The sequence below is a fragment of the Rhea pennata genome, chromosome 24, assembly GCF_028389875.1.
Source record: "Rhea pennata isolate bPtePen1 chromosome 24, bPtePen1.pri, whole genome shotgun sequence".
NCBI lineage: Eukaryota > Metazoa > Chordata > Aves > Rheiformes > Rheidae > Rhea > Rhea pennata.
The window spans coordinates 2,589,870-2,734,048 of NC_084686.1; the positions used below are offsets into that span (position 1 = coordinate 2,589,870).

The 144,179-nt window shown below is 39.4% G+C and overlaps 4 protein-coding genes across 6 annotated transcripts; 1 reads left to right on the top strand and 3 right to left on the bottom strand.

The window, feature by feature from the left end:
* Positions 1-401: 401 nt before the first annotated feature.
* Positions 402-65,366, bottom strand: SIK2 (salt inducible kinase 2). Of its 3 annotated transcripts, XM_062594740.1 has the most exons (15): positions 65,176-65,366; positions 55,950-56,066; positions 51,471-51,534; positions 35,296-35,457; positions 21,762-21,886; positions 19,519-19,642; positions 17,251-17,471; positions 15,569-15,721; positions 12,850-13,014; positions 9,120-9,348; positions 8,128-8,412; positions 7,794-7,957; positions 6,761-6,874; positions 5,996-6,087; positions 402-4,391 (listed from the first exon to the last, which is right to left on the bottom strand). In XM_062594740.1, exons 1-15 carry the CDS (start codon positions 65,323-65,325, stop codon positions 3,812-3,814), a joined length of 2,745 nt encoding a protein of 914 aa, XP_062450724.1. In that variant the 5' UTR covers positions 65,326-65,366; the 3' UTR covers positions 402-3,811. The 3 variants fall into 3 exon arrangements, with proteins under 3 accessions (XP_062450724.1, XP_062450725.1, XP_062450728.1); XM_062594741.1 differs by lacking the exon at positions 55,950-56,066; XM_062594744.1 differs by lacking the exon at positions 35,296-35,457.
* Positions 65,367-73,821: 8,455 nt separating this feature from the next.
* LAYN (layilin) lies at positions 73,822-82,689 on the bottom strand. Its single transcript, XM_062594603.1, has 8 exons — positions 82,610-82,689; positions 81,399-81,419; positions 79,944-80,241; positions 77,596-77,753; positions 77,189-77,227; positions 76,680-76,763; positions 75,842-75,944; positions 73,822-75,176 (listed from the first exon to the last, which is right to left on the bottom strand). Exons 1-8 carry the CDS (start codon positions 82,674-82,676, stop codon positions 74,822-74,824), a joined length of 1,125 nt encoding a protein of 374 aa, XP_062450587.1. The 5' UTR covers positions 82,677-82,689; the 3' UTR covers positions 73,822-74,821.
* A 3,011-nt stretch (positions 82,690-85,700) lies between these two features.
* On the bottom strand, positions 85,701-97,650 carry HOATZ (HOATZ cilia and flagella associated protein). The gene is made up of 5 exons (XM_062594401.1): positions 97,443-97,650; positions 96,436-96,509; positions 90,903-90,962; positions 89,116-89,168; positions 85,701-85,758 (listed from the first exon to the last, which is right to left on the bottom strand). The coding sequence occupies exons 1-5, from the start codon at positions 97,648-97,650 to the stop codon at positions 85,701-85,703; spliced, it is 453 nt and encodes a 150-aa protein (XP_062450385.1).
* A 10,525-nt stretch (positions 97,651-108,175) lies between these two features.
* Positions 108,176-109,834, top strand: BTG4 (BTG anti-proliferation factor 4). Its single transcript, XM_062594665.1, has 4 exons — positions 108,176-108,348; positions 108,969-109,106; positions 109,294-109,489; positions 109,643-109,834. Exons 1-4 carry the CDS (start codon positions 108,176-108,178, stop codon positions 109,832-109,834), a joined length of 699 nt encoding a protein of 232 aa, XP_062450649.1.
* The last annotated feature ends 34,345 nt before the right edge of the window (positions 109,835-144,179 follow it).

Sequence of the window (144,179 nt, forward strand, 5' to 3'; positions counted from 1 at the left end):
GTATCCTAACTAATGTGGCACAATATCAAAATGGATAGTGGTTCAAAGCAATACCTCATTGAACGACGACAGTGCCTGTGCTGGAGGCATGTTCCTGAGAGCAGGACAGATTCCATGGGGTAGCAGGCATTAAAGAAATGCAGCTTTCTGTGAAGTTCTTAGAAAGCTTTCTCGCTTCACGTCTGCCTTCAAAAGTTGGTGGTATCAACTACCTCATGTTATGTGTTGAAATGATATGAAACAAACTTCAGCCTGCAGCGTACAGCCTTTGTGGTAGGAATGTTCATTTTCTGTTTGTGAATTTTAGCTTGGTGAGTCAGAAATAAAATAATGTGAAGGTAATAAATAAAGAGGTTGCTAAGAACAGAAAAGGTGCAGGGGCTGCTTTAGCTCACTAAGCATTTAAAAATGAAATGTACATATTCTTTATTTTGTAGTAATACATTGTAATTGCTTTACAGAGTCCAGCATTATCAGTTGCATGTAAAGACTACAGATGAACTGGAGCTCACAAAACTAGTGCATTTACTCCAAAGCAGACTAAACCTTCTAACTCCTTAAAAAAATACATTAACGTACCACACATACGCACGCATGTGCGTGCACACACACGCACACGCACACACACATATATTGCACTTTTCTCCATATGAAATTTTTACCCCATATACATCACACCAAAGTCTCTTCAAAGGAGCCTGTAATACAAGATTTAAAAAAGCTAATAATCACTCTACTAGTACACAGTGCTCTAGTGTTAGACATGACAGACTTGAACAGAAGAGCCACTTCAGAGTAACATGAATACAAAGAGATGTCCAATGGATACGCTGCTGTGCCACTAGAAGTAAGTCAGTCAGTCTTTTATTCTCGTAGGCTTAAAGGAAATTACATGAAATATTAAATAGGTTGTTGGTTGGGGGAATGGTCTAAACTATATTCCAGAACTCTAACTTCCCCCTTACCAGCACTGCAGAGCTCCAATCAGCTTACACCAGTAGGCACATCCTAAGAAATGAACTGTGAAACTCTAAGAGCAGAATTATTTTTATCTTTGAGTCATGAAATGTTCGGTAGCATAGTGTTGGATGGGGAGGGATATGATTGTAGTTAGAGCATAACTTAGCTCCCACTGCAGAACTGGGCCTGTCTCCTCAGGTGTTATGTGTCTCATTAGCAGTTTTCTCTTGTGCACTAGGTCTGATTTCATGTGTCCAAAAAGTGTTACTTTTATTATGCTGAGGGGCAGGGAAGATGGAATGAAAGGACAGGACTTTTTGTTGTCTCCTTTTCTCCTTTCCAGTAGTGAAATGTCTGGCTGTCACTCTTTTGCTGCGCTTTTCAGCGGTTTCCCTTCTCTTTAGTAGTCACTTACGGGGTCATATGGGTTTCTCTGTTCCATAGCTATTTATTCTTTCAGAAGAGGGTTTTACTGAGTGAATTCCCTCCAAAGTCAAACTTGTCTGTCTAACCGCTCAGTTGTTTGAAGTTTTCTAGCTGCCTCTGTCTTGCATCCAATAAAAAAGTGCATGGATATGTTCCCTCTTCTTTAAGCTTCCCGTTATTGATACCATGAGAATCATTGTGTTATCAGAGGTAGAAGCTGAGCCCTCATGAACCGAATCCAGCTGCACAACTGGGCCAGTATCAGAGCTTGGGTATGTATTGACAGGAATTACCTCTCCTAATTGCTCTCTAATTTTAGTATACCGGAAAAAAGGTGTCTTCTGTTGGTTGTTAAGTTCCTTCCTCCTTCAAGCAATCTACAGTGCAGTGACTAAGCTTCTAAAATTCCACATTTAAATGCAGTGTTATTGCTCTAAATGCTGGCTGATTATTCACCTCTGTGGTGAAGGAAAAGAGAGCAGCTTTGAGCACTTTTGTTTTTTCCTTTTTTTCCTCCTAGCTTAGTAGGATCTGTGATCTGACACACAGGAAAGAACAAATATATCGGAAATACTTTTCTTTTGCTACCTGTTCGACGTAGTGCTTTGCTGTAATATATATAATGCTGAGATGTTTGTGTATCAACAAACAACCAAATGACAGGGTGTCCCTGAATACTCAAATTCTGCAAGTTTGGTGGCTGCAACCTCTTTACTTGTAGTGTCAAAGATCTTAGCTCACAGATATCAGAGAAACTTTCCAGCCTGCAGTGGCATTTCTGTATGAGAGATCAGCACCATTTCTCCACCATTCTTTGTGCTTTAGTGAATCTGCGTTGTGCTTGATGTTCGCTTAGAGAAAGGCTGAACATTCCAGCTGTGAGCCTCATTTACAGGAAAGCAGACATTGCTCCACAATATTTAAAGACTGGAGACAAAACCCAAATTACAGACACCTGAACTTTCTCTGCGTTTCTAAACAATCCTCCTATGCCTAGCATTTCATGACTGAAAGGTCTGGAGACAAAAGTACTTGTTGAGTTTAGTTAATTTGTTGAAATGGTGAATACATCAACAGTTCTTGATGCTAAATATTGCTGTAATACTTTCAACGCTATATGTACATGAACAATCAAAGTACTAAGAAAGTTAAATATTATGTTCCACATGGTGGAACGTGTGCTCTGAAGGGACTTTGGCTGTAGCAAGGATTTAAATGGGGTATGGTTTACTTTCTTCAGGGAAAAAAAGCATATAATCTGATAAGGAACCAAAAAAGGCACAGCACTATCACTTCACAGGGTTTTTTTTAAGCTCATTGTTTTTATCCTTAAGTTCTAAAACCCTAAATAACTGTCCAAATATACAAAGCTCAATAAACCACCAGCAACGCATACTGTAAATTCAAAACATTTTTTTTTTTTAAAAAAGCAACAAAAGGACAGGTTGATCCTCTCCAGTGATCAGAGTTTCTCCAAGACAGAGCCCTCCACAAAGGGTTGCCTGCAAAAAGGGTGGATTTCAGAGGCCAAAGACCGACTTTTTTGATGTCACTGGCTGCAGTTCTTGACCTTCTCATGGTATGTCTTACCCTCTGTGTCTTTGTTAGCTAATCCTTCACCTCTTGGTATTCTGAGCCCCACTCGGAGGTCTCTACAAACCACTGTGGCACCCTGTATCAGTTCCAGGTATCTACTGGCTAGGTCAGTGTGTCACTTCGCAAAGATCCAGAAGCTTCTCTTAGTGGATGATGAAGAGTTCCTTGGCAGGCTTGGGAAATACTGTTTACTTGCTAACAGGAGGAACTGAAGGCTGCTCGAGATGCCTGGTGATCTCTGAGACTTACTGTACAGTAAGTAGTTCAAGATCAGTAGCTTACAATCAGCAATTTGATGCCAAAGTGCAACTTTCCTTTAAATCCACCTGACTCTACTGTTTCCAGAGTTCTACATTTGCCATCTGCACAGACCCAAATCTAGTCTGAATTTCAGTGAAAACTATTGCTTTTATTGCCAAGTAGTACAATGCAATATGCATTGTAATGCATATTGTAATAATTTCTCCTAGTATTAGATGAATGCTGCCAAAATGCCTAATTTTTTTTTGGAAGGGGCCATTTCCTTCCTTGTAAGATTCACTTTATTTTTGTCTGTCTCGTCTTTTTGTTTCCTTCCATGCAAACTGGTTCTTTGCTGAACCAAACTGCGCTGTCTGTTTCTCCAGCCCCCGCTGCCAGCAAGATGAGCTAGTGGCCGAACACTTTAAGCCATCCCCTGCTTTTTCCAGTCAGGTGGATTTTTAGATCCCCTGTTTAATTCAAAGGTTGGAAAATTACCATGAATGTTAGGATTGGAACAAAACCAAAATTCACATGCTTCTCCTTTGTTTGTCTTGTCTTCTGCTCTCATGTTAGCCACCCCGCAGTTTTAATTCACTAGGACATAGCCACTGTGCTGGGGATCTACAGTCTCCATCATTTCACAGTCAAAGAGTCCAGGCAATTCTGAGAGGGTTAATGCATCGTAGTTTGACTGAGACTCATGAGATGCTGGGCTGCTCTCGCTGTCAGGCAATGCTACGCTGCTCTGTTGTGCTGGGTCCATGGAATACTGGCACTGGTTTGGGTAGTCTGGCTCAGAAGAGGTGACAACAGGCAAGTCACAAGTCTGATAGGAGTACTGTAAGGACTGTGGTGGCTGCTGCACCTGAACTGGTGATGGCAACCGTGATGAGCTGGTGATCTGGGAGGGTGGCAGTGGCTCGAGCTGTACCTTCTGGTAATGACTGAGGAAGGGGTCGTATTGCATTTGTTCCGAGGAAGGCTCCATCACAGGGCTTAGAGGCTGATTCAAGCTGAATTGCGTTGATTGCTGCTGCTGCTGCTCCTCCTGGCACGACAGCGGCAGTTGACTTGACCTTGGGTACGAGTTCTCAGCTATTTGCATCTGGTTAAAATAGGCTTGCAGCTGGGACTGCTTCTGGAGAAAGAGTCGCTTCTGATGCAGTCTGAATCAAGAACATAAACAGCAATTATGTTCTTTTTATTTTATTTTTTTTTCATTTTTTTAAGTGTTAAGGCAGAAGCATGAGTGCTGCATGCCAGTCGGGCCAGATTTTTAATGTTCCAGAGACCTCTTGTTTACTTATTAAAACTAGCACCAAACCAGCATATTTGTCTTTCAGCAAATGTGCAGAGGCAGAGTTTGAAGGCCTCTTTTTGATAATACCTTTTTAATGGACTAGTGAACTTTTCCTGTGCAATTAAGTTAACCCTGTGCACAGCTTCATTTGGTTTACCATGCATAAGATCCACTGACTTTGTATTTTAAGCCTGCTATTCACTGCTGTGTATAACCCAGGAATTAAGGACTTCAGTATCTTTGGCTACCAACAGAAATGAACAAAGTCTTCTTCCTCCCATATTGCTTTTCTCTGAACTGCACTTCTCCTTTTGAGCTTTTATGAAACTCTGTTTTTGACATTTTACAAACAGGAAGAATTTGCAACACAATGCCAGGTTACATAGCTACCTTTGACAAATTCCTGCGATACAACAAAGGGGAGGTCTCCAGCCAGCCAATTCCCAGGGCATGCAGAAATAGGAAACCTACTACTGACGCATACCTCCAGCACTCAGAAAAGGAATCTGCTGCTTCCCTGCTTACATACTAAGGTATCTTATTTCTCTACAGACACCTTGGTTTTTTTGAAGTCAAGAAGCTGCTCTGAGCTGAGGTTTTGATTAGAATTAATCAACTGTGCAGTAAGCAGGAGTGGCCATAAACTAAAAAAGTAATTCCAAATTGCATGCTTTCTTGAAATGAAGTAGTATTTTCATATTTTCATTATTCTGTTCTATTGGCATGTAGCTGGGTTATTTTGAAATTTCTCGCTGATCCTTTTGTAAAACTCAGGGGGCAGTAGATTACCTTTAGTAGCTAACTTGCTTGTTTTATAATTACCAAATGATGAACTTGGTCTTGCAGCCTTTTAGCTTAGCAATTAAAATTACAGTAAAGAAAAATAACCGAAGATTTAAAGCGTCCTTTTGTAATTCTCTGTATCAGAGCAGTCAGGATCTTTCAGAGGAGCATCACTTCTAGACTGACAGATCCTTTAATGACCAGAAATACTTGACTTTTTGTTTTCTTTACAGTAAAGTTATTGGGTCATGGGAATGAGACAGGAAATACCTAAATGACTGCGGGGCTTGCAAGCAGGGAGGAGGACATGATCCGTGTTCTGACTTACGACAAATACTGAAATATATAATTCAGAAACAGGGTGGGGGAGTGAGTACAATGCTATAAGCAGTAGGGTAGTTTCCTCCAATGCTTCTATGTGCCCATTACTACTAAATGAAGCATGCAGGCATTTGCAGTCTACATGCGCCCTGGCAGTGCTGGCTGATAAAGAGCTCAGGGCACAACAATTTGTAAACACATGGCATGATTGTTGTCCATCCTTTAAAAGTACTATGTCCTTAGAGATTTTAAAAGGAAGTTTTCCCTCTCAAATAATTCCTAAAAAGACAAAGATTGTTCTAGTTCTTTCATTACTCTTGGGAGCAAGAAAAAATAATTTATCTGCCTGTTTTGATAGCTTCTCACCTGTGCTCCTGTAACTGCTGTTCCAGACTCCGGGGTAGTTCTTTGCAGTACAGCTGGCAAGTATTCTGAACTTTTGATAGCAGAGTGGGTTTCTGCAAGAAAACCAGAAGTTCTGTTTTAATTGTAGTGGTTTTAATGTATCAGACCAGAAAGCAAGTGAACTTCCACAAAAGATTGTCTACCCTTATAACAGTTTAAGTGCCCACCTCCATTTTCAGAAGCTGAAAATGCTACTATCCAAAACCACAATCACTACTGCTTATTGGCTTCAACTCTTAGATAGAGTATCTCTGCATGATAGCTTGCATCATCAAAATCTGTACAAAGATTTCCTCCCAAGTGAATGAGAAGATGCAAGCTCATTTTTTAAAATGAGGCCATATGAAAATCGATTTAAAAAAAGTAAGTATGAGGGGTGGACAGTAAACCCCAGGGGGGTCAGAAGTGTAGGGCAGGTGCTTCTGAGCTTCTGATGTGCCCCCTTTATGGGGTGCAACACAAGTGATAAGTATTCACTAGCAGTTACTTAAAATTGCTTTAATAACCCTGCGCAGTAACAGGCTGGGGAAGAAAACAGCAATGTATTATGCTTTTCACATAGGCATGGTTAGTGTCTGATGAAAGAAAATACAGTATAATTTCAATTTCAGCTGTTTTCTGCTAATTTACCTTTTGACCAAGGAACATAACAAGATCCAAAAGGCCAGTCTGCTGTGTAGTAACTGTGCCTGGGGAGTAACTGGTCAGGGGAGGGAGGCATAGTACCTGGAGCCTATGTTGCAAGTACTGTGGTTCCAAGCTCTGCCGTCTGGTTAACAATGGGGGATGTGCACCGTTAGGGAATGCAGATGTAGCCTCCTGCTGCTGAGATGCTTCTTCCTGCGCAGAAGAGCGGAAAAAGTTTAATCCCCAGAAAGTCTTACTTTTCTGCTTTAACCCTTCACATATTTCCACTGATGGGGGTTCCACAGTTACCATGTGGACTGGGTCTCTGGTGTCACTCACCACTTCCACTACACGGTTAGGAGTCTAAACTATAAAGCTTGGAACTCCGTGCTGTGAAAGGCCTAGGGTTTACATCTCTAACTGGAATGAGACACGGAATACGCCTCTGACTGGCCAAACTCTGACTCTGCTTTAGTGCAGCCCTCCCATCACAGCTTCAAAACTGAAGGCTAAAACCTCTCAACAGCAGCCAAGAGGATACGCACAGAGCAGGCATCTCGGCTGTCAGCTCGGAGGTCTTCCAGCAGTTAGAAACTAAGGGAGCTGGAGCTTTACAGACAGCAGGCTTCATCTGGAACATCAGACACTTGCATTGCCTGCATATTTCTTACCTGCTTTATTCCTAAACTCTAAGAAAAACTTACTGTTCATGTTTCCTGTGATCACTTCCATTTCAAACAAGTAATTAGAGGAATTGGTAGAAGTTTCATTAATGCAGTGAAAGGCTAAATAGCTAACTGCTGTATTATCACTCTACTATTGCACTTCTTGCTATATGACAGTTATATCAGACCAGCTCCACCACTGAAAGATGTTAGTCTAAAATACCCTTCAGACTAAAAGTAGGCAAAAATTGTGAGATTTAAAAAGATAATTAGGCTGTCTCACTGACACTGTAACGATGCTAAGGGCTAATCTGGAAATTCCGTCCTCTCTTTGCAGGAGACAGAGTAGAAGGGAGTTTTATCTGTAAATTAGCTTTTCTCAGCTCCTGCATCCCTTATTCTCGCCTTATCTGACCCAAAGCACTAGTTCCTCCCACATGGAGCTTGTTTATTTCTGGTTTAAGTACCTGAGGGGGACTATTAACGAGGTCCTGCAACTGGGTGGCAGCTGATGTCAAGCTAGGCTCCTCTTCTGATCCCATCTGTTCATACAGCAACTGGACTTTGTTCAGCTCCAGGATTCCTTTGGTTCGTGCCAGATTCTGAAGGTGCTGTCTAAATGCTACAATTCCTGGAGAAAGAGTCAAGCAAAACTCTTGTCAGAAAATCAGTTAATTCATTTCTCGTTAGCACAGCAATTTAAGATCAGCTGAGTCACAACCCCACCTTGACTGTTCTGTGCATAAAGTACATTTAGTACCGTGTCTAGGTATAATATGTCATGACAAGAATTATAAGTACCTTGTGTGAGGGATGTGTCAGAAGCTCTACGCCCCTCTCGGAAACTGACAGGGGAACGGTTGTGGTTCTCTCGTTTTTGGGAGGTGAGGGCCTGCATGGCTGGATTGGCAGGTCTCAGGCCTATGAAAGGTGGTGTCATTCTGGGTGCTGGTTGGTTAGTTAGCACCATTTCTTTCAAGGAAGGTGCATCTTCCAGAAAGTTAATATCTCTCTGAAGGGATCCCATCTCATACTCGGAATCAATGCTGCCCAGAGATGAGTTTTCATCCAATGAGTAGACTTTTCCTTTGACAAAAAACAAAAGCCAGAATAAAAGCAAAGTGCAGCAGTAATTTAGCAAAGCAAAGGAAGTGCCATAGGCTTAAGCTATTCCTGCCAACAATGTCTCCAGTGATTATTTGAGAGGAAATGAAACAAAAAGCAAGTTTCAGAAACAAAGTAATTGTAATTTAACACTTGCAATGCTGGAATGGTAATTAGCTACTGGTTTTTATACTAGATGAAGTGTAAGACGCTATGCATGTAATGTTCACTAGCTTGTTTGGAGAGCATTCAGTGCTTTTTGGGGAGGAGACTGATAAAGTCTATGACCTAAGCCAAAAGGTTGGTCATCTTGATAGTTCTGGAATAGCAAAATATAGAGGTTTGTGTTTCACCTTGCCCTCCTCCCCCAGCACCTCTTTAGGGGATGAAGTATTGGGGTGCACTTAATTATGCCGATAAGAACAGACCAATTTGCCAGACTTTGCACGTTGCCATTGGATTAGTTCAGGTTGTACAAGACCAGTCATCTGTGAATTTGCTGCTTTAGTTTATACTGTCTGTACAGCAAAGTTAAGGGAGCAGTGGATTAGACTTTATAGCAAATGCCAAGAAATGAGAACAAGACACTCTTGTGCTATTCCTTGCTTTTAAAATTGAGTGTTTTTCTTCCTTAAGTGAGTGTTGAGAGCAGGAACTGGGCTCTGAGATGCCTCTGCTAACTTCTGTACCTGTGCCTGGGACAATCACCAGCTGGTTGGTAACTTCTGCCAGTGTGTGACGTCTCTTCCCGCAGCGAGTTGCTTGGAGGGCTGCAAATGCCTGTGCAGGGTCATCTTCTGACTCGCCTTCTGTCTCTATTCCTTCATCAATAGAAGTTTCCATCATGCTGGTAGGCAGTGACTGGCATCCTTTCCTAATCACCACAGGAGGTACAGGATCTAGCAGGCAACCATTTACCTAAATGCCACAAGGAGAAGACAGACAGCTTTCAGTTACTGGCACACAGCACTTCCCCAGAGTGTGAGAAATCTTTGCTTGTTGTACAGACTGAGGCAACCTGGATTCTTCAAATGTGTGAACCTCCCAATAATCTACTGAGTTAAGTACGACTTGTTAAGAACTGTAAATGACAATCAAATCCCTCTAGGTGAAATTACCACTGATAAGTGATCAAGTCCCTAAATCTGAATACTCTTATTTCCACAGTATTGTGTTCTCCAAAGGTGGGTTTTTTGGGGGGGGTGGGGTGAGGGGTCATTAAAAACTTGCCATCTTAGTCACAAATATAAATATTTATGGCATGTACAATATGACTGTTCCTCTTTACTACACTTACCATGTTTATCACACTCAACTAAGCAATATGAAAAAATAATCCTGTCATCTTTAATTCTTCAGTGTTCTTACAGAGCTGCAGAGACATGTTTCACAACAGCACAATAAATACCCCTTTCCAGCAAATCCACATGATTTATACTGCTTATTTGCTAGCCTAGAGAGGCTGTGGAATCCCCATCCTTGCAGACTTTCACAGCTCAACTCAGTAAGGCTCTGTGCAACCACATCTAGCTTTGACGTTAGCCCTGCTTTTGGCAGGTGGCTGCACTGTACCCTTCCAGGCTGAGTATTTCTAGGAGTCTGTATTTATCTTTGTTCAATCCTTCTACTACCAGTCATGTTGTCCTGAATCTTGCTGGGCCTTAACTACTTCTCCATATGCAACTAAATGGCTTTGGTGGATCATGGCCTGCATGTCATACAGTACTAGGAAAGGTTGGGGATGGTGTAGGTTATGTTTTCAGCCCTATAATACCTTAGAAGCTCTAACAGTTTCCTGTTGCCATATGGACAAGTATTACTCACTCTGACCATTTTGGTAGGATGAGGTTGGGTAAAATACAGGGAAAAAAAACATAGTTTTACTGTAAGGTTTTGTGTTAGACAAATGAGTTGATCAAGTTTCTTGCCATGTGGTTAGGTATTGGTTGAACATTTTTAAGTCAGCCAGCCCCTGAGCATTACATATGCATCAATACAGTAATTAAGCAACTGTAATCCAGAAGACAGTCCCATAGACTTAGTAATTTATGAGAACTGACGTTAGCCTAACTGGATGGAAGTAAAAAGAAACCACCTCTGCAGCATTTCACGTTCAAAATGAACTTTTTCCTGTTCTGTACTAATGTATGTAGATGGAACACAGCCTTTCATCACCTCTGTGGCTGCTGGAGGCTAAGACAGGATTTCTAGGGATATGCTTTAAAAGTATGTGAGAAGTTTTGGTAAAGAAGAAAATGGTACTTTATAATCACAGAACAGACTTTATAGTCACATACGGGTAAAAAGTCTGCTCTAAAGTGTTGCAGTTTGCTCAGAAATAAAACAGGAGGTGTGGCAACAGGTATTTAACAAACCTGTCTAAGGAGCCAGGATAAGAGATAGTGAGATCTCCACTGGAAAACCTGACATGGCTGTTAGTTTCAGTTAGCCACTGAAATATTCCGAAGGCAACTGTGATTTGAGACCTCACAGTAATAACCATTTGCTGATTTACTCACCCAAACTGCACCTAGAAAAGCAAAAAACTCAAAAGGGGGCGGGAGTGCAAAATAAAGTTTGTAATGTTAAGTTCTAAATTTCTCTTAATTGCTTTTTGCTTTCCAGTTGTAAAGGACCACACAAGGAGTTACTTAAAAAAAAATGATGAGAAATGGGGCCACACTCAGTGTCAGTAACTAACCAGTAAGTGAGGTATATAACCTTCAAAATGGCAAGCAAGAAATCAATCTCCTGGCTAGCAGCAGGCAAACTACAACATGCTAAAATTGAAGTCGTAATGGTTTCATATGAGAGAGAATAACAAGATTTTATGTGAATAATTTGCTTCATAGATGTGATTCTTTAGGCAATTTCCCCTTCCTCATAAAAGCTCCTGTGTTTTATTCAAAACGCCAGCTCCTCTGTATTTGACTTACTGCTTGCTATCAGGCGAAGTATTGTCACAGACAACAAAGTTGGATGGCAAACCATATCAGGCTGAACTCCTTTCAGAGTTAAGCTGTAATCATACATTTGTAAGGCTGTGGAGCTGTCACATCCTATTAGCTGAGTTAAGTCTGTTAGCTGTGGAGGTGTGGCAAGACTACACAAAGTCTTTGTCTGATTACAGGAAACAAAACTCATTAGATGGGACTGCAATTTTAGATGGTCTCCAGGTAAGATTTTACAGGCATTCCTAGTTACAGAAATGGCCTTTCTGAGATCAGCTACATCTCATTTGAGATGCAGGAGTTCTAATATTTTCTGGCAGCCTGGAGGTCTTACAGGCTATTTACCATTCAACTAAAAATTAATAAAAAAGTTATTTTTTTTAGTTGGCTTACTGTGAAATTGGTGGAGATAAGCACTTTAAGTGTATGGTATTTTAATAGCTTTAGCTGGCAATAAAAGCTTATGGTTAAGGATTCATTATACTTTCTTGTTCTCATTTGTCTGAAATTTTTTGGATGAGTACCTGGCTAAGTAGGTTACTCTAGATTTTAGCATAAAGGGCATCCTTGGGAATTCAGAGATGAATCTAATCCTTAAAATCAAGTTTTTAAGGATTAAAAGAATAGGAATACAAAAAAAGATGTAAAGACACTATCGGTATATATATTAATTTCTGGTAGCAGAAGCTATACATGAGTAGTAGTCTTCAGGCCTTTTAAAAATATATTTGAGAAGAAGGAGAGAAAAAAACCCTTCAGTAGGTTGATTTTCTTTTATAAATGAAAGTGTGGAATGATTGGAATTTAAGCAAAGAACCATGAGAGGCAGATTAACAATCAGAAAAAAAAAGCACAGCTGTCAAAAGTTATGTGCAATAGAGAAGGTAGAAAAGGGAATGTGGAATACCTAAGAGTCTCACGTTCAAAGAATATTTAAATCTGGGGAAACAGGTACACTGTGTTTTGTCCAGCTAGTCCAAGAAGTGTTCAGATCATGTGTTTAAACTAGCAGTCTTTGCCTCTGAGTTGCCATCTATCCTGAGACCTTGCTCAGGAACAAGAGCCTGCAGTAGGTCAGAATTTTGCAGACAGCATATGTTTAAGGGAAGTACTTGGAGACAGAATGAGAATATTGGGCCTTAAAAGAAAAGGCTACTGAAAATAGACAGAAGAATTCAGGTTTTCTAGCTCAGCTACCTGCACGTGTCTAAATACACGAGGCATGAACCAATGATGTCTGTGAAGTGACATTACTTTAGATTAGCAAAGACTCTGGCCCCAACTCTCTAGCGCTTTGTGCTAGGTTGCTGTACTAACCTAGCAGCAAAGGAACCAATCTCCCGTTAATTCCTGAAAAGCTACATGTTCTATGCTAGCAGTGCTTTTGCTAGGCAGGAACTTAAATGGCAACTATCATTGTTAGTCGTACTGAAATTTGACAAAATAGTAGGCCAACTGTAAGCCATACCTTTGGTGTCTCAACTCTTTCTTCTTCCATAAATGCTGTCTCTGCCTGGCAGCTGGATGGAGGGAATGAAAAGGCTTCTGCACCTGAAGCTGGAGGCAGACCTGGAGACCGCAGCAGCCTTGCATTTTGTGAACATAAGTTCACTGCGGGCACCACAGCTTGTGCCTGAAAGAGATTAAAGAACTCCAAAAACTAAACAGGTTTAGGTAGAAAATAAGGAACAATAAAACAACATACAGAGTCACAAATTAAAAATAAACAGTACTCAGTCCATTTGCACAGCAGAAGTCTTAAGATTTTTTTCCTCATTCTTAATGCATTGCATTCTTAGTCTTTAGAGTTAAAAATATTAAAAAAAAAAAAAAAAAAAAAAAAAAGGAAAGAAAAAGAAAGCACGTCTTAAGTCTTCCTAACTACTTATTGAAGCTGAGCACTTAGTAACAGCAGAGAGAAGCAAAGAAAGTGTTTGGGACCCTTCAGCTCCTCTCCAACTTTTGACCTGCTACAGTTCCTCTCTCCATATAGTGCAGAAGCCTTAATATTACAGTGAGGCATAGGGCTGGTTCACATGATCTTCTTAACATGCACTGACTCCTATAGAACAAACTATGAGAAAGAATAGAGCAGGCTAGCTGTGAAATAAAACAGTCCAATAGAGAACACTGCTGAAGAGAAAGGAGTGCCTCAGTGAAGACAGCCATGGCAAAACTAGGAAAATTAAGATTGACAATCATGTGAAAACTATTCTTTTCCTGAAATGCAGGATCCATACAACTTGTCTGTCCAACAGAAAACAAGGAACATTACACAGGAGACTGTGGTGCCACCATGTGTGAAAATGAATTATCTTGTTACTCAAGAGAGTTCAGTCCTGAGCCAAAAGCAGGTAATGTGGCTAGAAAGTGCGAGGAAGTTGAGAATTTAGTTCATGGAAGAACCACCTTCTGTGAGGTTCTGGTCTTCCTCCTTGCTCATCTGTTTCCACGTATAATACGTCTCCTGTAATTAACGATCTGCTTTGGAATACTGTCTCTTTCTCTCACTACAAATACTACCAAAAAAAAAAAAAAAAAAAGATTTTAATCTTTTTCAGCCATATTGTTCCTAGCCTTATGTTTATAAAGCTGATGCAGTTTGGCTTTCATTTCAACAGAATCCAAAACCAAGCAGAATCTTGCCTCAAGCAAAAATGCAGCAGCATGGTTTTGTTCTCTCCTGGAAGCAGAGTAACAAAAGAATTCTGACAGCATCTGGACACTTGTTATATACCACAGTCATACGGTACCTAGAAGGCTGTAAACTTGAGGGAGTATTTGCTTGAGACCATTATAGCCTGAGTCGTCTTAGGCCAAGTCTTTTATGTTTCCAGTTAGGTGTTAACAGAGATCAAAAGCTGTACAATGTGTGTGCATCTCAGTGAAACAGAAGAACGTGTAAAAAATCTGAGAATTACTGGAGTAAGACATGCTGAACTGTACGTGACTTTTTTTTGTGAAGGAAGTTACCAGGGAAGAAACAGAATAGTCTTAGAGCCTGTACTGAATCAAGTCAGTATAATTACTGAGTAGACAGTCTTCTGCAGTGGACAGGCTGGCACCAGATCTAGGGAGCACCCTAAATTACTCCTGATAAAATACACGTGACTTCTTTAAGACCTAAATCAATTACTTAGTCGTCACATTGGCTCGTGATCTATGTCTGGTCTACAGAGGCTTTCCAGCTGTGCCGTGAACCTTCTGTGAAATCAGATTCTTGCTGGGTCACAGGAGGAAAAAGGGGTTTCCAGTCTTAGCAGAGATGACATTACTTAGAAACGAAGTCTTGGGCCACCAAGAATCTAATGGCAATGATATGAGTATCTAGTACTTAGATCTCATAATGAATGGGCAAATTAACCTGACAGATCAATCCTAATATTCTCTCTTTAATATCCCTTTACTGTTCTTTGCCATGTGCCATTTGAAGGGAGATAGAGGGCATATCTGCAGAACAGCAGAGTAGAAAGTAATTTTATATTCAGCAGGTCCCTTTAGAGTGCATGTGTTCAAGAACAGTGTAACGCCTGCATGTGCTTAACCCCCATGCTAGCACAGCTCCCCATAAATTCAGCAGTTTCTTTGCTGATCACATTTGAAATAGTCCAAGTGTTGCACAGTCTCCAAGCCAGAAAACTTCTGTTTCACCAACACTTTACCCAGTGACTTCCCAGCCAAAGGTTACAATTTCTCAAAAATGGAAGTGTTCTACTGAGAAGCCCAGGAAAACCATTTTTCCTTTAACTGTATTTTCACGTTAACTTATCCCAAAAAGACAGACCAGGAATGCTAAGCATGAAACAAAAAGTAGAGAGGAAACAAGCCAGGAGTAAGGCTGAACCACCCAGCTACCCATTAAAGCCATTGTTTGCATTTGGGGCTTCAGAACGCAGTCAACTTCCTTTCCTTATTTAAAGTTTATCCAGTACCCTACAGTAACAAACACCATTTTTGGATGGAGGGCGGGGAGAGAAGGGACCGGGTGTGCCCGGAGTCATGGTAGGATGCGTGCTAGACAGCTGGTTTGTCATCATATGGTTCTGACAGAAGACAAATACGAGCCTTTCCAAAATGATACCAGAAGTCAGAAAATAGCAACAGATTCTAGGTGAACCTATCTAGAAACACCATTCTAGAAGAGAAAAAATGTCCTAAGTGCACCGCTGCTAGGAACGAGATGTTACCTTGGCTACCGTCTGCTCAGCAATGGTGCTTGGCCGACGTTGACGCGCATCAAGTCTCTGCTCCACAGGGAAGCTACTTCGATGTGATTTGAGCCTCTCCACCAACAAGTAATAGATTGCAGCAAAGTGGTTGTAACTCTTGTTCTGCAGAGACTGAAAGAGAGAAGCACAAGAGATCGAGTGCAGCCAAATGCATGCATCTTTTATGTACTACAAGACTAGGAAGAAAAAAGAATCGCCTTTTAGAAGAAAAACAAATTTTTAAGAGCCAGTGGGGCCTTCACATCCTTATGAAGTCAGAAAGCTTCATACCAGAAGCGCCAGGCAAAGAAAGCATCAGCCTTAGTTTAGTGGCACGGCCCTTACAATGGCAGGAGCTTCCTGTGTTCCAGGCTGCAGCAGAACGTGTAGCTAACATTCAGGTGCTATTCTGAGCCCTCAAAGATTTGAACCTGTAGAAGGGACCGAGCTCCAAGACTTCCTGAATAAACAGGCTATTCCAAATCACTAGAAGCAATAGGGAACTGAGCCCCTGCAAAGCAGAGACAGTAGCCTTTTCTGGCAGGAAGTATTCAGACTGTAGCCTCCACAATGGCTAAAAATAGCGACCATTCTAAAGGAAATGATTGTGTTAACTCCATAGGGAGTGTTTTAGCATTTATGTTTGGTAAGAAGTATGATTTGGGATTGGAGGGAGACAGTCAATTGCTTATTGCTTTTATGTTCCTTTTTGAATTTCATATTCCACCCTCTCAGAGGCTCAAAGTGAATTTACTTTCCCTTCTGCTTTCCCTCCTCTCTCTCCATTTGACAAGTAATGATTTATCCATCCTCACCCAGGGAGTCTAACAGTGTGGAAGCCAACATGGTTCCTTGATTTTAATTCTCTGCTTAAGAATCAACTTACCTGGCAAACAAATCCCTAGAAATGACCATTTGTAAGCAGCAGCAAGTATCAGCATCCTGACAGAAAGTACTATAGGGCTAGCATTTTTTAAGTAGCGCTCGCTATATTTCTGTCTGTTCTCTAGTCTAATGCAACTGAAGCATCAAGTATTTTGAAATACCTACTAGTTTAAATGAAAATGAACAGTTAATTACAGTAAAAGACCAATAATCCAGTCCTGTGGGCCCTGGGATATATGACCACAACACATTATTCCTTCTCATGGCTTCTAATTTGGATTCCTGACACAGAGGAGTATCACTTTCCTCACAGTGCTGCTTTTTCAATGGACACATGTTTTACTCTGAGGGGCAAGGGATGCTTTAGACTGGAATAGCTGGGTGCATCCAGCAAGGAATAAGGCATACTGGTGAAGCTGTTTATGGGAATATTGCACAATGCTTGCCTGCTGTTTGCGTAACACAGACACCTTCCCCCTGCTAGAGATGATCTTTAGGAAACATCTTGGAGGGATGTCTCTCCTCTTCCTGACCAGTCTACTGGTACACACTGAGGCATAAAAAGGACAGAACAACTACAAAATGCCTACATATGGGAAGCAGCAGCATAGCTGCTTTGCCCTTGCTAGGGTCTGACCTCATAAAATAGTCTACCATTTTTTTCTTCCCTAGTTCTTGAAATGAATGTTTCAAGGAACTCACATAACAACTCACAGTAGTAAAACAAAGAAAGTGAGCGCTCCCTGGGGATAAGTATTAGTGTAAATCTGTTTTACCTCAACAGTTTTCTGCTGGTCTATTCCAAGGCTGTGCATTAGCCGCAAAACTTGCTCGTTATACTCTCCAATGGAAGGCTCATTCTCCTGTCCTGGTGCATAAAGATTGGGTCTCTGTGCAGGAACTTCTATAAGCATCCACTTGTGCTCCTTAATCTGAGCGATAGTTAATCTTTTGGATGGGTCTAGGACCAACATTCTTCTAATCAGGTGTTCACACTCTGTTGGTTAAAAAAAAAAAAAAAAAAGGTAAGTAGTAATCAACCTGCTTGCTAAGGGCTACTTGCATAAGCTCACCTGACACTTACCAATAGAGAGCACAACAACAGGAAACTGGCTTGCTTCTACCTAATTCTGGTGCTAAATACACTTCCTGAAAGCTAAAACAATCTTTCAAAACAAGACTAAAAGTCACACTAAGAAGAGAAAAAGATCCACTTCCTTAAATATATGGTATGGCTAATAGTGCCATTATTTCCACACAGCTCCCACACAAGAGTAATAGGTATTACTGTTAAGGAATAGGAATTACCTGTTAAGGCCACTTGAGCTGTTCTAAGAACTAATGAAGCTTCAAAACACCTCTGTGAAGTGAGGGGGGGGGGGGAGTAATTAGCATCCTTCTCCAACACATTTTGACCCCTGTGGTCACAAAAACAATTAAAAATGGTGCCACCTTGGGCTGTGAATAGTAGCCAGTGACTAAGACTGGAAGTTTGTATGTTTCTAATCCATAACCAAGGAACACTCAGAAGCTTTAGCTGTCAGAATGGTTTTGAACACACCTAGCCATTGCTGCTCTCTGACCACTGTATGTTGGACAGGGTAAAAATAACATGTTTTTCTTAAGATCTCACTTGGATTTGGAAGATGAGGAGCAAGAGATGAACATGCAGTTTTTATATGGGAGGAAATCAACACAAGTTTATTTCAGGGGGCTTATCGATATACCCTGCATTCCTAGTTGACCAGGATGTGGCTACAGTACAGTTGTAAGGAATCAGTCCATTCAGGTAGTTATGACAAACAGTTTAGAGAGATTCCTGGCTATTTATTCCTGTTTATCTCATTCAGATTTTAACTGTTTTGCAAAGAGACACACACCTTTCCCCACTGCCTGCAACACCATGCGATCAGCAAAAGGTGCAGCAAAGCTGGAAGCGAAACAGCAGATCTACAGTGCAGTCAGGGCAGTGACTGCAACTTGCACACAGGTACCTGGATCTAGCTTGATACCTATGTCATTAAAGTCACAAAAACACCACACAGCTCAGCACAGGCTGCAAAATGTGCCCAGGAAGCTGAGGGTTGCTCAGCTCCACTTTGTGGTACCATAATTGCATTGCTAAAAGCAACCAAGTGCTGAGCTAACTAACTCTGCAGTGTTCAGGAGTACATAGGATCAGAACGAAAAAGGGGAGGACCAGAATGTTTTGCAGCACAGAACCTTCAACAACAGGACAGAGAAAAAAATTATTTAAGAGAACTAAAAATAAGCACACAAAACAGTCTACTGAAAATGTGTTTGATTGAGGAAAGCTGTTTCTAAGCAATCCAAGTTTAGAGACCTGTTAATACAGGGAAGCTGAAGGACAGCACAAAACCCTGTGCAAAAATTGCCCTATTTGTTCTTGTCTAAACAGGCATGAGGGAGAGCAAAACCCAACAGATGGGGCAATTAAGTGAGGGAGATATCTGATAGTCTTTCAGTCGCGTGTGGGAGTGCCAGAATATGACTATGAGAATCTGGCATATGAATTAGTTGTGCACTTTTTTGCTTTTGTTTAGCAGATGCTGTCAAAACCCAGGAAACACCCAATCCACCAAAGTAAGTATGACAGTGATACTGTTCTCAACATAATTTTCTTTCCAGATTAAAATGTTTATGGTATTAGAGCATGCAAATCAGTTGTTGCTCAAATATATCTCTCCTGTTGGTATACCCCCATATTTTTAGCCACCGTAGGGAGAGAGATTCTTCAGCTTCCATTTAGAACCTCTTGTTGCTCCTGACCTCAGCTATGCTGCCGTTCGTAATAAACATGCACTGCTGAGGTAGAAATGGGCTGCTCTGCCTAGCAGAAGCAGCCTGGTTGCAAACGCATGTGGCTCACCTAGGCTAACTTACTTTGTTTTGTACCAAAATGAAACGGTCTGCCACACCATAGTCTGCTGGATAGATGCACCACCTGTTGCTGTCTTGCAACAGAGGTTTTTCTAGACTTCACTTAAGATTTACCACCCCAAAAATACAGGACACATTATTACCTTCTGACATAAAATAAGGGATCCTGAATCTTCCTTCCAGAACACGTTGCCTCAATATGGGAAGTGTTGGTCCATCAAAAGGTAATGCTCCACAGACCAAAACATAAAGAACTACACCCATGCTCTGTAAGAAGGAGAACACTTGTTTTACCATTTGAGCCACAAACAAAGTTCTCTGAGCTTGGCTAGCCAACTCCTGTGACAGAAAAAAAATCAAAATTGTGTTCTGCAGAAACAGGAAATACACAGAAAAAAAGGAATTATATTTCTGAAACTCCCTAAACATTAGGAACACTCAGCTAACCCAAGATAGCTACTAGACTTGCAGTACCTTGTGCTGAAAAGCAGGTAAGCTGAAGTGTAATGGGCTAGAGACTCTGTCTGCTAGCAGGAAGCTCCATCAGGTGACTGAATGATGCCTGGAAAGTGAGCCCCAACTTCAGGTGAGAATTCAAGACATTCTTTATTAATCTGAACTTTCTTCAAACAAAAACAAACCTCAAACAGCAGCCACTCAAAGTAAGAAATTGCAACCTTTTACATTTACCAATTTGCAGAAGCCTGGGGAGGAAGTACACTGGTAGCTTTATGAACAGTGTTAGCCTCAGGGAGGCTCAAACTAGTAATTCTGCACTGCTATGTGCAGTGCTGAGCACGAAGAATTATGCAAAATGAGCAAAAGGAGACAATCTGGGCAAGAGCTCTCATCCAACTGCCAGACTCATTTTTGAAAGTATGCAAGTTAATTGGCACTGCAAGTGGAAATAGTCTTGCAGTATAGCCAAAAAAAATACAGCACCATACCAGATGAAATAACCACATCAGACCTTCATGCCATGAGCTGGCATAGATAGCCACAGCACTGGGTTTCTCAAGGGAAAAAAAAGTAATCATTCCACATTCACCTTAAAATTTTGTGAGTACATAGAAATTTTTAAAACTAAATATATATTTTAAAAAGTCCCTTCCTTCCTTCCTTAACCTGACAAGAGCTGAACTGTGGATTGTTGCATTCCTCCTGCAAGCTTAGCACTTTCAGCTGACCTACTCTGAATGAGCTGTTGCAAAAGGAAAACAGAATCCTGAACTCATCTGAGAAGATAAGTGAAGGCGATAACAGTTTTATCTTAAATATAAACACGTGTGCTTCTTTTTGTAAGCAGGCAGATTCTGTTAATGATTTAGGATCTTAAATATTTAAAGAAATATTTAACAAAGCTCTGAGATTCACTTCTGACATTCAAACAGTGCCTGTGTTACCTGAAACAGTTAAGTACAGCTGAGATCTACTGCAGGATTATTTAGCAATTACAAAAGGTTCAGAAGGGCTGTAGCCTTTTTTTTAATTGAGATTATATATAGACGTACTGATATCGATAGATAGACAGATCGATGAAGAGTGTTTTTTGTTAATTATATTATATTAGATTAGCAGCTGAAAGATGAATTTCTATGCCAGTGAACCAGGCTCTGACCAAAATGTCAGTGTCTGTGTTGTTAGGATATATGCAGTATTATCACTGAAAACCTGATGTCAGAGCAGACTGACAAACCGTACTCTCTCTCTCTCTGGTTTCTTCAGGAGGTGAATCTGTCATTGTATGTACCAGAATACTAAAATTAAGAAAAATATGTAAGAAATGAAAGGCAGTCTATGAAAATTTGTGAAGAGTGCAGAGAACCTGTTCAGCTCACTTTAGTCCTTTTTTCTTTACATAAGAATTTAGTTGCTTTTTCTGTGCCTCTTCCATTAGAGTAATACGCATGGACACACACACACCGCTTCATAAACATCCAGCTGCCTGCAGTAGGAACGCTTGTGGCACAAGCATAGTTGTTCTCAGCTCAAAGAGAAATGCAGTCAGCATCTCTCCTGTGCTTCAGTGGCTCAGAATCCTTTTAACCTCATCAAGAGCAAACAGACCTTACAAAGTTCAATTCCCACTTAACACAGAAGATACCCAGCGCATTGAAACAGCAAAGTTCAGGCATTCAGTTAGGAGAGCTGTTTGAGGAGCTACAGTTTTTCCTCTGATGGGTTTATGTGTACCTACAACATACATTTAGTAGCCACTTAACTGTTAACTTCAGTTCCGTTCTGTGTTAAGAGTCATTTTATGACACTTTCAAGAAATAAAGTCAAAAAGAAACAGCTTGTCTGCAGCTTACAAAACCTCAGAGGTGAGCCCTGTGTTCTAAATTCCTAAAAGCTGCTTTAAATCCAGTTAAAAAAGTAACGGTACCCAGATATCCAGCTGAGGTCCCTCGTATTGCTGCCCTTCAAAGACTTCTGGGGCTGCGTAAGGTGGGCTTCCACACCATGTTGTCAGAGGCTCACCACTTTTATAGAAATTTCCAAAGCCAAAATCTGTTGAGAAATTAAGGAGAAAGTCATTTCAAACTCCAATTGCATGACAAACAATTATATGCAAGGACTGGGCCTGAAAGCTCTCCTTCATTCATCAAAGGCTCTGTCTTTCACTGGCACTCCTACTGAATTTCAGATGCTGAATGTCCTATGTTGTTTTTTTCATGACAACTGCGTAATTACTAAAACTCTCTGCAAAACTTCACAACCCACAGGAGTTTTCAGTTAACTTCTACCAATTTGCTAAATCTAAGTTTATAAATGGTTATCCCTAGAATTCAACAAACTGGAGATCAGACATGCATACGAGCTTATTTACTTGCCAAGAAGTATCTGAGATTCATTACTGGATCTGAGATTGCCTGAGTTTTCTTTGGGTGCTCTCTAGCCTTGAACACACAACAAATATTGACAACAAAAGCATCAACACTGGAGATGGGAGGAAGGAGCTCTGCCAAAAGCAACAAGCATGGGAAAACACACAGCCTTCTGCTAGGAAGGAAGCTCTGCTACCGGGATTGTCTAAAACCCTTTCAGCCTACAACTGAACACTTACTATTCTACAACTAAGCATTTTTTTAAAGTGTTCTTACAGCTTAACAAGAAACCAGGTTTGGGGACTTCTATATTAGTCTCAATTTATAATAATCCAATAGTGAAAAGTGAAGTGACAGTCACTGTTGAATAGGGAACATTAAGTCTGATAAAGTCTGAAGCAATTTTTATTGCCTCCCCTGTTGCTTTGCTTCTAGGTCACCTAGCTTTTACTAAAACAAAACAAGTGAAAAACATTAACAACGAGGAAGCTGGCTCAGTGGCTGAACTAAAGCTGATCATTTTCAAAAAGCAAAATGCCAAGTGGGTGTTACCGCTCCCCAGTGTCTGATCTGTAGTTCTCTTACCTCCTGCTCCACCTGTACCAGTGTCTTCAGGGCTCTTCCCAGCCCAGACCTTCCAGTTTCTTGTACATCCTGCCATCACTCTTGCTCCCTTTGCTCAGTTCATACATCATTTACTTTAGCATTCCCTGCTCTTACTGCTTCCTATTTGTCCCTCCTATGTCCATTTTACATACCCATTCTAAATACACTCCTTGACACTACACAAGGTTCTACTTACTCAACAGTCTTTTAATAAAAGACAGTGTAGTTGGATACACAATGAATCAAAATCCTGACTCCACTGAAGTGTAGAGGAGTTTTCTCATGGAATCAGCAAGGCCAACATTCTTCTGCATTGCTTCCATTATTACTGCTCTGTATTGTTTAGCCCCCCATTGCACTCATGCTACAGACCACACTCTGTGATCTCTGTGACAACAAAAGCTGTTAATGAAAAAAACCCACCACATTCTCAAGGTGAAAGATTTAACAAGGGCAAGTATTTTTGGATTTAAGACTTTCAAGACTACAGCAAACTGGCTTCAATTCACTATCTGGTCAGTGTATCTCTGAAGGAAGTACAGAATGGAGCATTAGCAAGTAACAGGCAAAGACCCTTAAGCCCATGTTCTTTGCACAACATTGCTTATATCACCACTGCTCTACCACTGCATTAACAATGATGTAACTCTTACCTAAAGAGTAAGTACCACTTTTTCCTAAACAAAGTAATCTATACAGTAGAAGGCTACAAGTTGATAGCTACAAAGATAATGCTTTACCTTTGTAGCCAACCAGGCTCCTGCAAAGTAATACTGCATGCTGGCAGGACTCAAGGAATCCTGTGAAAGTCAGCAGTGTTGATGCACCGTAATCAGGCTGTTGATTTAGTCCTATCAACCACTGAATACCTCAGAGGTATGTTAATATGATGTGGTGCTGATCAGCAGATAGCAGCACTGATAAACACTGTCGTTAGCAGAAATGGTACAGGCACTGCTGGTACCACTTTGTTTGGTTCTATTTGCACAGGTTGTTTTACATAAAGGAAAGGGGTTGGCTCTCTATTCACATGTTGTGAGCTGTAAAATACTGGAGAACCTCAGAATCAAAGCAAGACAGAGATATTAAACAGAACAACTGAAAAGGCTTAAGTAAAGTTAACTTAGAGTTCCTTTAGAGGAGTATTATGTAAATTGAAACATACCGTTTGTTCTACAGTAAAGGTACTATTTTTTTTTCCTAGTAAGAGGACACAAGAGCTCCAGCAGTTCATTTAATACAATGCATAAAAAATAAGCATTGATGGAAGTAGCAGTTTCAGGAACATCAAAACTGAAGAGGTTTTAGAGCAGTTCTCCTGCCTTTCAAGATTTTCCTTAGCACATAATAAGGTATAAAGCTTCTTCTGCAACTGCTGCTATAGGTAAGGCTTACTACTTAGTACCTGGCCACCTATACATGAACCTGCAGGAAGGTTTCTTCCCTGTGCGATTTTTGCCTGCTGGCAAATTTGGTTACAGCCAAGCAGTGGGTTCAAAAGTTACATGGGCCATATACACAAACAGCATGATTTCACAGGTCTTTTGGTTGCTTCTGAACATTCTTCTAACTACAAGTTCACTAAAGATTTCAGCAAGAAACATACACCTGCTTCCTTAGTGCACGGCACTACAGAGTCTCTGTTGGAGACTAATAAAATAAGCAGGATTTTAGCTGGCTTTAATGAAATGCACTAATTAGGAATAATAGAGGAAAAATGGAGAGCCAAGACTATGCAACCAATCACCTCTCAGTATGGAAAACTCTGCAGCAGGTAACACACACTGTAAGGTAGTAGAAACAGTCACTGTTTTGTGCAACAGCCATATTCCAGAGGGCGTTTGTCTTATAAATGTACCTTCTTAATATACATTATGATGGTGATCTGCTTGATTGAGGTAAGCAGCTGGTGACTGCAGATCAGCCACAGTTATTTACACACAATTCATGTCACTCTGTCTCATTTTATCCCTTGTCTTTCCAAAGCTCACTTGTGGTAATCTTCAAGGAACAACTAGACACAGCCATGTAAATGTCTAACCTGGCTTAGACCAGTTCTCAGTGGTGTTCTTCCATAGAAAATTCATCTTTGAAAATATTTTGCAACACGTGTGTAATTCCTGTTTTTATTCAGGAATTTCAAAGCCTTTATTATGGAATTTGTCTCTCTTATCAGGGTTTTCAGATGTTAAACAGCATAGCAATTTTACTGGTGAGGCCAGTGGAGCAGAGAAGTTAAGATTAGCCCCAAAGCAGGTAACAAGTCAGTGATGACCCAGACCAGGCCAGGCATAAAAGTGCCCAACTGTTTTCTAAACACCAAAGAGAAACTTGTCACTTGGTTAAAAACCTCTGCCTAGGCATTTCCACAGCCTGAAATTCAATGCGGTACTTCTGCTATAACCTTTCTGTCACCACATCATGTGTTCTGGGAACATCTCAGTCCAGTGACCTGAATATATCAGGGTTTAAGGGGAAGTGCTAACTCACATTTCCTTTTATAAACATTAGCCTTATGCCTTTTTTCCTTGGTTGTAACTATATGGTCTAACACCCTGCACATACTTCATCACTGTCTCATCAACTTACTGGAAATTACTTCTTTTTTTTTTCAAACAAACAGCCCTTCTGGGAAAAAAGACATTATGAGGGGTCTGAATTTACTGACACAAGAGAACAAGCCTAAAAACAAGCAGGATAGTTCATTTAGGATAGCCTACGAGATGATAAAGATACTGGCTTAATTGTCAGAAGCAGCAAACTCATGTTGCAAATATAGGAAAATGGGCTGCATCTACCTGCATCTCCCTGACCACAGACTCCTGAAGCTACTGGGCCCAACCCAAAGCAGTCAAATGGCTGCTCTTCGCTCACCCGTACACAACTAGGCCAGAGGCTGAAACCACCGCAGACCATTCCATACCAGGCAGTTAAAAACTTCTCCTGGGTCTGCACTAAGGCTCCAGCTATCTACCCAGGAAAACCTCTGACTTGGATCTGGAAGTTCTCCTAAAACAAAGACTTGCTTACACAGATAAACATGCAGGTTACCCTTTTGGCTCCTTGTACACACAGGTGAAATCCACTACTGCTGCAGTAACAAGAGCAGCTCTGGTGCCTATAACCCTCCCAAGCCATTCTCGCAGTTCCTTTAGCAGAAAACAAAAGTCTCTGATCTTCAGCTGTCTGGGAAACAATCCTGAATTGCCTCAGCACAACGTCACAGGACATATCCCCAGAGATATCTGACAATCGCTAACTGCACAATGAGAAGATGTTTGCTGCAGGAATTCTCGTGTGTAGACAAGTTGCACCAAGGAGTCATTTTGGGACACTAAGTTCCAATACACAGCAGATAGAGGGCATAAAATACAATATTCCTGCTCCTTTCCTGGAAAATTCAAAATAACTGTGGGATGAGGTTTGCCAGGTCATTATAGTGCTAAGAAAAATAGCAACACCTGCATTTTAAAGTCTCTAAAAACTCAGCATGCCAATTCCTCTATAACAATAATTCTGGAAAGACTCAGGTCCTTAATGCTCTAGGAACAGGATCTGCATTTAAGTTATCAGTCCTTGGAGCTGTTCAGCAGATGTATTTACTAATGAGAAACAATGTCACCCAGTCATAGGATTAATTCTTTTCACTTCTTATCTCAAACTAACCATACCCATTATTTGCATAAACATAAAGCAGTAACAGACACCTCTTACACCCTAGGGTTTTCTCACTGGGAAAGAGGACTAAAATGTACATGAATGGACCTCATCTTCGCATATTTTCCGTCCAATCTCTTAGATACTGAATTCACTCTCTCAGCTGATTTCTAAAACTGTCACCCTACCTTTGAGGTTGTACTGATGGTAGTTCCTCCAGTCTGAGTGACCTAACACTAGCCAAGTCAGAGGAATATTTGCACAGTATCTTTTTACTTCATAAGGCATTATGAATGTATGTGGTCAGGATCCTTCGCCCCTCATTTGCGATCTGTCTCCTCTGATAATCATGTATTCAGTAAAAAAAGATGTCTTACTTTGGATAACTGTGGCATCTTTTTGGTGACACCAGAGTACAAATAGTTTGATGCTCTTATTAGAAAATAAACAATTCCTTTGATATTGGAATGTGTAAATGCTATGGAGAACTCTCTTTGTTGATACTTACTACCCACAATAAATTATAAAAACTCATGGAAGAGTTAGGGACTCCTGTGTAATGTGAATACACCACCTCTGTGTTCTTCATTTATTCTACTTCTGCCTAAACAATTAGGTACAAATGTTTCTTGCTGCAGCTGAAGGCAATGAGAAGCAATAAATGAAAAAAAATAACTATCAGAGCAATGTACATCGCCTAATCTTTGGAATCCCACATTTCCTCCCCCTGTCAAGAAATAACACACAGGAGTGCTTCTTTTTTCAGAAGGACTGAAAAAATCCAGGTTCTTTGCAGTCTTATGACACATTTTTTGTTCTGTTTTTGTTCCAGACAAATACACCTTTGCTTCAGGAAAGCTGAGCTGATCATTAGATAGCCCTATTATCCTGCCTCCAAGACCTGAACTGCAGAGCTCATGTGAGATCAAATCTGCTGAAGTGATCCGATCCTAGTGACAAGAAAGACACTGTAGCACAAGGCTTCAGGTTGGAAGAAACAATTCATGAGAATCTACTGAAAAAAAGATCATGATCAGAGGCCTTGAGACTTCAACGAACTGCTTGGACAAAGGGGCTCTAGGGCATAAATAACCTTGAAACTGTTACATTTCATGATTTATCGTATTTGATTTACAATGACCTTCTAGGGTTGCATAGTATCATGCTGTAGATTCATTACTTTAAATATCTGAATAAAAACTTGAGGTTTAAGAGGTATGCATCTGTATGCTGACTGCTAATTCTGAATTGTCATTTTTGTGATGGTGTGATACTCTCTCACCTGTTTTTGCTTTGTTAACAATCAGGCTAGAAATTAAAGAGACAAACAAACATTTAACCTTCATTTTACCCTTTTAACACAACATCTCCAAATCAGTACTATGTTCCAGATAATTAACATACTTTCAGTATGAGAAAATTACTTTATGCTGCTGCAAGTATCCATTGTAGGTGGAACTCCCAAGAGCCTAACTCTGTATTGCTGGCCAGTATTGGCTGGCCAACACTGTATTGGCTTAATGTCAGAAAATCAGATACCCAGTCTCACTGCAGTGGGATTTTGGGACTCTCCCATAAGCAGAGAAGAGGCCCAGTGCCTATCAGCAAGAAGGCTGCATTGCCAGAAAGACTATTTGAAGGTCAGATCACATGCCAGAGCCACACCAGCGTCATGCTCTGCAAGCACACAGAATGCCTGACAGTTGCATGAACTGTTACGTGATGGCACCCTGGCATGTCACCATCATCTGCAAGGGCAAATGGCCAATGTCAGCTCAGTTTCCAAATCTAAGTAGGAAACATTGAATATAAAATTCATGTTATACTTCCTTTTCCATCCACCTTCAGTTCCAAAACAAGTTCAGTTGAAATAACAGAGGGAAAAATAACAAAACCTTCTACAGAAAAATCCCCCAATCACTCTATGTCGTCTTTTTCCTATCACAGCCAGATTTTTGTTGTGAATTTTTATTCACTTTGAGGAAAGTTTTCTTCACACATCATTGGCTTGGCAACCTTGACAGTACTTCAGGAGACATGCGGCAATTTCTTCTCTCAGAAGCATTTTGCCATCTGTGTAGGTATCATTAAGTCTGATCTTTCCCTTCACTTATCTTGAATTTGTTAGAATTTCAACATCCTCTAAACACTGCAGATAAATATCAATCTTTAACTCAGAACTGCAGCTCCTACTCAGGTGCCACCCTCATATGTCTCCACATCAGATTTGCAAATACGTATACGTATACTTGGAGTCACAGTTACAGAAAGCATGACTTTCTTGGGAATACACAAGATACCAATTCCTAAGAAAGAGAAACTTTGCCTATCCAGACTGGATTTAAAAATAGGTATTTAGTGAATATGAACATGAGAAGCCACTTCAGAAAGAAAAATTAAAAAAAACAAAACCTGAATAGCAAAAACCAGAAGAGAGTCTTTCAGTATGACTGATCAATACAAGAAAAGCTGCAGCTTATACTACAGTCAGAGTTTTCTTTTCTGCTATTATCTTTACATGTTTAATTTCATAACATATAATAGTTTTATTTGTAATTACCAAAATAGCCTAAGAGCTAGGAGGTCTTAGAACTGAATGGCATGGTCCTTGCAAGGCTGTTGCCTTTTGTTCCCTGTTTGAACAGCACAATTACATAACTTTGGCTATCAAGACAGTTTTTTCCTAAGTGGAACAGCAGCAGTTGGCTTTCATCTGAAGGTTTGGTGATAGCATAGAAGATTAAGTTTTATCAGACAGAGCCATGAATGAAAGGTGTATAAATTGATACTAAAAGAAACAGGCAAGAAGGCACTCTCTACAAGGCCTAATACAACAATTCCAGTTGCTGGGGCTTGGGGGAAGGAGGAACGGATGGCAGGAAGTGGCCAGCCTCGTATACCCTCCCTGAACAGCATCTCCCACTTCACTGCCAGACCCAGAACAGTAGGCTAGATGGGTCACTGCTCTGACTCAGTAGGACATTTCTGAAGAGTCTATGTGCTTGGGTTGGGATTACATGCCCTAAACTGGCAACTGTTCCCTCATTCTGCCCTTGATCTGCAGTTCTACAACTTCAATATCTTCCCTTTTTACAGGGAAAGGGACATTAGTATCTCTTTAGCATGCATTGACAGTAACAGGTACAGTCAAAGCCAGATACCTATTAATTCATATTGGACTTTTTCATGTAACGTAACACTTAGTGATGCATATTTCAGCAAACTGCTCTTATCTTTAGAAATCCCATTATAATCTCCTGTTGGATTACCTGTGCAGGAAGTTCAGCATCAATTGTCAGGCTATATATATTATTATAGTTACCTCTTTTTGTTTCCATTCTGCCTTCTACACTTGTTTCTTCAATTAGGTTAAACCATTTTTAAAGAACTCATGAAATTACAGAACCCACTAAAAACAGTTCAGATAAAAAGTTTAAGATTTAGATAACAGACTGGATGCACAATATACTGGGCTTCTTCAGTTTCTAATTATTGCACTGTCAGTTTGATTGTCCCACTTTCTGAAGTGTCAGAATAGCCAGGACTCAATTAAGCACAAAATAATCACTAGCCTCCCTCTCTCTCTCCCCCCTTACCTTGCTTCTGCTTTGCAATTGCTGATCTACCATAATCATTTAAAGTTGGAGATGATTGTTTTTAACGTAAGAATACTGTTAAGATTCTTCATTCCAGATCTTGCTGGATTTTAAGAAAATTACTGATTTCTAAGGGAAAAATGTGCCAGCCCTCCACAAAACATATGCCAGCCACAGCATTCTAAAAGGACTGAAATTGGACTCATTACCAGAGGACTGAGATTACATAATGGAGTGATCTTTATCTTCTTAACATTTGCCTGAATCTGCACTTTAAAAAAATACGATCATTTACAGCTTTGTGTTCAGCTGAATAAACTCTATGTTTGTGCAATCTGCAAATATTGGCTCTCAACATTTGTGGCATTTTGTTTCTCAACATCATTACCCCCTTTAGAATAATCTTGAATTTAGAAGGTATAATTTTTTGCATGTACATCATTTAAATGGAATCTGTTTTTCTGTTAAAAATGGAAACAATAAGATTTCAGACCTGTTTGTGATTTGAGAAATGGAAGCTCCCTGCCAGAGCCATTGCAACTTCTGCTGTACATCTGGCAATATGAGGTGGTCTCTAATTTGTGCCTCAAAATTCTCTAAAGGGCCACTAGCTTCAGTGTTATAATTAATCCACTTTCCTAAAATTACATAGAATTCAACCTGCCTGGCTTCACAGAGGCATGCAAATCTTTTGTCGTAATAGTGTGAGTGAAGGAGATAATCATGAGGAGAGAGGTACCGATAAAGGAAAGGTATGAGTGTGTTAGAAGCAAACCTGACCCACTTCATGAACTGAATGCTGATCCGCCAGTTCTGACGTCAATGCATATTTTACTGTCCACCAGCAAGACAAGCCAGCACTACAACCTACTTCAAAATAACAGTCTCTCCTACCTGATCTGGTTCAGACACAATAGGTTTACAATCAAGATGGCATGATTTCTGTAGAGATGTCTATAAAGCATTTCAATCTGGCAGTTTTGTGGGGGTGGGAAGCATGCAGTAACTGAAATCCAGCCTTTAAGATCCTTTCAAAAAAAAAAAAAGCAAAGTGTAAAGAGTAAAAGAACATTTTGACTCTACAGGCAACAACTTTGAGAGGAACAAAGGAGCTTTATCTTGTTACTTTTTAAAAACAAATTCGGTATCAAACTTGATGGAAACTACATGGTATAGTAGCATTCATCTGCAATCTTCTCAGAGGATGTTTTATCCAATAAATATTTTTTTTTCAAGTTACTCAGGCTACAGTTTGAGGCTTCTGTTCCCAACCCCCTCATGTCTTCTAGAGAATAAAAGGTAATAAAAGCTATCGCCTAAAGATCTTTATGCATCTTCTGTTTGTCAGTTACTAAGACTCAGGAAAGGTCCTTAGACATATAGCTATCCTCTTTTAGAATAATTTTAAAACAAAGCCAATGACTTTCATTCCTGCCTCCTTGTTTAAACATAGAAGGTGGCAGTCTCATCAGTACACAGTTTTAGAAACACTTCTTTTTAAGTCTTAACTATTCTCCAATAAGCTGAAATACAGAGGCAATTTTATAGACATATTTAACCAAAAAACATTGTATTTCTATAAAACAAAAGCTTCAATAAAAGCCTCAGAAGCATCAGAAGGTATCCAGAGATTCAATGGAAGTTAGGAAGAGCTTGGAACAAGCACGAGTATCTACTTGGATTGATTTCCTAGCTGCTTGGAATGATCAGCAATGGACAGCCCCAAGCACAGTGCACGGGGCCCAGGGCAAATACTGAAACTGCAGAACTTTCTATCAACATAATTAATCAGTTATCACTCTTAAATTGCTAGATTAATTCTAATTATCAGATTTAGGATCCTGGTTGCCCTTTGTTCTCCCTCAGTTTGATAAATGAACGGTGCAGCATATGAACCACTGGAAGAAACTGCTCTCAGAAACGTGTGCAACAACAGGTAACTCCAAAATCGCAGATCAATTATCCTGTGGAATTCATTAGCTATCCCCCTTGCAGAGAAAAATAAAATAACTGACTGGAGACAAATCACTACAAAAGTTTCTGCCCATCGTAACTTTCTTCCAGTTATTTTATCACCAAAGTTGGACATGGGAATCGCTATCAATTTGACCAAGCTTGACAAAGCAATACACAAGAATCAGACCATATGAATCACTGCTAGTTAATACGATCATTTATATACAGACCACCAGTAATTAATATTCTGTAATACAAAGGTAGAGCAGCGGAGCAGCTAAATGGAGGAAAGAGATAGCAGCAGATCATAGAATCTATTAACTTAACCATTCATCAATACTTGTATTTATTTTTGAGTTCCTGGAGAACCTATGCACTGAAATTCCCTATGACAGAACAGTTCATGCCTCTAACCTTTGTTTTGTTAACAGGTCTCCTGGGATGCCTTTGAAGTAGTATTTTTGTGACCCTGTGTTATACTTGCACTGCAATGTTCAGGGAGGCAGGGAACTTGCTTCCCCACAGTGCTAAGGACAGTCATGAAAGGGACACCTCTGAATACTGCCTCGGTTCAAGGCAGCCAAGTCCCTGTGGAGGAGTTCTGAAAAACTATCCTTGCCTAAATGTGATGATCTACAGGGCCAAACACTGATTCACAGGAAAAAAAAAATAAAACAGATGGAAAGTGGTGGTGTAAGTGGGGAGACAAACAGCAGCTCAGAAGGAAAGAGACTAAATGAACAATAGGCCAAAAAACCTCTTAGGCTTAGTTCAGTTACCGTTAGGAAGTGGAGTCCATGTGACCTGCACTCTTTAGACTTGATATTTATTGAAGTCATACATTATCATAGTAAATAGAATTGTTCAGTCAATCATAAATCTCTAGGACTGCAAACAACTGCTTTATGTAAATGCAAGTTTAAAATTAGAAGATAAAAGTAAAAATAACCCACAAATGTCTATTGATAAATTTGCTCAACTAAAAGAGAACAAAGTAGAACAAACTTTTCATTGTCAAATCCATAGCTCCGAGCAAGCAGTGTGAACTGACCTATTAGTTTTCAGAATTTTGAGACTGAACATCACACATTCAATCCCAACATCATCAGTTATTACACTAGGCATTCTGTTATAAATTCTAGATACCATCTCTATCTCAAACTGTTTCTTTAGCTTTCTTCAGGTACCAAAAACCCTAAGTAAAATCTCATACTAAAACTGCAACTTCCTGATAAAACGGTTGCAAAATCCTTTTGCTTCTTCTGATAGTAGCTTTCAATTTTATTACTGTTTAACATTAATACAAAAGCCCACCTTTATAGAATAAAGAAAATCAAAAGGTAACAGTAGTTTAGTATCAGATGAAACAAAAAAGAGGCTACTACAGAGACTCTGCTTTTAATTTACATAAAGCATTAAATAACAGAACACTTTTCATAGCTTTTATGAATCTGCTGTAAAATGCACTAACATGCTAAAGAGCCATGAAATACACAGGACATGCCATCAAAGACCAGATTACTAGTCTTCGCTTTTTAGCTCCAGAGAATGTCTCCCATATCCTTCTGCTAAAAATATAAAGCACAGGTCTGACAACCAAAACTAGATATGAATGGCTTAGTAATTATTTTATTCTGATTTGGTAACCAAAATTAGCTGAACATACAGTCAAAACCATGCTTCTGCAATTCACACTGTTTTTTTTTCTCTTTTCCTTAATTTTGTTTTATCCCTTACTTAACTTTTCTTCAAGCTCTTAAATCATGAGAAAATCATGCTAGGGGTGGGAAGGTGGTGGTAAAGGAATGAAGACAGGAATGCTTTAAATGTACAAACAAAACAAAGGTCAATACAAAAGCAACAAACAAATCCAGGAGCTGGGAAAGCTACCCCATTAATACATATGCTGATAAGAAATACTCCAGAGCCCACCCGTAAAATCCCCTTTATCTTTGGATCCCAGTGCAAAGATAACCTCTTTTGACAGCAATGACTGTAGGTTTCTCTTCTCTAAGTTTAAGAGGATAAAATTTTTACTCAAACAACAGTTTCCATCTCAGAGGTGAAGAGTTTGTTTTAAAAGACTGCATTGATTTTCCATTCTGATAAAGATGACTTGTAAAGATACAAGAAATTTTTGCTGAGTGTAAAATGAATCCCCAGAAATAGCAGCAGTGCCCAGTCTTCCCAATATTTGTTGTAGTATCACAGAGAGTGGGGTGAATCTTTGAGACACATGCTAACCAGTTAACCAGTGTTAACTTAAATAAATAAATAAAGATTCCTGGTTAAGAATCCTTTTCCTGAGTTTCTCAATTTCATTTTCTTCTAGCCTAGACAAGTCTTAAATTTACTATATGAAAAATATCCCTGGCCTTTTCCCTTTTCTTTAAACTCTTTCAGGATGCTATCTTCGTGTTCCACAGAGAAAGAAAAAAAGAAATTTCTTTGTTAAACATCTGCAGGCACATTTAACGCTTTTCTGCAGCCTTATCCTTAGAGAAGGCATTAGAGATCAAGACATGTTTACAGTCCATCCATTTCATATTTCAGACAGGAAATTAAAGGGTAAAATGATACAACAATGATCTGCAGCTCAAAAGAGTTTAGCCCTACACTTTTTTCAGTCAATTAAGTGTCTATTGTCACTTCCTTCTTAGAACTGCAAAGCTAACTCCTATGCAAACCAGTTTCATATAGCACTTAGTCTTCCTTCTCTGATCCCATACTATTGATGACTGAAGTTCAACAATCCTGCAAATTAAGATGTTATCTAGCTTTCCCTTTTCAAGTGTCTAAGGGCTAAAGTCAGCAGGGAAGGGTTCATGGAACTGTAATGAGTTGACAACTGACAAAATGATTTCCATTGCTAGCAACATCTGCTGTGTCTATATTTATGATTAAAATGAAATCATGCATGCAAAAAAAATCAATAAGCTTCCATTTTGAGTTTTCTAATGTTGAAAGAAGTTATTTGATTAACTCTGCTTTAACCTGAACATCTGGCTGCATGACAGACATGTTATGACACCCACAAAAAATGACTTTGACTCCAAAAATTACTTCCTTTTTCCTGAAAGCATAATGGAGCTAATCTAGGAATTATTTTAGCTGCCTTCACTGTGATATCCATAATGAAAAAAAAAATTAAATATATTACCACTCTGAATTTCTATACCGTAAGTGTAGCAGGATTTCTCAGGCAGCAGCAACTGAATTAATGTAACTGCTCTCATAAAAATAAGATGTTACTGAGTACCATCAACATTATGGGTACCTGCTATTTTGATGTTCATATTGTTGTCAAGCAGAAGATTTTCAGCCTTCAGGTCACGGTGCACAATCTTTCGGCCATGGCAATACTCCACTGCTGAGAGGATCTGCCAGAACTTGCGCCTGGCCTCAGACTCACTTAGACGGCCATGGCTGGCGAGGTAATCTGTTCAAATAAAGTAGGTTTCAATGGATTAGCCAGCAAGCAGTAGCCTTGAAATCAAGAAATCTCTCTCAAATATTTAGCACTAGTAGAATCAATAGGATTTCAGCCAGTCCTGGTTCCTAAGCCATTATTCTCCCAAGCTCCTTTCCAGAAGAGTGGAAAAAAGGAGCATGAAAAAGCTGCTGCCTAATCAAACTCAATCCTCTATATTTACCTCTTTTAGGGTTGTAAGACTGTTCCAATAAATCTTTTCATATAACACAACTCCTGTAGAATGCAGAATGTTGGAATAGCTTAACTGGCTTCACCATCATAAGATGCTTCAAGTCTTAGGTCTCTCATCAGTTCATGTGAGCTTCATGCCACAATTCTCTCGCTGAAACCTCAACATGCACAGTATGTTGTAAAAGTAAAAAGTATAAAAAGTAAAAGCATTGTTCCTCTGGAAGTAAAACCAGTAGCCATAAGAAGCCATCCTGACTGGTCTCTTGTCTTCATCACACCACAAGCAGGAAGAACATTTTGCTTTCATATTTGATTATGTCATAAAAGTAATGTTAGTCCTGAAATAAACAACAGCTGTGGAAACCGAAGACTCCATTTATCCTCAGGAACACAAACAAGTGAAGCAGCAGTTGTGAGATTTCAGTTCAGTTCTCCTGATAGAAGGGAGCTTCTATAGACAGTTCTAGTTTTTCCTTCTCTTACAAGACAGAAAATCAAGAAATCAACAATCAGGATGCTTTTAGAATCGCGTTCTACAACCTACAAACACCGTATTAATGGCCAAAGTGCAACAAACACACAGGTATTCTACCCAGCGATCCACAGGCAAGGGCAGCAAATACACACACACACTGACCTGCAACCACTTGCTGCAACACAAGAACCAGTCTTAACCAGCAGTAAAACAAGAAACAACGAGCAAGAGAAATCTTATTCGAAGAGTAAGAGTTTAAAAATGCAAGGTGATCTTCTGACAAATGACTAGTAGAGGGACAAAAATAATTTCTCTCTAATAAAAATGAGGCAGTATTCCAGGAGCAATTCTGCTCCATGACAATGCAGCACTGACTATTCATTCAAAGGCACTACAGAACCTTTCAGCACAACTACCTTCTCAGAACTCTTGAAAAATAAAAGTCAAACAATACATACTGCATTGTTGATTACCACAATACTTTACAGTGATGCTGGAAGGTAAACTATTCAAACAGAGCAGATCAACCATACCTATGAATCTTCTAACTAATGACCTTTACAGGACTACGTAAAAAAAGGCTGCTTTGTATGGACACTATAGACAGGACACAAAGCATTTCCACCCGCGTACCGCAATTCTTTTATCCAATCCTCTAACGCACAGTAGTGATGTTTTCTGGGAACAGGTATGAAATCCAAGTAGAACTAAGCAGGAAGTAATTAGCTGAAATAAGATGCCAATTGCTTTACTGCAACCACTGCAAATAATTTTATTTTTATTTTTTTTAACAGTGAACTATTTTAAATCTTTGCTGTTCATCTCACAAGTTTCTGCTAAAGGGAGAAAGGAGAAGTTCAAGAATATTAGCATCATCTGGAATGTGATTTTGTCTCTGGAGACTCCATCTCACCATTAGTTCATTTTGCCCATACCTATACATGCAGTATTTTTCATTCAGCAGTGTTTTCCAGTTCTGTTTAAAGTACAGAGCAAAAATGGAGACTCTAGAATTTATGCTGTGGTTCAGCATTGAAATATGTTCCAATTCTACTTTATGCATACATACAACATGTTACCAGATATTCACTTATCACACAGAGCAGATCTCTACATGTGCTAATTATATGAATAAAGTGTATACCTCATGCCTGGCTCATATCGAAGTGACTAGTAGGATTGGGTAGGTGATACGGTACAGGCTGCATAAACAGTTTCAGCAAAGTAGTAACAATGATCTCTAAGAAAAGGTAGTTAAGTCACATGTACGATAATTAACGATCCAGTCAGCTCATGGAAAACGTTGACTACAGACTGTTGATTTCTGCTTGGATTAATCAGAAGAAAAAAAAATTAGATTTATGTAATCTAACATTCCTAAAATAAGTTGGTGCTTTGATTCTTAGTATCATTATAAGGTTGTTAGATCAGCTTGCAACCCCACATCTTATTTCCATGACAGGCAACCTTACACTGTGTCTATCATGAGATGATAAAACACAGCCTTATTAGTTGTTAAACAAATATCAACCTTCCAAAATGCTGAGGATAATGGAAGGCAGTCTACAGGCATTTGACTGTAATTCCTGCATTATGGCTGGGGGGGGGGGGGAGGGGGAGGGGAGAGAGAGGAATTCAGAGCAAATAAATCTTTTCTACCCTGTAAGTCTCGTAAAAAAGCTTACTAGACAGTGAGGACACACACTGCCAAACATACTACTCCAGCAATATTTCACAAAACCAGCATTTATGAGGAGAAAAAAGGGAAATGTAACTTACAAGCCATTGATAACAATGCAGCTGCTAGTTTCTGATACTACATTAGAATAAGAGTAACCCAGGTTGCAAAGGGCCATAAGATAACTAGAGCCAAACTAAGCTTTCGGTTACTTGTAAAGCTGTGGAAAATTAACTAAATTTAACAGAATTACTCTAGACTCATTTCTGTGCAATACCACTAGCTTTAGCATATCACAAATACATAAAATTTCAATATAAACCAGAAAAAAAGTGCAGTGAAACAGTGATATGAAGATCTGGGAGCTCTGGCACGCTGCTGATTTAAGAACAAAGGATTGCGAGAAAGCTATTGCTTATTTGGCAGGAGATCACCCAGTCAGTAACACATATAGGAAATTATTATCTAATTGGCAGCACATACCCACCAATTCCACAGAAAGTACAAGATTTCCATATTAACTGTAGATTACAGCTCTGCTGCAAATGCTTACATGACTCTGTAAATACCCTGAAGGAAAATACCCACAAGGAAGTTAGCATGTTTTGTGCAATGCAAAATGAAGCAGAGAAGAGCTACCAAGCACAGTTTCCTATTGGTAAGTAATATTTTTTCAGAAGATGAGACTCAGTATTCAAAAATCCACAAAACACTCCTAAAAGTTACTGACTTACTGAAATATTTTTGGGGAAAAATATAGGCTTGAGGCTTCAAAACTCAAGTTTATCCACACAACGTAATTACTAATTTTCAATCTGTCACATCTAATGTTTTCTAAAGACAAAGATTTTTTTGCTTCTAGAAGACACCTTTAACTGCAACAGTAGTTATTAAAACAGGATATGGAGCAGATAAAACATTTTATTAAGTCAGATGTGAATTAAACCAAATAAAATTTACATTTAACTTTACCAAAGGCTATTTCAAAAAGTGGTATTTCCATCTTGTAAAATATGGCATGTGGAAAACCAACTGGTATAAAGGAGGATATCTTCCAGAGAAAGTGCTGCTAAAAAAGGCACAAAAAGAGACCAAAAACTTCCCAGCTGATAGAGAGAGCCACAATAAAGTTGTACTCAAAGCCAAAAATGGCGTTTCTTCAATTTGTACTTATGCAACTGACAACATCAGTGTGCTATTAAGGCATACGCTTATAGTAAACTATTTAATCACTTCAAATTTTGGAGTTAACAAAAAAAAAAAAAAAAAAAAAAAAAAAAAAAAAAGAGAGAGAGAGAGAGAGAGAGAGAGAAAAGTTTTTGCCTACCATTTTTTCTGGCAATTTCACTGCATTGTCAGCAGTTCTCCCGTACCACTTCTGCTCTTCATCGGAAATTCAGCTTTTTTTATTTATTTTGGCAAAGCCAAAGTCCTTCAGATTAGGAAAGCAAAAAGAATTTTTTTTTTCTTCACAATAAGAATTTAAAACCAACTTATCATTGGTTTAAAAAGATACTAAGGGCATTTGAGCACATGACAAAACATATCAGCAATGTAACTGCAGTTGATAATTAAACATTTCAGAATATTTTTTATTCTAATGCCTAGGAGATATGAGAGTTGTGTTTAAATTGTTTTAACCCATTAACATTCTTTAAAAACTTTAGTTGGGCAAAAGCAAGAGTGTATCTGCATTACTAGATAACTGAACAAATAGTTTCTCTACCTTCCAAGAAGTTTTGTCTTATTTCAGTCTGTGCATCCTGACTCTGGTCCAACACACCCTAGCTTGCTTATTTAAAAGTTTATTTTTCTTCTGTCTGCTGTTAGGTATACATTTGATTGGATACAACTCTTACAGGCTCAATATCATTATTTCTCCTTGATCCAGATAAATTCAGAGAGGCTGAAAATGAGGGTGCAGCAGAAGGGTTCATTCTGATTCCCAGACAGCCTGCAACTACTGATAGGTCAGCTCCATTACAAATGTGTAACAACAGGTGTCCAGCACAAGGGAAGTAAAATGACTACTTTCCAACAGATCTAAAAAACAGATTTCCTACTTCATTCCCTGTACTTCAGTGTGAGAAAGCTGACTTCAGCAGTCACTCAGAGGACCAGTATAAAAAACACTTGCTTCATTTACAGTGGTGTTAGCTTAATGTCAAGGTAGATTTAATGGAAACAATTGAAAATGACCATTTAGAAAACTGGGCCAATACACCTGGTACCTAATGAGAAATTGCACACAAACTGTAATTTACAGACTAGGTGACATAAACATTTCTGCCTGAATTCAGCTAACATGTCAAAAGAGCTGCTAAAAAATGAACAAGACGTATAGGAAGTTTTTATCCTCTTTCTCTTTATTTGTGAGGATCTCTGAAAAAATCCACAATTAAAATAACTAATTACATCTTCCAAGCTAGTTATACAACCTCAATGACTCCAAAAAGATCGTCTTTCCCAAAATAATGCCAAAGCAGCAAAGTAACACAGAATACCTGGACTCTTTTTTTTTAATTAGCACTATACTGTTTACAGCACTCAAAGCTTTTCCATATTTCTCAATGATATATGAAGACCTGAGTGAATACAGTAAGCAAACTCCAAAACGTGAAAACATCTTTCCCATACTTCACTGATGATGCACTCCTGCTTCATTGTTACTACAAATAAGGATAAAGAAAGAAAGATGTTGTTCAGAACAAGGGGGTACAGACTCACCCACAGTCCTTGAGGATCTCTGCAGATACTCAGGAAAATATAAAGGAGAAAAAAACATTTTATATTTAAAACAGTATTTCATGCCTTTAAAGTAGTCCTGTCATCTCTGCTAAGATCAGATTTATATTATAAGACAAACCAAAATGTGGCACTACCTAGACAGGAAAAGAAGAAAAAAACAAGGCAATTTGAGAGACATGGCTACACTAACACACGGCACTTTTCCAAATCTTCAGTATGGAACCTATGCAATAACACTGCTTCAGGTATTTACATCTTTCAGGTAAGATGTAATAATCATCATCTAAACCAAGCGTAGCCATGACAATCCTAGGCAAATATGAAGAAGCTTTACTCTGCCTCCCTAAAAAACGTTTACTTTGAAGAGATTTCAAAGAGGTAGAAGACTCTTCTGTCACACAAGGAATTCATCGTAGTACTGCAATGCTCTGTATCTATTACTGCAGTAAATTAAACAAAGTAGAGATCAGTAATTCATTTATAATTCTTTACACAAAAAAATCAGTTTTCAATAATTTTCTGTGTAGACGATGATATAGATAGCATTATGATATGATATAGAAGATGAAAGAACCTTTTCAAAACACTGTTTACAAATAAACACATTGAGAATGCTGTTCTTCTTTTAATCCCTGCCAAAGCCACAATTCATGCTCTGAGAGATGACTGCATGACATGCTGAGTTTTCAGGACAAACAGATCCATGAATTACAAAGCAATCTTCATGAGTATCAATCCAGGAATGTCAAATTCAACCCCGCGTATGACATGACGCCAATTTTGTGCCTCAAACTCTTTAAAAATATAAATGTGACAGCGCAAGGAAAGGGAAAGCACAATGCTCCCAGTATTACGAATGTAAGAAACACATTTTTTGCATGTTAGCTAATCTGGAGAAATCTGAAAATTTGGAAAATATCTGAATATCTAGAGAAGTTTAAGAATTCTTCTAGATCATGTAAGACTGACTACTTCCCTGACATGCGTGTTCTTCTGTTTTTAAGCAAGAGAGTTCTCAGTTGCCATTTGGGTCACCACACTATGCTACCATTGAGCATTCCACGCATTGGGATATCCATTAGTAAAGTGAATTCTGAATTACATTTTTATGCGGTTTAAATAAACAATTGCAATCATAAGCAGATCACCTTCTTAATATGTTCAGTAAAACAGGCTTACTGAAAAGGTGTTTTGTAGGCAGATTATTCAGAAAAAAGGCCTATATTCCATAATCAAAGTGACTTAAAAGTTTTGTGTTCAACTGAAAGCATTTCATGCACTGCTGCTGCTATCTCCCCAACAGGTACTGCCAAGAGAGAAGATGGCTGGTCCTGAGTCCTCTGAAATGGTGAGACCAGAGACTTCAGTCAGTAGAAGGCACTATACTTATTTTCAACTGCCTCTATTGTAACAGAGGCAGTGTCAGCCAGTGGATTTTTTTTAAGTATGTACATTAGACAAATCTCACCCCCACATCACACCTTCTGATTAAGCGTTTTTATGTTTTCTGTGTAACAAAATAGAAAGAAGCAGCTACCTTAGGTTTAGCTGCAACCATAGCAGGAATAAGATAGTCTTTTGCTCAGAAAGCAGCTTCTTGTCTGCCTTTCAGCAGTACATTTGTTTTCAGGATGAGTGGGACATTAAGACATGTTTCGTAAAATACAGTATTTACTTCAAAGTATACAGGTAGATGAATTGTTTGAAAGGGCCAGTGGTCAAAGCTTTTCACTTAAAATGTTGTCCTTCATCTAGGTGAAATTTTTGTTTGGGTTTCTTTGTACTTTTAGGGTCTGCTTAAGAACCACACACATACTGAAACAAGTCTAATGAAGGGCTACAGAGACAATATGACATTGGAGCATCTGTCATACAAGGAGAAGCTGAGAGAGCTGGGGCTCTTCAGCCTGGAGAAGAAAAGGCTCAAAGGGATCTTAATGTGTGTAAATTCATGATGGGCAAATGTAAAGACGATTGAGACAAACTCTTCTCAGCAGTATCCAGTGAAAGGACAGGAGACAATAGGCGAACACTGAAATAAAGAGAATTCTATTTAAACATATGAAGTTTTTCACTCTGCTGGCAAAAACCTGAACAGGTTGTGCAGAAGGGTAGTGGTGTCGCCATGCTTGGAGATGCTCAAAAGGCAGCCGGATGCAGTCCTGAGACCCTGCTCTATGCCGATCCTCCACTGAACTGGGGGACTGGACTGAACAATCTCTGGAGAGTCCTTACAACTTCAGATGTTCCGTGATTATGTGATCTGGGCTCAGTGTGAGGCAGTAAAGACACAGCTCCTCACTTTCAAGCTTATAAAGAACAGGAACGAATATTTCAGTACTAGAGGACATGTACTTCTGCGTTTATGGTTTCCTACTAACAGTAACAGTAATAATGTATAATTTGTTTCCTTAGCTGAATTTTGAACCCATTAGAAATCTTCATACTGAAAAAAAAAAATCAGGTCTTGAATAGTTTTGCCTAGGAATGTTTCTGAGAACAGTTAAACAACTTCAAGAAATGGTAGTTGTAGCTGATCCTTTGCCAGAGTACATCCTGGCAACCTGGATGTAACCAGACAGCTGCTCACATTCATTCCAGTCCAGCTTTCTATATCTGTGCCCAGACATATATGAAAATGTGCAGGACAAACTGTTAGGTAAGACTAGACTCTTGCAAATAGAGACAAAATTAAATGCTCTTACTATAAGAAACTAAAGAGATGCCTGAAGGTCTCCTTTATGCAGAAATGTTTCTAGAAAGATTTAAATTTTATTGTTCACTTAAAGAAACACAAGAGTAAGTAGTTGAGAATGCAAGTACTCGGGTTCACATTATCAAACATCTCCTTAAGGCTTAGAATTTATTTACACTGAAATATTCTAGAAGATTTGAAAGACTGCATCTCCTCTATCTACTGAGCCAAGATACTGCAGTAGCATGAAGGCAGCTCCACTACTTTCTAGGCCAACAGCACTGGTTATGAAGCAAGTTTTGATCTCAGCAAAACTTGATTTGATGACAGATGACACTACTTGGTCTTCCCTAGCAAGTAGAACAATATCAGGAATAGAATTTAGACCATTTAGATTAAATTGTGCATCCCATTGGTTAAATTGCACCCTATGCTTCTAAGAAAATTCAGAAAAGTATTAAGAAAAGGATGACAGCAGTGCTACTTTAATTTGCATAACATGACACACCTTATATGACTAGTTACTGTTCATATTTAACATAGAAATATTTCTTTTTACTAGAAAAACAGCAACCACAATATGAAATGTTTTTGAAAGATTGACTAGTTTCTGTCCAAATTCAGTAGCATGCTATTCAAAAATCAGTTTTACTTTGGAATCTGCTTCAAGGGATGTGCAATTCTGTGTATGTAGAATCAGCAGCTGAAAAACATCAGACTCTTCCCTGGGTTGATCTGTTTTTCCAAACCACCACAGTGCATATACTGTTAAAGCACAAGAGCTGTTGCAGAGAAAGGTAGAACCTAAACAGGACTGACTTAAGCAGTTTATTTTGAATTTCCATGTGTTATTATTCCACAAAACTGGTTTCTGAAATAGAATGGTAAATTATAATGTAATATATAGCCCTAGGCTGGCATTTGACAAGATTAAGACATCTCTTGCTTCCACTGTGAACTTTTACAAATCTCAGAATAACCTTATGGTTCTTCACAGTACAGCAGCAATATGTCTGTCTAAGAATACCAGTAGTAGGAGCAGAATAACACGCCTGATGTTATGGTTAGCAGTATCCCACTACTCCTCAGTTTCTTTGAGACAGCAAGGTCCTCTCAATCTACTGTCCAGTTGGAGAACAGGCTGCAGATTGTAAGCAATAGCTAAACCAACAGGAAAGCTGATGACAATTCAAGGTAACACAAAAGTATGTAAATGTGGCGGTGCTGCTCTTCCCAAGTATGATGAATGGCAGTTGAATTGTCTTCCTCTTACCCATTCTAGGTTTTTATCTCCTTCACACTTCTGGCATGCAGCAGATAAAGGAGTACCAGAAAAGTACTTAGGCACAGTCATCACATCACATGTTGCAAAATGCAATATTGGGATTTTGGATATAGAAGTTGTGTTATTATCACCTCTTTCAAAAAGTCTTGTGCTAAAAATCCAGCTGCAGACCACATTAGGAAGTTGAAGCACAAATTTAAAGTAATTTCTCCTGAACTTCAGCCAAAAGCAGCACATATCTCTCAATACTTATAAGTTTAACTGGACATGAATCACACAAGCTGCTAGTCTAGAACTCCTGTGGGGATCGGTCACATTTACTGCATTTAAAGTACGCTGTAAGCCTTTAATGTAGTATGTCAGACAGCAGGCAAGAGGGGGTGAACTATACTCATGGTAGTACAAAGGATCATAACTGAAACCTCAAACATTCCTTTTCCCCTTGCTGAATAGTGGAGTTATTCATGGGCCAGAGAGTCAGCTTTACCCTCCAGAGTCTAGATTCTTGTAATGTAAACAGAAAAAAAAAATGGTCACTTATGAAAAATAGAGAACTAATCGTTCAGAACAGGTTCACTGTAATTAATTCAGCTGACAGTTATCTTCATCTCAGCTGTTAGAGACTTGGGGTGAGAGATGATGAAGAAAGTATATTCAGCAGCCACCTTGTAGCCTAAGAACAGAGCAGAAGAATCATATAATCGGTAAGGTTGGAAGGGACCTCTGGAGATCATCTAGTCCAACCCTCAAATGAGTGGCCCATACAGGGATCGAACCTGCAACCTTGGCATTATTAGCACCACGCTCTAACCAACTGAGCTAAACTTTGTAGAACCATGAAGTATTAAGTACAACTGCAATCTTTTTCAAATATTTTATTAAGCCTAAAGACCTTTTTTTAAAAAAGAACAGCTTTAAAATGCAACAACATTTGAAGTAAATAGACTTAAAATAACATTTACAGCAATAACTAACTAGCAAAAGCTAAATTCACAACTGCTGTTGACTATAGAAAGTTATACTGTAGCCATGAAGAGAACAAAGAATCTTAGTACATGGGATAAAACAAAGTAATCCCTTGAATGAACTAGCATTCAGCACTATGAAACGATGGCTTAGCAAAGCTGAAAGGACACAGTAAGGTTCAATACTAGGCTGCTCACAATGAACTTTAAAGACTGACATAGCATTAAGAGAACATTTACCAGTTACCAAACATTGTTAAAGAGCATGCTGTGTACTTTATGGCAAGAGGAATGATAGACAGGAAAGGCATTTCTATAAACTTCTACTAATTTTGTAAACCACTAAGTTAGGTATGATCACGAAAATGAGGACTGATCATTATGATTAACTTGAGCATAGTGAGTCTAATCTCTCTCTAAGCTCCTCCTGTAGTCAGGAAAGAAAGACAGGCTCCTCTGGAGGGTGAGTCAAAGCTGAACCAAATCCCTGAGAGATCTCTCACTCCCCTCTGATTATAAAGGGAACATAAAGGAAGATCAGCCCCACTAGATTCAAATTTGCCTTTTAGGATATACTTCTCCACACACAGCTCTGGAATAAGAACGTAAATGATATGCTCTTGTCCAGAAACCCAGAGTTACTTTTTCCAAGTGTATTCAAAGGTTAGACAAAGAACAAAACAGATAATATTTCTATGCTGTCAGGAAACAAATCAACTGAAAAAATACTGGCTTCCACAGCTTTATAATCATCTCATTTTACAGGGAAAACGATATCCCTCAAAAAACAGGGAGATATTTGGGTACAGAACTTCAGAAGAACATCCAATTGTTACTGCAGCTGAAATCTAAGGTTAGAAAAGGCAGACTATTTTACACACTTTAGATTAAATTGGCAAATTCCATACAGTCAATGAAAGACATTAAGGAGGAAAAACCTACACTCACACAGTTCGTGTCAACTTTCTGCTCCTCCCCACTCCCCCTTTTTTTTTAAAATACTATGCTGGTTTTCTCCACTTTGCAGTTACATCAAAGTTCCCCTGGATATATCTCACTTATGACACAACCAGTCCAACGATAAGGACTTAAATGGGGGAGGGGAGGGGTGGAAGATAACCCAGACAGGAATGGACTTTGACCATGAGTTCAGTTTCCATGATCCCTCCCTGCCCTCCCAAAGCATAAAAAAAAAAAAAAAAAAAAAAATCAGATCAGCAGGCTCCACCTCTCCAATCAGAAGTGCCCTCCACATACAGAGCTCTATTCTGATGCCCCCTGTGAGTTATTTTTGCTTGTCAATGAACAAAGTTCTGCTCCACTGAAACTGCTTTTTGGCAATCTAAAATACACCTGAAAACTTTGAGTGTCTGGGTATCAAGCATAAGAATCATGTAATTAGCTTTTATTAAGCAAGAGAGGTCATTACTTTTAACATCTCAGTCTAAATCTCAGTCTAATTCCTAACTAGGACAGCAATATGTATGGGATGCTCTAGATGAAAAGCTTTTCTTTACCTTCAACATTCTTTCTTCGCAGGGGCTACACTGAGGGCTGGACTAGATGATCTCCAGAAGTCCCTTCCAACCTTACCATTCTATGATTCTTCTATGATTCCACTACTCAATTAGGGCATGCGAGACTTGGTCATGGAAAATGATCCCCCATTGTTCTGGGTATCATATGAACTTAAAACAAAGTTGGCTTTAGGTATTCAGTGACAATTTGTTCTTCACATTGACCTTACTGTTACAGTGGGCTTTTCTGTCTGACAGTCTGCAGAAAAAACTGTTACCCTCTGAAAGATAAACATGTTTCTACTATTACTTAATTGCTGCTTCCTTCTCCAAAAATATATGTAACAATGACTAATACATACAATTTAGTGAAGTATTCTGTCCTCAATTACAAATTAAATCAGTCTCAGAAAAATTACTCTAGTAAAACATTAATTTAGAAAAAACTCATCCTGAAACATCAAGACTCCAGAAAGAGGCTCAAAAAGATCCTTTAATTATTTTTATGAGAAAACAAGGTCTAAGAGAATTTGCAAACTGTGTCTGGTATGTAAATTAAGGAAACTGTAAGCGGGAAAAGTCTCAAAGCCCAGAATGTCTGTTTCTTCACAATGAACCGCAAAGAGTTTTCAAGTCAAAGTACAGCAGGAAATGACCCACACACCAAAACTAAGACTAAACTAAAAAAAAATGAAGGCAAAAAGGTCAGCATCCAAGTTATTTCTAGAATCTTTAGCCATTCTGATCAAAATTGTACATTCTTTTCTTTCTCTCAATTTTCTTCTTCTATGGTCACCTCATCTTCTTACAGAAACAGCAAAAAGCTGCTGGTCTCATAAATGCAACTTAGTTACAGAACCTTGACTGAATCTACATAGAATTCAGAAACTTATCTTTAACCTCATGTAGCTACAAAGGTAATTTTCATATAAATCTATGGATTACGTTACTCACCTATGCAAATTTTGTAAGACAAATAAGGCCCAATGTTGTAGTTCAAAGTTATAAAAGGAATGGAAAGATTCCATGGAAAGAAAAACCAGAAGAGATAAAGGAGAAGTCATCTTAAAGTCCACAATATCCTTCTAATTCAATATCTGAATGCTGTAACAGTTCCTTGAAACATGAGATAGGTATTAAGGTATTAATTAGTACGAAATAATGATGCAACAATGACAATCTACAAATGGCACTCGAGAGTCTGTACTTGCATCTTCAATTATTCTGTGGCTGAGTTCTACTATTTTTCCTTTATAGATACGGGCAAACTTGACAAAATAGAAGAAGTTTTGAGAAATTAAGCGTTGAACTTTTGTTACAATGTCTAACGATGTCCTGTTATATGCCAGATACACACAACTTAGTGCCATTGCTGAGCAGCTCAGAGTCAGGGAATTTGTCTCAATGAAGACTGGTCACTTTATTGTTCTCATTACATAGGATCACACTGTATAGAAAGGTAAAAGGTAATCTCTGGCCTAGCTAATATAAAAACATCATTTAAGAACTATTCAAACCTTGATAAAGTCCGTGGAGAAACTCCAGCTGACTTCAACTAATTGAGCTCTTCATATACTCTAAATAATTACCTGTTCTAAGTAGGTCTCTGTGTTTATATTAACTCAGCATCTGTTCTTCGTGCTACTGAAAAAAATACTAATTAAACAACTTGATGCAATATATGTAAAAGATGCCCTGAAGCATAGGTAGGTCAGCCTGCAACCTTGTGGCTGGGCTTCAAGATTAGTACTAGTTTGAGAAAAGCAGCTTAGCATGCCAGAAAAACAGAATCCCCTTTCCTCTTCCTCCGTGTTTCCAGATGGCAGTATAAAGCACAGTTAAGTCATGCAGCCCCTCTGGAGAAAGAAACATTCCTGGGAAACACACAAGGTATTCAAACATTAGCAGACTCTGAAACAGACCTATGCTAACATATGTATGCTGAAGTGAGAGTAACATTCTTAGTATTACCTCGGCCTTACTAAAAAAGCCTCTTGCCACTCTGTGTGCTGTCCACCATTTCAAACAATTTCAGAGAAATACAAGCTATCAAGAAACATTTTGTCACATGTACGGGAGCTGAGAAAAAGCAATTTTCAAGTAGGCTTTGATCACTAATGTGCACTGTAAAGTTAAATGCACTACTATAGGTTAAAATGATGCAGTTAACCAATTAACCTCACATTTTGTATGGTTTATTCCTTGTGGCCTAACAAAGAGCACTACTAAAGCAGATTCAGCCTTTTCCTCCTGGAGGAGAGAGTCTGCTGTGACCCTCGTATCAGTAATAAACAAAAATCCCAAACAGAATAACTTGGGAAACATGCACATAACACAACAGACAGAATAACCTTGAGATAACAAACTAGTTACATTAGAAGGACTTAGAAGTCCTTAGATTAGAACAAAGAGCATTGAGTCTATAGCATGAGCGCATGAAAGCTGAATACTTTCATAACTATGATAATTATTCAAACTACGCTGAAACAAAGGTCAGTGGGTACAACCTGGCTGCCATAACTAGGTCTCAGTTACTTATCCATAGAAATTTTTTCATTACCACACATGGAAACAGTGCAGGAATCATGATCAATAAAAATAAAAAAATTAAAAACCTTAAGAGGGTAGAATCACTTTCATTATCTACTTCACAGTCCTTGTGAAGAGTAAAGGCTCATTAAAAAAAAAAAAAAAAAACACACACACACACCTCACCAATTCCCTTCCATATACTAAGCAGCTGAAGATTTCAAGATTGAGTAAGCTTGCTCCGTTCTTCGGATCCTTCAAGACACTGAAGGATTTTCTACTGCTCTGCACTTCAGGTGGTCATTTACGCTAAAGAGATGCCAAAGCAAGTGCAAAGTATTACCTCCTCAGAATAGTCATATTTTACAATTGCCTTGCACTGGTTCACTTACAAAACAACAAGATTCTTAGGTTAGAATGGTAAGTAACAGCTTAGAAGTACGAACATGGCTGGCAGCATTACTTGCCTCTCTGGATCCAACTGTTCAGAACTCCACTTCTTTCCTTGCACTGGACAGAAGATTTATCTATCCAGCATTTCAATTTCAAGCTCTAATCATACCAACTTTGCATCTATTTCTCCTCTGGCTACAGAATCAGTAGTTGATCATTGACAGTTTTGGTTTTCCATTTTATTTATGTGATAAATTCCTTCACATGTTGATAGCTTCTGCTAATTTAAGCCAAATCAAGTAGGCTTACATGAATACCCATCTTGTTTCCATCTTAGAGGAAAAGTTAATTCAGTGCTAAACAAAACACAGGAAAAAACAGAACTGCATTATGCATACACTGTGTTGTTACATTTTGAAACAAAAAATCCACCTGAAGTGATCTACCTTCCAGTTTAGGCAATTCTCAGAACAAAACCCACTATCTCACTATTGTATTTCACTACCATAACCACATAAGCCTTTAAACAATAACCTTGGAAAAATAACTCTTGCTAATAAATACCATATTAAGTCTTTCATCTAAAAATGAATGATTGCTCATTCTACTCAGCAGTGACCCACCAAAACTAATCTGGCTAAATCTGATGAAGCCTATGTAATTGTACATCTCCTCATGCATGTTTATATATAAGCTACTTTCATTTTTCAACTTTATCAGCCTCACATTTTGAAGGTGAGAGACAACAAGCTCCTAACCTGAACTACATATTAATTCCCATTTAGAGTAAAACTACTTCATTTGTAGTATCAAAACAAATTACCAATAATGTTATACATGTGAGCACTACAAAAGAAAAAACACTTTAAAGTTTTACAACTAAAAAAGTACAGTATTTCATACAAACTTATTACAGAGCTCCCGCTTAAGTGAGGAATTTAGATCAAACAGTAGTGTGAATTTGAATGAGTCAGTCAACTGAGACCATTTAAGATACTTAAAGCGAGTATTACTCCAAGTTACCCCACAGACTACTGCCATGTTCTTCCTGGAAACTCACTTAAAAAAAAATCATGTCTGATAAAACAGTAAACAAACAAGAAAACAGAGCTTCTTCAGCTTACCTGCAATATTGGTTGGGACACTATTCATTATCAGGCTGAACATTTAAAGACTTTCATCTCAACTCAAGGATGAAAATTTGGTAATACTGTCATTAAGTGAGATCACAGTTTGCCACGCACTATTTTGTTTAACCTATGTCTTCTGCTAAAGGGACATCAGTTTTCTTTAACTTTCTTATACCAGTGTATGCTGTAATAATTTTTCCTAGATATGTTATTTCTAAAATTAGAAACACTGCCAGGTGTCACAGTTTTTTCTTTACAGAAAACAGATAATGACATACTACAGTAAAAGGGATCCTTGGCCAAAATAACTGCAAATGGCAAACTTCAGAAGTTAAGGTTAAGTTGTTGAACATGAAAACATTCTCTTGCTTACCGAAAATTTCTCCGTTTTTGGCAAATTCTGTCACAAGGTACAACATGCTTTTGGTCTCCATCACCTGTTGATGGAGAAATTGCACATTAGTTTATTTGGGGGAAGAACAAAACACCCAAATGAACCCACATGAATATACATTTTCAGATCTCTCCTCTGGTAAGAAAAGTAGTGAAAGTCTTGGTCTTGTGCACATATTAATCACAATTTTTCACTTTGTTTCTTCAATTTATCTCAACAATTTCAAGGGGCGCATTTGCGTGCTATGCACACAGTTAGGTTTTAAACACTTTAATAACCTACTGTACAGACGGAGGTGGATAAGATTCTTGCCAAAGGGAATAGCACAAGAAGGTATCCTCATTGGCTAGTTTCAAGACTTTTCCTGAAGGAATCAGCCTAAGCAATTCCCTTGTTCAACTCCTCTAACACACTGACGAATGGTTAGTATCTGTGCTGGAGAAAGAAGTCTGGGGCTGTTACTGACTTCTGTTACGAACAGTTCTCTAGTTACTGAAAGAAAAAAAACAAATGAGCATCAGTTTTAAAGACTGGCAAATCTTTGATACAGCACCACATCACAGGATCACATTGCACAGTCAGGCAGAGTATATGATGGTTTCATAGCTTTTCAGTGTTTCCTCTGGATTAAAACAACCCTATAAGCATCTTCCACCTTTTTGGCTGGAGTTTCCAGCCTTCCTGTTAGAAAAAAACAGACTGCTCACAACCCAAACATGTGAGGTTGGAAGGAATAGAGGGAGACAAACTGAAAAATGAAAAAGGGTAAGGGGAAATCTTCAAAGGTTTTCCATAAACAGATGCTCATGACCTTGAACAAGAATACTTGATTTTATCTTCCCATGAAATACACTGGGAAAAGGCAGCTCCTCTCAGTTATCCTGCAGCTTTCCTTCTAAGGCTCTACTGCTAAATTGCTTAAACAGGTACCCAGAAATTCATATAAATAGCATGATCGAAAGATATACTGGAAATTCTCTACTTCAGATAAAGTCATTTAGGATTTCCCTTCAGTATAATACAATTTCAGCATCAGTCACATATTAGGCCTATAGTATTTGACAACCACAGAAAAAGAGTTCAGCCCAAGCTGCCTGTAGACAAGACCAAAATGAATTCTATTTCTGTGCTTTGTTTATATATACAAACTTGAAAGTACTGGAAGACTAGCTCATAGACGAACTGTTTTCAAAAGAATATATATAAAAAAAAAAACAGAGGTAAATCATGAAAGTTAGAACAACAGTAGAATTACCAAAATCTGACAAGCCAGCAGACAGAAAATGAGGGCAGTACAAATACACAGGACCATTTGTTGCTGGGTTCATTACCAAACTCTGTCAATCATCAATAGCTCCCTGATACAAGACAACTCAGAAACTCATAGCATGGACCCAGTATGGTGATGGGCACATTATAGGTATGAACTGGAGAGACAGTTTTATTGAATGCTATTTTAGAAGTCAGCTCACCTACCTGCCAAATGTACTTCTAATGTGCCACTCACTGAACAATGAAACGGTAAGCACTACATAACAATTACCCTCCTCCTCAAGTAACCTTGAGGATCTCCAATCTTAATTTAACTACTCAATCTCCTCTCTCATTTTCATGTTTTATCATCCATTCAGGAAAAACTGTGATAGGTATTACTCAGGTTAGTTAAGAGTTTAATTCTGTAATGTCTGACTCAGTGAATCAACAGGCTATTTTAAAAAGGAAGTGCCAGTCTCTTTTCCCTAACACGAAGTTAAGGCTAAGCAAGGCTAAATCAGGCCCTTTGTCTTTATTCAACAGAATTATTCTAACAACAAAGATCTAACCCTCACGGTGTGATTACACCACCTTTAGCAATCTGAGAGATTTGACCTCAGTTTAAAGTCAAAGTTTGGTTTTAGCATGCAAAAATTTGTTTGTTGAGCTAGGTTTATTTGAAATAAGAAAGTATCTCAGAAGCACTATTTACTTTGTTAAACATGCCAATTACAAGCAGATCCCAAAGAGTATATTCCAAAGAAAGCCTTCAAAGATTTATGTGAAATAGAAATGCCAGCCTCAAATATTTTACCACTTTACTAGTAGGAACAGAAAATGAAACAGAATAGAAAAAACCAAAACCATATTTTACAATATCAACTGTGTGCAGTAAACAGTAGTTGTAAGTAAAAACCTTCAAACTTTTTTAAAAGTCTAATTGCATGTTTCTACATGTACATATTTCTTATTTTTAATAAACATACTCTCCTACCATAATTACTCACCCATTACACTGGAAAGGTATGCAATCAATTCCACAATATACATAGTTCAGTATAGTATAATAATCCATGTGTCCAGGCCCACCACCAGAAATAAACGTACCACAGAACTTGTTATCCATCTTCTAATAAGTATACTTGAAAATAAAGTTTTTGGATAGCTCTCACTTGGTGTATGCATTTATAGTCACAAGCATCTTGATAAGGATATGTAAATCCAGATTCTGCCACGTCTTCTCAGACGAAGATATCAAAGGGAAGCTGCAAGCATTCCTCACCTCGCTCTCTCAAAGATTTAACCCAAAGAAAGTCACTACAGCCATACAAATCCTCAGCTTCCTTCCAGCTCAGAAAACTAAGACATGCATGCTAAACAATCTCTGCATTGCCAAGGGCATTTAAAAGACCACTTTGGATGTAGTCATTTCACCTGTCTTTATATCCTTGAGCAGCCTGAAATACTGACAGTAGTATTTACACGGACACACTTGGCTACAGGACAACTGTCCATAAACACATCTTAACTAAACTACTGAGAGAACAGTATGGAAAACTAGTAGATCCACTCAAGTTATTTGAGAGAGACCTATAAATCAAAAAATGTAGACATACAATATCAGGCTTAAAAAGCTGTCATCAGACACCAGCCGAAGACAAAGAAATCACTGGGCTTCTACAGTTTGCTTGTTGGGAGTTTCAGCAGGCAGCTGTACAGTGCTAGAAGAAACATAAGGAAGAAATCATGCTTCCAGGTAGGGGATAACCTGTTAATAGCCATTTCTAATACATGCCAAAGCTCACTGTATATGCACTTCTAAATGTATACACATTTCTAAAACTGATTCGGAAATCTAGGAACTATTCTGTTTCCTTCTCTTCATCTAAAGTTCTTTCTACTCGAACCTTCTAACCTCTTTTCTACTCCATTTTCATTTTGAATTCATCTGGCTAACCAAGGTTCAGTTTATTGAATATTTTCATCTCTGAGCAATCTCCCCAAAAACGTGAGGTTTCTGCTACAAATCACTGATTTTATCACAAACATTTGATGCAAAAAGCAATAGAAAATTCCTTTCAATAGAGAGGATCCAGCAATGGCTGCTGTTTTCAAAAGGCATGACCTACAATATTATGTCCCCATTTCAAATGCACAATAGCATCTCCAGCCCTAATTTCAAGGAGGGCTTTCACTAGAGAACAACTGTAGACTGTTGAAACAGAATTCCTCTTTTCATCTTTTTATGAGAAGGCCCATTAAATGGTACAGACACATCAAGATTAGCAAGAGAATTTTAAATTCAACTGTGAGTTCATGCAATTTTGGGGGGCTCAGCAAAGCCTGCACATTAACTAAAAAGTCAGAAATAAAAATGCTATTCAGAAATCTCCAGTTATACAAACAATTTTAACAGCCTGCTGTGAAGCTTCCGGTCTATTACAACAAGGACTTTGGTGCACATAAACATTAGGGAGGCAGGGCAACATTGACTTGGTGTTTTATGTTTCAGACACAGAAGAAAACATTTTCTGCCACAGCTAAGAACTGGAGCTTTACACATAGAATGATTCAGTGCTCTGGATTAAAAATCCTTTTCTGCAACTGGCTACCTTTAGTACAAAGCTGTCAGTTATTAGCAGGTCAATTAGATAAAGAAGAGAGAAAAGCTTTCTGGTAGGCTCGAGGTCTCAGTGGACAAGCTTTAACAAGAATCACACCACAACTATTAATATTTTATTAGTTTTGATAGTTTGGGGATGGCAGCACAGGAATCACAAAACTATCACAACTTTTGGTACTTGCCTACACAAATTCTGACTACAGAAACTTTGTGCTAAATATTCACACGCTGCTCTAGCTTATATGATAGTTTGTCTACTAACAGACAGGAAATTTTAATGACTAGGTATTTCAAAAACCACCTGTTCCACTAGCATTGCATTTACAATATTCTGTGTATTTTTGAAGTAGACTTCAGGTACATCCGAGTATCTAACAATGCTGGCCCAAACGGTACCATAGAACAAGCAAGACTGTTTATATGCATGCAAAAATAACAAATGTGTACCCAACACAATTAATTTCAGGAAAAACTGAGAGCTTGTCACAGACTAGCCATCTGTAAGAAGTCACTGGTGTAGAGTAAACTCTTCACGTTGGAGTAAAGACAGAGAGAATGGAAGAAAACACCACTAAACATACCTGGTAGAGCTTTATGATGTGTGGGTGATCGAGCATTTTCATTATTTGCACTTCTCTATATATCTTCTCCAGATTCACAGCATCCAGCTGAGATTTGTCAATTATTTTTATTGCCACCTGCAGCCAAAGGGTAAAATTGAGAAAAAAAAGTCTCCATAACATTTTTCATTAGTTCATCTTCATTGTAAAGAGAGAATCACTATCCTAGATAACTTAGGGGTCTTTCTTCCAGCTTAGAAATACATCCCACGCTTTGGGATTTAAAAAACACAGCAGCACAACACTAAACAGATCAGTAGTCCCATTAAGCATCTGCTAGACTATCATCTACATTTGCACGTCAGTAACCAAAAACTTCACTGGAAATAGAAGACACAGAGCAGGTGGTATGAACTAAAGACCCTGCATGTAGCAGTGCTTTAAAGATAAAAAGCTCTCTAGAATGTCTAATTATTCCTGCTTCTCGAATCAAGGTAGCCAGTTTCAATTCTAGAAATGCAAAACAATGTTTAAGCAGAAACAGTTGGCTTAATACAAGTAATTAAACCACAGTAGACTCAGTTTTGACTGTTACATACTTATTTTAACTGCGATTAATATGCCAACACCTGTAATTTATCCATTCAGGAGGTGCGGGGAAATATACATCTCTAGGGATATGCTTGCCAGTCAAACACCGCAAACAGCTCAACTAGTTTAGAAAACAGATTTGAGTCCTATTGACCTTACTTTTAGTCAATATTCCTGTAAGCAAATTACAGGGGACTACACATACTTGTGAGATTCCAAAATTTAATTTCAAATAAAAAATAGTTAAAAATTTCACAGAGAGGAAACAAAATTACAGCTGCTGTAAAAGCCACACATACTAAAGATAACTGCACTGAAAAATATTAAATACATTAACAACATACATTCACCCTGAACACCACATTACAAATGTGGAAGCAGGAGCAAACAATACAAATCACACAAACACTTCCAATTATAGCTGCATTTCACATAAACTATTGAACTACAGGAGACAGCTGTTATGCAGGAGACAAAATCCACAGGAGGTGAACCTCATTATCTCCAGTAAGGCTGATTATGGACCTACCTGAATTCAGAATTAACTATTTACTGACTTCATTTCAACATGCTTTTCCTTTGTAACCTTTTCAGAGGCATACTTGCCTTCCCCAACCACCAGCAAAATAAAGAAATAAGAATTAATAAGATCCTGCTATGAGCGAATAAAGTGATTTAGCCTTTTAATCAATGGGAAGTTGCCCCCTCCCTTTTTTTTCATGAAGGATGCACTACAACACAGCTGAAATAGAACAAGATTCTGGTTTTCAAAACAAAAATAAACAAAAATTTCCAAAACAATGCAAAAGACAGTTAGTTTTCACAGTTCCTCATTATTGTAGAACTCTGACATTCACTAAAATTGAGTTTAATAAAAAAAGCGTAAACATAGGTACTAGACAAAAACAAGAAAAAGGTTCACGTCCCACAAAATATTCACCATTAATCATGAAAGTATTCCATAGCCTCTATCCTTCAAAATGTAACAGCAGACACTGTCAGCAGCAGTACTTAAAATGTTATTCAAGTGCTCAGTGCTCTCTTCCTCTTCTCCAGCTATGTGTCCAGTGTGACATATAGCAACTTAGATAATGCTGATGCCTGATCTCAAAATATGCTTTTCTGTTTTATTCTGCTAACTATTTGTAAGTACAACACTGTCCATAATAGATCTACTCCACCCTCTTTTACATCACACTACATTCCGCATTGAGAAATATGCAGTGAACAGCAATCAGTAAACAGGGATCAGGTCCTAAGATATCACGCATCTCCCTTTGAAGTTGGTTTTGTGACTATGAAGACAATACCTCTAAATCATGCAAGTTAACAGGTGGATAGCATGCTTCTGTTCTGACTTGCTACCCTCTTACTCTACTCCCATTCCTTCCAACTATTATATTTATTGTCTTACATAAGGTATATATCTATAAAACTTAAGGAAGCCTAATTTCATATGTGCAAGTAGTAAGGGATAGACAAAAGAACAGCAACATTCATTGGACTGGATTTTCCAAATACATAGTTCCTGCTTAGTCTTGCCAGATTTGCACTTAAACTACTCCCTACAGCACTTGCTCATTCTCTCAGCAGGTCCTCTTTTGCTCACACATGAAGGCAGACCAGCAAGTTGCTTCCTTTTTCGGTCTGATTATATGCCATGTGGCAGCAGAGGATACAAGCCAATCATATATACAGTTGAACCCCTACCTCCCAATACTTCTAAGTCTTCCTGCCCCAGGTAAAGATTACACCTAATAAACTGACTTCTGCTTAGATTTTTTGCAGGCACAATTAACCCAGAAAAAAATCACTTTACTAGAAAGTTACAAAAAGTAATCAAAGTAATCAAACCAAACCACTAAAGCCAGACCAAATTCTTAAACATATCAGGAACTACTTATTAAAAACACTTTGTGTGCCACATTTCCCCTCTTCCTCTAATTTATTTTATACTGGCTCTCTGGAAAAGTAGCCTCAGAAACACAAGATGGTTTCTCATTCATTCTCAACATCTATCTATTTATACATGTTATTTGGGTAACTTTCAGATTTAAGAGGACTGGAGACCACCATTTCTTATTTACAAAGTAATGAAAAGATTAATCTTTAATAATATTGCATTCCTTCCAGTACACAAATCAGTAATCTTTCTCTCTGTCAAGCAGCAAGGTACCTCCAACCTCAGACCAATTTACTTCAGAAAGTGCAAACATCTCCTTCATTAATCCACTATAACGCAAAAAATCCTGCTACCATTTTTGCTATTTGCTACATCACAGTACTAGTCTCTTATTAACTTGAGGTATTTACAGTAACTTTTCCTTGACCTCCTCCATCATAGATAACGTGGTATAGAAGCTTTACATAAAACTCACAGCATTTAAATTATATACTGCCTCCTTCACTTGCTCTGGTCTATTTAATTTCACTTTACAAAGTGACTGTGCATTTTCTCCCCATAGTCCTCTATTTTATGAAGCTCTCTTTAAATGTAAGTGAAAAGAAGGTAACTTTCTTCCATTTACTCTTCTTGCACACAGGAAATGCATGCAGTACAGAGAAGCTAATAAAAGGAAAGCTATACAGGACTTCAAAGAAGAGAGGTTAGGTCTAACACAGAAGAGGAAAACAACAAGCAAGAGACCACAGCAGGGCAATAAATTAAGGTTTCCTTGGATAACTGCAAAGTAATAGCAGCAGCTTGCCTGCTGTGGCTCTTGCTGAACCTTTAAATCTATCCATCATACTATCATGCATTTGATTAATACAAATATTTATATATCCTTTTCCAATGCTTCTTACTCCTTCCAAATGAGAGGGGAAAAAAAGTCTGTAACTGTATGGCTTGCTATTACTACTTGTTCCAAGGAAGCTTCACTCTCACCACCTCACCCGAGTGAAAAATCCAGCTTTAGAAGTAAACATACTTCTTGGCACTTTTTTCCCAGCGCAGTTTGGCACTTCCACAGTTTGCTCTTATTTTGAGTATTCCTTCTACTGAAGCGTAAGTATTTAGTACAGTCCATTGCCACTTCCAGGCCAATCTACAGCAGCCTACATTGCCAGCTTTCTCCGCAGATACCAGGCGCCATTCTGGATGCTGCTGTTTCTAACTTTTAACATCTGCAGAAAGTTCCAACAAAAATGGCATCTGACATAATTCTAAGCATAGTTCTCCACCAACCAAGAATACCTTCCCATTTAACATGCAAGTGGAAGTCAGGCAAGATAAAAGGACTAAATATATTTCAAGTTCCAATCGGCATTTTAATAAGAAAACCCCAAAGCACTAGATCAAACCATGTTTTGTTTCATAATGTGAAATTCTCTAGTATTATTAAGCAGTTGGCTTTCGAGTGCAAAAAACAAGAGTGTACGATCAGTTGAAATAAAAATTTTTGCTGTTTATTTTGCAGTCCTTATACATGTGGTATTATGTATAGGCATACAGTGGCAGGCTTTCATATGAGAAGCAGCATAGTAGCAGCTGGCATCACTGCTTCTGCAATCAAATGCAGATTAGATATCTCAGTATTTTCAATCTTCAGTTCTCTAGCATCTTGCCAGGTCTGTAGAAGGTTTAGAGAAAAACCACTTGGAAACACTTAAAAATTCAGCAAGTTCTTTATAAAAAGATGTGAGGAGAAATATTACATTCAGTAGATGCAGCTCACTTTTGTCCATAATCTGTGCTGTGACATGATGACAGGAAAATGGGAATCAATTTTTATTTAAAGCTGAAGAACTCACATCAGCCTGGAGAACAGTTTCCTAACTAAAAAGTGGTTTTGTCCTCAAATGTACAGCTTCCTAACTACTAATGCCTTACAGAGATGTTGTAATATCACTGATCTTTGCAAAATAACATACACAGAGTGACTGCATAAATAAATGAACTCTCATTTCTCTAGTACAGTCAATCATAACTCTAACAAACCAACTCCTGTAGCACACCAAATTAAGAAAAATTATACAGACTCTCTGATTCCAGCAAGCTGCTAGTGTTAAAGTTATCTTTTTAAAAAGTTACATCTCTGCCTAGAAAAAATATTATAAAAATTCAAACATCAGTGTAAATATGTACTTAAAGAAAACTTCAAAGTGACAAAAAAAGTAGTGAAGCCTGCTCCCTCCCTTTTCTTCCCACCTTGCCTTTTTGCTGCCTAAAGACTTAAGAAAACAGCAAAGATGCTTTGCAATATTATTTCTTTTTAATTAAAAAGTATTAGGAATAGCAAAAAAGGGAAGGAAATACTTACTAAAGGCCTAGAAAACTGGAAAGGGAATTTGTATTACCCTAATCTGACACATTTGGGAATTGAAACTGTCAGGCAGCAAATCTGAAATGAATGTTAAGCAAAAAGTTCTTCTACCTTTCAACTACTCCAGCTTTTAAGTTTCATTTAGATTTGCTATTATCCATTTAATTCCCTAATCACTCTTTCTGAAAAGAAGCAAACAAACAAGCAAACTGTAACATGTTAACATGTAAAAATAAGTTTGTCTATATCAGTGTAAGCTTTAAAGTTTCATTCAGGTTAGAGAAACTCACATATGAGTCATTAACCCAGTGCACCTCGAAAGTAGATTAACTGCATTAAAATCAACTAACAACTTTGTGATCTGGAACTATTCCAGTTTAGAACTGCAGAATGTTTGGATACCACAGATTTACAAAAACATTGCATCCCTTAGGGTGCAGTTTCATATTACACCCAGTCTGATCTACCTGTGAGCAGGCTGATGAAAGGACCTGTTCTGCTGTCACACTCTGCCTCTGCATAGATGTTCCTCCTCTATCCCCTGCAACAGATCTAGAGAGCACACGGCAGCAGAGTTAGATTGGTACCTTGAGTCTTTTTTTGGTGATGGCTTAGTTTTCCCACCACATTGCTCCACTAACACAAACTGTGGGCTACTGCACAGGGAGTTGCTGTTTTTATCATTCACTTCTGCCTGCGCACACTTGATCAGATAATCACATGTCTAAACCAATATCCCATCTCTCATCAGTAGCTACTAGCAGTTAGATAGGTAAGTGGAAACCACCTGTAACGAACAGTCAAAAGAATAACTATTTTTCTTTCTCCCTCCCCCCCCCCTTTTTTTTTCAAGATAAGGCAGACAAATTTGTATCTGAACCACAATGACTCTAGTCAGAAGGGTTTAATTTTCTTCTAAGGAGCAATGCCTAATATTCTTCTGTAGACAACTAACTCTCAGGGTTTATTTATTACAGAATGTCACTTTATGAGTGGGGGCAGTGGGAGAGGGGGAATCTCTCACACATTCACAAAGAATTTCCCTCATCTTTAAAATGTAGGGTGCTCCGCTGCCACCCCCCACCCTGTGGTACCTTCATCTGTTCCAAACAGTAAGCAAGAAGCGAGTAAGCATTACTTCACACCACGTATTTCACTAGAAGCAAATACCAGTCTTTCTAAACTTCATGTTTCCAATTATTTTTGTTCTATTTTCTCACTTTCTTTACCATCTTCTCCTTCTAAAGATGAATTTTGCTTAGTTGCACGTGTTTCATTGATGAATGTTATCCTGAGATCACAGGATTCCTTGGCAACTTGATGAATAAGCATGGCAGGAAAGAGCGTGTCATTAACTTAAACGGCAACAAACACAAACAACAAGCAAAGCAAAGGTCACATTCGAGCATGCAGCCCCCTTCTGAGTACTTTGTGTGGACTGTCATTAAAGAGAGCCATGGACCATCTTACAAATACACAGCAATTCCCTCACTTCTGTTAATTTTCACATTTCTTTCTGGTTGACAATTTTAGTAAATTTATTAGTTTAGTGCTTCACCTGTAATTTCAAAATTTATTTGCACAGATATAAGAGGATAGTAGATGGGTATCTTTTGCTTCAGGCCTAGTTTCATTTTTTTCATCTATAATTCTCTTTAACAGATTCACAGTAACTATATTTAGTATTTTCACTTTATATTACAATTTAACATATAGGATGGATTCTGTACATAGTCCATAAATGCTAAGCTGTCAATGTAATGAAATCCTATCTTTTAAAATTTAAAATTTGACAATTACTGGCAATATGCCATATTAGCATAATTTAGAGTCTGTAAAAAAAGGGGGCAAAAAAGCATTCATATCATTTTATAGGTCAAAGACACTTAAAATACAATTTCAGAATACCTACACAAAAAAAGCCCCCAAACAAATGAATTCATGATGTAAAGAGTATGAACAGGGAGACTCAGGAGAAACTCAGAGAAGTAAAGAGTCCCTTTCAAACGGCTTTTCTGAGCGTGTCTTAACAGAAACGCAGCACAGGTCTTCATGCAGTACAGACTTGTTGGTGAGATGGCATTAGTTTCAGAACCTAATAAGCTTAATATTCTTCCACTGCAAGTTTAATAGAGGCAGTCATACTCTACATATAGATGAAAACAAGAAATAAGCAACTTTAATATATTAAATTTCTACAACAGAGCTTAATAACCAACAGTTTAGAGCAAGTCTCAAACATGAATATCTTGCACCTAGAAATGTTATTAAGTAGGCCTTCCACCTTCTTATGTGCATAGTCAGCTACCACTAAATCACATGAGGTTGTCCCAAACTCGAAGTGCTTACTCAAAGCAGTATTCTGGTAGAATTAGTTTCCCTTGATGTTACTAAAAGTGATCTTAATAGGGCTCCTCTTCCTCAAAGACCACACAAGATACTTCCAGCAACTAAGGAATTAAGTTCCAAATAAATATTCTTGCATATCTCTTGCTGTAAAAATTCACTTGAATTTTGCAGCAAGGTAGTCGTACTGAAAAGTTAAAGAGTTTAACACAAAATTCAATTATGGGCAAACCTGCTGGAAAACTAATGCAAAAAAAGATAAGCTCCAAATTAGACATTGTACACAAGGCTTCTCATAGAAGATATTCATGGTTAACAAAACTCAAATTTGTATTGATGACAAACTAGTTTCAGAATTTCTTAGGGCACAGATAGAAGAATCGTAACAGAGTTGGAGAGCTGTTAAGCTCTAAATTTTCTGTAATATTCATTACTTTTAACACCACTAAATAAGGACTTTCTAAAGTAACAAAGCCAAGTATTCACCTTCATCCTACAGCCTGCCAAAAAAATGAGAACTAAAAAGTAAATGACAACTTACTGCCTTCAAGTGAAACCTTTAGCATTTTTGCATATAGCATCAAACTTGGGAACAGACACTTCCAGGTAATGTTCAAAGATCTTTACTTGGTTCTTTGGCAATAGCAAAGAAAGTTTTAAAAGGTTAGTGCAACTTGAGAAATACAGCCATAAGAAAAATTTATTTTAATATTTGAGACACAAAGCCCATCTACCAGAGCATAGCCAGAAAAACATTGGCACTGGAGGTTTGTTTTCTTTAACCAAAGTCCAAACTCACAGCAGTTTTCACTCCTGTGAGGAATGAATTTGCCATACGAGACTACAGCAACTGAGTAATTCCATTCTTTTTGAGTTTATTTTGTACTACAGATGATATTTTGTTATTTTCTGTATTTTTATCTGATACAAGCATCACATTAAACTCTTTCAGTAAACAATGAAAAAGGTCATAACAGGCTGACATAGGCTCACCTCTGGCTGTAGTGATTAAAACTACTTAAGAAAAAAACATCAGAGGAGGCTGATCATTCAAAACTATTACTCCCATCAGACAGCAATTTTTGAAGTGCAGATGACAACATATTACCCAAACAGACCACAATAATTATAGTTTTAGGTGAATAACAAAATATTAACAATTTCAAAGCTTGTACTTACTAGATAGCCTTTTTTTTTTTTAACTCTATCCAAAAGTGACATTAAAAATGGTTGAATTTGGTTAACCTATAAGATAACTTATTAGGAAAAGTTCCCTTACTAAAGCAGACCACTACTGCTCATCTATAAATTTTCGCCAGGTGAGGAAACTATAATACATTCAGGACAACAAATGAAACACAAAGCAAGGTCTGAACCTTCCTTATTACCAGCGAGGTATCATTATCAGATCAGTGTGCCTCATGAACTAAGCCAACAGCTGTCCACCCCCTCACACACAGCCCCCAGCATCCTTACTGTCACAGCCACAAACCAGCAAGTGCACTGCCATGGGGGGTGGGGAGGGCCAGCCACAGGGACCCCCTGCTACAGCTGAGCTAAGAATAATTATTGCTGCTCCTTCCAGAAAGATTTTAAAAAAGCTGGGCTTGATTTGCGCTTCAAAGGTTGCTCACGGCAAAACACTTTGAATAAATAAGATTTCCCTCCTCACACCTTCTCCTTCTGCGCTGGAAGGGACAAAGCCGTGCAAGGGCATCTACCGAACCGCCCCAGTCGAGCCACCCGCCCACCCCTCCGTGAAACCCCGAGCCCTGAGCAAAGCCCCACAGCCCTCAAGGCCAGCGTGCCCCCTCCCGCCCTCCGAGCGCGGCCCCGAAGCCCTCGGGCTGAACATCGCCCGCCAAACCCCGGGCAGAGCCCGGCAGCTCGAAGGCCAATCCATACCCTCAGCCGAGCCCGACGGACGCCTCAAAGCCCCGAGGAGAGCACGAGCCCCCGCCCAACGGTCCCAACGGTCGGCGCGCGCGGGGCCCGGCGGCGCCGGGGCAGGGGGCGGCGGCCCCCGCCGCCTCGCCTCGCCTCACCTCGCTGCGCGTGATGCGGTGCCGCGCCAGCTTGACCACGGCGAAGTTGCCCTTGCCCAGGGTGCCCTCGATGTCGTAGAAGCCCACGCGGACGGGCCCGGGCCCGCGGGGCAGCAGCGGAGGGGGCCGCCGGGGCTCGGCCATTACCATGCTGGGCGCGGGGGGCGGCGGCGGCGGCTCCTCCGGCGCGAGCGGCGGCGTCGGCTCCGCTCCGTCTGCGGCGCCCTAGAGCCGCGCCGCCCCGCCCCCTCCGCCCTCCTCCACCAACCGCGCGTCACCGCGCGCGTCACCAGGGGCGGGGCCTCGCCATGGCAACCGGAGCCACCGCGGCGGGGCGGCCGCGGGGCCTCCCCTCCCGGGCGGCCCCTGCGACACGCCGCCGGGCCGGGCCGGGCCGGGCCGGGCGAGCACCACCGCCCCCCCCCCTTCCACCTCCAGCTGCTCCCACACAGGAGCTGTAAGGAGCTGCCCCTCACAGCTCCGGGGCCCTGCCGAGCCCCCCTCGCCCGCAGGCCTAGGCCCCAGGCACCTGCGCGCACAGCAGGGCCGCATTTCTGCTAACGCAGGGGAGCACAGCACCTCCCCACCCGCCGTGTCCTCCCCAGGTGTCCGTCAGCACCGCGTTAGCTTCTGAGCCTCCCCCCAGCTCCGGGGCCTCGAACACAGCTGCAAGGCTTGAGGCACCACCCCGAGAACCCAGGCTCTTAGCTTCTGGGCTCTGTTTCCTGAAGGAAATACCCCTTTCCCTGGCCTTTTCCAGTGTGCCACATCTTCCTAGACCACAACGAGGTCCTTCCTTAATACATCAGACTGCTGTTCCTACGACAATCAGCATTTCCTACGATTTAGAAAGATTAAAAGCCCTGCCTAAAATGGTTCCAGGGCTTACACCACTGACACTGGAAACACGCGAGAAGTCAAGCCCTTCGTGCTGAACATCCCTTTCATTACTCAGCCCACCTAGTTCTCTTTGCTGCTTGCACTTACGCTTTTGCATGTTTCCTTTCAAAAAAGCCACCATGCTCTTCCAAAGCTATCATTGCTCCCCGCTGTTCTCCCCTGTCCCTCCCAGGAAACAGGCACCCCCTGACACTGCAGCAGCAGGAATCACCCTCTGGAGGTTTCCTGCAGCTCTGCTGACTGAGCAAGGCATGGCCCCAAGCCGGCAGCAGGAGGGCACAGCTCCAGCAGCTGCGCCTCAGCAGCCGGTACAGGCCCACTCTGTGCACCAGGAGGACACGTTGAGGTGACACTGCCACCAAGAACTGCACTGTTACCACTATTTATCCCCCTTAAGAAATTCTGGCCATGACTAAGCCATAAGTTGAGTTGGACATTCACCCTTTTAAAATGACTGACAGGTGCATGAGCAAGCTCACCATAATCCCTTGGATAGAAAATGTTGTCATCCCTATCCACTCCACTACTTACAAGATTTCACTGCTGTTTCATACAGACCAAACAGTAATTCAAGCATGTTGCAAGCTCAGTATGTTAAAAGTAACTTTTACTAAATCCTTACATTGTGCAAAATATTGCTCAACAGTTGGTCTCAGTTGCTTTGTTCTAAAAAGAAATTTTAGTAATACAAGATTTAGTTGCTTCTTGCCTGTTTCCATGCATGTAAAGTCTCAAATTCTTCCAAAATCAATTAAGTCAGATAATGTGTGTGTAATAGAAAGCTTAATTTCCAAAAATTTTCTTGTCTGTAATGCCAGTTTTGGCCTAAAAGTTCAGGTTAGAAAGAACACTCCCTAATAACACTGCTGGAGAAATTGCAATCACAAAAACATACTTTGTGCAAAAGCCATTGATGGCTTTTACTATGCTTCAAAGAAGGTGATCCAAATGCTTCTCTCAAACACTGGTAGTTTTTTAAACAGAATACAGGGGAGTGTTTCTAGGCAAATTTTTAACAAACAGCCAAATAGTATCAAGTGTGGAACACACCTGCCCTCTTGTGGTCAACATTCCTGTACCTAATACTACACACCTGTGATGCTTTGTTAAATTGAGATACAAAAGACAGACTAATTCACCTTTCCTCCATCCCACATAACACATTAGAAAAAGTCCATATACAAATGCATTCTCACATACTTTTATGCCCAGAAATATGAGTGTCCAGGAAGCATGAGGGGGGAAGGGGAAAAAGATAAAGGTTTGAGATAAATCTGCAATAGGGATTAGGTACCTAATCCAATGCTAGCCTTTAAAATTAAATGGGTCATACATTAAATAAAGAAATGAAAGCATCTATCTATAGAGCTACAACTAGAAAACAATATTTCCTTAGCTCTGCAGTGCTTGTTGAATGCCTGGCAGAGTAAGCCTGCAAGAATAATTTAGGGGATCTGCCTGAATTTACAGGTTGAATCCTGCAACATAGAATCTCCCATTAAACAGCCTTGGCAGGCTGTGCAAGGGAACTGCTTTTCTATTTAAATTCTATTCTAATTAAACTTGGATTTCAGTAGTGAAAATACAGTCTTAGAAATCACACTAGGGAAAAACCAGCTGAGATAAATCTTGAAGATAACATCATTCTAATGCTTTCACCTCCTTAATACGCCATAGCCAAGTGTTTGGGAGAAAGCTCCGGAGAGTACAATTATGAATTACATGGCCACAGGGAAAGATATGCTGAAAAAAGGAGCTGATTTAATGCCAGCAGTCCTACTTGCCAACATCCTCCTTAGATGTCATGCAGCATTAGAGAGACCAGGCAGACTACTGAAGAGGAAAGCAGCTTCTTTGAGGTCACCTCCCTTAATAACAACTGATACCTGTGGAATCAAAACCACATTAAATCTAGCACTTCCATCAATAGCTGCAGTGGAGAATTAGATGCATGTAATTTTAATTTTTCCTAAGGCTCACTCAGTCACCAAGTTGTGTAGCTTTTGGCAAGTTACATAACCTCTTGCTGTTTTTGCAATCTGTAAGATGGGAATGAGGCACAATGCTAAAGGGGGTTAAGGTGCTAATTTCTCTTCAGGGACAAACTTGGTGGAAGAATGAAATTGCAGTGTGTTAGACTGTAGAACAACCTCCACAAGGACTCAGTGGAAGAACCATTTCTTGGTGTTTAAGATAAGACCGAGAGGAAGCTGTAGAAAACAGCAATATAAAACAGCTTGCATTGCCTCAGATTTGGCTTGGAAGATACAGGACCATCCTTACCTTCTACACTGTTTCTGTAACTGCAATACATGCTGGAGCAGACTCCATTCATGTCACATTTATTTACCTTCATTTAATTACCTATGTGCTGAGACAAAGGAGATTTTGAAAGAGCAGCACTCAAGGAATTCAGGAGAGAAGTGTCTACACTAAATTAGAAGTGCTAGAGCATCCAACAGTTCTTACAAGCTTTCTTGTTTTGTATTTCAATTTAGGTGTTGATTTTTCTTGCTGCTACTACCGGGGTATAGAGGGGATTAAACAACTGACAAAAAAGCTGTATTCAAGAAAATGCAATTTATTGCAAGCTGTTCCCCAACACATTAAGGCAAAATTATTCCAGATGAGAAAAGCAAAACAAACCAGAAAAGTTTATGGCACCATGGAAAGCCTACAGTAATTCAGAGGCAATGTAATATCCAAGTACATTCTCAAGAAGTAAATACAAAGTGCATTCCAAGGAGACACAAATATTGGAGAATCAACTCAATTCCTCAATTTTTAGAAACATTCAGAGCAAAGGCTGAAACTTGGAAGAACTGTAAGATTTGCATACCTAGCTTCTAAGCCACCTATTTCCACACATTGTCTCCATCATGGGGCAATCTGACCACAGCCTTGTAAAGACATCCCCAGAAAAGCAGCTATAGCACATGGGTAATCTCAAAGAATTTAAATTGCCCTCATTTCAAGAATTTGAATTTTGTTTCTAATCACAACATAGCTCTTTTGCACAGAACATAGAACTTTGTTTTTACCATTAATTCAGTCAGGACAGATAGCTTGATAGTACACATATACTTCTACCTACCTTCCTAATCTCAGTCTTAAGACACAAAACATGACTGTGATTGAAGACCATGAACATTAACTTTCATTCAAAAACAATTTAAATCAACAACCTATGAAACTCAAATCAAGTGTGAAAAAATGAGAAAAGATTATAGATCAGCACTACCCAGCCCTATCACCAATAAAGCACTATTTTGGGTCACTATTATATATGAAACTTAGCTATAGGGATAAATTTGAATACCTATTAATCTAACCTGACTTCCAGAGATGCTGAAAAATGCAACGGACTTTACCCGACTTCAACAAGTCATCACCTCAAACAGCAGGACAACTGCATAACTGCATAGTTACCAAAATACTGCTTTAAATGTTTGCATACCTAAGCTCCATTATCTAGGTTTAGCTTTTGCTCTCCCTTCTTGTTTTTCAATGCCTGAGAGATGCCAAGAGGGAAGAAAAAAAAGTCAGAAGAAAAAAAGATGCTAACCAGGTGCCATTTTCAAAGGGGACAGAAGACTTTTTGCAGGCTTGCTGCTTCACAGCTTGATCCTGCACCACTGACTGCTAAAGGAGCACTGGAAGACTGGCAGACACTGTGTCATCCTGCAGGTATGCAGGACAGAGCCACTGTGCACAACCACCTTGTCAACATTCAGGAAGGGAGAGAAGCAGCTGCAGGAACTGACTGAAGTACTTCCATGTTTGCAATGCACAGCTATAGTACACAGATCCAGAACTGGCTTCCTTCATATTTACACTGGCAGAGCACACTCATGGCCACATCCTGCACTCACTTCTGTTGTTGTTTCAGTCCCACATAAAACACCTTCTGCTAAAGCCTGGCAGATCTTTGCTTCCTGGTGGCTTATGCAAATTAGTTTTGCTTTATTTTCCTATTTATTTCTGTGCAATGAAGAGCAAACTTTGTGTGAACTCTGTTAAGAGGTAAATTAATTTCAGATGCTTCACAGCCAGACTTGTTTGGCAGCAGAACATAGCCTTCTTGGAGCCAGAAACATTCACCTGCAGAGCAATAGGTGAGTAATTAGTATTCCTGCATGGCTTGCTTTATTTGCTTAGTCATCCTCTCTATTACCTGGTCTCTGATCAAAGAGGAGGAAAAAAAAAAAAAAAAAAAAAAGGAAACAGATGGATCTAAAGCCTGGAGTTTATAAAATCCTTGGAGTTTTCTTAGTATAAAGCAAGACAAAGCAGATCCAATTCTTCATAATTTTAACTACGTATTCTGAAGAACTCCGGCTTCAGTAAGCATTTTCCTAGTGTCAAGATTGCCTCAACCTGCTCCTTTCACACAGCTCCACGTTGTGTCCTTTATGCCTTCAGACAAAACTCATCCAGGAGCCTAGTACTCAGCTGCCACATCACACCTCCTGTCCATCACCACATGCAGAGAGTATCCTGAACAAGGGAAATACTCTCAAGGAAGACATTCCACCAGCAAAATGATCAAATGCAAGTCTTTCTTGGCCACACTAGGTGCACCATCTTAAATAGTAGAGTGGGGCTGAGAAATCACTGAGAGTTGCATGAAAATCTTTAAGACTCTACTAAGTAATTCTGTACTGAAGGACATGGAGAAGTTTAGACTGGGCTATAGAGCTTAACCATTTCTATTATTAGTCCTCAGTCTTGACTTAAACAGCTACTAAGTGACTAGATCTTGTCTGATCACAATAAGTATTCCTGTGTTCAGAAGTCCTATCCTTGAGATCTATAGACAAAACATTTGTTAGGAAGATTACTGAATAGTAGGCCTTTTTTTATTTTTTATAAACAGGCATTTACTATTTTTCTTTGGCTTATGAAAAGGTTGAACAACATCCAACAGAATTAAAAAAACATGACTTGCTGAACATTGGGCCAAGTAGCAGAACTGCTCAACCAAACAGTATCCATAATCAAATGTTTTTTTAATATACATAATGACTTAGTCTCAACATGCATCTGAACTATTCCACAGACCTGCCAGAAAAGAAAATTAAAATTTTGGCAATTATAAGGTCTTATTACTGTAGGCTCAAATCATTTTAGTCACTCTTATTTTTAGATTCAGAGCATCCCTAGAAGTCTAGGAAATGCTGATATTCCCATTTTTCATAACAGAATGAGAGAGTCTGTGGGTTAAGATCGGACTGGGACAGGGGGCAGAACTTAATCCAAATGGCCCCAGATACAAGACAATATTCTAAGGAGTTTCTTTAATGCAGATGTCCAGATTACCAGTGTTCAAAGTATCTGGTTCTCAAAGTGGCACTCCCACTTCTTTCTCAGTCCAATGAGATACATTTGAACAAAATGCCAATTTTAGGAAATAGCTCCATTACCGGAATAATTGAAAACAGAGTAAGTGCAGACAAAGCAAAATGTGCTGGCTTACTCAAAGCTGAACATATTTGCCTTAAGAATATATAAACAAGTTTATGAAAGAGCTGAGACAGAGCAGACAGGACAGAAATCATAATAGCCTAACTCTACAGAGCTGCTGCCAGTTTTCTACACAGACACAGCTATGGATATGCAAAGATTCCTAGCAAGAAGCTGTAGATCTCAATGCAAAGCTCCAAGCGTTTTCGTGACTAACAGCAGAACTTAATTCACATATGAACCCAGGCTAACTACAGACTGAAATAAAAGAAAAAAAAATCCAGAGGCACCTATCAGTGCTTCACAGCCAGTGACTTTGCCTCAGAATCTACCACTTGCTGCAGAACTTGTGCTCCTGACTCCAAGTTTGAATTTATCACCAGTGTTCAAGTAAGGATGAAAAGCTTTAAGGAGGAGAACAAGTGCAAAACAATGCTGTATTGCGTACCTGCGGCCTGAAGCAGCTAGGGAGGCACAGGACTGCGTGGTCCCTATTCATTTCAGTGGGGAAAATCTTGTAAAAGTATCCTCACTCTTGCAACTCTCAGTGCTGACATCAAATATTTCACAGGAAACAATCCTTTATGAAACAAGATCACATGCTTATCTGAAATTTGAATCCCCTTTCCATGCTTTTCCAAAAGCCTTGGCCGTTGCAGAGATTTCCAACTTCCTGCCATCTAATTTCTACAGAGGAATTCAGCTAAAGCAAGTCTACATCTAGCAGCACATGGGATTTTGCCCTGAGCATATTCAACTCAATATGCATCTCAGTTTTTATCCAAACATCTGTTTTTCCACTTAGCTGTATTGACAGTACAGAGGCTTTGCCACAATATTTAACTCCAAGTCCCCAGGAAGGTCATTTAGTTCTTAATACTGTGATTCAAACATCATTCAGATCACTCACAAAACACACATGCATCAGAAAGCCCTAGCAAAAAAGTTAGTCACGATCCCAAGTTGTCAGCACTGCTCCTGAGCCCCCTTTGCTGTGTATCTTCTAAGAAAACGTTTACAGGTCTACGCTACACTCAGTACACACTCTGCACTACATAGTACAGCACAATCCCTCTGATAATTACAAGCTTTTATGGGAGATGAGCAAAATGCTCTTCTAACGCACAGAAGATGAATACTTGTCCATATGAGTTCAAAATCAGAGGTATTCAGTTCCTTAAGAATTCATGTTGATGAGTAGATCATGTACCTTTTTGGTTATGCTTTCGCTCCAAGTACGTTTGCATGGTATACTCTTGGTACCTCTTCACACCATCTGGTGCTAGACAAGTACCAGATGGTGTGAAGTTTAGAGGAAGCACCAAACACACTTTTTATTCACTTGCCTTTCTGCATCAGTGACAGATCCCAAGCAAAAGAGCAGAAATTAAATGGGATAAAGATGCAGGGCAGATGTGTGAGAAAAGATGCATGGGACCATCTTTCTCTTCCCCTGTGATACAAGTCATCTCTTCAAGTGTGCTTCAAAAGGCTTTCAAACATACCAGTGACCAAGTTAAATGTAGGTTTTCTTGGAACAGCTTATTAAAAGCCATTTTAACTTCACACACCAGAAATCTCATTTATATTTGGCTTACAGCGTTTTAATAATTATGTATTCTCTGCTCAATAAAAGAATTAAACCCAGCATAATCCTTACAGTGTCCTGTCAGCCTGCTCTGGCTCCTTATGTGCCTTAGAGGATAAAATTCCAGCCTGCAGTTGCTTCTGCATACTTGTGGCCAGTTCCTTCATATCACTTCCATGGCAAATGCATGCTCTTGATTTCTCCTAGCTCCTTATGAATTTTGAAATGTGCTGCAAAGAAGAGATTAAAAAAAATCCTTACTCTGAAAGGACTCATCCCATTCTCTTAGAATTCAAGCAATAAAATACAAACCATTAATTCTTTTCTAGTTAAATGGTATTATTTTACATTCTTGTTCCATCTACTTAACAGGCTAATTTTCAACTGAATTTATTCTAGTTGTATCGCAGCTATAGCCTGCTCCCTTTCACCTCTATTCCTCCAAAAGGGAAAAGGAATGGCAAGTATCAAGTGCAGCTTTAGAGAAGATTCCTTTCAAAATTTAAGTCATTCCCTCTCACAGTCAAGAAGCAAAATTCCATGATATATCCTCAGTACCTCACCTTTATACTTATTTAATCAAAGAAACAGAGTATGTGCAGTCCATGTAGCACTGAGACAGAGCATTTAACTGATTAGTACAACCAGTCAAAATGCTGCTTTTAATCCAATTTCTTATATTCACCTACCTTGTCATAAATTCCATCTCTGTAGATTAACATCAGGATGTTTGTTTTCATGGATTTAGTACAGGTCACAGGCACAAGGAGAAAAAGAAATCTGAAATAAAACTGCAACTAGCTATTCCTTCTACAAGAAAGAAACTAGTGTTTAATTTGTCATTTAGGCCAAATTAGTACATTTCTGGAGTTTATTAGTCACAGAAAACTGAACAGCAGTACTTTCAGAGACCAACCAGAACGCTTTGGAACACCCCATTGCCTTTCTTTAGTATTACAGAGAAGTTCCTCATTCCTTGCTTTGTAATTCCTTTTGCAAGGATAAGTGAGGGGACACAACGGGCCTTATGACAAAGCACCTACTGAGATTCTTTGAAAAACAACTTAGAGTACAAACTAAATACACAGTTATGTGTTGTGACTCACGTATCTGGCCTTGGCAATGAGACTAGGAGAGGAGGAAAGGAGCAGAAACCACACTACTCCCCTCCCTGTGAAGTGCTTGTCAATGTTGTATGCAGTGGATGGAGAACATACAGCTGGACCACTGGTTGATATGGAAACAATGACAGACCTGCAACTGCAGCAGCTTTCTCTAGGACACCTATGAGACAGCAAGCAGGACTAATGATAGACTTTTGATTTTCAACTTCTTTGGAGATGAAGTCAGTTTAAACACATAAATAAGGATTTTCAATTGTTCCTTAGTTTGAAAGACATTCATATTTTCACCTTTGGAGTGCAAAAAATTTAGACTGTAAACAAAATAAGACTAACAGGCCATTCCTGCTGCAAAAAGGGGGGTTGATGCAGAGCAAGATACATACATTCTTTTTGGTTTGGATCTTTAAAAGCCCATATTCTTTCAAAAAAGAGAATATAGGAAGAATGCAAAACCAAGATACAATATCATACATACAGTCATTAAAACAAGTGCATGGCTACTAGGGTAGGCTAAACTTGCATCAATATTCACTTTGTAATCCACATTCCAAGATTTTCTTTGTCCATTTCCTTAGTATCCATATATCTCATTCTCCACCCAGGCTGATTCCTTGCTCCTCCCCACATGATCTCCACACAGTTCATAGATATCATTAGTCACAAAGCCACTTTCTGTACTGGTCAATGTCACAAAGCCACTTGATGTATTCATTGCCACATCATCATAATCTCCAGAGAGACTGTCAGGTGTCTTATCTCCTCGTGTACGGAATGAAGAATTCTTAATGTCAGGCCTGGTTCCAGTCAGATCTGCTTCCGATTGCTTCTTAATTACTTTGTAAACCTCCAGATCTGGACTGTTTCTTCTGTGGATAGATAGCCATGCATCTTCATCCTTTGGGCTTGCATCTACTTGCTCCTGTCTCCTTAGGAAAAGGAAAGAACAAGTCCTAATATGCTCTTCTGCAGAAACAAAGAAGAAACAATACAAGGCCTCATCCTGGCACTAAGAGCCTAGATACGATGCATTTGCTATTGCTTGCAGTTTTAGGTGTGGAGCAGCAGGTTGCACCCCTGGGGCAGCCCAGGCCCTGCTCAGGCACTCTGGCATGCAGGCTGAGAAAGCAAGACTCAACTCCAGCACCCTCAACACCACAGCCACTTTCCCCACTAGAGCTACCATGCTCACAGGGAAAGGCGGCAGAGACTGAAAAAACATAGTAGAGTGTCATAACTTTGGGGTAAACAACATTTACCACTTCTGAAGGGTATCTTCTGATCTTTGCTATCACAAATCTGTTCTTTAATATAGGAATTTTAATGCTAACACCTCAGATCACTCATGTTGTTTTACACTATTCCCTAAATAGTGTACATCCATGACGACGATAACATAGCATAATATAATTTGCTAAAAAATTTTACTTTAGAAATAACTCAATATGGAAAAGCCATGCCATACCACTTTCTGAACATTTACTTAGCTGAAAGCAATCATCTCCAGACCATCTTACAGGAGCCTGAAGCTGGCTGCAAAATGATTGTTTGTACAAGATACCACAGAGTTCACATGTTAAACAATGTCACTTGCCTCTTTGCAAAAAGCCAAAAACAGAAGATGGCTGTAATGACCATCAGTAGAAGCAGCACAGGAATGCTGGGAATAAGGATGTAGGCAAGACTCAGAACAGGTTCTAGGGGTAAAAATAAAAATTGCAGCTTTTATTCACTTCCAGTTACATTTGGTATGCACAGAACTTCATAGAAAAATTAAGTTATAAAAGGCAGCATCATTACACCTCAAAGGATTAAGTCCTGTTCATAATCTACCAACACCTACTCCTTCTCAAAGACAGCAACTCAAATATAGACTTATGTTTAGTTAAGCAAGTTAAAGAACTCAAATTCCCGAGGTGAAGAACTAACAACTATTACTGTCTTATTGTGAGAAAGCAACGCTAGTACATGTTAATGAAATCACTGTCTTTTAAAAGTCTATGAATCCCTATCCAAAAGATTTCAAAGTGGAAAGTGTCTTATCTACAAATTCTTAAACATCATTCTTAGTCTCCAGTCATCTATATGCAGGAAGAAGTCAGGTAAAGAAATTTAAAGTTGAATGGTTAACTTAGTTAACTTACCAACAAAACATTACCAGTTTTGACATTCAAGAGCAATTCAGTAAGTTAGAAGTACTTTTTTCAGACCCAAACTACTTTGCACAGCTTTAGATTTAAAATGTTCTGGCAACCTGTCTACACTTGTGCTGGTAAAAATTCATGGGAAATTTTTTCAGCTGCAGTCATCTAAGTTCAGTCTACACTCAGGATCAAATGCTCTGCATCTAAAGCTTGAGTGTTTGCAGCCACATGTGAGATGTGGGCTGCAGAGCTAGAGAGAGAATGAGCCAGATGTTGAACACAGCATACCTTTGGCTTCTTGAAGTGTTTCATTAGCATCTTTCTTAGAGTGCTCTTCTGGGAATACTGGCTTCAAGGGCTCTGTTGTAACATCTGGAAAGAGGCAGTTATTAGTTGATATGTTATATTGCAGATGTTAATTGAAAGAGCTTAATCACAAAAAGTGAGGGTTAGAGGAGTTACAACAGATTACTAGCTGTGAAGAAGTGCAAAGTGTTTTAACCTAGTACTCTCTTGCTAAGATCTCCACAGCATGAGCAGGGGTTCCAGATACTGTATCAACAATAGGCATCACTGCCATATATATTATATATATATATATATATATAAACATATATATATATAATCCAATGCAGATTGGATTATACAATAGCATGAGGAAAATGCAAACTGTTGGGAAGCTCCTTTGCTCATGAAGTTCAGTCTATGAGGGTCCTTGATAATGACTCTTCAGAGTATTTCCAATAAAAGTCAACGTATCATTTAAAGAAGTTTGAGTTTAGGCTTTTTTAACTCACCTGTTTGAGAATTCTTTCTTGGAGCATTTGTTTGCCTCTCTAAAAGAAAAGATATGCACAATTTACTTATAGGCTTGAGTAAGGGGACAAAGTCTGACCATAGTCCAAGAAACAGACTTGACCACAGTCCAAGACACCAACGTTCTTTGGTGTTCCTTCTTCCTCAGGCCCCATCTGAGATATCAAATACTTTTTATAAAGTCCTGAGATTTCATAAAAATCGTAATGTAGGTAGCTACAGATACTACATACTGAGAATTTTTCCCCAGGACTTGCATCGATTTCAAGATATCCATCTATTAACAGATCTTTCCAGGAAAGCTGGAGGGTTTCCCTACGCATTGCCATAACTTCCTTACACCTACTCCTGGGGACTGGGATTTTAAAGATACAGAATGACTCATTACCAACAGAATACTTGCAAATGAAGTTATTTTTCATGTTGCATCTGTCATCATTCCATTGAAACATGTAAGGACCTCCAACACCTGGTGGGGCAGATGGTTGGTGGTACATCACAACACAGATTTCACTCCCACAGGATGGCTCATCTACATACCAGTTCCTAGGAAAAACAAAACAAACATGTCAAGCAAAACTTGCAATCACCTTCCATTATGCTGCAGAAGCTTAAGTGGGAATGCAGCATAGAGGGTGGTATCAAAACAGAATACAGCTCAGCACACACATCCCCTTCCACTGAAGAAAGATAGGAACAACAACAATATACTTATTCAGCGTCTCTTCTCTTTTTTTCCTCCCCCCCCCAAACAGAATCCAGACAATGCTTTCAAAGGATATCAGAGAGTGACGAGCTCAGTACCTCACCACTTGAATCTCCTTTGTGAGGCTGGGTATGGTGCAGGAGAGCTTTGACTTTCACTGTACACTTTTAGACCCATACAAAATTACACATTAAAATGATTTTTTGCTCCCTGGCCTCAGTGCCCAATGCCTGTAGACATTTTTCATTTTCTTATTTAATAGGTGCTAAAGCTAAAACAATCTGTTTTGCCCTCTATTGAGAAACACATTATCATGAAAAACTGTCTTGTGGATATTTTTCCAGTAATAACAAACTCCACCACTGTAAAGCCACATGAGTCTTTCCAAGCAGGACAAAGGAACTAGACCATCATTATTTAGCAGTCTAATATAATTAATACTGAAGAGGCATTTTATATATTGCAGAAGAGCATTTCTTTTAATACTATATGGTCTGATTTTGAAAAAAATTCAATACTAACTGATTTTGAAACAAGCATGGTTCTCTATGCCAAGCACTTTTTGAAAGCCGGCCCATGAAATAAGGAATTCCAGATATACCAAGATATTCGGCATAAAGAAAAAACTTAAGTGTTAAACCAGTAATTATGTAATCATCACAACCCTGTATTCTTCCCCTTCTCCTCTTCCCCCAAGAAAATAAGCCTTTAGTTTAGCTGTATCACTTCACGTAAATAAGCTGTGCTGCCCAAATGAAAGACAAAGCTCTATCAGTTTCTTAGCAGCAGATCTGTGTCTAGCTCCCAAATCTTTCCAATATCTGAAAGACAGAAGAAACTTTGAATTGAACTATGCTCACATCAGTTACATTTTATTCAGTCCTGCACAGAGCAAGTAAAATTTTATTGTAAACATGGTACTTGTGGAGACAGTAACAACTTGTTTCTATGCATTTCCATTATAAAGAAGAATGCAAAGATAGACTCGTCATACATATGACATCTTGCCATAAAATGTTTAACAACAGCTGGGTTATTTTCATGAAATTCATGGTCCTAGTACTCTAAGTGCAGCTAAAAATGCAGGATAATTACTGAACATTGCATAGTTAGATTTTTTCTTATTATAGGTGCAATAGTAACTGTCTGCCAGGCAAAAGCCTCTTGAACCTGTGAGTTCACTGTAGAGCTGCCACCTCATTGCTAAGTCTTACATTAACCTGGCAATATTTAGAGAAAAAGATCTTCTATTTCTACAGCACACAAAGACAGATTTTGTAGGCCTCATTCTAGCACAAAAGTATTCAGAGAAAACTGGTTTATGATCAAAATGAAAGCATAACTCAGGAGAACCTCTGATGCTAAACATTTTGGTTTTATGCTGAACAAAAGTGTCAACGTAGTGAAAACTCCCCCAGCAAGCTTTTATTAGTTGTATATGTTGTTGCTTCAGTATTTTAATTACAGCAAATACTGTGGTTCTACTTGCCTTAAGACAAAGAGGCAAAGACTTTTGAAGATTTCAGTTTCTCTTGTCTACAATTAATTCTGCATCTCTCCAGCTCTGCAGTCTCACAGAAAAGAGACTATTCCCTCAGCAAGTAGAATGGTCCATTAGCCAGGACATTAGGGAAAGTCAGGACACGGGAAAGAAATTCAGAGGATCTGAATTCAGGGACCTACATGTCAAAGCACATATATTTTGTATATGCTTAATTAGATTAAGACCAGAGGTGCCTTCTCTTCCATCTCCCTTTAGCCAGAAAAAACTAAGCATCTAGCCTAATCTAGATGTCCTACATAGTCAGTAAAGAGAGCACAACCTCTAAAACAATGTCTCCAGCCCCTACAGCTGGATGAAGTGTACTGCCCTATGGAGATGACTACCATTTCACTGGCTGCAGAGGGAACACCAAGGACAGCTGAGACAGCACTACTTGATTCTTTTGAAAGAATTTGTTTGGATTGCCAGAGGCAGGTGACGCAGGTGCTCACCTGGCTGCTGACCAGCCTCTTGCTTGAGTACCTACCGGAACTTGGACGAGCTGCCATCCGACCAGGAGTAGAGGTTCTGACAATCTGTGCTATTGTCTACCTCATGCTTTTTCCTCTTAAGCCCTATCCAAAAATCTCCATCAGAAGCCAAGAGACTTTCAATAAATTTTTCAATCAGTTTTTGTTCTGCTTCTGTTTCAATACTGACTAGGTGACCACCATCAGCTCTGCAGGCAAGGAGCGCTTCTTCATAGCTGATCCTGCGTGAAACATCATGAAAGTAAACTATTTTATAGCATGGCCGCTGTGTTCCACCCCGGCAAACTGTTTGCTCTGCAGAAATAGAAAAAAAAATCATTACAGAAATTGTGCCCGTTATCACAAAAAGCGAACATTAATACTTCCATTTGGCTGAGTTTGGCACTGTATGACAATTTATACAGAGAATGCAACAGGGATAAATTAACAGAGCCTCCTGTATTACTGGAATGGCACAAGACATCTGCAAACTCCTGTTACTGCATGCAGCAGGTTAGGTTGATCTGCACAGCACAGCTCTTTCATGCTTTGCACTTTTCATCTCCTCTGTGAATTTTCTGCAACATAAAGGCCCCAGGAGTTCCTTACAAAGAAGCAACGCTGTGCCAGAGAACAAGCTGACATGTGCAACATTTTTAAGGAGTTTCTTTACAAGTGTTCAAGGAGGCTTTTTTTTTTTTTTTTAAGGGAATTAAGTGGCTTGAATTAGAGATTCCCTTACACAAGCAGAAATTATTTACCTTCTGTGGTGTACAAAATAGTTCTACGGAGTCTACTACAGCTTATCAAGATGCATTCATGTGGTCTGATTTATAGCACTGCTCTCCACTGTAAAGTTACTGACTGCCAAGGAAGTAAACAAGTCTGTTTTCAGACTGCCATAAGCCAAGGGCTTTTTCATGCACGAGGCACCGTAGCTTATTTGGATTTTAAGAAAAGTAATCACCAAAATGAAAAGATGCACAATCTAAAAATTATGCACTTGTATATTTCTCAACAGAAGAGTCCCAACATTCAGACTATGGAAACAAAGTTTGATTTTACTTAAATTTTTCTCTTCAAATAGGCAGCAATTTTCTAACCTAAATATTTTTACAAAAGAAAAACATTTAGCAACTACAGGAAAAAAGACAAGTATCTATTACAGAACCAGAGAAAATGAGATCTGTGGACAGATCATTATAAATTCCCACACAGGATATATGCTGACTGCTTTGTAGCCTTGTATCTTCCTGCATGGCCACTCAGAGCCTGGGAATTTTAAACACATTTCATACTGGAACTTTTAAACACTTGACTCAAAACCACAGAGTCTGCTAATACTCTACAGCAAAGTTAGAACTGTTGGTACCAAAAACATCACCTCAAAAACTTATCTTTAGGCAGAACCTGTGCTTCTCTAGGTAATTTAACACTCAAGCAAGTTTCATGTAAAAGGCAAGAGACTTTACCTCTGAGGGATATGTCCACTGCTGTTGCAAAAGCCACAGGGAAAAAAAAAAAAAAAAAAAAACAAAACAGAAAAACAGATGGCATATTATAAATCTGCAGCAATTGTCTAGAAATAGAGTCAGTTATGAGCTACATCTGGGTTCTTTTCTGATATTTAAACGTGTTTTTTCATAGAATATCTGTCTTGTTGGCAAAATGTGCCATTGCTTTTAGCTAAGGAAAAAAAAAAAGTATTGATTCCAGTCCAAACCTCACTGCAAGTTAACTTTCCAAACAGTGATCTCACTAGCATAGATTAGTTAAGAGGACAACTAGATATAGAGCTCTAACCCAGTACTGAAAGGGTTTCTTTAATTCCCCCTTACCTCCTCAGTGCTAACACAGGACCTGCCTCAAAATCTGCTGACTTCAGTGAGCCTTGGTAATACAAAGCTAGGGAACAGTTAATTGCACTGCAAAGTAAGAACTGATGCAAGGAAATACCCCCCCCCCATTCTCCCCAGTGACAGCTAAGCTCTGGAACTGACTGTCACAAAATTTTGTTGCAGATGACAGCATACCAGAATTAAAAATGGATTGATTTATAGGGATGATAAGAATATGAACTAACAAGAGAAGTTCTCGAGTGGTAATATTCAGGCTTTACCCTGAACACACGAAATTACTAGGTTAAGGGGAGTTCCTTGTCTGGCTATTCTGTACCATGGGGTGGGTGCAGCACACTTCTCTGAAGCTAGACTAGACCACTTCATTTGGGTACTACACGAAAAAGTCTGCTGATCCAGCCCTGAGCTGCTACATACTTATTCCTAAGAAAGGTCTCTACTAGCATTCCTCTGCACGATGTGAGGACCTGGACAGACCGATAACCAAAAGAGCCCGGTCCAAGGAGAATGGGGACACCAGCTTCGGCTGGTGGCTGCGAAGCAGCTCCCTTATCTAGGATGGGGCTTGAAGTCCCCAGCCGCGAGGAAGAAGCGCTGCAGCGAGAGCGGAGGGGCTGCCCGCTGCGGAGGGAAAACGCAGCCGGAGGGGCAGCGCGGCGGCTCCAGGACCAGCAGCGGGGAGGGCCGGGGGCTCCCGCCGCACGCGGAGCTCCCCCCGGGGCCGGGCTCGCTGCTGCTGCTGCTGGGGAGCGAGAAGCGGGGAGAGCCCTCCCCGACTGCCCGGCGAAGGCGAGCCCCGCGCCCGCGCCCCCGCCGCGGCTTACCGCTGAGCAGCCGAGCGCCCGCAGCGCAGCCCAGCGCCGCGGCGCACAGGGCCGCGGCCGCCAGCATCGTCCGCGCCTCCGTGCGCGGCGGCTCTCGGCGAGCGGCCGCGGCGGCCGGCGGGGAAGCGGCGCCCGGGGCGGAGCCGGCTCCGCCTCCCCGGCGCCGCCGCCCGCCCGCCCGCCCGCAGCCCGGCCCGGCGCCGCCGCCCTGCAAGCCCCCGCGGGGCCGCCCCCTCCCGCTGCGCTGCCCCTTTTAAAAAGCTCCCGCAAGACTGAAAACGTAGGGGAGAGGCACCCGCCGGAGGCCGCCTCCCGCCGCGGCCTCCCGGGCGCCGCGCCTGCATCCCCCCGGCCCGGCATCCCCCCGGCCCGGCATCCCGGTGCGGGGAGGTCGGGCTGCACCTGCCCCCGGGACCTCTCGCTCACTCCCGCGCCGTCTCCAAGGGCCCTTCGCAGCCTGCAGAAAGGCACCGAGCACTGGAAAGGACAAATACAATCTTCACAGCTTCCTACACTCACTGCTCAGCAGACAGATATTTAATAGGGTTAATGTTTTAAAATAGCAAATTAATACGATTTTGCTGGATTTGATCTGGACCTGCTCTTGGCAATTAACTTGAGAAATCAGCAATTTCTAAAAATCAGTATTTTTAAATGGAGAAAGACCCTTGAAAATACCACGAAAACTCCCCATTCCAGGTTACCAGAAGTCAGGAAGCAGAGGGAGCTGTCGGAGCTGCACTAAGACTGCTCTGCCCAGTCTGTATGACAGCTGAGAGATGTACACATCAATTATTTTCTACAGTCTGACTTTTGCATTTCCTAACTCCTTGGTGGTTAAAGTCAAGATTTAGCCAACATGCACTTGAGCAACTTCACTGGCATAAGCAATTTTACTGATTTCATGAACTTGAACCTCAGCAGAAGGAGTATTAATACTTCAGCAATAAGAGTTTTTACATTTCATTTCTTTTCAAAGACTAGTTCTTAAATCCTTTGAAGATCCTCCAGAACACCTCAAAGTGAGAAATGCCCATTGAAAATGATATACACCTAACTATTTCCAAACTATTGACTAGTGCAATTTGACATATATCAAATATAAGGAAAAACTGAGCATGTGAACTGTCAGTAATTTCATTTGTAATCCTGAACTCTAGCCTTTATCACGCAAGGCTTCATTGCCTCAAAGCTCCATTATAATATATTATTTGAAGAACACTTGATACAAAGGAAATCCTGTTTCGGGAGATTTTTGCTTTACAAATTAAAGCACATATGATAATTAGTGTTTCAAGAAACTTAAGAAAAACCTCATCTTCCTTACAGCTATGCATATTTCATAATACAGGTTAAAACCCACCACCACCAATTACTTCAGCAGCCTATCCTTTTTCCTAGCATATATATGCCAAACTTCTTGGAAGGCACTTCTCTAATAGGTCCAAAGAACAAACGTTAAAATATCTCCATGGAACATAGTAATAGCAATATTTTCTTGAATTACTGAAATGAAATGTTTTGCCCTCCCATATCAGAAGCATAACTGGAGGTGTATACTGCAGTAACACAAAGTGAATATCAAAGACTTTGACAGGAAACCTATCAGTAGCCAATAAAAGCCCTCATTGATTTATTTTTAAACAAAGGTCAATTGCAAGTATTAAAGCACTAGGCACACACTACTTAGTGACAAAGCTTACTGCCTTCGTTGTGAAACCCTAATGATATTAGCCACAGACTCTACCTTTTGAGCAGGGTTCTGTTTTTAAAGGAAATGACATAGGCAAAACTGTCGTTCTCCATTTGTAGTTTTGGTGGATTTCACACACATGAAATGCACGTACTCAATTTACGAGTCCTTTAGACCACAGAAGTATGCTACTTGAAAGCTAGTTAGCAAAGTTCAGAAGACTTCAAATCCTACAAGTCGTAAATCCTGTGATCACTAATATCCACAGAGAAGTCATCTACCACTGCCCAGGTACAAGATTTGATTCAAATACTTTGGCATTAGTATTTCAAAAGCCAATGATGGTCAAATTTCATGCCAGAAACAGTGAGGCAAGCCTGGTGTTTTGAAGGGTGCACATTTATGTGCGCATGCCAGAATAGAAAATGCATGTGTTCTTAAAACAAATTATATCAGTGAATGATATCCTGGCAGATAATTTGAATTAACTATAGAATCTGTCTTGTCTTCTTCCCAGAAGATGTAAACAGCCCTTGGAGCTGGAAAGATATATGTTTATCTGCTTAAAGCTCATATCATCCAAACATTTTGTGCTTCACTAACATTTTTGCACCTTATTTACACTCTTGCTTTCACGCTGACTTAAGGAAAAACATGACTGAAACCAACACTTTCATTTCCTGAACACTGAGAAGGCAGTAAATTGAGCCTCCCACTTTGTCTCACAGTACATTACTGAGAGATGCCAAAGAACAGAATTCAGTGATTTTGAGCCTCCAGAGAAGAGCTAGATGCAAACTTTTGTCAGTTATTTTCTAACTCAGTTAATTTATGCACTAAATTGAGTTACACGCCAGTCTGAATTATCAAGACAAACTCTGAAAGCATTACCCTTCTCAAGTATTAGAAGACATGAGCCTTCAAGGGAGATTTATGGTTTCCATAACAGTAATAGTCTTTATCATCCCATTGCTTTGAATTACCTTATGTAGCAGCTTGAATAAGGACTCTGAAGATAGGTAAGCAGCTATTTGCATACGTAGTTCACTACAGTAGTACCAAGACAAAAGGAAAACATGAGCACAATTAAATTTAGTGTTTATGCAAAAATGATTCCACATTAGCACCTAACATTTACTGAGTAAAGAAACTATGTTTTTAAAAAAAGTTTTTGAATTAAACATTTATTGTTTTAACTTTCAGCAAAACAACAAAATTTTATAGATAGGCTGAAAATTTGCTCCTAATCTATCCAGTCTTTGTCACTGTATGAACACACACAGATGTAATCAAACCAGGAATGTACATGACAGTCCAGAGCAGCATGGTCCTGATAACAGGGTATTGTTTCTGGAGCAAAAAAAAATACTATTCTCCCTGTCAGACAACTTAGCTGAATTATTTGAGGGCCTTTACTGCTTCTTGATCCATAAGGTCAGAATCAGACACCTTCCCCCTGTTGGAAATAACAGATCCAGATCACATACAGTAACTTGCTGATATAGTAACTGCAGCTAATGTACATGAACACCAATTGGTTATGGGCAGACTAGTGGCCTCCAAGTAATGTCTGAGTTTACCTTTTCGCCAACTCTAAACAGAAGAGTCGGTGTGAGATAGCTGCCACAGCACAGAATTCTTTAGCCTGATATACATAATCATATTGTATACTTTGTGTACATCTCTAAATACAGAGATACTTTGCAAATACCTAGCTGTATATGGAAAGCAGATTCAGAGAACTATACTTGAGAGAATCCACACACAAGAGTGTCCATACATGCATCAGAACTCTGATAATAGTTTGCTGACAGTTACCTGTCAATGTCAAAATACAAACCAACAAAAAAAATCCACTAGGTGCAATATTGCACAGCATTCTCATACTAAATTTCAAAAACCTTTTGTCAAACTCGAGGTATTTAAGATTCTCTTATATGAATTTTAAGAAGTCTCCATACAACACCCTAGAATGCTTTACAAAGTATAAAGGACTACTCCAAAAGTTTCACAATTTGGATACAACCTGACAGCTAGAAGCTTGAATGTCATGATGGTGAGCAGAGTTCCCAAGCACTGATGGAACAGGTAGCACTAGCAGGAAACATGAGAAGTTCACTTCCTGCCACACTTAAATTGTGCATTTAAAGCAACATAAATTCTGTACAAAAGCAAGCAGCAATTTCCCCTGAAGAAGGGAAGGAAAAAATGTCTATTTTTAACACTTGGAAGGTGAAGATCTGTAAAAATACATACACAAATCATGAGTGTTGAAATTAGTAACAGGATGAGTAATGAGAATAAAGGGGATCTACTGTAGAAAGACAAAAATCAGGAAGAGTGCATTCTATCCATGGCGAAAGTGACAAGCCTAACTCCTCTGGAAACATGAAATATTTTCCCATCTGAGCTGTCACTAGAAACAGATCGTGGACAATACACACTAAGTATTTTATACGACATCAGTAAAAATAGTATGTTCATATCGTTTCCAAGTGACAAGTGCTAAGAGATCATTACAAAAACACAATGATTCTAATTAAATGTACCACTAATCATTATTTTGTGCTACAGGTGAGTTTGCTTCAGTAAGGAAACAGTGGTACAGTGCACTCAATTATAGAGAACTGTTTCAAAGAAACATATATAATAATAATCTTAACTACAGTACAGCATTCTCCAGAGGCCGTGAACCGCTGGGTAGAACATGAACCTCAGCTCACTCCATACCATCAAATATCATTTGAGGCACAAAGCTCCACCAGTTCTGCCCTTCCTTTCCTTCTACAGTATCTGTTGATGGCAGAAAGGGTTCCGTAGGTCATTCCTTTATACCTGCTCCTCCCTCCAGCCAGAAGAAATTACACCTTCAGCCTTTTCACTTGTTCCAGGTGCTTCTATTTCCCTTTCTTGCCAGCTTTGGAGGCAATACAGTCTTGTTCAGAATTAATTCCATCTAATGCCCAGTACTTTGAGGCATTTGCTTTCAGAATGAATTGTCTGTCATTTCTCAGCTTTCATATCCATATGTTAAGATGAAAGGAAGATGTAAGCTGCAGATTCATTGCCCAGCCCAGGAGGTGTGGATATTCAGTGACAGAGTTTTGCTTGAACTTGCCAGTTTTTCCAGTGTGAGATTAAAAAAAAAAAGGCCTCACTTAAATAATTTAAATGTCATTTAATAAAAGGAAGAAGTTGCTGAATCAAAGGCTGCAAGGTACCTTGTCAGCATTTTCAAAGAATAGACTTCTTTAAAATGAAGAAAAATTTCAAACTAAGTATAGTTCTTCAGCTCTTACACTGCAGCTTAATACTGGTGGCCCATGGGGCAAATGCATGTTTAATACTGACCTTTAGCTCCCATTCGACTATTAATTAAGCTTGGCAAAGGAAGATACGTTTTTTTGGATAGGCAGTGCAGTGCTGGTATAGTTTAGCAAATAAACTGCCCAAATTTCATGGAACAGAGTAGAAAGTATTAGTGGTAAATGTGAGAAGAATCAACTAACAAGTATATACAGGTATTAATCCTGTTTATCTTTGAGTAGTGACTTTCATATAAAAGGCCAGGTAAAGAAATTGCTTTTTTAATCTAACCAAGAGAACCCCCTTCACAACAACAGCTTAAAAGGAAGAAAAGTGCAACACTCCTTGTAGCTAAAACATACTACTTTAGCTCATAGCAGTTTTCCAATCCTTCTCAATACCAAGTCTGAAAGTAACAGAGTTAAACTTGAGTTCCTGCTTGCGTAGTCCCTACCAGACAGTTGCTGGGATCCTGTTTACTTTAATAGATGCTTACTGACAATGGGAAATAACAGTATTTACATCACTACAGGAGGTCAAAGCCAAGTGCCAGAAAGGAAACTGTCTGACATAACACAGCCAGATTGTCAGCAACCTCAGGCCTAATGTTTGTTACAAGTTAAAGAATCCTTCACTACCTGGTTTAGCAACTTTTATACTTTCCTCACTGGCCTAAACAAAAGGGAAGTCTATTTCAGGTCATTTTATCCCACAAATTTCCAAAATCTTTGGATATTCCTGAAGGGTTACCTTTCCAACTGTATCTTACAGAACTAGGTGTGAGGACAGAATTTCAAAAGGCCATGCAAGGATGCTGCAATGCATCCAGACAGAAGAATTTTCAGAATCAAGCTATTACTCTTGGTTAATAATTAAACTCTTATGCTGGGTCCCCCTTAAAGGTTATGCAGATTTGTGTGCCAGTATTTACAAGACTGACTTTCAATTCCAAATACTTTCAGAAGTATGTGAATGAATCATCACATAGCATATTACATCATTAAGTCATGTCTTATTATGGTGATCTATTTCTGGATCCATAGCAGGGTTAGAAACTGGGAAACTAACATTTACAAAAATAACCAAAGAAAGCATCCAAAATGTGTAATACTAGTGATGATACACTTAGACAACCATGATCATCTTCCTAACTTTCTGTATTCAAATCAAAATTGCAAAATTAAAATCTTCATAAGTTGTTTTTAATAGCTAAGATTCCATTTCCTTTCCATAACTCCTGTTTAGAAATAAATGGAACATATAGTAGAAACGATTTAGATTTGTGCTTTTTACATATTCATGCCCATTATGTATTTAAAATCAAGTATAGAACAGCAGCAGAAGGCAGATTAGCCTTTCAATCTCATGTTTATCATAACAGATAACACAGGATAAAACAGCATATTTATTTTCAAAACAATAAGAATTTTTAAAAAACTTTGTTGCCCCTAAAGCAGGCCTGATTACTTAGGCAGAGTAAAATCCTTATTTTAAGTACTTTAATTACCTTAATTGATCTGTTTTGGTCTTCGGTTTATATGGATGAGAAATCAATTCTTTCTAAAAAGAGAGAAAGATTGATTAGTTGCCTCTTCATTCATTCTTAGCTTATGCTGCTTATCGTGGAAGAATTTTATACAAATGCTGAAACAAAAGACTACATAAGCCTTAGAAAATAGTTTGGAGATATTTATATACACTGAAATGGTGCCCAAGTATTTCAGAGTATAAAATCCATTTAAGTTGTGTTTATTGTGTCAGAAGGGTTGAAACTTTGTTATTTCAGACTTAGTTCTAATACATTCAATTTGGATAAAGCAGATGTACTTGGTTCAGCATTTTAATGAACTCTGAGAAGAGGAAGTACTCAATATGAGCCAATTTAAAAGTTTAAATGAGGAAGAAAAGATGATTTGATGTCTAACATGTCTAAAAACATTCCCAAAAGTATGCTTTGAAATTTCGCTTTCCAAGTCACTTGTCAGATCACTACATTCAGCTGAAAAACTTCAGTTCTGTTCTCCTCTATCTAGTGTAATCAGGATCTGCAGCTCTTCAGATGAAGTGTTTATCCTTATATTGGGTAAAAGCACATCTATCTCTGCTTTGTATCTTGCAAATTACAACTGAAGGAAAGGAGTGCCTTAATATAATATAGATCTTTTATTCCTGAATTTTCTTTTCCCAATAAGCATCCATTCACGTAAAAATATATATTAAAAAAACTAGTAAATCTAGTGTTCACTACTGATAATAAAAATCCCTAAATGGATTTCTTCCTTTTATTGCCCAGATTTGGTTTATGAAAGCTTTTCAGGGAGCAGAGCATGCCAAGCCTGCAGCTAGTTTTATAGCTCTATTATAAACCCAAAAGTTTTAGTATTTCAGTGGAGGAAAAAAACCTTTGAGACAGTGGGGAAAAAAGCAACTAAAGTTACAGCTGATAGGCTATAAAGATTCTTTCAGTCTATTACATTGAGAAATTTAACCCAATTTTAATAAAACTAAATGAAAGTAGCTAATTTAAATAACTGAAGTCCTTTTGTTATGCCTCTCTTATATGAGTCTGGTGCCTTTAATGGAATTGCTGCTAAAGTTCCTCTCCTCATCACCATTCTGACAGGGCCAACCACTGCACCTGCTGTATTTCCCTTCTCAGTCCTAAGCTTTTCTAGCTTTCAACATTAAGTACTTGACTATCCATCTCCACTACTGATGTCAGCTTCAGTTCCTATCTGCTCCTCCCAGAAGAATCTCCTCATTTTCTGTGCTAATCTTGATGTACGCAGTAGCCTTTCTAAGACTGCTTGCAAAATCATACATGAGCTGCTCTGACTCTTCTGTTCTGTTCTCTTGGAAAAGCTAAGTTATGTCTAGACAAAAATGACATTCTACCAAGAAACAGCCAGTTATACCTTCAACCACTTTTCTACATCTATAATACTAGTCTATCCCTTGATATTTTCAGGTTATATAGGAAATGGTCACACTAACCATATTCAGCTGGCTTGTGCTTCACCTAGGTTCTCTTGCTTGCTGCCGTCTGGCACGAGACCTTCAGAAGCACATAACCTACACAATTCTCTGCTTAGGCAGCTTGCTGAACAAAACCAACTTTTCCCCACATTTAGAGTTCAAACTGAGGTGTTTCTGCTATGCGAGACTGTTGTCAACTATGGTACACCCTGCAATACCCCAAGAACTACCATACACTGGACTACAGTACTTGCAGCATTGTTTATATTGCAAGGATGCACAAATGTTGAGAATGTAACAGAAAGTAATCAGACTTACTGCAATCCTTTCTTCTCTCTGTTTCCTCAGTAAAGCTAGTATTTCTTCTCTTTTCTTGGCCTAAGAAATATATATATACCACAATAAGCCTAGAAAAGCAATTAAAAACCCAAATGATACTTAATTGCCTCACTGTAAACTTTCAATTCCTCATTGAAGCTGAAAGCTAGAGTGAACAAACAATAGAAGCTGAAATAACACATTAATGCGTAGTTTACTTCTCTTTCTTTCCAAGATCCAGGAAAATACATCATTTCAGAGAGCAACCTCTCCTTCTTAAGTTTACAGGAAATTTTAAATAAGCTTTCTTTCCTCAAATCAGGATGAATCACTCAAAACACGCAAATGAGCATACACACACGTTAGCAAACAGTGCTCTGTAGCATCTCAGGATTATAAAATCAAAGTAATTCAGGACTCAAATATGCTTAATGACTCACCCTTTTCATCTGAGAGGTGCAACCAACTTTTGCTTTTACTGTGCACCCCTGAGTAAGCCAGTCTCTGCTACTCTGAAAGTGATTAAAAATTGTGATAACTCCAATGAGGATAGAATTTCCACCAGTGTTTTGAAGAACATTTAATGATTTCTCTTCAGTCAATGGCCCTGGTTCTTCCAGGTTACACAAAGGGAAGTGCATGCTGCAGAACTTGCTAAACTCTTTAAGCAGCTGGAGAAGAAAATGACTCCATGAGGAGTAGCACTTCAATTGCTACTTGGAGTTTACCGGTATTCTAATTTCCAGACATCTGGGTACATTCGTAATTTTGCTTTATGGAAATGATTAGTTTTCAGATATAGTAAGATATCCCTGTTTAAGCTGAGTAGAACCACACTAAACTACTCTGATGAATTCCTAGTAGCATGCCATGAAGCAGACATTCCAGAAAGTATTCTAGGAAACCCATTGACCAGCACCAAGGAGGACTATATTCCAGCATATAACTAACAAAGAAGAGTTTCTTACTTATTTTTTTTTTTCTTTCAGAAGTAGTTAAGAAAAGAGGTAAAATTGATGTGGGTGGGGAGGGAGATGAGATAGAGAGGAAATGTTTTCCCAGGGGCCATGCCTTTAAGATTTCTTTCATCTGACCACACTTTCCTTCATACAAGTTGATTTTAGAACTTAAGCAATCTTCAGTACTTGAAAAAGTCCTTTGGTCAACAACACATTTCAAATTTTAAACAGCTTTAAGCCTAACAAAAGTATTACCAATATTTTTTTGCATCTGATTTATATAAATAACAGTGCCAAAGACAAAGCCCAAGCTGCAGTTATTTTCAAGTCCTACTGTCTAGATGCAACACCCACCAAGCATCCTAGAACCAGAATTCTTACCTTTTACCATTACTCCCCTTTCAAAAATTCATGGGGCGTGATTATAAACATCTAAGCTTTAGCTCAATTTAAAATCCATTATATGCAACTAACAATAATAAATTTATTCAACCTCATTAGAGTGGCATGGCAGACTGAAAGAAGTACTTGTATTTTTCTGCAGATTGCTACAGACTCCTCTTTTTCAGAATTGCTCCCATAAAATATAGAGAATATCTAGCCTCATTGTAACCTCCTAGACCATCTCACAGTCATGATGGTCTTAGATTGTCAAAGTATTTAATATGCCAACCTTAAGGAAAGCAGCAGCAAGATACCTTGTTTTCCTCACCTTATGAAAGTCTCCTACAAGTCTCCTAAATGTTCAGGAGAATGACAGAGAATCCCACATAGGTAAGTATTTAACAGAACCTATAGAGCACTGTCAGTGAACAGCAAAGGCTCATTTGCTCCCTAAAAGGCAGGGAGCTGCATGGAATAACACAGCCAGAAGCCTCACCATTAAGAATCCAGCCCCACAGTACCTCAATGAGGTGAGCAGCATAGATCTAGGAGTGACAATCAGGTTCAACAAACAGCTCAGATCATCAGGCAAGGTTACTCTAAAAAGGCAAGTCCAAAGCTAAGCCAGGGAGGCAATGCACAACTCAGGACCCAGTGCCACAAATGATAAACAGGGTCAGATACAACCCACTGAAAGCCAGGCAGGTCCATAATGAAGAGAGATCAGAAGCCAAGCCAAGAGACCAGTCTGCAGATCAGAACCTGGTTCAATAGAATCTGTGACCAAATACAGTCATAAGTCTGAGCTAGAGACAGACCTACCTACAGCCTAAATCAAACAAAGACTACGAGCCCAAGGCTGAGTTTAAATGGAACTCCAGAGCCCTCGGATGGGGTTGGGCGGTGTGGGAGGAGACCCCAGGTGAAGCTGTTCAGGGCCAATAAGGGCTATTAGTGTCTTCAGGGCCCTGTCAAGCACCAACAAACCACATAAAACATGCAGGCAGAGCACTATTTTAGAATTAAGGGACTGAAAATAGCCAAGTAAGACCAATATTAAAAGAAAAAAGTAGTCTGGGTGAAAAAGTATTTAGTAATACAAAGAGCTATTCAGACAAGCTAAGCGTTCCTATTTTAAATGCATTTAACTGATTACTCAGATTTGCAGTGTTTGTAAATTTTGTAGTTTCTTTGTTAAGCATGAAACTCTCTAAAGCCTCTGGGAATAAATGAATTACAGAGTAGTCCAGTGAAATAAATATTTTAAAAGACAACGGTTACTTTCCCATGTGCTTCACTCCTATTTTGTATGAAATTAGCCAACTAATTAGAATAAGCACTTATAATAAATAAATTCACTGTCGATTTATGAAATAACAGTTTTAATGCATCTAAGCTTCCTTTCTGAAAATACCTGACACTGTACCACTATGCAGACAAAATTCATTGCCCAGATCTACGGCGGAGAATGTACCTTCCAAGTTTTGCTCTCCCAGAGAATACTTGGTAAGAGCAAAACGTCTCAATCAAGTTTGCAATCTGGATTTGAAGAGAAAATGATACCTATGACTGATAATAATGTGAACATTCTTATTTCATTTTCTACATTACTTATCATTTTCCTAGATTGTTTGAGGCTTATAGCATGTTTTGTAGTTGTGTAAAGTAATTTACTCATTAAAATTAATCAGCCATCTTTATTGCTTTATAGCCAGATGCCCAAAGCTGCAAAACCTTGGTATCACTGTTGTTGCTGAATTAAAAAAAAAAAAAAAGAACTGAAGAAGCAGGGAACTGTTGCTAGCTTCAGCCAACATTCAGAAAGAAAGCTAATTGATGCTAATGGATGAGATGCATTACAGGGTTATTAATTGGAAAAAGAGGATTGCTGACTTGCAGGAAAGATCTGCAGACCTCAGCACCTTTCCACACCTCTTGCAGATTGCTGTCATCTGGCCTGCTTCCCAAATATAGGGTAGAGGCTTTTCATTAAAAACATGGAACATTTTACTAAAATGGGTAAAATATACTATAATTATAGAGTTAGGCTGGCAACGTTATTACGATATTTAACTTTAGTTGTCTTAGATTTCCATTACTACTGTGAACTGCATTCATGGTATATATATGGAATATTAATTCACCAGTTTTATTAATAGTGACTTCGGGACAGGTTCGTATCTACAGTCTATATCAGTATCTCAAAAGCAGGCACGACTGTTGTTTGCCAAAACGTGTTTCTAGGCAAAGCAACAGGAGAAACCCCAAGGTCTATACACCTAGTTCAACCCCACTGTTTTGGAGGAAATGGACCTCAAAGACGTGGATACCAGGTCACTTACTTTGCCTCTGTTTGTGATCAATTTAATGCTTGGCCACTACATAAACATGAATCCTGCCAGTCTTTGACAAAATGAGTGTGCGCCTTATGAGCACAAATATTATGTAGATAAATACTGATTTTCAAAGGCTCATCTACAAATAAAACTCAGCCTTGAGTACATACACCTCATAGCAAGCTGAATTTTACCAATCCTCTCACCAATTACAGACTCTATAAGAATTGTTACATAAACTCCTGATTTTGCAGTGCCAGAGCACACTGATGTAAGCTTAGGTAAAATTCCACTGAAATCAGAAATGCTCTTTGCAAAACAGAAGGATCCAACCTGAAAGACTCTACATCACAATTAACATCACAATTACACCTTCTTTTGTAAAGGTAGCATTATAAACTCAGTCTTGATGTGGTTTGCTGAACCCTGCAGTTTGTTCTTGAGCTAAGTAGGATGTTCCTACAGAACTTGAAGTGGTTTACTCAAGCAGTTCTTGAATTATACTAGTCAAAAACCATCACCTAAACCCATCCCTGAGGCACAGGCCATAGCAGAAGCATTCCCATGGAAGTTTATTTAATAACTGCCCACTACCAACTTTCCCGCATCTCTTGTTCAATGAACTCTTGGCACTAGCTGCTGCTGGGCACAGGTTAATGGAGAAGATCTATTAATAACTGAGAAAGACAACTAAGAAATAAACTGATTCTTTGAGCTGTACTTCAATTGATCTATGCCAGCATTTTGTATGTGAAAGTTGCACTGTCTATTCCCCCCTCCTCCCCCCCCCCAAAAAAAAATCTCTTTTGAGTGTGGGCACTCTCACTTGACTACCTTTAGGTACTAAGGTGGAACAAACATTATAAGCATACTCTGAACAAATTAACTATATAGCTGTAGTACTTTCAGCCCTGCCCCAAGCCAGCATGGCACAATTAGGAGTAAATTTAAGCTAACCATCAAGAAATGGGGCTGCATTATGCAGACCACATTGTGATCCACGTTCAGACTATTTTTATTGCTGTTCATCATGTCATTTCCACCATCATGATGTTCATCATGTCATTTCCAGTATGCCACTGAATAACACACAAACGATGAATAGCAATATTTGTGGAAAAAAAAGGTGCAGGCAGGGAAACTTCTGAAGACCTGTTTCAGAGGTGTTTCATTTCTGCTATTGTAATGTAAGAAATTTTCAAAAATGGTCATATTTAATGTATAACAATGCATTCTTCTAACCAACCGGTACCTGTCTCTAAATCAGGTTATTTCTGACCTTAAAGAAAACTCACTGACATAAGCTAGTGAAGATGTGATATTTATTAGCAGCTTTTATCATTCTGGACTCCTCTGTGCTCTCTTACCAGCAGGAAGACCCAGACTCTGCCCTTGAGATCAAGAACACTCAGCAGTCTCCATTCGTAAAGGTGGCGAAAATGGTATGTGAAGCCCCCTCAGAGCCCGAGCAGGAACTCAGCAAAATGCACAAATGAGCCTAAATGTTGTCACCCACAATGGTGAAACACAGGTTTTCAAAACAGTTCTTAACAGTTGATTCTATTATTAATGAACAATAGTTTTCTGGGGGTAAAAAAAGGGGTTTCCAGGTGATCAAAACAACAGGCATAGGAAGAGTTTGAATTTTACAAATTCCAGAGATTCTTCTGATTACAAGAACAAAACCAACCTGATTAGTCTTTTGGGGTTTCCATCTTATATAAAAATAAGACTGTAGAGTGAACCTAAAGACGTACAAAGGGATACTGTTGCTATTTATTCAGTGGACAACAGATTGGATCAAACAGTTCTGTGGCAGGCCCGTTCTGCTGTACTCCAGTCAGTAGTTCTTACCTGCTGAAAATATTTTTCATTTTCTTCAGCTTTCTGCACGTTGTGAGCCTCAAAGATGCTCTCTCTCTCACTTTCTAAATACAATAAATGAGAAGCAAATGACCAAGTACTCTTATTGCAACCGTGCTTCAGAGGGGGCAACTGAACCATAACGCTCTTTGGAGCCACTCTGAAAGCTAGTGATCCTATGTCTGCATTCCCAAGACAGCAGGTATCAGCTGAAATATCTCACTTTTGCACAGGCTGGAGCTCTCCTGTCATCCAGAGCTACTGGCACCATTCATTCCTTAGCATAAATTCCTCCAAGAAACCTAAGCAATGAAGGTTTAGCAAACTGAGGGCATGCAGTGTTTGATACTTACTCCTAACAAGTGGTGGGCCCTGTAAAGCTGTATTTCTTCCTGAAAGAAAAATCACATGAAGAAAAAAAAGGATTAATTGCTTTAGTCTTGCTACCAAGCACTACCGCATGGCTGAATTACTGAAAAGGACGTAAAATAGCCCTCTGTGAGGGTGCTGGCCCTGGGGAGGGTCTGGGGAGCCCTGAGGAGGGTGCAGGGCCAAAGAGAGGTGCAGGGGGAACACGGGGGGCCCTGGAGAAGGTGTGGGGCCTCAGGGAAAGTGTGGGGCCTCGGGAAGGTATGGGGGCCGTGTGTGTGTGGGGGGGGGATCTCAGGGAAGGTGTGGGGCTCATGGAAGGTACATGGGGTCCTGGGGAAGGTATGGGGACCCTGGGGGAGGTGTGGGGCTCAGGGAAGGTATGTGGGGCCCTGAGGGAGGTATGGGGCTAAGGTAAGGTGTGGCACCCAGCGAAGGTATGTGGGGCTCAGGGAAGGTGTGGGGCCCAGGGGGAGGTGTGGGGCCCAGGGAAGGTGTGGGGCCCAGGGAAGGTGTGTGGCCCTGAGGAAGGTGTGGGTCTGGGGTGAGGGGCTCCAAGGGAGGTGTGGGGCCGGAGGGAGAGGCCGGGGTACGGTGTGTGTATGTGGGGGGCGGCAGGGTCCCCTCACGGCACGGGGCGGCGGGGCCCAGGCGGGACTCGAGGGGCGGCGGGAGGGCGGCCGAGCTCCAGAAGGCGCGAGCGGCCGCCACGTCGGCCGGGCCCGAGCCGGCGAAGACGAGCGTGCCGGCGGGCGGCGGCGGCGAGCGGCGGCCCGGCTCCGTCCCCGCGGCGCCGCCGCCACCGTCTCGGCGGGGCTGCGGCCCGGTGTCCCCCATCCCTGAGCCCCGGAGACGGTGACAGGACGGCAGGGCCTGGTACGTGACGTTCCTGTCGCCGTCGGGATGGTGCTCGTGTCCCCTCCGCCTTTCCCTCCCCCTCCTGTCACTTGGGGCTCGGGGCCCCTGTGCAAACAGAGCTGCCGCCAGGCTCCCTGGACTTCTCCTCAGACCTCCAACTCTCAAAACGTCCCTCCGACACGTTTTCTCAAGGTACTTGACGGCGGGCTGCTGAACGTCTGCTTCGAAAGCGTGATTTGCAGGCGTGAAGTGCAGTCGTGCCCTCCTGCTGTATTTCTGAGGGCTGGAAACGCTAAAGCTCCCGCGCGCGCAGAGCGGCACGCAAGGAGGGCCGGCGAGACGCGCTGCAGCCCTTAGCAGGAGACCAAAGGCCGTCTGCGTCCGTCCCGCCGCTAGCGCGGTCCGTAGGGAACATCGGGCCTAACTAGGAGCTGTCGGCAGGGTGGGCGCATGCCATCTGTCAGCAAACTGCCGTTCCTGCGAGTCATTCGTGACCTCTCCCGCGAGGAGCTCGGCCAGGGCCCTCCGGTGGATGCTCTTCCGAAGGGGAAGAGGACGTGCAAGTCAGTAAATCTAGCAAATCCCTTCTGCAGGACCGTCCTTTTAGCCTGCATTGCTATACTGTCTAGCACAGAGGCATCCGTGACGAAGGCTCTAAGATCTCAAGGTGGCTGGAATAAACAACAATATTCATTTCCATAAAAGAATCGTAAGCCTGAATTTTATTTATTCATTAAGAAGAAACTGGAGTAAATGTTGAAAACTGCGGTATTAGACAAGCCTAAGGCTGAGGAAAGCACAGTCAGTTGCACCTACTGTCTGCAAATGATAGGAAAAAAAAGCATTTAGTTTACGCTCACGGTTTTTTCCGAGTGTCTTGAATGCCAAACAGTTATGAGTGAAGTTTTGTATCGCACGTGCAGGTGTAGTTAAACGGCAACATTGGCTTGACAACTATACTGGTGTCCCTTTCACGTGTGACCAGCAAACCAGTACATCTCACTTGTTTTGTTTTATTGCCTCCCTTGTGCATTACATACCTCTACAAAGAGGTCAGTCTACCTGCCTTCCTACGTGTCTGATTTCCACCAAGATATCTTCCAAACCTTTTTACCTGGCTGTGTGGTTAGTGATTGTTACTTTTAGCAATCAGCTAACTACACTGCCTAGTAACTAGGCTGATGTAAGAGACAGTTCCCTTTCAAAATCTGCTTTTACAAAGACTGAGTTTATGTTAAAATTTTAAGGTTGAATTTACCCTGTCATTAAAATTTTTGAATGTTAAGTGAAGTGATCAGAGAAAAAAGCATTTATAGCATACAGTGAGTTTAAGCATTGTTTTAAAAAAACCTTTCACTAACTAGCCTGTTAAATAAGACATGAAATATAAGTGGAAATTATTTTCCTAATATCTGACATAAACTGAAGGATACAACAAATAAGTTCTTATCTACAAAAGAACCTGTAAAGGCAGACAACGTAGAATTAAATTTCTTCACTTTTTCTTTTTTCTCTAGAGCTTCTCTTGGCCCAGAGTTGGTGCATAATGTCAGAAAGCAGTGAAGGCTGGCTGCTCTGCAATGGAAGGTGAGCTGGGTGCAGAACACAGTAATAAGAAGGCAGGCATGAGCAGTGACCAACAAGGAGCCAGGGTGCAGAGTAGCAAGTCTGGGTGAGGATCAGGGCCAGAAACAGCGGTCAGGGCCAGACACAGTCCAGCAATTACCCAGGAAGTCTGCAGTGACAAGGTGAGTCAGAGGTTGAGATGGGAAGCTGAGCCGGCTGGTTCAAGTCTGGGTCAGAATAACAGAGGTACAAGACCAAGTGCAGATATAGCTGTTGCACAGATGTGATGTAGCACAGGCAGTGGCCAGCCTGTTTTCAGTTTAAAAGCAGTTCCCAAGGGAAAGAAGGGACATGCCCTTGCTTCTAGCTTTCTTCCAAACAGCTCAGATCAGCTAAGGGGCTAAGTTTGGGCTCAGCCAGCTAAACTCTAACTTGACTAACTAAGCTCTTAGAAGAGGGATGTGCTCTAGGCCCTGACACATTGCCCACAGACAATTGGGCATACAAGAAGTCTTCAGGAAGCCAAAAAAATAAATGCAGCAGACAGTATTTTTGCTCCAGGGAAGTTCCTAAGGATTATATCATCAAATTGAAATTTAAGATTTCACTTGACATTGGCAATAGCATACAATTCCTTTGGGCAGCTAGCATTTCTGAAAATGAAGTCATAAGCAAATAAGCATTATTAATAATTTTGCATGAGGCATTAGGATGTTGTGAGGCATGGAGTTCTCTCTGTTCAGGTTGTAGCAGAAAATTCTGTGTCTTGTTTCGATGGCAGTGAAGTTAGTGATTGCAAAGCAGCAGAAACAATCAGCTAACTACACTGCCTACAAACCAAGCACTACTCCTGTAATGAGGTCATGGCATTCAAACCTAGAAACAAAGAAAGCACTTCCAATAATTTGTATTAACTCATACTATCTCATCAGCTGCTCTTATAAAAGCAAGCAATTGCCAATAATGGAAAACATTGGTCATTCCACCCTTGGTGTCATTCTACTAAATCCAGTCTTTATATCACAAATTAAGTGTTCTTAATAAATAAAAGTGTGGTGGGTGCAGCACAAAGATCATTTCAGAAGTGAGTGCAAGGTAAAACGATGAAATGCCCAAATGTAAATGATTATAATGTGCAAGAATGGAACTGGGAAATGAGAAAAGCCTGGGCATGTGGTCCTTGCTACAGGAGCACAGATTAAGTGGTAGCTTATTCAGGGCTGTATATGCAAATATATCTGCAAATTTGGACCAATACCAAAGGGTAAACATAAGTAACATTCTACCTGGTTTACAACATGCCAACTGTTAATGCTTATGGCATAGTTATTGTATTTATTCTTATAGTCTAGTCAGAGCAGTTGAGTTAATTTGTCCTGTTGCACTGGGTGAAATTTTCATTTAAAGATTCTCATAAGAAACTGCATATAAGTGCAGTAAGAATAGAATCTCAGTAGTTCCCTGAACATCAGAAAACTCTCCCCATTTTTTCAGAAAAATACAGAAACACAGGCAGTGCAGGTAGCCAGATGTCAGGCTGCTCAAACATTTTACGCTCATTTGTGGTAGTCACATACATGAGCAAATCTATTCTGCAGAATAAAACTGAATATTGGCAAGTAGTTGTAATTAATTATGCTGTTTGTTTGATATATGTGTATGCAATTAATTATGTGAAACAAGTATTTTATATAGCTTTACCAGGCCATTCTTAATTCATCAATGAGACAGAGCCAGTGGGCTTATAAGGAAAATTTGGCCTGCAAATTGAAAAAAGTTTGCTAGCTCTCACAAATAAAAGCCTTATTTTAAAAATGCATAAAACAGAATTCAGGACTTACCCTTAAGTAGCTTACCTTGTAATAATCCTGGTGATAAATACTGAATTTATACTGAATAAGGACTGAATAAAACTTAAAAAGCAGTAATGGAAAGGGAGAAATGGCCAGCTGCTTCACTCTTCATTTTCTTCCTTTTTCCATGCCTAGCACAGCCACGTATTCATCGACACCTAGCAGTCTTTTAGCGGGCAAACATGCCTCTGGGGATGTTTCCTAAGGTGGCACCTGGGTGCCCCGTCTCCATTCCCGGTGTTTCTGGGCTGGAGTGTCCCCAGTCTGGACTGTGGGTCAGCCCCATACCTACAACCTTTGTGTACGCTTTGTTGTCATGGTCACTCAGGTGCGGCTTCTGCATGGAGGATGGGCCGTTTCTTTAAAACGCATAGATGCCTCTTACCATAGAAGGCTTTGTCACAAAAGAGGTTTCTACAGGCAAAGCCAACGTAAAGCACAGGAGTTTCTGCCTTTTCTCTGTGAACAAATGGCTATGGGTTGTGTCATAGCCACTGAAGGTGATCTGGGCTGTTGTATTACATGTGGTGGTCCAGGTGCATCTCCCTATATTAACATCTGGACTCTGTGGCTTCAGCTTGATTTTGGTCATACAGGGGGCCTAGCTACCATAGTCAGATGCCCCCAAAAGGTAGATGAACAGAAAGAAAGATAATCTTGTGATCCTGGCACTAGGCTGCAGTGGTAGGCATATGCTGCACATCTTCACCCAAAGGCAGCATGGCCCACACTACCTCTCTCTCCATTCCTTGAGGGCCCAGCAGCCATTTCTGTGTGCTTACTCCTGACCTGTTCAGCTCACTGCAGTCCTCTCTTTCCCCTGTATTTCCAGCCTTGTTTCTGTACTTAATCTTTGGGTAAGAGGCAGGTAGGTAAGATGACAGATTGCTGGAAAGCAGATTGTTCCCCTTTTGGGCTGTCCTTTGCTCCATGCTGGCCACATTGGCAACCAAGGCAGAATGGAAGAAAAGACATCCGTTAACAGAAATAGTTTTGAAGGCTATAGCAATAGCTCTAAGACTGCATAAAATAAACCCAGGTGACTTTGCAGTCTTTCCCATGCTATTTAATTTTATAACATACTAGACCATCACCCATCATTTTTATTTTATTTTATTTAGTCAGCAAAGACTGATGATCTTAAGTGAAAATTCTAGCAACATATGGTGCTCAAAAAAATAAGATTTTCTGCAAGCAAATATAAGTTTCTCTCATGTAATATGTAATATGTATTCATATTAATGAATATGAATTCAATTAATAATGGTAGAAGGTGTTAAACATTACTACCTAACCTCATAGACTTATCTCAGATGTTTCCTCTTATGAAAATGACAACCCATGGACTGAAGTAAAGCAGGCCCTGAAGTCAAAAGCTACAGACTGGGGAGATGACAATTAGAGCTAGTTACTCTGGCTCTGGAGTTGAGCCAGGACATATTTTATAGTTGTGCACAGTTGCAGTTACACCTTATCTCATCCATTGGCCCTGTATGACACAGTAGTGTCATACCTTCGCACTTTGTTTGCTTAGATGAGTGTTTTTACACACCTGGACCCACAGGTCTTTTTCATCAATGAGTGTTTTTCTTTGGAAAGGCACCCCTAATGATCCATGCAATTGGCATGGCCATATTGTCATGTGTGGAATGCATTATAAAATAACAGTACTCATGGTAAAATGTTTATGTAGAAAAATTGCCTGTAAATACATTGAGATATTTACAGAACATCCATTGAATTAGTTACTAAGTAATTAGGTAAAAATGAAAGTCTTAATCAAAGCATGATTCATTTCTTAAATAAATATTCTTAAAACTTTCTATTCAGGCCCAGAAAGTGTCAACTCATATAAACTAAAAAGGGAAAAATTCTTTAAATAATCAACATATTAAAATTTAGTTTGTGCCTTTCATTGGAATCAGCTTCTGTGTTGTTTCATTCAAAAATAATTCTTTGCACAGAGACTGCATGATTTAAATACAGGTGTGAGTTTTTAATACCATGCTCCTGATACAAAGTTTCTTCTACTCTCCAGCATAATAGCACAGGCAACTGAACTGCTGCTGTGTTCATGCAGCGCTACTACTGTTTGCACCTTGCTGCTTTGTGATATTTGTGACCTAGATTGGGACCGTGTATAGGCAGACCAAGCAAATACAAAGTGCCTTTCTCTAACAGGAGTAAATCAATTTTTGTCACATAGGATGTTTTCCCATACAGAACTAGCTCACGCTTACTGATTTTATATCAATAGTTAGGACTTAAGCTGCTTACCTGGAGAAGGTGTCTGTCATTCATCATCCACAAAAGCTGAATGGCTCATAGCAGGAAGATCACTAATAATAAGCTGGACATTGTTTCGTTGCTTCCATGTACTCAATCACGTAAAATAAAAAAACTGCAAAAAATTCTGCAAGAGTGACCCTTGTTAGCAATGTGTTTAGGGAAACAGTGTTTGCTCTTGGTTTGGCCTGCAGTTACTAGAGAAACTGTGACTGACTCTTTTCCCTTTGTAGTTCATGCCTAGGCTTGCCTGGTGATCCAGGAGACCCATAATTTAATCTAACTAAGAATGCTTGTGCTGAGTTAGGGGCCTGATCTGAATCCCACTGAAGTCTTTAAACAGATTTCCATTGATTTCAGGGACCTCTGAATCTATCCCACTAATGTCCAGGCACTGGAACACTGTGATTTGGGTTTTGTTTTTTTCCTTCTAAGAATGATTAAAAAACAGCAGCACCATTTAGGGAAAGGTAGAAATGTCTGCTTGTTTATCTCATACATTTTGTCAGTTAGAGTACTTGGCTATTCATCATGCTTTTCTTCTTTGCAAATGCTGCTGGGATGCTAACAATTTCTGTTTGGATGTGCCTGGGAATGAGTTGGAGCATAGTTCATTGACTGTTGCTTAGGGGATCTCACATTGGGATGGACAGTCCAAATTTTGTATTTGAAACTTTGTTTCTCGGTTGGTCACTATCCAAAAAGTGTACCCAGGGCTATGTTTCCTGTAAGTCAGTGACAAGTGAGAGTATTGTGAAGGATCTGAGTTCAGTGAATCTGGCTAACTGAAGAGGCACTTCTTCTTGTCACTGAAATGGGAAGCCAGGCAGTTCAAACATTCTCTGTTATTCTGGCTTGTTTTAAGCAGTATCATTAACAAAAACATTTATGTATTCCTATTTGATGCTGAAAACACTAAGTTAAAAGCTCTTAGCATCTTATTTCCGTGTCAGTGATATCCTTAATAATTAGAGCAATCTAGATAAATTGTCAATAATTTTGCTTAGACCTTCCTTGGTTTGTTCTTTATTTTATTTTTTTCTCCCCATCTGATACAGAGAGTAATTACAAACTTGTGTAGTTTGGCCTTGGTTTCATCTCCCAACTTCTAAGAAATAGAACCTTACTGCATGACTGATTTCACTACTCCTGCTGGTTTCTCAGGTGAAGAGTTTTGTTTACTGCTGATTTACAGTTTATATGTTAACTATGGGAACAAGTAGCTGAACAAAAGGAGGTGTTGTAGGGATTCAAACTTGTTTTTGATTCCCCTTTGTAGAATCCAGGCACTTCGCTCTTTTGTCATAGAATTTCATAACTTCCAGGCTTGCCTGGACAAGTTCGAGACAGTTTAGAAGTCCCATCAGCTGATGTGTTCCACCAACCCTAAACCAACCTGGCATTCATTGAGGAAACTGAAAGTCACTGAATAATTCCTGAGATCTAACTCTATTAGGGTCAGAGCCCACATGGAAACTATGATCAAATTACGGACTCTAGTGGCAGGGGATGGAGACCATATGATGCCTACTGCCATTCTGTGGTAGGAATGTTATTTTAGCCCTGATAGGTTAAGGATAAAATGAAAACAAGGTTTACAGGTAGAAGTCATATCTTTTATTAGATCATAATATGATATTGCTGGAAAATGACATGAAGCCAAAAGAAACAAGACTAAACAGCAACTTCCTGTGCTTTGGCAAGAAACACACCATCATACATAGAGGGTTCAGTGTCTATGCCTCTGATTATATATGAAACCCTGAGTGACTAAACCATTACAGAAAAGAACTTCAAAAACTATAATTATATGCATTAGCTGTCATTTTTAGGAGGTAAATCTTTCTTTTGTGTAATATTTTCGTGGCCACTTCTTTGTCAGCAGAAAACTCTGGTCTGTGGTACTTCCTCCCAGCTGCATATTTACTGTTAAATTTTTCCTAGAAATAAAGACATGAGAAAAGGGATCTGTTCATTGCAATCACCACATCCTCCACATGTACCTTAGCTTTTCCATCTGCAAAGCTTTGGGATATTTCTCTATAATTCCAGTAGAAAACTCTCAGGCATTTAATGTATTTCATGAAGCAAGTGTTATCTCTTTGGGACATTGTGGGGGCCTCAGGTGTGGCTGAATGAGAATCCTAAAATACTCTTCAGGAATGCAGAGCAGAGCTATGTGTAAATCCTGCAGGACTAGCATATCATAGGCACTGCCTCTCAGGATTGAAGATCATTCCAGTGTTGTCCAGAGAGTTGACAATCCATTAAAAGCTATACTGTGAGTCAAGGAATCTGTGAACACCTACTCCAAGAGGTCTGTATCTAACTGTATGTTTGCCTAATGCCTGTTATTGACAGATTCATTGTTAATATGAAAAACAAAGCCCTGTTTTCGACATTAGCTGCTTGTTACGCAGTTCAGCTACACTGTATTGCAAAATGTATGTGATAAAGAGATGCAGTCCCTTGGGAACACTTTTTATGCTTTTGACATGTCACCATACAACAGAAGTTTAAAAACAAAGAGAAACTGATGTGGCTGTAAATTAGGTCTTCAGAATTTACAAGGGAATCCATTCAGACTAGAAAATGACCCATCAGTTGCCTGACATTTTAAAAGCAATTATAAATCTCTCAAATTCAATTCAGGCCTCAGGCATGAAAGTACATTTTGCTCATTCATGAATTCTTATCTGTTGCCCAGAGCTAATTTTGGTGTGCAGGATGCAAAGGGTCAGTGAAAAGTAAAATTCCTCACAGGCTCCATAGAAAGAGATGACAAACTCTAAAAAAAACTCATATGGACATTCTTCATGGCAATGCATAGCAATGATTTCCTGTTGCCAGACACCATTTTTCCAAAAAACCCAGAACAGACTGCTATCACCATCTTATGCTGTATGCAAAAGGGAAAGAATGACTTGCAGTTTGTGTACAGAACAAACAAAATCCTAATTTGTCATCAGAAGCTATGGAGTGCAGTGCAGAGCATATGGTACAGATAGTGTTGGGGTTAAAACTGTGGTCTATGGTATTAAAGCTCAACCTCTGGTGGTACTGAAGACTTTTTCTGAAGAGTCATAATTTCTCAGACTTGATTTCTCTCTCTTTTGAATGATGATTGCAAAGGTACATATTTGTTAAATGAAGTATATAGATATATGAGGAAGAGGAAAGAGGAAGATACCTTTTTTCTTATTTATTACTAACTCCTTAAAAATCAGAGTTCCTACTAAGTACATTAGTAAGTCTATTTTGTGATGCAGAAAGAAACTGTAAAGAGCAAGGAACTAACAATGTGAGTGGAGAGGAAAGGAAATACAGAAATAACCAGAAACTTGTGGTTTAGGGGATGCTTTGTAAAGATATGTACTTCTGTAAAGATGTGCCTTCATACTTCATTTTGCTTATCCAAAGTATTTTATCACAATCTAGTCCAAGACTGAATGTAAGCACATGAATTGCTTAGCTGCAACATCTACAATCAAATCAAGAACCAGTTTAAATACTCAGCTCTTTTTACCTTAATTTGTTCTCTTGTCTTGGCAGTTCCTGGTATCTGGCACTGGAGGCAGAGTTTCCTGAGACAGCATCAGGAATTAAAAACAGAACGCATCAGCTTTTCTCTGTACGTGCCCCAAGTAATTATTGCCTGAAGTTTTAAACAATGAAGTACTCACATTTGAGAAGCTGGCTTCCTGTGAGCCCTTTAACAGGACCATTCACACTCAGGATGGAATACCTCAAAACCAGCATAAAGCTTTACAAATAATGTGAACATTTATATAGAACACTAGCAAAATTAATGTTGTGATAAACATGTGCAAAGTCATACAATTTTCAAGATAAAGAAGACCAAATGAGAGGGTTTCATAAAGAAAGCAACTGTATTGTTTAAATAGAAGCTGTCAAATTTAACTTTGATAATGAACTAATAAATGTGGTACTATTTTTCTCAGGAAGAATATTTCACTAAACATTAAAATGATATTTATAAGGTAGACTGATGGACACAATAGAATACAATGCAGAATCAATTACCTTAAAATGGGAGCTGATATTAAGAGAAAGCCAAGTAGATCAGAAATACTTTTGAAATCAGCATGTTGATCAATCTAGTGGAGCACACCTGATTATTATTGCTTTCCTAAGGGGTCACCTGATTTCCAGTTCTATATAAACCCTAAGTAAGTTGCTCTAAAGAAAGTGTGAGAAAGGTATTGTGTTTTGAGGATTGTTTTTTTTTTTTTTTAAATAGGTTGGATAGACTCCTGTAGTATTAAGTTTGTGTTCTTGTTGAAAATTTGAGGTTATATATATAAAGTATACCTGAGGTGTTTTTTTTAAATTAATTCTGGTCTGGGAAGGTAATGTTTGTGGTCTTCATTGTGTGTATGTTTAGAGAGAACTATATTTGAGAACTGCTGATTGTTGATCTTAATATATGTACATATATATATATGTGTATATATATATATATATAAAAAAATAAGTAGTGAATGCTGTTTTTACGTGTTTCTATACTCTGTAAACTAGCTTAGTGTGAGTGCCTTCCAGCAATGCATTAAACTCTGTTCACTATAGAGAACTGAAATTATCAGCTGTTTGGCAACATACTCTCTTCCTAGATCTGTCTAGGATGTCCAGGCTTTATCTGGTGTAGCTTATGAAGGTTTTGCAACATCTGTCTTTGAAATTTGATAGTACCTTAATGTTATTAAATCTCTCTAGAGTAGTGTCTCATCTCTACTGATGACTATCCAACAGCTAAAGCACCTTGTGCACTTTAATTTAAAATGAAAGATGAAATTGCTGCCACAGTCTTCTTCATCACAAGGCTTGTGAAAAAGCAAGACAAGCTGAGCAAACATAAAATGGAGCTATTTGCAGCTAAACTGACAACGATACTGTTTGAAAAGTATAAGAACCATTGGTACTTAGACAATCCATCCAAGGGACAAGCCTTCAGGTAAGAAGACTCTGTGTAGAAGGGTGAGGAGAGGAGTGGAGTCATTACATGAAAAATTAAGATGCAGTATGTTTTCAGTACCTGGAACCCTTATACTAGAAATAGCCAACAGTTAGATGTAAAATGTAGCAAAGCAAAATCTCAGGAGAACTGTTGACTTATTTCTACAGCCTGAAGGGAGAAGTAGAATTTACTGGTAAAGGTTCACCTATTTTAAAAATGGTTTTACAGAAGTGTTTTCATATGTGCCTACCTAGGTATAGCTAGGAAGGTGAGGTGGAAAATTGAAGACAGGAAATAATGTGCATAAAATCTTGAGTGTGTGTCTGGTTTCTTGAATGTAGAAATCAAATAGTCTTAAACTGAATCAGAAAACTATCATACCTGCATATAATTCTCCACTAAGGAAGTGAGTTGCTGCACTGTAAAACCTTGTTAGGGTTTATAAACCAGCTCTTACTAGGCTGACTGCTGGTTAAGGCTGTAAGTGAGACCTCCTATCAACAGGCTAGCTATGCTGAGATAAAAACAGCTGAATTTTGAATGTATTTGTGCATAGGCAGAACTTGCATAGTAGCAGTGAAATCTTAAACTCCACCTGCTCTTGTGCTCTTACCTAGGTGTATAAGGATAAACAAACACCAGAAGAGAGATCCATTGCTGGAACAAGCTTGTGTGGAGAGTAATGTGGACTTTAATACGCTTGGCTTGCCAAAAGAGATGACGCTATGGGTTGATCCATTTGAAGTGTGTTGCAGGTGAGTTGTGAAGTTGAGATTAAAGACAACCTCTGTCAAGTATTCTAGTACAAACTTGATCCTCTCTAAGCCTATTGCTAGAGGCTTAATGTCTGGAGGTGCACTTCATTATTAGTGCCAGTTGACTGGTATCAGATGTCCATGCTTCCAGTGCAGAGTTGCCTTATACAAATATAGTTGCTTCTAGATATGGTGAGAAGAACCGGCCCTTCACAATTGCTCACTTTGAAGGAGAGGAGAACAGAGAGCTTCCTCACCAGATAAACTATGCTGTTGATAGAGCAGCACTGGACTATCATTCTGGCACCTCCTCAGATGAGGAGAACTTCAACAAGGAGCCAAAAGCTATCCCTACTGTCAGCAACCCTAACAGTGTCTACCAGGTAAGCATGTGCTAATATATGTAGCTGTCAGTAAGAGCTAGAATCTGCCCTATAGGCTCATTTGTGGCGGAGTGCAGTAGGCTGAAAACTGGCTAGACCAGTCTCCTCCTGCCCTGAAAAGTATTTTAACACAATCTTATTTCTTGCTCTTAGTTCAATGACTACTGCAAGCCGCCCATACAGACCTGGTCTCAGTATCTTCATAGGAAGACATACATGACTGATAGACTTTCTCAGACAGGTTCATACTATGCCCAGCACAGGGTTTACAAAGTCTACAGGCCAACAATTGCTTTCACAGGACCGCGTGTTGATAGATACCATTGGATCAATACCAAGCGGTAGACCTGTGGCTGCACCTGCTACAGGCTGTTGAAACACTGGGTACAGGATGAAGGCTGGCATTACAAAACTTTGTACGTCAAGGAAAAAGCACTTACTGTCTACTCCCTATGTCTTGTGCATCTGAAACTTTGGGGTTTTATTACATAACTGTTTTAATGTTTTAATGTTAATGTAAGATTGAAAATTAATGTTTAAGACTATTTGTAAGTTAAAAAGGAAATGCAGATATCAATAAATCTAATCATGTTTTTTTAAAAGCTGTTTGATCTGATCTCAGTGCCCTGAAGGGAGTTTAAAAGGAGCCATATTGCTTGGTGAGAGCACAAACAAGTAAAGGACAATAAAACGGCCTCTGAGTTACTTTGAAAGATAGTCTGCTTCCTTCTGGCAAAGGTAGTAAAGGCAGAAGCATGCTACTTAGTTGCAGTGTGTGTGTGTGGGGAAGCATCTATACATCACAGGCAGAATAAACCTCTTTGCTTTCACTTGAGAGGGCTTATGTATGTGACTGTGAAAGATTGTCTTGTGGCTCCAGCTGGGCTTTTGCCTCTTAAGCTGTAATTTATCTGTCAGAAGAATGCTACCTTGGAAAGGAGAGGTGGTGTAGCTTTCCACAGCTTAAGCTAACACATCACCTCATAGGATGGTGGAGCTGTTATCGCTACAGATGTCTAGCCTGCCTATCAGCAGTACTTTAGGCCATAATAAGAGCCTCTTCTATAGCTCTGGATAACTTAGGTCACTTGGACTGTCTTCTAGTTAGCCCAGAACACCAGACTGTTGAAGACTGTTCTCAGGAGAAAGGAAAAGGACTTGGAGTAGTGGGAGACCAAAGTAGTAGGCTTCTAAACTATGTTCTAGATCATAGTTCTAGGTACTGAGCAGATAAAGGGGTGTCAGATAGCCACATACTCCACATGACTGCTTCACTTAGAGTCCGTAAGAGGACATACTCCTAATCACTCATGAACTATTCCTGTACTGCCTGCTGATAAACTTGAGAGCACAAAGATTGCAGTAATGATATCACTTTTTGTCTTGCTAGTAAATTCCTTCGTTATGCTCAAATGCAAGTTCTGGTAGGAACAAACTAGCTTGTCAAAAAGCAACAGTTCATGTAGCTATTTTCAATTGTCACTTACTGCATGTGTTCCTACTTCCTGTAGTCCAAATATCAGTATCTAATAGGCAATAATTCAAAACACCTATGAAGTAATCCTAAAAGGAAGGCATTGTCTGATCTGTAAATGCTAGGAGCCAGCTCTAAGACTTGAGGGCTGCCTGTATAAGTGAAGCCATATAGGAAATTTTAATCATAGACCTTAGCTACTCACAGAGCAGGTGTGAAATTGGTACTATTTACTGTGTTAAACCCCAGGTGCTTCATAGGCTGTATCCCAGCTTACCTTTCAAACATGATGTGGATAGGAATGATCAGAAGGAATCCTAGGGCTGTAATCCACAATTTAGCAAAGAGGCACTGTCTCAGTCATACTCCACAATGAATTGATCTGTTTCTTCAGAATAAATCCACATCCCTGATTCACTTGGACCTTTGCACAAGACTTCTTGAAACAAATTTGGTATTAATAGGATTCAGTAGACCATTCATAAAAAATAAGTGGAAATCTTGCACTCTAAGTATGCAACATTTTTTTTTCCTAAAAGACTTGATTTTTTTAAAGCCTGCTATTAATACATGAATACTGCATTCTGTGGGGTGTGAATAAACTAATTTAAATGAGATGTGAGGTAGGAGGCTTTTTCATTACTGTGACTCAGAAGCAGTATTTCCAGCTAATTCTTATGGCCTTGATAATGGAGCCTGCGTGTGGGGAACTTAATCACTTTATTGTAATCACTTTTTTTGCAAGACCAAAATAGATTTATGTACTGGGTGATGGTGTGAATGCTGGTGGGAAATCTGAGAGAATAGAATGGGTACCTAATTCATGAGACTAATTCAGTTGCTTCTTGGTGTTAAATATTTGATAAAGGTATTCAGTAACTCAGTTCCAAGATCTTGTCCCTTGCCCTCATGAATTTTTGTGCTGGGGGGTGGGTGGGAAGGATGTTAGCTGACTGTTTCTTCCCACTTGTTGGCTATCTAAACCAGAGGCTGTGGTGAGCAGAAAACAGGTGATGCCTACAGTGATTAGTGAATGGTAAGTGTTTCATGTGATGCAGGGGTTGGCTTTTGAATTTGGGTGAGGGAAGAGAAGTCTGTTTCAAAGTTTAAAAGCAGGGCTAGTCTTTGACAGTGAGGAACCCAAGTTAGTTTTGAAGACTTTCTGTAGCATGCTATGACATACGAAGACTAAGATTCTTACACTTGCAAAGAGGTGTTACTACAGCAGATGTCACATGGTGACTTCAGAACAGGTGCAGGCTGTACAGGATGGGCATGCTGCATTTGATGGTGCAAATCTCTCCCATTACTGTTGTAATTCTTGGATATGGCTGGGGCTACAGTTGTTAGCGGTCTCTATGGTCTATATGTCTATAGCTGGAACATATAGCATTTGGGTTGGTTGTTCTATTGATCTCTTTCCTAGATAGCATCAAGCATGCCATGACTTAAAAATGAAACTTTTGCAACTTATTTCCTAGTTCCAGAACTTAGTGGATATGATAATATTGAGTAAGCTGACTGGATATGAAGTTGACAAACCTGAAAAAAGGAAGAGTTTCTGAAGGCGTTGCCTGTGGCATTACTGAGGGGTATGCTGGAGGCAATACACAGGTTAATTTCTGGAGCCTACAAAGGGAAGAAAAATTGCTTCTGTAAAAAAAGGTGAATACATTTCAGATCTGCAAAGTAAGAGGGATTAATGGGGTATAAATTCATTTAGATGTCAGCTTTGATTTGCAGTAAGTACATAGAGCCAACAAATACCACATGAAAACAGAGACTGTTTAAAAAAATCCCTAGCATATCACAGCAGTTCATCTTGCCAATTTTCTAATTAAATAAATGAAAGTTTACTGTACCCCTGGAGCTCTGCATTCTAGTCCCTATTTTTATTATTTTATAGAGTTATAAAAGGTCCTGGAGAGTTTACCTAGACGAAAGCCATAGTGTGCTAAGAACTGTACAAAGACAATGAGAGACTCCTTGTGCCAAATTCTAAAAGAAATATTATTTATCCCCATACTAACTGTGCAGGGATGAATTGATGTGTTTGAAAATATATACAAAGGTGCTGCAGCAAAAATAACTGATCTTGGATTTTCTGGGACAGAATTTTGACCTGAAAACTATCCTATACCATTTCAGAGAAAACAAATAGATTTTACTGTTTCCTAACTGATCATTCTCTACTTGATCTTGACTTACAATTGATAGATTCTTCAAATATTGTAGGCTGAATTTTTTTCATACCTCTTTTCTTTGGAAGCACTGATTATTAAATATCAGTATCTTAACTTACTTCAATGTGAAGTCTGAGGAACTGTAGGATGTGGATACCATATTGATATATAACAAACTCCCTTGCAGAAAGGGTTGTAGGATTAACTACTGTTAGTTCTCCGTTAGAAGTCATCAAGCAATCTAGTATATCCTGAAAAGAACTTGCTGTTTCTGCCAAAAAAAACAGACAAGCAACAACAACAACAACAAAAAAAAACACAATTCTTTAGACTTAGTGGTTTTTATTTTCACTTTGTTGTGTATGATTTCTTGTGTTCTGAGTCTTTCTCCTTCACTGCTAGAGCACTTACTCCATAGAGGAGAGTAACTTTAATGTGTCCGTCCAGCAAGATCTTACTGCAACAAATATAGTTTATGGCTACTTCAATGCTGACAGAAATCTTTGGGTTACACTCAAGAGCTCAGACAGAAAAGAGGTTAGATTTACTTTTGTCCAGAATGTGACTTTCCAGTAGTCCAGCTGCATGACTTGGGAGCTCAGCGTTGACATTTTTCAGAAGATCAAGAAGCAAAGATGTTTTCATATGCTTGCTTTTATCACCACCTGTATAAAAACACAAGTACTTTTTTTTTTTTTTTTTGAAACAATCATCTTACTATCTTTTTTTGAGTGAATAGTTTCACACACTGGAAAAAGGAGTTATGAAACATCTTTTGGAATGAAAATATTCTTCTTATTAGATCTTGCTTAGACTGGTTGCAGAATGCTCCTGGCAACTGAAAGCACCTTTTTTTTTTAGCGATGTTGTTTGATTCTAATGCTTTTACTGATGAAAAGAAATTGACTATCTGAATTTAACAAAAATAGTGATAGTCTATCAAAGTGTAAAATTCCATATTTTGTCAGAATTGTTTTTTTTTTTTTGGCTAAAAAAATGCAACATTTAAGATGTTTACCATGTAGAGGTGTTGTGAACTGTGGATTCAGAAGAATAATTCTGTATGCCATCAGGTCTCCCTCCTGCTTCAGAATCTTGATATCTGTAAGACCAGTATACACTAGTTAATGACTGCAAACAATTCCAGAGAGATCTGTGCTGCTTCCTGTTCTTGTTCTGTAAGCTGCTCAGACTTTTCTACATAGAACTTGGGCTAAATCATCAGTTTAAAATCAACTATTAGGACTAAAAGGTGGCTTTGACTAAATGTCTAATTTTAGAAGCAGTTTAAAAATGCAGAAGTATATTGGAATCTCTCCAATCTGCTAGACAGGAAAATCTCTCTGGAGTGCAAATATTTAGTGGATCATACAATGAGTTTGCTGTTAAGGAAGCTTTGGGAATTGCTCACAGGGTGACAACAATCGGGGCAGCTGAACTACCTGATGTACTCAGTACATGCTCTTAATTTCATTCTTTGCTGCACAGAGAAATTTTGTCCTCTGTGCTTCAGATAGTGTTTCAAATCAGGTTTTATTTTTGTTTATTTGTTTAAGCTTAGATGAATTTGAGGATTGTGCTCTACCCCACCTCATTGCACTGCTGAGAAAATAAATAGCTGCCTGCTTCATATAGAAGGTATTGGGAAAGACTGGTAAACCTTAAGGAATTGATCACACATGGCAATTCACCTGCTCCCAATAAAATTGCCTTTTCAATGCAAAGAGGAGGATATTCTGGTACAGATCAAGTAGTTGCTGACATTTCAAGTAGAATCCCTAGAGACCTCTTGACCCTAAGGATGGGAATAAGCTCAACTCTGAAGCTGCATGAAGACATCTGGGTAAGACATTTTTATTTCTGCCCTAGAAAAGGCAAGCAACCATGTAAGTATTCATTTTTACTTATGAATTTGGATAATGCCTGTAACTCGAGAGTATTAAGAACTTATCTGATCTGAAAATGCTCTTTTAACCTAAACTTTTCCTGTTTTTTTGCTTAGTTCCTAGAAGTGCTAAGGCTTTCTTCTGCTGATTCTTAGTTAGGAGAAAGTGACTGGCATTTTTTTTCCAGAGAATCAGTATAATCCTTTCTCATTCTATACTGTAACTATAGTCTGATTTCCATGCCACCTCTTCCCTGTTCGTTCCATTTCAAAAACAAAAAACAAAAACAAAAGAATGCCCCTGCACAGGAAATGTATCAGCATTAGTAAAGAATGATGGATCAACTGAGCTTCCTCTGACTAATCGGACCTACTTTCAGTCAAGAACAATAGGAGCTGGTCATCAGCCTCATGGTGTGTCCCTGGAATCTGGGAAGACTCTGTAACAGATGACAGGGGACTGTTGTTCTGCTCTATATCTTTTTCTCCTTCTAGTTTCATTTTCAGCTCTTCCAAATCTGGATGAAAGTCCTTTCCTAGGAAGGCTTCTGTTTCACTGCATTGTTTCATCAGGCTCTGCAAAATTAAAGTAAGTGCCTATTAAAAACAAAAAACGGAACACAAAGGATATTTTGCTTTTTAGTCAATACAGTGTAGTTCTGTGTGACCCTCTACTACCACTGTGGCATAAAGCTAGGCTTTGTATTTTACAAACTTCTAGCTTCTAGTCCCTAGCATTACTAAATCTGCTGAAAGGATGTTAAGAACCAAATGTAGAGACCTTCAGCAGGCTATCACTTCACAAAATGAATTTCTCAGGCAGTACATGCTTTGTTTTGGAAGAGAATCTCATATGCCTACCTAACTACATATAACATTGTATTACTAATCTCTACCTTCAAACCATTGTCCTCATATATGTTATGAATCTCATGGTACAAAACATAATCCATGTGTATCATGCATGTGATGCAGCATGTTCAACTCAAACTTTTGGAATTTGCTGTTTTCTAACCTGCAATAGGTCAAAATTACTTGAAGTTTTCTTCTCTCTTCCTTTATTTCCCAGGAAGACTTTCAGTTGATCCTTCAGCCTTCTTACTTTCTGTTCTCTGAATTTCTGCAGTTCATTGGCTGTGATGTTAGCTTCATCCCCAGACTACAGACCATGTACAGGAGGGAAAAAAAAAAAAAAAAAAGTGTTCTGGAAAGGATGATACCTGGAGAACAGAGTTCTTTACATAATAACAGTAGCAATGCAAATTTTCTGAATAAAATGACTAGGCAATTTATTTTTGGTTTCACCTTTTCCTGGATATAGACTTCTAGGCTTCTGGCTATTTCCTTAAACTGTGACTCTCTCAATTGTAATAATTGGGCTGCTTGTATATATTCCAGCACTAAAAATATACACTCTGTGTTGTCTTTCAGGAGATGCGAAATGCCCCTCATATCATCATCAGTCGATAACTCCTGAAAGATAAAATGGCCATGTGAAATACAGCTTGGAGCATGATCATAATCAAACTTTTTTTCTTACTTTATATGCAGCCCATTGAGAACAGGCAGTTTTAAGCGTCAGAGGGTCCTGAAAATACCCTCAAGGGTGGTGGTAATATGCAAAAAAACAAAACAAACAAAAAAACCACCCACTGTGGAAACTAAGACCCTTAAATTTTAAATCTACATTAAGAAACAGATCTGAAGTGTCTGAACTCTAATCTAGGACCTATGTCATATCCCAGGTTACAATTCTTTCTGGTATGAATGCAAATGTTGCGGATTACAGTATGTTATACTTTTTTTTTTAAAAAAAAAAAACCCCAGAGTTAGCTCTGCCATTGCTATAAACAATCCTTAAAATAAATATATAAACTTCAAGGCTTTGTAACAAAATACTAGAGAAGTGCCAGATTCTGTATCAAACTACAAAGAATTTTACTTTCAAAGCAAGCTGTTCCAGGTTTATGCCTTCCATTTGGGACCTCGAGGCAGTCTTCTGGAGCCTGTAGCAGTCTTGTAGCATTGTGACTGTTTGCCGCAGGTGTCTCTGAGATAGGATGAAATAAGCCACAAGATTCCCTAGTCCCTGTCCTTCAGCCTCCTGAATCACTTGCATTTCTTTGGCTTGCATCTGGGTAGAAAGCATTGCAAATTCTTTTAGATTAGCTTAACAAGTAGACTTGTGAAGGCTTTGAAATATCCCAACTTTTACTGCATGGTTTGAAGATAGAAGTTACAGGAAGATAAGAAATTAACTACCCTGAAGAATATTGTAATCCAATAATTGAAAAAGGCTTTAGAATTTTTCTCTAGTCATGCCCAGCTAGAGCTGGGGAATCCCTGCTGTATTGACTGACAGTATGACTCAAACAGTTGTGTACTGCATAAAACATTGTAGAACGTAAAATAACATGGGCAGAGATTTTACTAAAGTATCATTGCTTCTAAGAGCTCTGTTAGCAAATGAAGAGTGATGCTTTAGTTCTTGTACCTTTTTTTCTGTCTGTGTTTGAAGTTCCAGTCTAAATTTTGCCTTTGTATTTCTGAGCTCAGCCTCTGACTCTTCCTGTAAACCAATAAGCAAATCCCCTTTCTGATGATGCTTCTGTAGAAAAGCCACTGCTCTTGCCACTTGCTGTTTCTCTCTAATTTGAGCAACCTCTTGAGCTACTACTTCACCAGCACTTTTGTAGTTTAAGCTGTTCAGGAATCTTGTCACATCCTCTGGGCAAGTCAGCCTCTGAAGCGGAAAAGCACAGTCATGTAAGCAAATCAGTGTTGTTTATGGAAACAAACTTGTTTTGTGCATTGGGTTTTATAACAAAAAGCACAGTATGTATGAGCCTACTGTAACAGCACTTTGGAGACTTTAAGTGCAGTGTAACTCAGCCTGTGCCCTGCAGGTACTGAAGGTCATCAGTCACTGAGGCTGGGCATCCCTGAGCTTCCAGGTTTTGTGAATCACCATGAGGCTCACGCAAGGAGAGGTGAGGCATGAAAAGAGCAAAAGGCCTCTACCTGCAGATTGTTGTAGAGATCCAGGACTCTGTACAGGCACACTTGCCTCAGAGCTTCCAGCCTCACTATTTTTACTGCTGAGACATGTAGCATTTGAATTAGAGAGTTTGGAGAAAGCTCAGCTTCTGAAGAATGTAGTTCCTAGTAAGCAAAAGAGGATAAAAGGTAAAGACTTTCAACAAGAACAAATAGCACCATGGTCATTAGAACTAGTGAAGCCAGATTTCCTATGGACTTGTGGTAGGACATATGGGTCAGTTTGGACTAATCCTTCCCCCAAAGGTGTGGAAGCTTCCAAGGGAAGCTTTTCTCATTGAGATCTTTCCTGAATTAGTGTTTTGGTACCTAATAAGACATGAAGTGATGCTGTTTCTTTCCTTCAGAGGGTATATGTAAGAATCTGGATTTTTCCTCTGCAGAGTTAGGTGAAATCAGATATTGGATTAAAAGAATTGTCATTCTCCTAGCTATAGACACCTGCCTCCAACACAGATATATAAAATCTGGCTATAGAATAGATCTCTCCCATGTTAAAAGCTGCCTGTATAAATAAGATTTTCTTACAAATTGTATTTACTCACAACAGAAATAAGTTGTCTATAAACATCTTTCAAGCTTTCCCTATAATGTTTTCTTGTCAGGCAATAGCATGAAGTCTGTATGAGGAGTAGTAAGAAGTAGAACACCCCTGGTGATCTCTCAGACTGTGGAAATGGCAATGGAGTCAAACCTTCACAAAGTGAAGGTGTGTAAAGGAGATGTTAATTCAAAGTATTTTAAGGAAAAATTGTTGGTAGAAAAGAGCTTTTCTACTTTCAAAGCCTTAACAATTGTCTGTTTGTGTCACTTTCCCAGCAAAACCCAGGACATACTAGAGGAAAAACAGCATGTTATAGTTCTACATATATCTTAGGTTATAAAATCCTAGGATATTTAAGGAGCCTAGGATATCTAAATATCCTAGGATATTTAAGGAGTCAAGGCTGTTAGAGCAGCAAAGGATAAAAGAGGTTGTAAAGAAAAAAGAAACGTACATTCGTGCATGCAAACACGAGAGGAAAAAACTGAAGAAAAATGATATGCAGGCTTTCAAAAAAAATGCAGTTTCATACTGGTAACATGATTAACTATTTTTTCTTGTGGAATGATAGTTTAACACTTATTGTTGTTATTCTTTAATAAAGAGTTTCTCAACCTGTACTGAGGCAGTAAAATACACAGTCCAATACAGGGAGACCTGGAGCATGCAAGAGTTCTGAGTGTAGCTTCTCTGAAAATACAGCTGCCTACATAATGCATGGAGCTAGCGTGTTCGTTTGTACTGTCCAGTCAAGATCACATTCATTCTTGCAAAGCAATAAGATAATAGTGGCAGGAGCAGCATAAATAAAATGCCTTCAACTCACTTTTTGTTCAGTGATGTTACAATCTGGGATTTGTAAGCCAGGATGACAAATTGACAAGTGCTGCAGAATTTCTTCCAGAAAATGTAGGCTCTCTTTGGGTGCTGCTAAATGCTGGTTGAGGGCTGAACATTTGATTTCTTCCAAATGTTTTTGATAGAGACGTTGCTCAGTGTGGTGGTGGTGCTCTGACAGTTCTTTCAGAAGTGAGTCTTTCTTGCTGGTTGCTTCTGTTTCTTTACAGCTCTTCATCCCCTAAAAACATAGATATCCCAGCTGCAGCATCTTTATGCTCAGGAGCATTAAAGGAATAAGAATTATCAGTTACCCTGATTCCAAGATTAAAAATCATAGCCATAAATTAGACCTCCAAGTTCATTTAAGTAACATAAGTAGACACTGGAGCTACTGAAAATCAGGCTGCTGATTTTCGTGCTTTAAACATTGAGAAAGGAAACTTCATTTTTCTGTTTTGCTTTTGCAATGGTCAGAACAGAAGATTCCTTTCTTCTTTAAGAAACTCCCTTTTGAATCAATTTGTTATTCTGATGTGATATGGGAAAATTGAAAACAACCTGAAAAGAAACAGAAAATTTTCTTTTCCTGTACTTCAACAGCGAACTTCAAGCTGACACAGTGCCAACCTTACCAGATTTCCTTTCTGGTCTTCCTTTTTCTTAGTCTTGGAAGATTCATAGAAGTAACAGAGTGAATTTATTTCTTCCATCATTAAGGACAGCTCCAGATGTGCCAGTTCACAAGCATGCTTCTCCAAGAGAAACCTACCACCAGATATACATGAGGCAGGACTAAAGAAGGATCATCATATTTTATACAATTATTACTATGAGGCATTTGTTAGAGGACAAACAGGGCTGTAACAGGTATGAGCCACCTGCAGAACTTGAATATAACCCTTTTTTTGGGGAAAAAAAAACCTACAAAGAATACTTTTCCTAAATAAAAATGCAGGGGCAATTAAACAGGGATTTCTCACCTTGTCTGGATTTCTTGTTTTATATGGCTGATCCTTGGTGAGTGTAAATTGGGCAGAACAGATGATACTATAGAAGCTGAAGCAGTTTCCTGATTTGTTTCAGTCATTAATGCCACTGAATGAGCAGCAGATGCTTTTAAAGTGCTCCTTGATGAGTAGCCTGTAGAAGGAACCAGGAAGAATCTTTACATTTACTTCGGAACTGTTAGTTTTTTTAGCTACTCTCACATCCTTTTGCACAGTTCATAGGGAAGTACTTTTTTTTTTTTTTTAAATCCCTTAGCTATGCAGTATTCAGTACTAAGAGTAGCAGTGTTCTTGGCCAGAAGGAAACCAAATGACTTTTTAAAGGTCATTCATCAGTCTATTTTAGTTACATTTTCCTCAAAAGAGTATTTTATAGAATAGATGTATACTTGTTAAAAAAAAAAAAAAAAGCAGAAAGCCCTATATATCTGCTTATCAGTTATTCCTATAAAGTTGTCCTAAAATGGATATGAAAACATTTATATTGCTTCCTAAGAAAGGAAATCTTGTTTATGTAACTTATCTCTTTTCAACTGCAGATAAATTTTAACTAAGTAGGATCTTGCTGCATATCCAGTCATTTCTAATATAGTGAATCGGTCCTAAACACGAATGACGGGACAAAACCCTAAGAGTACACCAGTCAATTACTGTTCTGCTGCAGACAGGTAAATCAAGCGGTGCCTGCAGCTGATGCAGGAATTCTGTGGAAATTGTTTTAAAGGAAAGGAGGTTGAAGGTTCATCTTGTAATTTTGGTTGTCTTCATTTGTGTTAGTAATCTAGCTAGTCTACCGGGTTCAGAATAGAGCTTGATTTATTTCCTCCAGCACATTCTTATACTGGAAATATTATGGTGATTATCCCTGCTCCTAGTTTTGCTGAAAATAGTCAAGATGCACAACTTAAAATACTGTTACTGAAATGAAAATCAATACTGGCTGAAGAAAGAAGAATGGCCTTTTAATTCTGTGTATTAATTACTTTAATGTGTTCTTGTTATTTAAATAATCTCTAATTAGTTCTAAAGTGCTGATAAATTTGTAGGCTTCTTGAGATGCTTTCCAAGTTTAGCTAAAATCAACAATGTTTTCTCAAGGGACCTAGAGGTGATTAAAAAAATAGAAAAGTAGTAACAGTGTAGTACTGTTACTTCATCCCTGATTCACTGAAGTATCTTATAGCAATTACAATGCTAAATGCTCAGAAGCAAATACCTTTCTTCCTATGTATGTGCATATTTCCTCTGACAGTATGCATACTGAATTCTTATTTATTGACTGCATATTTCTGTAAAGATAGTCTGCTAAGTGAGTTAGATCATCGCTAGATCTGTTAGTAATGAAGATGTTGTGCATGAAGATCTTTGAAATGCTATTGATTTAGGCTCTGATCTTGCAGACAGTGGCCCTAGCAAAAACTATAGTTGCTCTGAATGTCCAACAGATGGAAAACGGGGGGGTAAAAATTGTGTCATTCTTTTCTCACTGTCTTCTAAATTTTAACTGCCTTTTAGCCTATAACTAAATATTCTAATGAAATTGCATTTGTACCTTTAGCCTATAACTAAATATTCTAATGAAATTGCATTTGTACATATAGGAACACCCTGAATGGGGAGGAGATGAATAGCTTTGCAAAACATGCATTAACTTTTGTGAGGTCTAGCGTAGAAGAGAATATCAGAATTACAAACGATTTTAGGAATGATCCCACCCTGCAGCAAATTTATACAAATGATAAAGAGTTCATGCATTAAGTCCAAGGAAATTTTTAATACTTATAAAATTGAGCCCAGCCTTCATTTTCTCCTGTTTGATGGGTGCATCTCTTTCTAGCTCTTCAGAATTGAAAGGTTCCAACAAAGGCCAGAATAAAATAAGGTAACTGACAGTACCTTTATCTTCTCTCTTACCTGGTGTCTCAGGTGGTATACTACTCTTGCTATTTTCCTCCAGCATATGAACCATAGACTTGAGTAGTGGGATCAGTTTTTGATGGATGAGCTTGCCTGTATCATATGAGAACCCAATAACACCATAAAACCTGGTTGTCTGATAGTTTTCAAAACACTGTCGTGACCCAGAGAAAAGCACCTGAAAAAAAGAACAGATCATACAAAGGCCAATACATGCACCTTGCATTTAATGTAAGTCATAAATATCATTGAAAAAGCATCCTGGCATTCTTTGCCTTCTCATGAAAACCTTATACTGCTGTTTCATAGCCATCCTATGAAAATCATCTGGTGACACAAGAAGATGCACCCACTGCACCAAGTTTGCCTCATTAGTTTAAAAGGCCTTTGCAGTGGTTATGGTCCCACAGCTCCCAACTCTGAGGTATGTGCACATCCTTCAAGCCTGTAAGTTTTAAAAGAAATGATTTGAACTGCATTATTTGTGCTTAATGTCCTCAGTTTCTGTGGAATCCTTTTGTTAAGTGCTATATGTGGAATAAATGTGTTCTCTTCAACGTTGTCGTCTAATAACCTTAGGTCATTCAGACTAATAAGCTGAAATTCACTCAAATACTGAGGCTCATGAGGACAGGACAGCAGGTGAGGAGGACAGAGAGAGCTCCCAGGGAGCTTTAAAGAAATAATTTTGAAGAAAGGAAAAGAGGATGAGGAAAGTGCACTGATTTTAAACACTTTAATATAAGTGGTCCAAAATAGAATGTGGAAACTGTAAAAAGCAAGGATCAGATCCAGACTCCATTGAATTAATGGAAAAACTCACTGATCCTCTTGCAAAAAGATTGCCTACATCTCAATCTTTCTAAGCACATTTCTTAATCAAGACATTATAGGTGATCGGATGGGATTGAAAGGTCCCTTTAAGACAGTGGGACTTATGATCCTCTGTTACTCAAGCATTTTTGAAAATCATTTTAGCATCTAGGAAAAAAAGTGATCACAGGAATTTCTGAATATCTAGTACTTGTTTCTTCCCCAGAAAATACAGAACTTTAGGTGTCCAAGTGTTTAAAATCTGCTGCAAATTGGCAAATAGAGAATTTTTCTAACCCTGATGTCAAAAATTTGCATTTTGAAGTGAAATTTTATTTCATTCCCAAGTTTCAAAGTCTTTGATCATATACGTATTTCATAAATTAACTTTTGCAATTTTCATTTAAGTTTTGTATAATTTTACACCACTGTTATTTCTTTTGGCAGTGTTCTTGGACAGGGTTTATTCTTAGAACGTACCGACTGCTTATGCTTTTGTAGTAAAATAAGTAACGTGACTGCTTTTTATTTGCCTTAAGGTGAAATAAGTACCTTTGCCTGCTGAGTCTGGATAGTTGACAAGTCCCTCACATATTCCAGTTTGGTATATGCGGTCTCCACGCTGGCTTGTTGTTTCAGTATACATTCCTGAAACTCAGAGGTTAGGGCAAGTATGACCTGGAAGAAACAATATGAAATATAAACATACTTTCAGTGAATTGAAAATCCTGGCTACCATTTTCCTTTTTGTGCACAAATCTAGTAAGACGTTAGCTACAGAGCTGTTGTAACTCTTATATCGCACTAGTGCTTGTGTAGCCATTAAAGAATGATCACAGAAACTGCAGAGGATGCAGAGAAGGTCAATAAAAAACATGTAAGACATCTAAAAGGACTGATGTAAGAGAAATACTAGAGGAAATAAATACGGCAGGTTGACCACAGGATGCAATTAGTCTGCATATGTCTAAAAGGTATAAAGATCAAAGAGATTGTGAATAGACAGGCTAACGTTGAGGGGAGAAGCTTCCTGATAATGTATTTCAATAGAGTGTGCCTGGTATCAGATATACATATATATGTTCCATCAACAGAAAACTTTGTGGTTACTTCAGCCGGTATTGCACTGGGTCAAGACACAAATAGATGCAATCTCTGTAGTACTAGGTGGCACTTAATTGGAGAAGCCCTGACAATGTTTTCAAAGGCCACATATGTATTTATCCACGTGGAAGACTTAAGAGGATGTAGGCTTTTCTTAGCATTCCTTGCCAAATGAACAGTGCAGGAAGAGACATTCACTTGCACAAACACCTTATCTAGATCATACCTGGATCCTGCCCTACAGAGAATATGTATTGCTTTCTGGGAGAGCAGTGCCTAATGATCTCCTAGATCTATTCCAGCTTTAACAGGTATGATTTTATGTGATAGGTTTCATTTACATTCTGACAGTGACTGCTCAACTCCTGTTCCGCTGAGGAAAATAAAAGAAAACATAGCATTTTTGCCAGGTCTTCTCTCTAACATCTTTCTTTAAGGAAAACCTTCTGTAGATTGAGGCTAGTGAGTCCAGCGTAGCAGTGACCTCACCTTTTTGAGCTTCAGGGTTGTTACTGTCTCAGTGTTCAAGTAGCGCCTCCCCTGCTTTTCTTTCTCTGTCATCTGCATTTGTATTCGGTCTTCTTGCAGTTGCATTTTTTTAATGAACTGCATCAGTTTTTCCAATGCATTTCTGATCTCCATCAAAACCTGTATTTCCTGTTCTTTTTCATCTCTGTCAACTATGAAGAGCAAATATTAGCAGTAGCTCCCAAACGATAACTGAATGGAAATTCAGAGCAGATTAGAAATAATAATTATGTGAGGAGTCTCATATGGTTGCAAGGTCCCAGATTAAGTTTAAAATTTTATGTTCAACTGATTCTGCAATCTTTTACAAAAAGCAGTAGGTCTTCCAGATGTGCTTGACTACATCTCCCTTCTCCATCTTTTAGAACAGCCCAAATGATCACCCAGACCCTACCTCTGTATTGTCCTGCTTCAGGAGGACGTAGGTAGTCTGCAAGGCTGGTGCTGACTTGGCAAAGGGAGTGAACATTACAGAAAATTACGTATACCCCTGACTCCCTCTTTTCTGTTTGAAACTAACCCGTTATACCTTTGGGTAGGAAGGGTAGTTCAGTGCCCAGCTGGCTGCTGAAATATTTTGAGGTTCTTCTCTCAGCTTCCTGCAGAGAGGACTGTTCAAGAAAATGGCACATTTTCTCGGTGTCTTTCACTTTTTCCTTGTACTTTATCTGTAGGAAGTGGAGGAGGAGGAAAGGGAGTTTTAGATAGCTCATTGGTCATTTGTTGCAATGTTACTTTCTCTGACAGGAAAGAGCAAGAGATTGTCTAATTTAGCCACTGTTTTTTCCTACCCTTTTCATTTTCGTGTGTGTGTGATGTTGTGTGATTGCAGTTGCCATTTCTGATACTACTATGAATTGTTGTGCTGTCCTTGTTGGGTATAGACACATTCTGAGTTTGAACTGGTAGTTCAAACCAGTTCAACTCAGTTAGGAGATAAGAAACTAAAACGATTCCTTATGCTGGGAATGGTTGCACTGGAGTTGCAACACCTCTGTTTACATTTGGGTTTGCACCACATTGGTGGGAGAAGTGACCTAGATTCAGAAATCCACCGTTGTGGGTGTGGCATCAGTAACGTGTGTTGAATAAATGTGAGAGAGCCTGTTTTAAGGATGTTTTAAAGACCTCTAGTAAAGCCAATTGCAAACAGAATGCACCACACCTCCTGTGCTTTTCTTTTTTTTGCAGCTTCAAGGACGTGGAGAAACAGAGAGTTTAGCTCTTTAAGAAGCTCTTCTTCCTTCTTTTTTCTGCATTGCCAGTATGCTTGCCTCAAATTTATTTCCTTTTCTAGAAGATCCAGCTGAAATGCAATGACAGACATAACTCAGATTTGCAAGGCTGTGAAGAAAGATTATGAACTTCATGGAAGCTAGTGATGAAATCTTAATTCAGTGCTTCCTACAGTATGTATGCAACTTTGCTGCCACAGGGAAGTGAATGCTTTGCAGTTGTAAGTCTATACCTGTCTGCAATTTAGACACTTAATCTCCAGATTTATAATGTCGTATGTATTTTGGGGGTGGCTGAAGAATGTGAAATAAAAGGTACAAAGAAGAGAAGAAGAAGATACAAAGGAGAGAAAAAGGATAATTAAAAGGGGAGGTGAGTACAATGTTCATCTCCTACTACTAGAAAACATTATTTGTGGGGCTTTGAGAGAGATGAAATCACCTATCAGTAGCAGAAAATCAGCACAGAACTTCCCAAAGCTGTCAAACCAGTAAGTAACGCTGGTTACTAGAGCTATAATTACCAGATCTGGATCTGTTGTTCTCGGTAAAGCTCCTAAGGACTGAACGGTAGGAATTACATTGTGTGTCCAGGGATTGGTTTGAGCACCTATAACAGGCCCAATTTCACCTGTAATAGGACTTATGGTTCTGGCACCGATAGTGATAGGGACAAGGCCTGTGGATAAAGAAAAATTAAGTACAATCCTTAGAATTTTGATCATTGGAATAAAACTATTCCAGCTGCAATCCTAGTGACCAACTTTTATTAAAATTTAATACTGATGTTTTGAAATTTCTTAGTGAAATAGATTTCCCTGAGCTGTAAATGCCCCGTACTAAGAGCAGAGTTTAGGATCAAGCAGCTGCAGACCTGCCTTTCAGACAGCCTCTATTTGCAGCCCTTTCAGATTTCTGAGAACTTCACAGTAATTCTCTGAAGAGTACACTAGATTTTTGAATGGCTAGAAGCCACCATATGACTTGGTCTCATTCTCGCTCTCAGTATTAACTTGATGTTGCTTGTTCTGAATGTACACATCATGCAAATTTGGATTTTCTATTTAGTGTTGAAGTAGTACATGATATATTTTGGTAAGGCATTCTCCTGGTTCTGAAAGTAACACAAATGCTGGTGATGGTGCAGCAGCCTCTGCCTCTCTATTGTTTACATCCTCTGATCCAATTTCCTGCTCTACCTTTTCCATCCGCGTCTTCCATGGTTCCTGCGAGTGGGGAAGGCTGCCTAGTGGTCCAGTCACAGTCTATTCCCAAAACTGGCACCATCAAACTGGACCCACTAGGATCTGGGATTTTCATTCCAAACACTGCAGGGATCCACATCTCTGTGCCAGGATATTTGATCATCCCTAGTTTGTTCAAAAAATAAGATGAGAAACACAAAATGTTAAATTGAAAAGTTTCCTGATGGAAATTACTGTTTTCATTTTTAGAGGTAGATAAATGCATGTTATTTCTGGAACAGCTTCCAATATCACCTGGCTCAGTTCATCGTAAGATTTAAGACATCATAAGATTTAAGATTAAGACTGGTTATTTTGACAAAAACTTTCCTAAAAGGTATGAACTGCTGATGTTTGGGACAAACCCTTTGATGCAAATGGATGTATTTCAGTAGCCCTCTGCAACATTTGCTCCTTAAAACCATTGTTTTATACCTACCCAGTTTACTGCCATTAGTCTTGACATTTGAAGCTATTTCTTGTTTTTTCTCCAGGCTTTGTAAACAATGCATTGCATGATAAAACATAATTGTGAAAGTCTTCTTCATATTTCCTATTGAAGCCTTTAGTGCTGCTAATCTGTCTGCTGCTAAATAGGCATCTTCCAGAACTGACTCTTTATACCGCTTCAGAGCGTTCACCACGTGGGTCTGGGAAACAAGCCAGTCAGCTTCCAACGTTGCTCTGTAACTTCCAGCGTGGGGTAGCACCTTGTCTTGCTCAAGGTGAGCTCCGTGAACCCGAGCAGTTTTCCCGCTCAGCGGTTCAGTGAAGGAATCTCCAAGAAGCATTAGGTTTCCAGAAGGACCAATAAGTCCACCTACAGGTATAACCTTTCCTGTAGTCAAAGCATAGGAAAAAGGTCAGAACATGACTTAGTAATCAGTTATCGTTGTCCAGTCCTTATCCATTCAGATAAAGCCACAATGATTGATTACTTCAGGGGAAGCAGAAATAGGTCTAACTGAATACGTGGAAAAAAAAAACTTTTACAAAGCTGATTATAAAATAATTTGTTTCACAATGTGTTTTAAGTAAGTTTCCCAATTTCTGCTTTAAAAAAGATTAAGGTCCTCATAGATTTTTCTGACTATAGTCTGTCTTCTAATGTGAATTATAAAGAATGTAGGTGTGTGAAAATGCTTTCTATAATTCTAGAATGTCTAACCCCCAAGTCTCTAAATAAAGTATTTCATGCTACTTTTATTATTTTAATAGAGTAATTGGATTACCTCTTGGAGTCAGATCACTGTTGATAATTTGTGTCATAGTTAATGATATGGCACCTCAAATGTTTCTCTGGATAGTTTGGTTGACCTTTAAAGTGATAAATTCTAGATTAAATTTCTAAAAAGGGGAAAGACCTCTGTCTGCCGAAGCTGAGTTGCGCAGCTGTTCCACAGCCGGCTCAAAAGCACCAGGCAAACCGCACTCCATAGCGGCAGGGTAAGCGCACAGTGCATGCCACCTTTACTGAAGCGTGGAGAGTACCCACTTACCACTGCTGTTATCCAAACCGACTCCGAGTATTGGGACAATCTTGCCTCTCTCTGGCTCAATCATGGGTCCGCCAATCTCCAGAGGTGTCACTGTGCCAGTCAGGGGGTTCAGGTATGTCCCACCAACAGACAGCTTTTGCCCAGTGTGAGGATGGACTGTAACCGCAAGCACTGGCACTTCTATTTCCGTCACTGGATCTAGCATGAGTCCTCCCAGGTGAAACATTTTTTCAGGACGTAGGACTGGAAGTTTTGTCTTCACAGGTAAACCAGTGTTGGGACAAACTGGGTAAGGAATGTAGGGAAATATGGGCACTTCAGACTTACGAAGCTCACCTAGGTGTTAAAATGGAAGAAATTTGACAAGGTTATGAGAACTAATTCTAACAGCAAGGAGGCATTACAGTTCAGAATGGAGCATGCAGCACTTTCAGGGAAGGCTGATAGGAAGGGTTTATTTTATTCAGGTCCAGAATTACATGAGTGAATGGAAGCTCTCTGCCAGCAGTGTTTTTTTCCAAATTTATTTTTTGCTTTGACCACTCCCTTAAAGTGTCAAGTTTCTTAGTATATACTAGCTTTTATGGTTTTAATGAACAGAGGGGCTGAAATCGGTAAGGAATAAGGAATATTTCAATGCTTCCTTGCACACAAGTCTAATACATCTTACTCACAGCAAAGGTGAGCAGAAATTTCTTACTGTACCATGCTAAGGAGTAGCTAGGCACAGATTTTCTTTAGTTTTAGTTTTTTGTTATGTGAAAAATACATATAAGTAAAACAAGTTGCATTTTTTTTGGTGTTTTTTTCTTTGCTGGTACCCCCACTATAACTACACTCTGTATATAGACAATTGGATCAATTAATTATTGCATTGTGGCTCTTACCTGAAGTAGAATCAACAGTACAGACCAACCTCGATCTGATGGGATCATAACCAATGTTACCAGCTATAGGAAGTACCTTTCCAGTCTCGGGATGCAGAAAATGATTGATAGGTACAGGCCCAGGGCAGTGATTGCTCAGTAGCAGGGTACACTGTGTGTTGGGTGTTAGTAATTCAGTAGTAGGATCCATGTAGACAACATTAGGTGCTTTGCTCGTGCCATTTGAGTCTAAAGGAAGTGCACAAGAGAGGGGGAAAAAAAAGAAACTTATCCTGTAGGCCTTCTGGATCTCCACCATGGGATTGTGAGGGGTTTTGTTAGTTTATCTATAGTTACATGTAAGGTCAAGAAACAATAAAGAAACCGATCTTCTTATTGCCTTTTGCAGATGTTCTCTGCAGGGAAAAATATACAATATTCCTGGCACACTGGTGTTCAATTCTCTCTCTACTCTTTCTGGATGAGTCTTGTAAGAGTAAAAAGATTGACATTTCAGGAATGTGCTTTCAGGATTTAAGATCTCATTGCCTGAGTCTGCAGTGTTCATTTAAACATCCAAGGTCAGTTTGATTTTTTTTTTTTTTTTAACTGTACTTTTTAAAAGGGTAAAAACAAGAGGTTTCTCAGTGTTAGGGTACCTACTGCATTTTATCATACGAAAATATGTGTAGCAATATTAGAAAGCAAACACATGCATAGGAACAAATTAACTGAACTTATTGATATTCAGCTAGAGAATAGTTTAGTTCCTTTCTGTTGCTAGGGGATGATCAGCAAGTACCCTGCTAGCAGTTTCCATGCTATCAAAGATGCTGATGAAAACAAATCTGACATTCTTCCTAAGAAATAAGGCATAAGAAAGTTCTACTGATGACTTTGCTTTTATAACAACCTCTTAATTCATGAGGTGCTAGCGGGAACTCAATGAGGACACTGTTTTCAAAGTGTAGCCTCTTTTCATTTCACAACTGGTTCTTTTGTGAACTGGTTATTTACAAAGGGCATCAGAACCAGTAGATCGCAACTGTCTGCCTACACTTCTGTACACACTAACATCATTTTGAAGTGAATTTATGGAAGTTATAGTTACCCACTAGCTCCTGCTTGATAAGAATCCTGGTTTTAGCTTTGTTAAGAAGGTAAGCTCCCATTCCTTCACCCAGCACTCCCCATGCTTTGAGGCGGTGGCTTTCCTTTGTTATTATGCTTGTCATCTTGCTGCTTGCAGTTTCTATCTGGGCTAACAAGCTGGAATTCAAGGCATAAATACAGTTACCATGCATTTGAAAATAGGGTAAAATAATTTCAAGGGAGCCACAGAAAAAGCTTTGATAGACATGCAACCCATCTCTGCACTTCAGCACTTAAGAGAGCTTGTTATGTGTTTGCTTTGGCTAATGCAGTGAAAAGACTGCTTACCTTTCTCTCTCTCTTTTTTTCTTTTCTGTTTGGTTAATCATACCATACTGAATCTGACAGTAATAAGAACGTGGCTGTCAACGCGGCTCGCGTGCTAGCTATAACTAGTGTGATATCCCAGAAACAAATCATTTAGTAGTATAAGAAAGGATCCTCAAAACATTGTTGTCCCTTGGATTTTATGGGAGCCTCTTGAGAGTTTTTGGCTCTGTTTGAGATTTTCTAGGCTTGCTTTATATGAAAGTAAAAATTATGATCTGCTTGTCACATCAATAACCCAGCTACGTGTGTTGCTATCCACTACACAATGCAACCACTCACCACAAATGCTTTCTAGTTAGGAAAAAGAAAGTTGCAGCACAATTTTGCTGTGCAAGTATTACCTTGGATAGTCCAGTGGAGACCATATTGTTTGGTTTCCTCTACAGGCCACTTTATTTGCCAGCATCTCTACCAATCTCACTGCCTCGCGTAGGACAGAATTGAATGTGACATAATGCTCTTCCTGGCATTTCAGATCACAGTGTAGTAAGTGCATTTGTCTGTTCACACTTTCCTCGTATTCAGCAGCCAGCTGTTTCCTGTGTTGCATCTCTTCTTCTGCCTGGGTGGAATACAAAAAGCAAACACCTCTTTTTTGTTTTACCCAAATGTAAACACAGATTGCATGTTTTCTGCCCTTTACTAAAATGACAAAAGCTAAAAATTTAAAATACTGTGATATAATAATACTGTGAACTTGAGCATTCATACGCTAACAACCCTAATATCCTAAATTGCAATTTTGTAGCATGAAAGTGACCAGCATGAAGGATCTGAATAATCTAATAATTTAAAGTATCTTTTTAATCAATGTGATGTAGAACTCTTAACCTATCCTTAAGAAAAACTTAGCTTTTGCAGCTCCTTACTGTGTAACGTGCATTTTTCAAAATGTGAGGAATGGTGTATTTTGGTTTATAATACAGGAAATAATTTAATTCTTAGAACTTTTGTAGCAGTGTAGAGAAGTACATCATCTCTGAAGAGGGATAAGAAATTGCAACATGTGTTCCTACAGACAATTGCATGCTATTTTCAAAACTGAAACCTCTGCTACTGGAGCAGAGAAACAAGATGGGTTGCATCAGACACAGATCAGAAAAGAAAAATGAGTAATCTTTCTGAGATATGTGTCTGTGTAAGTGCTAAGCAGGGTCAACAACTTTAAATGCCTTAAAGGTCTAGTCTGTTGCTCACAGACATTACAAAATGTTATTTGCTTTGCAGTCTATGAAAATATGAAATATCTAAAATTGCAAAAGAAAGATTTTACATGACCATGCCTGAAATTATGAAAAGAGAGTGCAGAGGATTTCATTTACACATGGAATAACGAATGATGCCAAACTGAGCTTTACCTGCTGCTTTGCTTTTAAGTAACTCTCAATCATTGTGCTCTCATATGTCTCAGTCTCTTCCGGAATTCTCAGTGTCATTATCCAAACTTCTTTCAGTGAAGATATTTCACTTGTAAGCTTGCGATACATAGTTTTCACCTGAGGTCCAAAAAGATGTAAAATGACAAAATTATGACTGCAAGAGTTGATTTGAACATAGTGAATTCTCTCTACAAAACAGAGGTCGTCTTGTGTAACTAAAAAACATACCGATGTCTAAGTTTTCAGTACAAAACACATTAACGCTAGCTTTCTTCAGACTAGGATACCATGATTTCACTTGGGCTAGTCATCTGTTATACTGCATGCTGTAGTAACAGCTCCCTCTACTGTCCTTCAAAACACAAAGAAAGATGAATCTTGCATATAGATTTAACCTAGTTACTATAGGGCTGTGAAATGTTATCCCATTGGTTTCAGCTGTGACATTATTATGAAATTCAAATAGCATAATGAAGCTCCATATCTATGAGCTGGACACTCATTTGTGGCTAGTTCTCCTCAACTTAATCTGCAGTTCTCAAGCTTTTGATCAGGAAATGCATATTATTCTCATTTTACAGATGAAAAGCTGAGGCTAAGAGATGAGGTCACTTGCCAAAATAGTGTAAGTTCAGCGCAGAACTGTAGGAAAACCAAAATGTTCTGACTTAAGGCCACCACTGCTCCCACTGTATTATATGGTATAAACAATATACTTAAGAATATGTTCACATATTTATTTGTGTATCACAGGCTAAAAAGATGAAAGTTAAAATAAAGTACATAATAGTCAAAGGCTAGTGGAATAGGGGGGAACAAGCAGTGCTACATGTTTTAGGTTCTTTCTACATATATATGGATAGGCTTAAAACACAGTTTACCTCCTCTTTGAAATGACCCAATTTGGCTGTCACTGATAGAGACTGTCTCAGCAGAAGTTCAAAGAAAACATTGGTACTGAATGACTCAAGGTCTATCTGTTCTTCAGGTTCCCAACTATCACCTCTTTTTAGGATGAAGGCTGAAACATTGATATTTGTTTATTAGAATTTTGCCATTTGAGAGTGGTTTTTTGAAGGAATGTAAATCACAATCTAGCAGCCATTGCACGTGAGTAGAGATAGGATTCTGGTTGCATTATATGCAAGCACCCTAGAGACAGGTAGACCAGCTGTTGTTTAGCCTTTCTATTATCTGACCTGTTGTTTCACCAGTGCCGCAAGAGTCAGCATCCAGACTACCTTTGTTCTGCAGCCGGGGATGACGTTTTTTACTGGAAAAGACTGTTGATATATTGGAGGAATAACTGTCAAGATTATATTTCAATTGCTGCCTTCGAAATGGGGGGCAGGTAATGCCTTTCTGAGACCAGCTAAGTCGCTGACAAAGAAGCTGCAAAACATAACAAAATTAAACGAGTAATTTTCTCTTATTTTGACATATGTATTACATGATTTGCATGTTATTCACTCAATATGCAGGATGCATCATCACCTGTTAGCCAAAGACGCTGAGGGTCTGTCCTATGTTATCTAACTGTATTATTAAACTGATCTGTTCTAAGAGAGAAGCGTTATTAATCCTAACAGATCGGGCCAAAACCAGTGGGAAGGAAATATGGTTATCTGTTGTTTGGATCTGCTAGATGAATAAATCACATTTTCTCTCATTAATTCAGTATTCTAGTTGCAGAAAAAGCCTCTTGATTTCAGGACACACTTGAAACATTAAGGAACGGCTGTTGGGGGGGATGTACAGTCTGAAGGACCATCCTACTCATTTACTGTGAAACAGCAAATCTGATCTGAGATGTGTTGTGGTCATTGGGACTTTTGTCTGAATAAGGAGTGCAAAACTGAACATCATATGAATGGTCACTGGAGAAAGGTATTCGTTATTGACAATTCTTTATAATAACTTTCCAGGATTCATCTCTGTCTCCTCTATTTTGAGACAGGTGCATGTAGATTATAAAGAAAAAAAATTGCCCTCTCATTGATTCTTCCTGTGGAGATGTGAATTGTGGAGAATTTTATTATAGTTGATCTAATGAACTAGAAAATAGGAAGGAAATACATGCATCTATTGAGTGCCTCTAAGTGGCCTACATATCAGATAGCCATATCAGAGCTTCAAAGGAGCTGGTTCAATCCATAGGGATGAATTTTACGGCATGTATAAAACAGGAGGTTGAATCCCAGCTGATTCTAATTTTCAACTATATAGGTGGTACCTAAGGGAACAGATGACTTGTGGGTTCACTGTGCAAAATCTTGTCCTGAGAAAAGAGATTTTGCGTAACTATTACTTACGGTCAATAGCAGGCAGGTAATAAGGAATATGAGAAGTCCCACGATTAATCCAGTGACAGCTGTCCAGTCAGGTTTCAGTAGGAGGGCTTGTTTTTTTGCAATGCCCACCTGTACAACATATCTGGGAGTTGTGGGGAAGAACGGACCCTCTTCATAACACTGTCCACCAAGCGGCATGACCTTAACATACTTAATGAAATAAGCATAAATAGAAATGCTGTCATACGTGATTGTGTGTGCTATTTTAAACATGATGTGTTATTTTGTTTGTTACACTGAGTCAGAACTTTGCTGCAGCTGCACCTTTTTGCACCCATATGTGACACACGCACACAAATGCACGTGCTTACTGCTGTACTCACCAATTCAACACGAAAAGATGCTCACTATTACTTTTAACATTTCCTTCAATTCCAAGCCATTGTATGGAACATGAAATGCTCCACTGAGAGGGACATCAGAAATGTAAACATAGGATTCCTTCATACAAACCATTTTTTTGTGCTGATTGCTACTCAGTTGTAACACATAGGTACCAGGGTGCTGGAACCGGAAAAGGAAGAGGAGGAAGTCTGAGGAGGCCTCTCTGATTTCCTCTGCAAGGCTCCGGAAGTCTCCCCAGTCAAATTCAGCATTTGTGTTGTATAGATTGTTCCTACAAGGAAAAGTAGAAAAGTCAGTTCTTGCTATCGTATTTTCTTTTTTTGTTTGAATAGGCTCATAATTACAATGGAGCTTCAGACATAGTTGCCACTCAGGGTTCATCTGTAATCCGTACCACTAAATAAGTGAGATTGGTGTGAGGTTAGGTGCTGGACCTCTAATTGTCCACGTGGTTGCACTGCTAATGTACCGCTGCTCTGATTTGCTCTGCTTCAGCTGACTCTGAAACATGGCTCTCCCCCGAAACTGTCCTGTAGCAGGAATTAACTCCAGGCAGTATGGGTGTTTATTTAACAGTGAAGACATAGTCACTGGGACCCCTTGCAGCTGTTTAAACCCCACAGATGTCAACATGGAGAACACGTAGTTTTTGTTAACAGCTACATGTTCCTTGGGTTACTTGTATGCTTTCAAACTGGATGAATTGCCAGAAATGAAATCAAAATAGCCTGTATAGAAAGACACCCACAAAACCAACCAACCGAAGCAGCAAAATCAGCGCTCTTAAGGCTTTCAGTGCAGAAGAAAGTGCTTGTTTCCATTTGGGTTAGATTACCAAATCTAAACCTTAGCTTCAAAGAGATTCTAAACCTTAATGGTTTAGAAAAGGGAAAAGAAGTTAAGATCAATTAAAGAGACTATACGGCCTAAGTCAGTGAGACGTTAACAAACTGTGTGAGTGCAGATTCATCTTTCTGTGAGTCAGAAACAGCATCAGTTGGGCACCAGGAACAGTATAGACTTGTTTGTTTTAAAAGACTTGTATTAAAAGCTGGATGTTGCTTTTCTAATGACTTAGATGCTGTTTTCTACTGTGCTACCGTGTCGCTTGTGACAAAGAGACACTAAAGCACATTTAATATTATGAGTTTTCCATTCATCTTATTAATTTTTTTCCTTCTAATTCTACTTTGGGAAAAGTGAAAACTTCAGCCCTATTCTCTGTTGCTTAAGAAAACGTGCATTAGCTATGGTCTTCTACCTTCAGCATTTGTACTTACACATCGTAAATTGGATAATGCTCCTTGGAGACAATGAACATGATGGTAACATTAGCGTCAATGCATGTGGTAGGATTTAAGATGCCAGTAAATATTAATTTTGATGTTGAGTTTGAAGGTCTCAAGTTTTGTACCCAGGAAATCCTGGCTTCTTCGTGGCCAGACTTAACTGTAAAAGCACAGATCTCATTAGGTTTAGATCATTACTGATCATTTTCTGTCTACAGAAATGCTGCAGGATACAGTGTTTCCTGTTCCTTTTTATGACTAAGCCTTATAGATGCAAATCTGATTTCCAGAGTAAGGTTTATGGTCAAGGCTGCACATAAACACGCCACTGGCATTTGTCTGACGTTGGATAATTGTGCTTTATGCTATCATCTCATTTTGTAACAGCTCTGCTGAAATACCTCTGGTAAAGGAGCGACACTACGTGCAAAAATAGCAGGCTTCATAAGGGAGCTGTTCCCTTACTTTTTATCAGATTTGACCCAAAGGATCAAAAGGGCTACCCTCCAGGGGAGGTACAAGTGGAGCTAATAAAGAAGTGATTTGAAATGGCCAAAGCTAGGGAGAGGACAGCATAGATTAGAACTGAGGAATGGAGCAAAGCTGTGGACCAGGATTATTAAGCTCTGGCAGCCGCTCCTGGGCTCTCTCCTCCTCACACACCCACGGATGTTAGGAGGCTGTGTGCCAGGTCATGTACACGTGCAGGTGGAGGCATTCAGCAGCTGCTTACACAGCTGCTCCCCGTTGTCCCTGGCAAAAGGCTGGGGGCCAGACAGGGACAGCCTGTTGACGCTTAGGTAGTGAGCTACCAAGCTGCGAGTGCAGCAGCTCTGATTCCTAGTCCAGGAATATCAAAGCTTTTTCTTTGACTTTAGTATGAACAGCATCTTTGAAGATGGTGAGTTCTGTGCACTTTTGCTATTGTTCATTTAGTTCAGCACTGGAGATGGCTGATGTGAAGAAGCACACAGAAAATCTTTGTGAAAGTGTGTATGAATGGTTACTGAGTAGCTTTATGTGAGATCTTACCTGGAGGTGTTGCTGAAGAAGGCTTATTGCTGTGAAGAAATGAAGCCTCATTTAGCATGATGAAATTGTAAAGGAGTTGTGGATCTGGATTATACACTCCTAAAAATCCTTTTCCTAAAGTGATATAAAAAGTACTGGTTAGTACTGTCTTCTTCTTCCTTTTTTTAATCATATTGGGCTTTGCTTTCCTTCTACGTTGTAGAGGATTGGCTCACCAAGTTCCCATGTAAACCTTACAAAAACTAAAATGGAACTGCATGCTTTTTGCTGTGTTTCTCTTATTCCACAGCAGTAATCTAAAATGCTTGGGCTTTATTCAAAGGCTTTAGGGTTTGTTTGGTGTTGCAAGACCTGTTCCTTAAGTAGTAACTGGTTTAACTTGGCTGAAATCAATGAGAACTGTGTAGAGGTACCATGGGCAAATGTTTCCATCCTATTTCTCTTGCTACTTTTTCACGTGGTAGTACAAATGGTGCATTTGGCTCATTGGTCTAGAATATTGAAAAAATGTTTAGCTACTTTCAGTTCTACTTGGTAAAATCCCATTAAAATATGAAGCACCAGGGAAAATCTGCACAGATGAAGTATCTGAGAAGGCAGTCCTTTGACATGCAAAGATGTTCTTCATCTCTGTTAATCATAATTTAAAAAATGGGAGTGGCAGGGAATCTCTGAATAGCTGTCCTTTCCTGGAATATCAGAAATATGCAGATCTCAAATGAATGTTCAGAGGATGAATGGGATGAATTTTGCACCAAGTGTTGAGTTTGTATTGCTTCATGCTTATCTGGATATAAGCATCAGACTGTTCATGTTACAAACAACAAGGATAGGTTTGTTGTTTATAAAAGCCATTTAATACCCAGTTAATACTGTACCTCTTGTTATTCTATCCCTTACCAGTTGTTTTTACTATGTACACTGAATGAGATTTGCTTTGCTCTGAAGTGCAGGCATCTTTTGAAGGGAAAGCCAATCTTAGCAGAACTGTTCTTAATTCCTTCAGGAAAACAGCAATCTAATAGAAAGAGATCAGAAAACTCTTACTGTGGGTTGTTGTGGGCTTTTTTCCCCCCCTCCACCACACAGTTGCAATGTAATGCCAAGTACAAAAATATGCTATGCATTTGATAGTGTCTGGGGTTCTTCTGTTTGTTTCTTTCCTTTTGTACTCTTCTTAAGAAGAATGAGGGTATTCTTTGGTTAAAAGATGACTAAAGAATTAGAATTTGAGTGTAAATTGGTAGACTGTTTTTTTTTTTTTTTTTAAGGCAGTCGTTTACCTTGCTCCCGTTTCTATAAGTGATAAAAAGCTGAGCCTTTTTCTCTGCACAAGTGAACCACAGAATATCTTTTTGTTGTCTTCTGCACTGAGAATTACACACGCTCTCCAGACTGTCAGCTTGACAAATGCACAGGCCAAGAACCTTGTCATAACCTTCATAGTCTCCAGGGATAGTACAAACCTGCATGAGGAAAAAGGGAATAAAAGAGCAACTCAGGAGGCAAGTAATAACCAAGTGTTTGTTAAGTGAGGAGGAAACCTTGGGCTTCCTATTTCAGGCTGAAGAGGGGCAGCATAATATGAGGCAAACCCTCTTGTGAAAATGCTAATAACACGTGGCTCTCAAAATACCTATTCCTACTGAAATAGGTATTGAAATAGGGAGTGTGTGTGTGTGTGTGTTTTTTTTTTTTTTTTTTTTGGGGGGGGGGGGAGGCAATTCTGCATAGTCCTTGGTCTTAAATAATGCCAAAATCACAATACCTTTTCTGAGCAATAATGAGCCCATCCTTTCTCGGTTAAACATTGTCCTTCCTGATTTCGGGAGGCTGAATCTCTACAAATGTCATACAGTTGTCTGACACAATGCCTCCTCTCATCTAAGGAGCTCCAGTAACCTGGAGGACATGTGCAGTGAGCATCACGGGGCTGGAAGAAAAGACAGATACTTGTCTATAAACCTGCTGTCTCATGCAGACGCTGTTCTGTAACTTGCTGGGTCAGGTATTACACCTTACCTGACAAAGGTAGGTGAAATTTTAATATCAATGTCCATTCCCTTTACCTTCCAGGAAAGGAGACAGAATGATGCAACTCTGAAGAAACTCAGTAAATATGCACATCTTCTTCCCCCTCCCCCCCAAAAAAAAAGAACACTGTGGATCTATGTAATTAGAAAAGAGACACGAGACTGAAGACTGCCAAAGCTGAAGAGAGAAAGATGGCATAGGGCACTGCATACGAGGTAAAGAGAGTGAAGATCGGAGCCTGAGGTGATAGGTAGCGGAACACATGAGATCTGAACTGCTTTTGCAGGACTGCTCCTGTACCTGGAACACCTGATGCTTCCCAAGGCAGATGCATGTATCTTGACCTTCTGCAGGCTGTGCAGCCTCTGAGCCACATGGAAGACATGCTTTTTGGCCCGGCATAGGATTAAAGAAATCCACTGGGCACGTCAAACAACTGTGTGATATCAGTGCTGCTCCTTCTGGACGAAAAGTGCCTGGGGGACATGGAACTGGTGTGATATTTTCTCCAGGGCAGAAAAAGCCTTTGAGTAACAACAAAAACAATTCCTGTTAATTTTTCTTATAGAGTGTGGCTGCGTTATGTAGATGAGTTACATGAGTTAGAATATCTTTAGAGTATAAATACAATAGAACTTACTTGTGTCATAACATCAAAAGCAGTTAAATGCATCCTGCATCAGTAAAAATGTTCCTGTTTCAATATTGGTTTATTTTGCAATACAGAAAGGAAGTCTTCTGATAACTGAATCTTACTACAATAAAATTTGAATACTGTGCACTTGTTGTTTAAGCCTATTTACCTTTTACAGTCTGAATTTCTGCAATCCTAATTGATTATCTCTGTACTCCCGTAGCATTCAGCAAAACTAAGATCCCTTTGAGTAGCATGTAACTAAAAAGCATTCTAAAGAAGCTAATAGCCTCTGGTAAATTACTCACAAATACCTGCTGGACAGATTGTCAGATTCTGTTCTCTTCTTTTGCAGTAAATTCCACTTTGACAATCCTCATCATTTTGAAGCTGCAGCTCCCCATTACCAGAACGCAAGCTCAGGAAAATTGAGAAAATGAAGAGGAAGCGGGCCATTCTCCTATTGCAGGGAGTAACTCGGTTTGTCAAATGTTGGTAAGTAACAGCCACGCATAAGGAGAGCTATCTTTTCAGCCACTGGATTTTTAACGAAGAGTGAAAGTTAAGACATGCTAATATATCTGCATGAAATATTCATATAAGTTATTTGAGCCTGTTGTACTTGCCAATGGGTCATGTAACAAGCTGTACTCTGTCCAGTTGAAAGAGTTTACATACGAAATACTCAAGTTGCAGTACAGATAAGTGCTTATCTATGACTATAGACGACTTCTTACTGTACTTTGTAACCTGAACTCTTCAAGCTCACTGTAACGCCTGTGTGTTTTCAAAACCTGTGAATCTTCACTTGCCATAAACAATCATCCATAAACGTGGGATATATTGTGTGTCAGTCTTGAGATAGCGTGCATAATTTATGATGTGCATAAAACAAAACTCTGTTTAGCAGCTGGTGTCTTCTCAGCGTTTATTGTAGGAAGCCTGAATATTTGTGGTCATTCTGCTCTCTGTTTTTCAATCTCCGTGCCAGATCCTAGAATGCAGGTCAGAAGACCTGATTTTTTTTGAATGCTCTTTTTATCCCCGCTGTTCCTCGGGGGGAGGGACGGGGGGGTTGTTCCAAGGTTGCAGAGCGGCGGGTGTTTCTGAACCTGTTACCCAGGAAGACGAAGCTTCTCTTCGTGCTGGTCAAACACCAGTTCCCACGGCAGGGGGCAGCGTGGCTCCCCTTTCGGCCCGGCAAACTGCGCTGCGCGGCCGCGCAGCCCCGCAGCCGCGCAGGGTTCAGCGCGCTGCCGTGTGCTAGAGCCTGGCAGGTAAAAAGAAAGCGTCTCGAGTGCTTCCTCGTCTTTGAGTTTTGCGTTGTGACACGCAGAACGTGTTGTGCTCTGCTAATCGCAGGAAACGAGGTGATGAACTCCTCGATGCCGCTTCAGGAACAGATTTTTTAAATGTACTGAGAGGTAGATAGAGGGAGGTAATGCCACGTCCCAGACTGATGGGTCCCTGAGGCACTTCTGAAACCTTTGCTCTTGCACTAGAAGGCAGCCCTCGCAGGGCCCTCTCTGCATGCATAATGAAGGAGATGCCATATGTCTCACAGACTTGTGTTTTCTTGTGAAATACAAAATCAAACATGCAAGCGCACTTCTGGATAATATTTCTCTCTCTCTCTCTCTCTCTCTCTCTTTTTTTTTTTTAAGTACTACTTTAGTGCATGTATGTTTCTAAAAGACCTTCTACACAGCTGGTAGTTCCAAGAAGTTGCGTAGCATGTCCATAGACTTTCTGGGGACATGACATACGAGTGGTTTCCAGATGTATTTTGAATGGTAATCACTGTTGCACTGGAGAGTCAGCCTGGAAAATGAAGGATGTGGGAGGGCAGTCCCAAGGATGAGGAGATTGTCTTAAAAGTTTAATACTAATTTAACTTTTTGCAAGAGTTCAGACTGCATCTTGATTGGCTGTGTGCAGGTTGCCAGTAGTTGGTACTATTTTGCAGAACTCTGATCCTACAGTGTAAGGATTAATTGGTATACACTTTTTAAATCAGTAGTGCCTGAAGTCCTCAACCAAAAGTGGTATTTTATGGGAGGATATGCAATAGAGGAAGTGTTAGTTAAAACAGTTTGGTTCTTAAAGTGGGATTTACTTAGATTTCAGTTGCTTTCAGTGTTTTCCCATGCAGCAGCTGTCTAACAGTGGAAGTGCCTCAACTCACCTCCTTGTTTGAGTTTGCATTCCCCAAGCACTAAGATCTGTCTCAGAGCATGCCTGGAATTGTCCTTATTGGAGAAAACCTGTGCATAGGTCCTGCAGAAAACAGGCTGGAATGCAGGAACTACCTATTCTTTTGCCTGTTCCCTAGTCCCCTGCAGGGCTTTTGCTTTGGTGCGCAATCTTAGAGCACACCTAGTAAGTGCTGGTGATCTGCCAAATTAAGCGTAGCTATTTCTTTCTTTATTTTATTTAAACACAGGTAGAGCCAGAGGCCTCTCCAATCCAACATCCACAGAGCTGGAGCATTTGCCCAGAAATTGCAAATATGCATTCAATTCTTTCTTCTCCCAGAGAAGTTTCAGTTCACCCCTGCTACCTGACTGGCAGCAAGGCCATATCCCTGTTAATATTTGTGAGCAGAGCTAGAAGAGGAAAAAGTGAAACATAGAGGAATGACTGTCTGTTCTAGTTCTGTTGAAGCTGCTAGTATATTTTACAGAATGCACGGAGTAGCTTTGTGGTTAAGAGAGTGTCTCCCTCTTTTCACTGCTGTTTCGGAGTTTCAGCTTGTTAATATTTAAAGTAGAGCTCAGGAAACAGGACAGAGGCTGAGGTTCCCTTCGCTGCCTGCCCTGAATGCTAGTCACTGAATCACTTGCTTTATTCTAAACGAACTGTCACTGATCTGTGCAATCAGGTTTGTGGGCTCTGGATGCCATGTAGACAGAGGTCCTTCTCTGTCAGAGAGCAGCCATGAATCACGTGTCAAAGCTCCAGAGAGAGATGAGCTTTGGACATATATAGGAATTCAGAATTGGGTAACTTTGCAAGACCACTGCTCAGCATGATGTTTTGGAGATATTAGTTATTTACTTGCAAGAAGTACCTAGCACCTGCCTAAGGCAACCTTCTTGCCTGCTATAAGGCTTTGGATTTCACTGTAAGTCTAGAGTTCTTGAGCTGGAATTTTCTTTTCTCCTGGAAAGATTAGGCTAGGCAGGCCTGGATTTGATAGAATTCAATCTCTGGGAATGCAACATGCATAGTGTTATGGAAATAACCACAGAAACTTCATAAGAAATTAGGTTTCATAGGCAAAGAATTTTAGAGTAAGTTGACTTCATACAGGAAGTATTTTGTAATTGTATAGCCAATAGGAATCAGATACACAAACCAGCATCCAGTTGTGATGGATATAAAATGAGGAAATAACTTGTGATAGCACTTTCCCTGTCGTGTCTTAGGTTACTGATTGCTTGCTGTTACTAACAGATACACGACTTCCCTTTTCCACAGAACTGATACACAATGAAGCTGTGTGTGCCAAACAGGCATTCTCCTGGCAAGAACTGGAGTTTAATACTCCCATAAAATGTTTCCTGACTGTAATTGAGAGCAAGAATAGCAAATGCTTGAGTCACTTTGAGGTACTTGCCCTTGTCACTGTGTCAGACAGGTATTTACTAAAAGTCTATCTTACCTTTCTACTCAAGCAAAAGAACAGGGGGAAGAAAGAGGGAGAGGCTAAGTAAACCCAAGTCCTGCTTTTTCAATTTCATTTGTAAGGAAGATGAGAAAATGAGCAGGCTGTCAGGCAACAGTGTCTAAAAGCAGCACATCACTGGACACAGAAACTAGAGATCTCAAGCCTGTTCAAAATAGCTCTTGAAGGAGGAAACAAAGCAGAATCTTGCTCCTCTGCTTTGTTATGGAGCTCGCAAAGCATGCCCTAATGCACACAATTTTTTTTTAAATTCATATAAT

Coding starts and splice junctions, on each gene's coding strand:
- SIK2 (XM_062594740.1), bottom strand. CDS start 65,325: ATGGTAATGGCCGAGCCCCGGCGGCCCCCTCCGCTGCTGCCCCGCGGG. Junction 17,472..19,518: donor CCCTTATTTTATGTCAGAAG/GTAATAATGTGT, acceptor TTTAACCAACAG/AGTGTGAACACCTGATTAGA. Junction 15,722..17,250: donor ACCAGCAGAAAACTGTTGAG/GTAAAACAGATT, acceptor TCTCTCTTTCAG/TCTCTGCAGAACAAGAGTTA.
- LAYN (XM_062594603.1), bottom strand. CDS start 82,676: ATGCTGGCGGCCGCGGCCCTGTGCGCCGCGGCGCTGGGCTGCGCTGCG. Junction 81,420..82,609: donor GGGCGCTCGGCTGCTCAGCG/GTAAGCCGCGGC, acceptor CTTTTGCAACAG/CAGTGGACATATCCCTCAGA. Junction 75,945..76,679: donor AACACTTCAAGAAGCCAAAG/GTATGCTGTGTT, acceptor TTTTACCCCTAG/AACCTGTTCTGAGTCTTGCC.
- HOATZ (XM_062594401.1), bottom strand. CDS start 97,650: ATGGGGGACACCGGGCCGCAGCCCCGCCGAGACGGTGGCGGCGGCGCC. Junction 96,510..97,442: donor GGGCCCCGCCGCCCCGTGCC/GTGAGGGGACCC, acceptor TATTGTATTTAG/AAAGTGAGAGAGAGAGCATC. Junction 90,963..96,435: donor ATGAAAAATATTTTCAGCAG/GTAAGAACTACT, acceptor TATATTTCTTAG/GCCAAGAAAAGAGAAGAAAT.
- BTG4 (XM_062594665.1), top strand. CDS start 108,176: ATGAAAGATGAAATTGCTGCCACAGTCTTCTTCATCACAAGGCTTGTG. Junction 108,349..108,968: donor TCCAAGGGACAAGCCTTCAG/GTAAGAAGACTC, acceptor GCTCTTACCTAG/GTGTATAAGGATAAACAAAC. Junction 109,490..109,642: donor ACCCTAACAGTGTCTACCAG/GTAAGCATGTGC, acceptor TCTTGCTCTTAG/TTCAATGACTACTGCAAGCC.